Source organism: Falco biarmicus, chromosome W (genome assembly GCF_023638135.1).
Source record: "Falco biarmicus isolate bFalBia1 chromosome W, bFalBia1.pri, whole genome shotgun sequence".
Lineage (NCBI taxonomy): Eukaryota > Metazoa > Chordata > Aves > Falconiformes > Falconidae > Falco > Falco biarmicus.
Window position 1 is genome coordinate 18,597,222 of NC_079310.1, and position 144,179 is coordinate 18,741,400.

At 40.1% G+C, this 144,179-nt stretch overlaps 4 protein-coding genes and 1 long non-coding RNA gene across 8 annotated transcripts; 2 read left to right on the forward strand and 3 right to left on the reverse strand.

Moving 5' to 3' along the window:
- Positions 1-4,363: 4,363 nt before the first annotated feature.
- Positions 4,364-33,869, reverse strand: LOC130141915 (uncharacterized). The gene is made up of 9 exons (XM_056323213.1): positions 33,731-33,869; positions 30,753-32,492; positions 29,164-29,255; positions 15,583-15,631; positions 11,177-11,424; positions 10,216-10,387; positions 8,910-9,101; positions 7,904-8,179; positions 4,364-6,258 (listed from the first exon to the last, which is right to left on the reverse strand). Exons 2-9 carry the CDS (start codon positions 31,927-31,929, stop codon positions 6,098-6,100), a joined length of 2,367 nt encoding a protein of 788 aa, XP_056179188.1. The 5' UTR covers positions 31,930-32,492; positions 33,731-33,869; the 3' UTR covers positions 4,364-6,097.
- A 313-nt stretch (positions 33,870-34,182) lies between these two features.
- On the reverse strand, positions 34,183-39,790 carry LOC130141917 (uncharacterized). Its single transcript, XM_056323214.1, has 5 exons — positions 39,394-39,790; positions 38,223-38,338; positions 37,961-38,123; positions 36,678-36,847; positions 34,183-34,911 (listed from the first exon to the last, which is right to left on the reverse strand). The coding sequence occupies exons 1-5, from the start codon at positions 39,788-39,790 to the stop codon at positions 34,183-34,185; spliced, it is 1,575 nt and encodes a 524-aa protein (XP_056179189.1).
- Positions 39,791-48,917: 9,127 nt separating this feature from the next.
- On the reverse strand, positions 48,918-75,521 carry LOC130141977 (uncharacterized). Its single transcript, XM_056323346.1, has 3 exons — positions 74,294-75,521; positions 58,407-58,553; positions 48,918-54,974 (listed from the first exon to the last, which is right to left on the reverse strand). Exon 3 carries the CDS (start codon positions 51,421-51,423, stop codon positions 50,416-50,418), a length of 1,008 nt encoding a protein of 335 aa, XP_056179321.1. The 5' UTR covers positions 51,424-54,974; positions 58,407-58,553; positions 74,294-75,521; the 3' UTR covers positions 48,918-50,415.
- Positions 73,674-91,995, forward strand: LOC130141992 (activated RNA polymerase II transcriptional coactivator p15). 4 transcript variants are annotated; one of them, XR_008819237.1, is made up of 6 exons: positions 73,780-74,103; positions 75,528-75,600; positions 77,391-77,510; positions 86,013-86,121; positions 87,719-87,822; positions 88,552-91,995. XR_008819237.1 is itself a non-coding variant. In XM_056323395.1 (5 exons), the coding sequence occupies exons 2-5, from the start codon at positions 75,529-75,531 to the stop codon at positions 88,629-88,631; spliced, it is 381 nt and encodes a 126-aa protein (XP_056179370.1). In that variant the 5' UTR covers positions 73,674-73,757; position 75,528; the 3' UTR covers positions 88,632-91,995. The 4 variants fall into 4 exon arrangements, 3 of the variants coding, with proteins under 3 accessions (XP_056179370.1, XP_056179369.1, XP_056179368.1); XM_056323395.1 differs by lacking the exons at positions 73,780-74,103; positions 87,719-87,822 and adding an exon at positions 73,674-73,757; XM_056323394.1 differs by lacking the exon at positions 87,719-87,822 and having other exon boundaries at positions 73,786-74,097.
- Positions 91,996-119,065: 27,070 nt separating this feature from the next.
- On the forward strand, positions 119,066-141,121 carry LOC130142005 (uncharacterized). The gene is made up of 2 exons (XR_008819254.1): positions 119,066-119,314; positions 140,878-141,121. It is a non-coding gene; the product is annotated as an uncharacterized LOC130142005 (long non-coding RNA).
- The last annotated feature ends 3,058 nt before the right edge of the window (positions 141,122-144,179 follow it).

Genomic DNA, 144,179 nt, shown 5'->3' on the forward strand with positions numbered 1-144,179 from the left:
GGACCTGGATCAAAAAGGGTTCTCAGTGTCAATAGAATCGTTGTCCAAGTTGTCCTGTTTCCGCACTTGGTCCTGTGCTGTGAGGGTCACTGCAACCGGCAACGGGAGCTTTGGGGGCAGAGGAGGTGTGGATGGAGTTGCCATCATTGACGGTGTGTTGAAAAGAGTCGTGCTGTCAGTGGAATTTACAGCTTCCCCTGGTTTAGCACTGTTAGTAGAATTAGTCCACGCTTGGCGAACAGTAGTCAGGATCTGCCACCAAGTTGATAAATGTTTTCCCACAGCAGAGTCCCCCTCCACAGCAGCATCATGAAATCATCTGCTGACCGCTTGACAGGCAGGAATTTGCAAAGTGCCGTCAGGCGGAAAGTCCGGCACCTTGTCACGGATCCATTCTAACAGAGTCACTAGCTGCGGACCTGTCACAGCTCATTGCTGAGCTGCAAGCAGCCATCGCAATACATCCAGGCTGTGCTGCTGATCTTGGGATAACTTCCCTTCCATGGTTCCCAACTGCTCACCTTCTTTGTAGGTGATGGGTGCACAAATTTAAAGTTTCCGTGGATCCTGGCTCAGTTGGGCTATGCCACTGGTTCGGGCTCCATGAGCCTCCTACTCAAGCCCCTGTTCGGGTGCCATTTATGGCATATGAAGGCATGGGCTCAGGTTGTGGCACAACCAGAGATGCTTTATTGTGCAGAGAAGTTCATATTTATATCTCTGAGCCCGGATACAAATTCCAGCTGTATGTTCCACCAGGCTCAGGGCAGAAGCCGTTCATGCAATTACATAGCTATATATGGTTATAAACATGCAAACACCTTTTGGCCAGATAAACATGTTTTTCTTTCTTACTTTCCTTCATAAGACCCATCTGTTTTCTTACTTCCCATTAGTAATGATCAGTTTCCATCCTCTCCCACACATGAGCTTGTATTTTTCGTAATTCCCATTCAAATCTGCATAATAAAGTATTTCTTTGAAGAAAAAGGTAATACTTTAATATTCTTCTCAACCAGAGACATGTGCAATATGAAAGGAGGCAATTGGGTTCTAACTAGGAACATTTAAGTCCTTTTAAGACAGCTACATGACATCATATGATTAAGGGAATGATTGATAAAATCAAATTTACTGTTAGAAATTTGAATTTAGGACAATTGAAACAAATTAGTTGTTAATAGTTAATTCAATATATAAGTATAGCCTGCTAAGTGTTTCATTAAGTGCAGATAAATCCTTTGTTCAAAAGAACAACTTCAAAAGGAAGCACCCCCACAAGGTAGAGAAGCTGACTGGAAGTCCACCATGAGGAATGAGCTCAGCTAAAACTGGGGGAAAGGTAATTCTGGCAGGGGGAGATCATGACCACCGACTCAGGAAACCCCCCAGACCCAAAAAGTAGTTGAGACTGAGCATGCGAACTAATTAACATGATAAGTAAGAGAATTACTTGACAAATAGGAAACTGAGTATTAAGTAGTGAAGGAGTTAGGTAACTTGTAACCAATGAAGGCTGATGTCTTTGTATGCTAAACTGCATAAACAGTGTAAATTTTTGACAATTGGCGAGCTAGGCATTTGTGGGTTACCACCTAGTTCCCTACTTTGCACAAACTAGAATAAAAGAATATAAATACCTCGACTTGGTGTGTGAATTGGCACTGTACGCTGGGTAATGAGCCCACCTATGGGATAACGTACAGAAGGAAAGAGTCTGATAATGGAACAAACCCATTATGAAAAAATCTATTTTAATAGCTGAAAAAGTGAACTATAACCCTTGGGTGAATAGATGATTCACTCAGAAGGTAGCAGAAGAAATTTACCTTGGAAAATCAAGGCTCCTTCCCCACTTTTCTAAAGCCAGTATCTTTTCTTAGTATCTTCTTCTTTTTAAACAGAAGAAAATATAGTAAGGGCAATTTACCAAAAAGCTCAAACAGCCACTAAACTCAAGTAGCAGAATAATTCTTAAAAGAAACCCATAATTACAGAAAAACATAAATGAAATCCCCAGTCCTAGCAAACACTCCCCTCACTGACCTTTTATTTGGGAATTCAGATGTAAAAATAACCTTGATGCTTGGTTTGGAGGAAACACTGCAGGTGGGAGAAGGTAACTCATTAAGATCCAACAGAAATATCTCTTTCTTTTAGTCATTTTGATTTATTTCACAGCTAAAGGACTTGATTAAAAATGCATAAAGAATTGTTGAATTGAATGTGATGCTCCTAAAACCTTGGCATTCTTTGTGTACCAGGTGTTGACCTATAAGAAAGCAAACCAGATAGCGATTACAAAGACCTGAACTTCCATTACTATTCTAATATGAAAAGGTAGTAAAAGCCTTGAAAAGAATAGTCATGTTTTTTTCAAATTAATATTCCATATGTGGAGACTATCGTGTATAGAATAGGTTGGTTTGTTTTGGGGGTTTTTTTTGGAGTTAAGCATTAAGTATGAAAAGATCATCTGTTCATCTTCCACAATTATGTGGCTTGACAAGCTTGATATTTGCACAGTGGTGATAATTACTATATTTACACACATATGATTTACTGTGCTTTGATTCTGTGTAAACAACCATAGTTTTATTTTCCAAAGGCTAGGTATGTAGTAAGAACTATATATTTTTATATTTTTATTTTTGTTTTGCAAGTTAATAACTTTATGATACAGCCAATTTCCAATAACTAGTTAAAAGAGTGCACTTTTAATTTCTGGTATTCCTGTTTTCCTGCTACTAAAGTGAAAAAGGGTCATACTGAGAACCAGTTTTCCTCAGCTCATAGTGAGATCTGTACAGACCTCACGGATCCCTTCTAAAAACCTCTTCTCCCACCTCCCATAAGTACTTTTTCAGAAACTGCTTAGGACTTGGAACCGCTCATGCTGACTTTTGCAGATTATCCCCATTTCAAACATGATGTTTATCTTCCTGGCCCATGTTAATGAACAGGGATCTTTGGAATTTAGAAAGCCCAAGACTTGATTTCAAACACTTTATTGAGGTGTTTGGTTTTGGAACTACAAAAGCTGATCACCCACCACCCCACTACCATCTGTACCAATAATAGCTTCATGTGGAAGCTAGGATGGGGACTAGAATCTGCTTCATATTTCTGAGTAGTTTTTTTACACTTTTTACAAAAAGCTTGTATTGTCATATTGTTGTCTAAACTCCTGAATTCTTGAACTCTGATTTAGTGCTAAACTCTGATATAGTATTTAACTATATGTGCACAGAGTTTAGGTCAAGGTGACCCTCTAGAGTTTTCAAGAATGACAAATGAAGGGACTTCTAATCAAAGGAGTCAGCTTTGGGAGAGACAAAACAAAGAACATCCTGTCTTTGTGCTGTAAGCCATGTGTATTTAGACTATCTTGGTCCTGTTAAACTCTGATTAGTCAGCTCTTATGGTCTTTAGCCTTGCCCTAGAAGTGAACTATCCTCATTATAATACTAAAAGTCACACCCCCTAAGGGAAAGACCCAGGCCCACTAGAAGACCCTTCCTCAGAGAGCATGCATAGTAGTAACATAAGTTAGGTAATGGATATGCAAATATATAGCCAATCATCTATGTGGACCTGCCCTCTGGGTAAGGAAAGTGCGATAAGATTTTGTATATAACGTTTGTAACTTTGTACTGTGATATGCTAATTTTGTTTGCTAGCATACAGACTTGCGCAACTCTGTAATAAAACAACATCTTGTCTCAGCGTGAAAGACTGGCTTATTGCACACCAGGAACGGACTTGCATTTTAAAGGCAACAATGGTAGCAAAAGCATGAATCTAGAAGTAATAACAATGAGAAAAGGACTAAACTAAAATTGGTATGTGAAGCACTTGCATCCTGCCACGCTTACAGCACAACTACATGACCTATTGGCACATTGATAAGCAAACAATGACAGGCTACATTAGTTTTGTGTGAAGTTGTATTGACTACGATAATATTTTAGTGTTAATAAATCTCATCATAAACCAAAAGAAAGAGTCACCGAAATTCGGGAATAAAACTCCTTAACACCAATGTAGTATTAAGAATCAGGCATTCTTTATGGCGGCACCGGATGCACGGGGGATCATGACATGCAGAAAACAGACTTCACAATGGTTAGATTGTAAAGTAGGTATATTTATTCAGCGCTGGGCGGCACGGGGGGTAGTCCCACCAAAATCATGCACGCCTTTTTAACATTTTCAGACCTATTTATACATGTTACATTTCTTTATCTAAAAACACACGTAATTTTGGATACATTGATTATATTCAATCTCCAGGCCACACCTCCACTGCAAAGCATTGATTAGAAGTAATCAGCAAACATGCTAAAACAGTAAACATATCTAAGTAACACCAAGCGACTTTTATGCGGACTCATCATGACATATAACTCTTAGCAACTTAGAAGCATTATATGTGCAGTTTTGATTAAGTATGTGCTTGTTTATCAGGCTAGGGTGCCTTGGCTCAACTCCCCCCTTTTCTTTTTCTTGTGCCCTTTTCTAAGGGCTTTTCTTCACTTTAAGCATAGTTGAGAACATTTCATACTTATACAAAAAATTAAACAGATTATTACAAAAATGATTATACCTCTTAGGAGATACTTGATCCACTTTACCCATCCCAATGGAAATAACGACTCCATCCATGATGTTGCCTTACTCCATAGCTCAGAAAAACCCCATGAAGTATCATCTGTCGTGACCTTGTGGAGTATTTCAAGTTGAATCTTCATTATTCTCAAATCTCTTTCTATTTTCCCATCTTCATTTATGTAAGTACAGCAACTAGAATTAATTATTGTGCAGACTCCTCCATGCGATGCTAATATCATACTACTTTAGAAAGTTGACGCATTTCTCCTTGTAGGGTTTGAATAGCGTCACTAGTAGCATTTCCAAATTCTTCCATAGCTCCTGAAATATTTATTATTGCCTTCCCTAATTCGCTTACTCCTAAAACCGGAATAAATCATCTAACAAAAGAATGAAATGTAGAAGGTCATGTAATTAAGGGGTTACTTGTTTGCTTTTGTCTCTTTATTATTTAATTATATTTTTCCATAATCTTTATCATATAAATCTTTGGTTATCCATACATCTGGCATTACTGACCCAAGAGTACAAGCTCCCTTCCAAAAAGGAGGCAACTCCTTTCTAGCAACAGTGTCATTACAGAGCCAATAGAGTCCCTTCTGGGGAGCATGCCAATAAAAGGTAGAGTATTGTCTCCTTAAATAAGATCCTGCTAAGGTGACATTTTTATTACGTTGAGGATATTCTCCAACCAAGTAATTTCCGACTTGACTTTTTAAACATCTGACCGACTCCGTTATGATTATTTGTCCTTTAACTGGCCATTCTTGGTCCCCTGAACTGTAATTGAACAAAAACCTTTTGGGTTTTGTCCAGAGCACCTGCCATGTAGAATCATTATTTAACAAGGGAATGGGAATCCCTATAAGGGTAATATTGCGCTCATCGCTAAGTTTTGGAAATTTGTGACATATCCAACAATCACTTAAATTTATAGCCACTGCTATCTTTGCCATTAGGTTGACATGGATATTTCAATTCCACTGATCAGGCCAGTTTCCCTGAGCCTCCCTTCTTATCCTCCTTGTTTTTCGGACAACAAGATGGACAATTCTATAATCCATTCCGCTTCCTCTGACTTGTATCAAACACCTATAAATTCCTGAATCCTGAATTATAACCTTCTTTATAACTATATGAGATAGTCCCCCTAGCAAAGAATTTTTTTCTCCTGTTACCCTGTCTTTATATTGTTGGTCCTGTTGGCTCCAATTTTCTTTACCATCTATCATTAAGTAAACATTCTGGTCCCTTTCCCAATAATCTTTTCCTTCTCATCTAATTACTTTTTTATCCCAGCTTACAAATATAGCATTATAATCTGAGGTCTGTGGTTTTGTAAATGCACATTGTAGTGCAACTGCTTGCCCTTCCTCAACCTTGTATTGTTTATGAGGGGTCCAGACCTCAAGCCATGCATCCACCAATACCAAGCACATACTTACTACAATTATTCTGATATTTTTCATAATTGTTGTCTTCTTATTCATATCTTCAATTTTCCATCTGATTCACTTGTCCATTTACTTGGTGCTTTCTTCACCCGAGTGTGGTGGATCCAAGGGTTTTGTTCCTTGATCTGGATGGCAGTAAAGGAGGTCAGAAGTACTTGAAACAGTCCTTCCCACTGTGGTTCCAAAGTCTTTTCTGTAAGAGACTTTATATATACATAGTCTTCTGGCTTAATATTATGCACTGGTTCATCAAGGCCCCTTCCCCAGGCCCCAATCACATGTTTTCGGATTTTATTTAATTGTTTCCCTAGTGCGGTCATATAAGAGGTTATAACCTCGTCTCCTGATTGGATAGATATTCCTCTCTGTATCGCATATGGTTGTCCATATAAAACTTCAAATGGACTCACTCCTGTCGCGACGGAGGGAAGACACAGTCACTCAATATGAGTGATCAGCAGACTTCCATTTATTCTGTCTTACAGTCATCTTTTATGCCTTGTTATAATTAGCTCATACATATTACAAAAGTTAAGCTCATTATTGGTTAGTTGCCTAAATACCAAGCCCGCCCCTAGTTTCTCTTCTGTAGTTATCTGTTCCCTCCTGCAACATTCTTTACCGACCACAATCTTCCTGTTATTGTGTAACAAAACCAGCCAAGGACAGTGTATCCTTGCTTTTTGCTTTACTTCAGATAAGCTGAGTGCGATGTGCATTTCTGTTGAGCCAGCTGGACTATGTCTATGTGACCTTTTTCAGCTAGCCAGTTATCCACACACTCCCTCCTTAGTTCTAGGTTTTGTCCGTATTCGTAAAAGTGCTAAAGGTAGAGACTGGGGCCAGGCTAAGTTTGCCTCTTGCCCTAACTTCACAATTTGTTGTTTAATCAAATAATTCATCTTTTCCACTTGTCCACTTGACTGTGGGTGATATGGAGTGTGCAGTTGCCAGTCTATACCCAAATAACAGCTAACTTGTTGTACTATTTTGGAAATAAAATGTGGTCCCCTATCTGATGAAATAACTGCTGGGACCCCAAATCATGGTATAATTTCCTGTACAATTATTTTAGTTACTTCCCTTGCCTTTGCTGTTCTGGTTGGAAATGCTTCTGGCCAACCTGAAAAGGTGTCTGTTAACACCAATAAGTAATGATACCCCCCTTTTCTTGGGAGTTCAGTAAAGTCAATTTGCCATTGTTGTCCAGGTCCATTACTTTTCCCAATTTGCCCCATCTCTAATTTGGGAGTATTTTTAGGATTTGTCTGGAGGCATATTTCACATTGTTGAGTTACCTGTCTTATTGTAGTATATACATTTCTGGCCACAATTTCCCTGATTAGGTGTTTATATAAAGCCTCAGCTCCCCCAATGTCTTTTCCTATGCTCTTCCCATATTAAAGGCCACAGTAAGTAAGAGGGAATAATTAATTTTCCCTGTGGGGTATAGGCCCACCCTTCTTTGTTATATGAGCCTTCTAAATCCGTAATAAGTTTTCAATCTTCCTTAGTATATTCTGGTTCGCTTTTTAGGGAAATTTGTCTGTCAGGGATTAAAGCTCCTTTTATTTTTGCTTTATTTTGGCAACTTGTTTTGCCTCTCTGTCTGCCAACTCATTCCCTTTTTCTAAATCCGAGCTCACTTTCTGGTGTGCCTTTATATGCATGATTGCTGCTTTCTTAGGGAGTTGGACAGATTCTAATAACTTCAGGATCTCTTCTGCATGTTTAATGTTTTTCCCTTGAGAATTTAACAGTCTTCTTCCAAATTGCTCCATGTGCATGTACTACTCCAAAAGCATATTTTGAGTCAGTATAAATGTTCACAACTTTACCTTGGCCCAATTCCAGGGCACGAGTTAGGGCAATTAACTTTTGTGCAGAAGTGTTCATAGGCAAAGCTCCGGATTCTATTATCTCTTCGCTGGTAGTGATGGTGTATCCCGCATGTCGGTTACTGTTTAGCACATAGCTGCTTCTGTCTGTGAACCAGTTTTCCTCCTTTTCAATAGGGCTGTCCTTCAGATCTGGACGGCTTGCATATGTTGCTTCGATGGTTTCTAGGCAGTTGTGGTGTACTGGTTCTCCTGTATTTCCGCTGAGAAAAGAGGCTGGGTTGACAATATTAGTGACTACAATTTCCACATCATCCTGTTCTACTATCATAGCTTGATATCTCAAGAAACTTTGTGGAGAGAGCCAATGTCCACCTTTTGCCTCCAATACTGCCGATACTGTATGTGAAACCATAACAGTCATCTTTTGGCCTAGAGTAAACTTTCGGGCTTCCTGGATGTTTAATATCACTGCTGCAACCGCCCGCAGGCATCCAGGCCAACCTTTGGCAGTTGTATCTAACTGTTTAGAAAGATAAGCAACTGCCCATCGATATGGGCCTAGATTTTGTGCTAATATTCCTAGGGCAATACCCTGCTTCTCATAAGAGAAAAGAAGAAACGGCTTACATCTGGGAGCCCCAAAGCCGGAGCTGACATCAATGCCTTTTTCAGTGATTCAAAGGCTTGTTCAGTTTCCTTGTTCCATTCAAGATGTTTCTGCTCAGTGGCAGTTAGGGCATACAGTGGTTTAACGAGTAATCCATAGTTATAGATCCACAACCGGCACCACCCCGTCATTCCCAGAAAGGTTGTCAAATCTTTTACTGTCTGTGGTCTCTGAATCTGGCAAATTGCTTCTTTACAGGCTTGTCCCAAAGTTTGTTGTGTTCGCTGTCCCACACTAATTTCGTATCCCAAATAATTTACTTTGTGCTGTATTATCTGTGCTTTCTTCTTAGATACCTGATACCCCTTGGAGTCCCAAGAAATTTAGTAAACTCACCGTCCACATCATCCAACCTTCTTCTGTCTTGGTAGTGATTAGGATATCGTCCACATACTGCAACAATTTTCCCTCTTCGGACGGGGTTTCCCAGGATTCTAAGTCCTTTGCAAGTTGGTTGCCGAAAATAGTATGACTGTTCTTGAATCCTTGCGGCAACACTGTCCAAGTGAGCTGGGTCTTTCGACCACTCTTAAGATTTTCCCATTCAAACGCAAATAATATTTGGCTGGTCTCGTGGAGAGGGAGGCAAAAGAAAGTGTCTTTCAAGTCTAAGACAGTAAACCAAATCAATTCAGGTGTTAGTGTGGTTAGCAATGTATATGGGTTTGCCACTACTGGGTAAAGGTCTTCAGTTATTTTGTTTACTGCCCGTAAGTCTTGGACCACTTGATATGATCTGTCGGGCTTCTGGACAGGTAATATAGGGGTATTAAATTCAGACTCACACTCTTTTAATAATCCTAACTGCAAAAATGTCTCCTATTACTGGCCGGATTCCTTCTCTATCTTCTTTCTTTAGGGGATACTATTTAATTCTTACTGGTTTTCGGCCTTCTTTAATTTTTACTTCAATAGGTAAAGCATTTTTTGCTCTTCCAGGTGTATCAGTAGCCCATACCCCTGGGTACATTTGGTTTACAACTTCATCATTCATTTTTATTTCTAAGGAAGGACTGGTTAATGTTAGGCTTAATATTTGAATATATTGTTGATCTTTTACTTCTAAAGTAATTTTTCCCTTTTCAAATACAATTTTTGCTCCCAATTGTTCCAACAAATCTCTCCCCAAAAGCGCCTTCAGAGAGATAGGCATATATAAAAAATTATGGATGCCCCATTGCTTGCCCATTTTATGTTTTATTGGCTTACAAAAGTATGCCTTTTCACTTTGGCCAGTTGCCCCTTTTACCATAACATAATCATTTCCCAGAGGCATTAGAGCTTGATTCAGAACTGAGTATGTTGCCCCTGTGTCTACTAAAAATTCTACCTCTTGTTGTGTTTTCCCTAGCTTAAGTGGGATCCGCTAGGGTAGATTCCCCAGGTTTCCATCAGTCTTCTTTTATATGAGCTATTATTTTCTGCGACTGTCGGTTCCTGTCCCTCGGGTATTCTTTTTTCCAATGTCCAAACTTTTTACACAATGCACGTAGATTTTTTCCTAATCGAGCTGATTGTTGCAGTCACTTTTTCTCCTCTCCTTGTACCACCGCTATTATTCTCCTCTGTCCCTGCCTGTTATTATCTTCCCGACTGCTGAAAACTCGCCAGGCCTCATCCAATAATATCTCCAAGTCCCTACTTTCTGTGGTTCGTAACTTCTGAAGTTTTCTTCTAATATCAGCTGTAGACTGATCCAAGAATAGTGAGACGAACTGTTGTATCCTCACCTCTGACCCTGGATCTAGTGGTGTGCTGTGACGCATTGTATCTCTCAGTCGATCTAAAAATTTGGATGGGGACTCAGTGGGACCCTGTTTAATAGCATACAACGCTGACTAGTTTATAGTTTTAGGGATAGCCCTTTCCATTCCTTTCAAAATCCATTCCTGATATTCTTGTAACATTGTAGGACAAGGCCTCAAGGACAAGAGTCCAAGTACTGATAGCCTGATGAATAGAGACTTGTTAGAACTCGTAGGGCACAAGCCCTGGGAGCAAAGGAACAAGCTAACTGCAGGCCCCTGAGCCGGCACAGTTGAGGAGGCAACCAGACGGACAGAGAAACAAGTAGCCAGATAAGGGAACGGATGGCGCCAATATGTAATCAAGAAAGCCGCGTAGAAAGAAACTCCCTAACCTTGGAATAGAAATTATTGCTAGGTCAAGATAAACTAGTAAGCTCCTATTGTTCTAATGGTGTGCCTTAAATATCAACCAATCAGTGTTTTTTACGCTTAAGATTTAACCAATCAGTGTGTAATATGTAGAAGGTAGAAACGTATATATTTGTAAGAAAATCACTAATAAATGGACAACTTGCTTGCATCAAGCGGCGTCCCGTCTCTTCATTCGCCGCATAACATCTCCATATGGACTGATTTTGGATCTTGGAGGGGAAAATATTCCTTAACATCTCCCCCCGTAATTTTATCATGGTCTTCAGCTAAGTTCCCTGGCGTTTTTAAAATCAGATGATTTTCGGTCTCTGTCATATATTCTAATAACAATTGTATGTCCTTCCAGTCAGGATTACGCTGTTTTATAATAAACTTGAAATGTTTAGTTACACTTATCAGGTCATTTCTATAATCTTTTGCTACCTTTTTCCACTCCCCCAGGTCTTTAGTGGAGAAAGGTACTTTGAGTATCACTGCCCCACTATCAGGCCCCACCGCCTCTCGGAGTGGCGCTTGGACCACAGCCAAGGTCGTCTTTTTCCCAGTGCGGGAAGATATGGGGCTGTCAGGGGGAGTGAGCGTTCCATCCGAGTCCACATCCTGCCCCTGTAGTCGAGGGGGAGGCTTAAATAGGTCAGTCAAATCTTGTTCTGATGCCTGGTGAATTTTACCTGTTTTAGTACACATTTGACCAATGCTGCAAGCTGAACAACACCGTTCAATTTGCCTTTAAACTCTTTGTTATTCTCTCACTTGAGTGCGAGTACCATGGGATCTTGTGGGGGTACCATTCCACAGTCCCTTTGCCACTCCGGATGGTTCTGGAGGGTGAAAAACATATCTGCATATGAGACCTCATCCCATTTTCCTTCTCTCCTTAGAAATAACATTAGTTGTAACAGAGTATTATAATCTATGGTCCCATTGAATGGCCACTTAGCATCACCTTCTAGTTTATATAGCAGCCACCATTGATTGCAATATTTGATAAGAACCTTTTTACTTTCTGTTCCTCCAGACCCAATGATATCTTTCCAATGAGGGGCTCTTTTTTAATATTCCTCCCCCTTGGTTATTTCCCATCTCTTATTAGTTTAGATCTTGGTTATTCCTTTTTGCAAATTGCTTTTTACACTTTTTTATAGTTCTTTCCCAGTTTTCTTCCCACACGTCCCAAATTTCTGGAACTAAATTTTTCTTTCCACACACTAGTTTCACTATTTATGTTTCTTGGTGATATCTCTCCTGATCATAAAAGTGTGATATTTGGGGAAAACACTTTGGACAATCAGGCTTTCGTCTACTAGATGTACAATACCATCGCTTTCCACAAGATCTACGCCTTAGTAGGACCCAAGCAGGGTGCCAGTTTTCATATAATCTAATTACAAATCCACATATAAAGCAGGGGATTATCCCTATCTGTCCATTAATTCTTGAATTCTGAGGTGTTTCCCCAAGAGGCTGTTCCTAGCCCAAAGCCACTTGCTACCCTTCGGGTGTTATATATGCTCCTCTTAAATAAAACCGTTGTTTGTTTTCCCTTCTTATCCAATGTCCACTGTCATTCAAATATTCCCAAGACTCAAGCCCAAACCACTGAAGGAGTGACTCTCTATCCTCCTCCACTTTGGTATATTTCACCCCTCAGATATCACAATTATATCAATCCAATTACGAGTTCAATTCCTTCCAAATTGGACAACACTTAGGGTCCGATTCCTTAATCATCCAAAAAGTTACTACTAACACACATAAGCCAATAATTGTTATTAACAAATATAACTTGGTTTCCATGCATGCAATTGTATATTTTAGATTTCTTACCACCTTTCCTTATGTTTTTTTATGCCAATTTCCGCTTCGATCTAGTCGTTCTACTTGGCAGCTGCAAACAGAAATTATCCAAGCGCAATTGCAAGTAGGTCCCGCCTACCCTTCACCTGTCACTTATATACCAATCATTGACAGGTCCATCCTGGCTCTTAATAATAAGATGTGGTGGCAACCCTGGATTTGCTCGATCTACCCTCAAGATCGCTAGAGGCCACTCTACTGGTCAGCAAATCCTTTACCTAATTCTCAGAATACTTCTTTTGCACTTGTTTTGCGCTGCACGCCAGACATCTCTGTGCGATTTACCAGCCACCCCCACTAGCCACGCGTACAGCTTATAGGCTTCTATTTTAAAAACATACCATTTCATTCCGCGGCTTCAGGAGGTCTTTGTCTGCTCCCACAGTAATCGGCCAGCAGCAGAGGCTCCACCGAGGAAGTTACTCGGGGTGTGCCCAAGAGCGTCTGTTCCACAGCAAGTTCTGCGGTCGAGCAGAGAGTCCTCCTGGCTGGCTCGCCAAAACTGACATGCAGAAAACAGACTTCACAATGGTTAGATTGTAAAGTAGGTATATTTATTCAGCGCTGGGCGGCACGGGGGGTAGTCCCACCAAAATCATGCACGCCTTTTTAACATTTTCAGACCTATTTATACATGTTACATTTCTTTATCTAAAAACACACGTAATTTTGGATACATTGATTATATTCAATCTCCAGGCCACACCTCCACTGCAAAGCATTGATTAGAAGTAATCAGCAAACATGCTAAAACAGTAAACATATCTAAGTAACACCAAGCGACTTTTATGCGGACTCATCATGACATATAACTCTTAGCAACTTAGAAGCATTATATGTGCAGTTTTGATTAAGTATGTGCTTGTTTATCAGGCTAGGATGCCTTGGCTCAACTGTTCCACCTAATGTGCATGCCAAACTATTTTGTGGGTCCCATTTTATGTTACACAGCTATACATATTCATTACATTTCTTGGAATTATTTGCCTATGTAGGAGTCTTCCCTGGAGGGACCTTCATTAATATTATAATGTCCTTTTAAACCTGGGCAGTTAGGCCTCCAGGTGGTCATCCAGATGGTTTGACGGTCCTTGTCTCCTCTTCACTCCTTTTCATCCCATTGTTTGCTCCATGACTCTTCCACAAGTATTTGCACATATCCTCTAATTAGCACTCCTTCACAAACCACAGAACCATCTCGGCCTGCTTTTTCTGCTGCAGACCCTCTCTTATCACTTAACACATTCCTTGACAAAGATAAACAATTGTACATACAACAACTACAAAGCCTAAACAATAGCTGGCCACAAGTGTCACCGAAATCGGGAATCAAACCTCTTAACACCAATGGAGTATTAAGCAGGCACTCCTTTATTGCAGCGCTGGGTGCTCAGTGGCATCTCCACAAATCAAGCACACCTGTGTAGATTTTACTGTTACATTTATACACAAAATGAAAAGGTCGTACACTCCCAGTTACAATGATTGGTTAGTAATTTGCATATAATTGTAATAGTTGCTGTGTCATCCTTTTCTGTTACTATGATTGTGCAGAGGAAGGGTCTTCACCTGGGCAAGGGTCTTCTTGACCTGTGGGTGTGATTTTTAGTATTATAATGAAGGTAGTGATGTGCGGAATCAGACTCCACAATCTTAATTAGATTTTAAAGTGGGTATGTTTATTCAGCGCTGGGCAGCACGGGGGTGTGGGTGGGGGTGGGGGTGTGTGGGGGGTGGAGGGTAGTCCCACCAAAGCCGTGCACGCCTGGGGCAACAACTTGCCTCAATTTATACAATCAAAATTGCATATACATAAGATTTCCAAATACGCCTATACATATTCATAACCTAGCCCGCTTCATATTAAAATTAGTTCCAAGAAGTCATTTCCATAAGTCCCTCCCAACTGTGCTTGCATAGTGCCTCTTGGTGGTGGTCATGGGGATGAAGGCTTGGTAGTCTCCCTCGCTCTGAACTTTTTACCTTCTCTCTTTGTGCAGACTCAGTTGTTCCTTGGTCTTTTTCCAAACTATAGAGTTGGTTTTAGCTAGTTCTCATCACTCCTTCAGGAGGAACTGTAAATTCCTTGATTCAGTTAATTTACACAATAGTTAGTAAAACAAAGCATTATTTATCAACAACAATCTAGGTAATCGTTAAGCAATTAGATCTACTAAAATTTCTTTAACCTCTTCCCTCAGTAGTTCACTTCAGGACACCTTAAAATTAAGTTTTGTTGCCAAGTTGGATGGCTGAATATCGGCCTTGCCAAGTTGTCCAATAACTCATCCTATACACCATAGAACCTAGGTGCTCTGGTTATGGACTTGATATAGTGAAAAACCTAGAACTCTGCTGCAGACAGAAGCTACATAGATAACAGAAACATTAACACCCGAGAAAGAGTGAAGGGCGGGAACTTAGCACTTTGAGAAGGGACAATTAGTACCGATGTAAATGAGCTCAACAAGAATGTAAATAAGGAGCCTTCTGATGAGGACGTGCTAACTGCTCAAAGAAAATAAGCCAAGGTAAAATAATTGTGGTAGTAATAGATCAGCGACCTCCTACTCAAATGGCCCCCACCCCAAAGAAGGTGGATCCCCCCCTCTCCCCCCCCCCCGGAGATCATGCTGATATAGATTAAAAGCAGCCCAGTGGGCATGTATTAGCTGTATTGTTTAGAGTGGACAATAAGGAAGGACTAATTGTTAACTAGCAGATGTTTTAAGATTACAGAAACTAATTAACAAAGACTGCTAATGTGTGCAAAGATAAACAAGAACTTCAGGTAACTGCCCAAGAAGATGTAAAGTACATCTTGAAGAGGTGCCAGAGGGAGAAGATTCTGGATGTTTGGAAACCTTATGTATATGCATGACTTTGTATAATAAATATCCATCGGCTTGTTGAAACGGTGTGCAAGTTAGGAGGAACGATCCCCCTTGCACCCAGTACCACAATAAACATACCTGCTTTATAACTCTCCTCGAGTTGTAAGGTTCGGTTCCGCACGTCACTCTAGAGAATAAGGACTAAGGTTATTATGGTCTATAGCATAGGGACTTCAAGTAACAGTCTCGGATAACAAGCAGCACAGCAATTGAAACGTCATTGGTTAATCAGTGCTAACATAATTCTAACATGGAGGTTAACTCCTGAAAATCAAGATGCTCCTATAGCTATCTATTTCACAAACACAAAATATAGAAGGATTCAGTAAAACTTTAAGATAATCTGCAACATAAGGACACAGTCGACCTGCAACTAAAATATTGTTTTTTTATACACTAGAACAAAGGTTCATGAAGCAACTACAGCATTGTATCATCTTTCCACCTTTTTTTCTTGAGACTTTGGGCCCTTCAAACCCAAAGCCTCAATATTTACCTCCAATATATTCTTCTGTCGTTAGAACATAATCAGATAAAACAATTACAACACTGAGATATAACACATGATATAGATTAAAATCAGCCCAGTGGGCATGTATTAGCTTGATGTGTTTAGAGTGGGAAATAAGGAAGGACTAATCGTTAGTTAGCAGATGTTTTACACTTGAACAAAAGGTTAGATAATGGATGACATGTAAAGAACTCTAGTAGATAACAGAAACTATACAACAATAGGCTGCTAATGTATGCAAAGATAAGCAGAAACTTTAGGTAACTGCCCAAGAAGGTGAAAAGTACATTTTAAAGAGGCACCAGAGGGAGGAGATTATGATAATGAATTTTTGGAAACCTTATGTATATGCATGACTTTGTATAATAAAATATCTGTCGGCTTGTTGAAAAGGTGTGCAAGTTAGGAGGAGAGATTCTCCTTGCACCCGGCGCCTGCTTTATAACTCTCCTCGAGTTGTAGAGTTTGATTCTGCATGTCACACAAGCAAGGATACATACAGCTACTATAGCTATTACAAGTGCAAGCAATTGTTTCAACCAGTTCAAATTTGGTAACCAGGAGGTCAATCTATCAAAGATTTCTTTGAACCCAAGGGAGGTGTTGTCTTCTGTCACCTGATGCATTAATTTAGTTTGGTTTTGAATTTTATTCAGGTCTGTCTGTATTCTTCCTAATTGGTCAATATACACGCAACAGCTGGTGTTTAGCACTGCACAGTTTCCCCCTTGTGATGCTAAAAACATATCCAGTACCATTCTATTTTGAAGGACTTCAAAATTCAGAAAGACCTGACACTTCTATTTGCAGAGCCTTTATAACATCCATAGTGTGACCTTCTATTTTTTCAATCACAGCTGAAATGTTAACTATTGTTTTCTCTAATTTTCTAACTCCTAACCCTGGGATGAACCATCTAATGAAGCTGTGAAATGAGGTTGGTCTCTTAGCGATAGTGAAATGGTTAAGGCTCGGAACCCAAGGAAGATGTTGTAAGTACCTTAGATATTTAGTTGAACAAAAGAGGCTCCAGATGGTTGTAAGATAAGGGTTGGGTGTAAAGTAAGGGGGCACCCAGATAATCTCATGGTAGACAACTCAATTTTGAGAACAGATACACAGGACAAGAGAATGGCAACAATAGCCTCAAAGGATATGATCTATTGATCCCATACTGAATTTGCCCAGAAGTAAAGGTTGATCAGTGGGTGAAGTGAAGAAGACTACAAGCCTTCATCTGAAGACCCCGGCGACCACCCAAAGACCACCAGAGAAGATGACTGCGCATGCGGACCAGACATTTGCATATGCTAATGAGTTCCAGGAAATCTCATGTAAATGTGAATGAGTTCTCAGAAATCTTATGAACATGTATAATTTCATGATATATAGTCTAAAAGTTTGCCAGATGGGGGGGGGGGGGGGGCACTTATGGTAGAGTTATCCCCAGTGCTACCCCAGCACTGCAATAAAGAATACCTTGCTTAATAACAGTCTGCTGTTATTGAGTTTAATTATATCGGACTCCTTACCCAGCTGCACCTAGCCTCCCACTTCGGCATGTTTAGAAAGCAAGGGGGTTTGGATGATGCCGATCTTTGTGTTTTGGCGACCCAGATGGGACCCTCTCTGCTTGGCTGCAGGACCCGGTGAGAACAGGACTCTCTCGGGTACCCCCAGAGATTTCTCCAGAGAGACTTCTTGCCTAAATCAGATCACTGCAGGAATAGAAAAGGACCATCTGATGAAGGTATTATTTTTCTTCTTTTTTTTTGTTTTTTTTTTTTGTTTTGGGGGACCGGTCATTTGGGAGCTATCTGTGATCCGCAAGACAAGATCTTCCATTGGATAGCATATACCGAGTTGCCAAATTGTTATAAACGATAACAATTAAAACAATTTTATTTTGGGTTCAATCAATTTACGTTGAGAAACAATAAGCAAAAACAGCACTGGGTGCGCGGAGAACTCAATTAGTTCCACCACACGCACACCTGAGTCCTAAAAGCAGCGTCTTTTATCCCCAGATCTTGACCAATCTCTTCTCGCCGGATGTTCGTCCTGCTCTTTCCCCATTGGGTCGTTAGGGTACACCTTCTCCTCCTATTGGTTCTCCTTTGGCGCGCTTTTTCAAATCTCAAGGTCTTTGTCTCCTTTGGCGGGCCTTCTCTGGCTGGTTCACTTTACTTATCTCCTTCGGTGGGCTTTTCCAGGCAGCGATTGCCTCAGGGGAAGGGGAAGCCATCACATTGTCTTAAAGGACAACCACACGTGCCCACTCACCACAACTGTGATACAGGTCCCAGATTTACACAGGGTACAACAATTACACTTATCACAGTACATTCTATTTTTGACCTGAATCATGACTGCGTTTATCACACTAGCACCTTACTGGTATACATTTGGGTATACTTCAGTATTTGTTTGGGTATACTTCGGTATGCAATTGGAATTTTAGTATTTTTGGCTTTGGACATGTCCTTGGTATTCGGTTGATCTGTGGAATTTTGTGATTTGAATATTGATGACTTTGGCAAGACATGGAACATTTGGATTTGAAACCATGCATTTGGTAACTTTGTAATCTGTGTACCTTTGTTCACCCCCCTGAGGTTTTGGTTGTATAGAGGTTTTTAAGGGGGCAAATGAATGTTTAAAGGAACATTTGGATTTGGAATTTGTTTATTGTAACTTGACTCGGTATCTAAATCTTTATGATTGTGTGATATATGATTGTGTGAGTGAGGCGTACAAATACGTACAAAGTGAGTGCGGAGTCCAGATCCACAGTTCTGTTATCCCGTGAGGGAAATGGCCAGAGAAGGATGAAGTGATTGATAAGCATGGGAACCTGAAAAGTATTCACTACATCCAGAAAATAATTGCAGACCTCTGTTCATTTTGGAATGCATGTGGTGTGATCAGAGGCTGTGGGTCAGGTTTTAGCTGTTGTGTTTATAATAATTGTCAGCTGTGTGTGTAAGTGTTTGAGTCTTAGTCCCTGTCCTTGTGTTGTATAAATTCCAGAATGGGAAACCAACAGAGTGAGGTTTTGAAAAAGAGTCCTTTGGGCTGTGTTCTGGCTCATTGGAAAGATATTGGGGGACCACCTGGAGGGAGTGTGAACCGTAAAACTCTGATAAAATATTGCAATTAGTGGTGGCCTTTATATAAGTTAGATGATGGAGAAAAATGGATTTTAAATGGAACTCTGAATTATAATATTCTGTTACAGCTTATGTTATTTCTGAGATAAGGTAAATGGGATGAAGTGGTTTATGCAGATATGTTCTTTACTCTGTAAAATCACCCAGAGTGGCAAAAGGAATGTGGAATTACTTTAGCACCCCAGGACCTCGTGGTCCTGGCGATAGAAAAAGAGAAAAATAAGAATGGGAAGTTAAAAAGATGTTGCTTGGCTTGTAGCATTGGGCAAAGATGTTTAAAGGTTGGTTTAGGCAATGTTGGATGTGGTGTTTAGTGAGTTAGAAAAGCAGATGGTTGTGAGAGCAGACAGAAATGATATCAGAAGAAAGTTACAGAAAGTGCAAGGAGTAGATGCAAAAGATTTAGAAAAATTGCTGGAGGTTGCGTGGCAAGTATCCCAAAACAGAGATAGTCAGAAAGAGAGCAATGGGCAAAATGATTGCTAATGCTACTGTGGCTGCTTTATGTACCATGGGAGGCCAGGTACTCTCTTGAAACCCATCAGAAAACAACACTAAATGGAGGGAGAGAGGCCGCGAGATGTGGTATAAATGCTCCACCTAAGAGAAATCAAACACACCTGATAGATCAGTGTGCTTATTGTAAGCAAATGGGGCACTGGAAAAAGGGTTGCCTGAGACTGGGCAAGTTGGTGATGGTTACTGATGTGGAAGCTGATTGATGGGAACCAGAGGGAATCTTCCCTAGCAGAGCCCTTGGTAAAAATTCAGCTAGGGAAGGAAGGGAAACCTGTAGAATTTCTAGTAGATACGGGTGCCACATTTTCAGTACTAAATCAGACCTTATTGCCCATTAGTGAACAAAATGTTAATATCACAGGAGCAACTGTACAAGTTGAGAAAGCTTTCTTTTGGAAATAATTAAAATTCAAAATTGGGAAGAGTATGGGGATTCATAAGTTTCTCTATCTGCCTGAGGCTCCAAGACCACTATTAAGAAGGGATTTATTAGAGCAATTGAATGATGAAATGCAGGAGCAAAATCACGGACTCAATGACATATCAATATGATCCTAGTTGAAGCCACTTTACTTAAGTTTCTGCAAACTTATATACAATTTTCATATTCATACAGACGTCACACCTTAATTCTATTGGTTACATACACTGTTCACACACTGCTATACAGATACTAATTGGTTAAAAGCATACAAGCGGTTAGTCCCATCATTAAAATTGTTGACATTCTTGCGGTCATCAGTTCCCAGCTCAGCTCCTGTTTTTCTGCCCGCTTAACTGCCAAAGATCCTGTTTTCTTTGTTCCAGGTGTCTTTCTCACACAACCTTGCGGCCTTGCTGAGCAGATAAAACTTTTAATCATATCAAGCTGCTAAAGCAAGAGTGACTTTTGGTAGGCCAGGTGTCCCTTTTCTTCCAAATACATTGCCACAATGAAATAAAGTTTAAAGATAGGGAAATTGAATTTAAAATACCAGAAAAGAACCACATTGAAAGTTTGACTCTTATTGAACCCCAAATTAGGGAAGAAGAATTTATATAAGATATAAAAGACCAAGTATACCCAGGAGTATGAGCCTCAGGAATACCTGAAAAAGCTAAAAATGCAGAATGGGTTGTTATTAAAATTAAAGGAGGGGCATGACCTGTTAGGGTAAAGCAATATCCCTTGAAATTGGAGGACAGGCAAAGAGTGAAAGGTATTACAGAAGAATTTATAAAATATGGACTATTGATGGAGTGCCCTTCAGAATATAACACTCCTATTCTGCCTATCAAAAAGCCTGATGGCAAAACGGCATATGGCATTAGTGTAGGATTTGTGGGTGTGGGAAAATCACCTTGGGGGGGGGATTAGAGAAAACTAGGACCTAATAGAAGTGTAGTAATCCAGAAGGCTTTTTAGGGTAAAATAAAGCTATCACCTTCAGGATGGTTGGCATGCATGGAATCTACCATGGCTCCCTAAGCAACACATCCTGCCAGCTCAGTACCTGCTGATAGGAGTAATGGAAGGTGAAGAGGAGTGGAGACACCGTGGCCAGGCTCTGTTGTACTCCCTGCAGGAAGAGGAACTTGATGGTACCACACAGCTGATAAACCGCATACCAGTTGTCTCATGAAGAATCCATGAGGTGTCTGTGGCTGAGCCAACCACTGTGGTGAAATTACTTCCCTCAGATGAAATAATCCCATTGTAATACTAACGTACACCTCCATCCCAAAGTTACCTGCCTCCAAGGTACTACTACACCTCACTGGGCACATGATACCAGTTAGTAACAACAATATGTATGAATAGAGTCACTCAAGCTCCACCTAAATGTGATGGAAATGGACTAGTCCTGGACTGAAATAAATCCAGAGGGGGGGAATTGTTGTCTAAACTCCCAGATTAACCAATTTGGATTCAGTGTTCACAAAGTTAGGTCAAGATGACCCACTCTCTAAAGTTGTTATGAATGAAGGGACTTCTAATCAAGGTAGTCAGCCTTGGGAAGGATGAGAAACAAAGAACAGATAGTGAAAAGAACACCATTATCTAAGTTATGCAGAAAGAAGCCTTCAAGTGAGGGAAGTTCTGACTATGAGAGGAAACAGGCTGATAAGGTGTTGCAACCCCCATACATCAACAGAAAATTGGCTGAAAATAGGACAATGTTAATTGTGGTAGTGGGCAATCACGACCTTCAACTCAAATAGTCCCCCCAAAAGAGGGCAAAACCCTGCTTGAGGAGCATGCATAGTTAGTAGAGAACTTCAGTAGTGCTATCTGAGGATGTATACTAATTTGTATTAGAAGCAAGAAACTTGTATCCTGTGTATGATGACTGAATATGCAATGTACTATAAAGTATAAAAAGTGGATAGATGAGGGGAGAAGATAAGGAAGGCTTCATCATAACTTCTGGGATCAGTCGATGGGCTGAACCTGTCTTCTTTTCTAACCACATTCAAAAGGAAAGGAAGAAAGGAACACGTGGTGCACAATGCAACTGCTCACCACCTGCTCACCGATGCCCAGACAGTCCCCCAGAAATGATCTGCCTGCCCCAGCCAACCCCCCAGGTTTATATATCAAGCATGACGCCTCATGGCATACCATGAGGTATTCCATAGAATACCTCTTTGGCTAGTTCGGGTCCACTGACCTGACTGTCCCCCCTCCCAATTCCTTGTGCCCCTCCAGCCTTTTTCACTAACAAGGCCTGAGGAACTGAAAAGTCTCACATCAAAGCCAAAACACAGCACCATACTAGCTCCTAAGGAGATAATGAACTCCATCCCAGCTGAAACCAGGACAATGAAATAAGCAAAGGATGGCCAGGATGTATTTGGGCAGTGGTTGCTGTTTTTCTGATCATTCAGGAAGCTCGAAAATTTATTCTGGGTCAGAAGATGATTGTACACACTTCCACACTGTAACCTTAGTTTTGGAGCAGAAAGGGGGATACTGGCTCTTGCCATCAAGATTCTTGAAATACCAAGCAGTGTTAATGGAACAGGATGATATAGAAATTGTCACATCTACCCTTCTAAACCCTGCTTCCTTTTTGAGTGATAAACAGGAATTGGAGACATGGAGACAGGAATAGAGTACATGATTGCATAGAAACTATTGAGACTGTGTGTGCAAGCAGACCAGACTTGAAGGAGGAGCTGTTGGAGGAAGCTGACCACACATGGTATACTGATGGGAATAGTTTTGTAAAGAATGGAGTTCCAATGGAAGGATATGCTGTGACAACCACAGACCAGCGGGTGGAAGCAAAGTCTCTTCCTAAGGGCACACCTGCAAAACGAGCTGAAATAATTGCCCTGGTAAGAGCTTTGGAGCTTGCCAAAGGACTGCGAGTGAATATTTGGACAGATTCAAAGTATGCCTTTGGTATAGTCCATGCCCATGGAGCAATTTGAAAAAAATGAGGACTCTTAACTACTCAAGGGAAAGGTATGAAACATGCTGATATAATTTTGTGACTTTTAGATGCTGTACAACTTCCATCAGCAGTGGCGATTATGCACTGCAAAGGACAACAGAAAGGTAACACTGTCAGGGAAGCAGGAAATAAATTGGCTGATCATGAGGCAAGACAAGCTGTGGAACAAGGTGAGGTATTAAGTTTAATTGCAAACTTGTTGGACTGCCTAGTCAAATTGAAGATGACACTGCTCACTATTGGTGGGATTACTTCTCAGGATACTCGCCCTCTGAACAGAAAATTTTAGATATTTTAGTTTTGATTATTTATTTTGTTTTATTGGTGCGACAGGGAAAAGCTTTGGGCTGTCCCAAAAGAGTATCAACTAATACCAGAAGGTACCCTTGCTGTCGAGGTAATTCTGAAAAATCAATTTGCCAATAATCTCTTGGGGAATTTCCTGTTTCAATTATACCTGAGGGCAGGTGCCTTATATTCAGGGGATTATTTTTCAAACACATTGGACATTTTTCAGTAATTGACTTTACTATTTTAGTCATTCTTGCACTAATTACTTGAGGTCTTAGACTAGCTAGCATTGATTCTATTCCCCAATGAGTTTGCTGATGTTTTTCTTTTACTATTTGTATCATTAAATGCAGCAGAATTATTACTTGATGTTGTGCAGTTACAAGCCAACCATAATAATTTTCTTTTGCCTTTAAATAAGAAGCCAATTTAAGATCAGCCTGGCTATAACTTGGCCTAGTATTTGGGATTAAACCAGTTTCTCTGGAATCAATGCTAAGATACTTTGTTGTGCAACCTCTTTTGCTGTTTTATCTGCCAATTTGTTTCCTTGATGAATCAAGAAACCCCCCTTCTGGTGCACCTGGCAATGTAAGATGGCAACTTCTTCAGGCTTCATAACAGCTTCTAGCAATTTCAGTATCTCTTCTTTGTGTTTTATTGTGGAGCCTTGCGCAGACAGCAGGCCCCTCTCCTTCCAGATGGCTCCATGAGCATGCACTACGCTAAAGGCATACTTAGAGTCAGTCCATATATTTACTCTTTTTTCCTTCCACTAAGTCCAGTGCTCGTTGTAGAGCTATAAATTCTGCCTCCTGCGCTGAAGTATTTACTGGCAGGGCTTTGGCTTCTATCACAGTCATCATTGTCACCACTGTGTATCCAGCTTGATGTTTTCTATCCTGGGCAAAACTACTTCCATCAGTAAAAAAATCATAGTCAGGATTCTCCAGGGGCTCAACCCGCAAATACGGACGACTGGCATATACTTGTTCTATGGTTTCCAGACAGTCATGAATCAAAGGTTCATCTGATGTAGATGTCAGAAATAGGGCTGAGTTGGTGGAGCTAGTTGTCTTTAATTTGACGTCATCTTGTTCCACTAAGATGGTCTTGCACTAGTCTATACTTATTTGTCCCAGGCTACCTTCCGTTTCCTGAGTACATGAAGTTGTGGTAAAAAAAAAATTCCTAGGAAATAATACAGGTTCTGATTCCTCCATCGAGATACCCCTTTGCACTCCTTTAGGATGCATCCTGAAAAATTGGAACTATTTTGGTGGGGATCTCTTAACTAAGAGAAAATTACACAGATACTGTAATCAATTGTGGCTAAAGTATAAGCTGGACAACAGCGAGAAATGGCCAGAAAATGGGACTTTGAAATATAATACTATTGTTACTGAAAGATCAGTCGAAGGAACTTTCTAAGACTTGTTTTGAAGTTTAGAAAGCAGGCATTCTTTATTACAGTGCTGGGAGCACAGGGGATATCTCCTCCTAATGTGCTCACCTTGTCCTCAAATACATGTCCCTTATATTCTGTATAATCATACATAGGCATTAAATTCCCCCAAATGCCGTACATATTCGATTGTCTTCCCAGGATTCGTTTACATTAGTCCCTCCTTCTTTTGCACATACGTAGTCTCTTCTGAATTGAGTTGAAAGGCTGCTTTTGTGACCACCGACCCAAATCCATTTCTAGATACTTCATGACCTGATCATCTTAGTCCTCTTATGATGTTTTCTTGGCAAAACCTGCTAGGTTTCCATGAGATTCAATTAGTTGTTCTCTTTCATCCCAGGTGTTCCTTTCAAATTGGATCATACATCTCATCCACATTGATGTGAGAAAATATAGTGAAAAAACTAAAACTGCTGCAGACAGGAGCTGTATAGAAAACAGAAACATCAACATGTGAGAAAGAGCCTCGCTGTCTTCTCGGGAGCTCAGCCCACTCAGCACTTCAAGAAGGGACAGTTAGTACAGATGTAGATGAGCTCAACAAGAATGTAAATAAGGAGCCTTCTGACAAGGACATGCTAACTGCTAAAAGAAAACAAACTGCTGAAGAGATAAGACTCAAGGATAGGAGGGTAAAATAACTGTGGTAGTGGGAGATTGGGACCTCCTACTCAAATGGTCCCCCTGAAGAGGGTGGATCCCCCGCTCAGGGAGCATGCGTAGTGAATTTAAAATAAACTGTACCTTTAAATTGAGGCGAGAAAGCAACTAACCAATAATTAGTTAGTAGGTATAGACTTTGGGAGGAACTAACCAACTTCTCTGTATAAATATGTATAAATACATAAGTGTGCAAGTTAGGAGGCGCGATCCCCCTTGCACCCGGCACCACAATAAATATACCTGCTTTATAACTCTCCTTGAGTTGGAGAGTACGATTCCGCATGTCAATACAACACCTGGTCGCTTTGATCACTATCTTAACAATTACACTATTATAAGGACTTCTCGATTACAATCTGATAATTTTAATAATGTTGTACATATACTAAAATTATACATTAAACCTAAGGTTATACATTAAACCTCTGGCATCACTGGTATCACTATATTGCAGTTAATGCTTTTCTGTAGAAGAGCAGGTAAATGGGATGAAGTACCATATGCTGATTTGTTCTTTGCCTTGCATGATAATCATGAAATGAGGAAGAAATGTGCATTGTTAGACAGTGATCTGAATGGTATCTATGGATTGGTTGAAAGTGGATTAAAGAAGACTCAGAGGTGCTGTTTGGCTTGTGATATTGGGAAGGGGTGTATATTAAGGGAAATGAGGAGCTGGAGGATGTGCAATTGTTGGTAACACCGATCAGAGGAGAAGAGGCTGGTAGCAATTCTGATGAATAATCTCCTCAAATGGAAGAGAAATTTCTCTCCCATTTCAGGAGGAACTCAGGCTCAGCACCCAGTTATACGGGTACCACTCTGGCAGGCAGTGGGAGTTGAAGGTTTGTCAGTGTTTACGCATGTCCCGTTTAGCAGCTCAGACTTATTAAATTGGAAACAGTCAGTGGGATCATATAGAGATAATCCAGATAAAATATGTCAGTTAGGTTTTCTGGCAGGACTCGTGACCCCATGGGGGACCCACGCTGAAGCAGTTAATGAAGAACTGGAGCCCATGGGAAGGACCCACACTGGAGAAGTTCATGAAGGACTGTCTTCTGTGGGTGGAACCACACGCTGGAGCAGGGGAAGAGTGTGAGGAGTCCTCCCCCTGAAGAGAAAGAAGCAGCAGAGACATGTGATGAACTGAGTGCAACCCCCATTCCCCTGCATTGCTCAGGGGGAGGAAGTAGAGAATTTAGGAGTGAAGTTGAACCCAGGAAGAAGGAAGGGGTGGGGGGGAAGGTGTTTTTAAGTTTTGGGTTTATTTCCTATTATTCTACTGTGATTTCAATGGTAATAAGTTAAACTAATGTCCCCAAGTTGAGTCTTTTTTGCCTATGACAGTAATTAGCAAGTGATTTGCCTGTCCTTATACTGACCCATGAGCTTTTCACTATATTTTTTTTTCCCCCCCTGTCAAGTTGAGGAGAGTGATAGAGCAGCTTTGGTAGACACTTGGCATCCAGCCAAGGTCAATCCACCACAACATGTAAACAGATAAGCATAAACCTAGCATTACTTCACCATCTCCCAGAGTTAATCCACAAGCTTTTCCACTTGGACATAATATTTGCTTCTAATGGACCCTTAACAGTTTTTTGAGTTGAATCCTGTCACAGCACAAACAAACTAGTAGGCTGTAATAAGGCTTTTACCACTGGTCAGATTTTACTGTCTGTGCTGTTTCACCTTCCTCCAGAGACAAGACCACACCACTCAGCCACCACTTCCTATCCTTAGGGCTATTTAACTACTTAGCAGGAACAAACTACAGCTGCACATTGTCCATGTCAATCAACCCACTGCCTTGGAGGCAAGGCCACAGCTGCATTTTATCAATGCTGATCAACCCACTGCCTTCATTCCTCTACAGTATCCTTCACTATCCATTTCTAATTTTCTTGTATGCATTATTGCAATCATAGTATGCAAGTTACTGGTATTACTAAGACTATAAGGAAAGGGATTTCAGAACCCCAGAGCTAAGAGGCAAAACAAATCACAGGATATCCTTTAGTTTGGACCCAAATTGCACAAAACAAGCCTATTAAATTCTCAGTATCAGTTATCCTAGCCGTGAGGCACTGATAGTTGGGCTAAAACCTCCAGCTGACAGACTACTAAACTAGAGGACATGCTACACCATTCCTGCTCAGTCAATTCAGAACTTCCTCCCTTAAGTCAGAATTACTTCACGTGCACTGGAATCTTTCTGGAAAGCTATTAGTTAACTGGACTGACACACACCCCCCATCCCACCCCGGGGACACAGCAGTAAGCAAACTAATTTTACTTTAGGACCAGGAACCAAAGTCAGATATTGCAAATCAAGGCAAGCAATCAAAAGGAGACATAAGAAATAGCAGTTTTTCTGGATTAAATATGAAGAAACAAAAGCCCCTGAGAGCATAAAAATAATCCCCCTTTGCCATTCATATAAACGCTTGCTCTCAACACTCAGAAGACCCAAAACAAAGCTTGAAGGCTGCATAGTAAAACTAAAACCACCAGGAATCCATGTAATGAGAAGAGCAGAGACTCGAGACAGGTTGAAAAGAGGCAAAGGTTATAAAATGAGTGGCGGTGTTGTGAAGAAATTTGTAACTACAGTTGGCAGCCAATGCGGCGAATGAAGAGACGGGACGCTGTTTGATGCAAACAAATGTCGATTTATTGTACAGAAGCACGAGTTTATATATACTTTCAGAAGCTGCGCGTTTTAAACAGATTGGTTCTTTAAGCTAAGCATTGCATACTAGGCAATCCCCGATTGGTGGTTAACTACCAGCAATTAACAGCAAGGTGTTACCTCTCCTTGGCGCCATAGGTCCCCCACTCCCCTATGCTCTCTCAGCATGACTCATCATGTTAATTGTTGTGTCTATTCACACTCCTTGTCCTCCCAGGTTTCGTGACCTACAAGCTCAAGCACATTCCCCTCAGCTAACTGATTGCCACGCATGGTCCTAATTTCCAGCCCGCTCCTGCATCTCCCCCTTCCTGTTGCACAAAAAGAACCTTTGAAACCGAACGAGTCATTAGTTTTCGTAAGCATTGTAAAAAACAAGGTATAAGTAATAGAACAAATTAAAAAAGCTACTAAGACATATATAATTGTCTTTACTAAACTTCTTAACCATCCCAAAATGCCCCAGCCACTAAACAGTTTATCTAACCAATTCCAAGAATCACTCTGGGATGGGAAACTTCATCCTTCAATTGTTGGATGCTAGCATGAATCGACTCTGAATGATCTGAAATGCTCATGCAACACATCCCTTCAAACTCCTCACAGCCGTGACCTTGTGCCAAAAGTAAAAAATCTATGTCCATGATCGACAGATTGGTCCATGTTCATAACAATATAACTGTAGAAATTGAGACGTTGTCCAATCTGGTCCACAGCAGCGGTGCTGAAGGGCAGATTCTTATTTCATTCTGTAGGGTTGGTGTCGGTGTCATCTGTCTGTGGTAAAGGTTCACGGAAAGGTCGTACATTCTTCGCTGGGATCCACCTGGGTCCCTTTTCTGTGGAGACACAAGCATAGCCTTTTCCCCATGTAACAAGAGGATACGGTCCCATAATTTTACCTGTTTCTGGATCTCAAACCAATACTGGGCTTTAACCTGTGCCTCGAAGGAGCCATTTGCAGCAAAATGTCGAACTATCAGTGGGTTGTTATCTATTAAAGAACAATTTAAAAAATTAAAAACATACAATGCTTTCTGTAAGCGTTCTTCAGGAATAGCCATTCCCATTCCCCCTTTTTGTTGTTGTAATAAACATTTTAGAGATTGATGAGACCGTTCAATGAGAGATTGACCGGTGGGGGAATGAGGAATGCCAGTAACATGAGTTATTCCCCATAGGGCAAAAAAGGTTTTTATAGTTGTTGAAATATAAGCTGGGCCATTATCTGTCTTTATTTTAGAGGGGATACCCAAAGTGGCAAAAGCACGCATTAAATATCTACGAACATCTCGTGCCTTTTCTCCTGTATGACAAGAGGCGAACAAGGCACCTGAGAACGTATCAATGGAGGAGTGGATATATTTAAGGTTACCAAATTCTGAATAACGTGTAACTTCTGTTTGCCATAGCTGCAAGCTTTGTAATCCTCTAGGATTAACTCCTGCAGCAATTGCTGGGAAAGAATGTTTTTGACAATCAGGACAGACAGCAATAATACTTGAAGCTTGTTGAGAAGTAAGGTCAAATTGTTGTTTAAGAGCTCCAGCATTTTGATGGAAAAAAGAGTGGCTTAGTTTAGCTTGTGCAATGCAGTCTGGCAATACTTGAACTGATAAAGTCAACAGATCAGCTCGCTGATTACCTTCTGTAAGAAAACCAGGTAGTGAGGTGGGAGACCTAATATGCATAACAAAATAAGGCGCAGATTGAGAGTCCAAAAGGAAAATAAGTTCCTGTAACAGGGTAAAAAGTTGTGAATGTGAAACATTCCGCAGCACAGAAGCTTCAGCTCGTGTAACAATACCTGCAACATAAGTGGAATCAGTAACAAGATTAAGCGGTACATTCCATTTTCGGAAAACGCGAACAACTGCATTCAGTTCTACTATTTGAGGTGAACCGGAGACTGTCTCTATGTCCGAGTCCCATCGTCTCCGTTGATCGTCCCACCATAGAAGAACAGATTTATGTGATTTGCCTGATCCATCTGTAAACACAGTAAGTGCCTGTAAGGGTTGTTCGCTTCTTTTGGGTTTTAACATCAGACGAAAGTCAATGTTAAACAGTTTGTGTGAAGGTGGATGGGAAGTTATTTGACCTGTATAGTCGACAAGTGCCCTAACAAAGGTGTCTGATTGCTGATAAAGCCATTGTAAGTATACTGTTGTTATTGGTAGACAAATACAGACAAAATCCTTCCCTGATAAGGTTAACAGGCGTGATCTAGCTTTAACAATCAGAGAGGCAAACATTTCATGTTGTGTCAAAATAGTTTTTGTAGACTGGTTAGGTAAAAAGATCCATTCAATAATTAACAAGGGGTCTGAGTTCTGAAGGTCCCATTGAAATATCAGGGCATGAGGCTGTCGAGCAGGGTTTAAAATAATCAAGTAAAAAGGTAGTTCAGGAGCCCATGGATGGGCTTGTCAAGAAGCGATAGCTGAGGCAACCTTTTGTAAAGATGTGTCTGCCTCAGGGTTAAGGTTACGTGGAGAACAAAGATTAGTGTCTCCTTTTAGTAGTTCAAACAGAGGATTCAGGTCCGTATTAGAAATTCCCAATAGTGGTCGAACCCAATTTATTGTTCCCAGTAATTTTTGTGCATCATGCAGGTTTCTTACATTGGTATTGATCTGCAAGGGTTGAGGAACAATAGTTTGTGCCCTTATTCGCCAGCCCAGATATTTCCAAGGGGGAAACTTTTGGATCTTTTCTGGTGCTATACAGAGACCTGCCGAATTCACAGCATCTGTGACAAGGGCTACAGCTTTCTCCATGACTTCGTGATGTTGTGCTGCCACCAAAAGATCATCCATATAATGATACAATAACACAGTAGGCATAGCATTTCGGACAGGACTAAGTATTTTCGCAACATACCATTGACACATTGTAGGACTATTTTTCACACCTTGTGGCAGTACAACCCGCTGGTATCTCTGCAACGGGGCTTGCATGTTGACGTTTGGAATTGAGAAAGCAAATTTTGGGGCATCATCTGGATGCAATGGGATACTGAAAAAACAATCTTTAAGATCTATGACAGTCAGATGCCAATGTCGAGGGATCATAGTGTTACCGAAATCTCGGAATGAAGAACTTATCGACACCAATGTGATGTAGATAAGCAGACACTTCTTTATTGACGGCCGGGTGCTGCAATCATACACTTTTTCACATTTCCACCATGGTACTATTTTATTTTCCTTTTCTCTCAATGAAGTTGCTTTATCATTGACTGAGGGTAATACTGCAAAAACTTTTCCATCCCAGGTGAAATACCAAGAAGTTCTGGCCATGTACCGGAATTGGGAAAATATGGACATAGACCATATAGAGCCCCATTGTTCTACTAATTGTGTACCTTGGCCAGTTTTGTTACACTTCCATTCCATGATACTTCTGCTCACATTGGTTTTAAGTTGTTCATCATAAGAACACCATCCTAACCGGGGATTTGGAACCCCAGGAAAAAGAACTCGAGCTATGGCACTAGGTCGGGATCCTGTTACAAAATCATAATTCAGTAGTTTTTTACAATCTGTTTCTTTACCTGGTGACTTCCACTGTTTTCTAATAACCTTTACTTGTTCATACCATTGAGTTACTGGCCTTTGTTCACAATAGGTGGTCTCATTTTTATATTCCAGATTGGTCAGATTCATGGTTAAAATTCCCCATGGAATAGATTCACCTACTGCCCTCGGTATTGGTAAGCAAGCAGTAAACTAGGTAACATTTTGCAAATTGGCAAACCTTTTAATCAATCCCAACATCAGATTTTCCTCAACCATTTGTTTGGGAATGTCAATTACTTGTTCTGTTTCTAGTTGTCTTTTGTTCCTATCCACCAAGTCAGCCCATGATCCTACCAACACTACCGACCAAAATAAAATACAAAAAAAACCCCAATCAAAACCTGATATAAAAAAATTAGACATGTTTCAGTGTCAGTTTTAAAGTCTCTGGGTCACGATTGACAATCTTCCATGGAGTAGGTGCTTTCTTCACTCGAGTATAATGTATCCAAGCATCTGATTCTGCTATCTTGATAGCTGTAAAAGTGGTTAACAGTACTTAAAAAGGTCCTTTCCAATGTTCCTGTAAAGGTTCGGAGGTCCAGGTTTTCACATAGACATAGTCTCCCGGTTGGAAATCATGCACTGAATTTTCCAGGGATAAAGGTCTATTCCAAATTACTGCACTCCGAATTGCAGCCAAAGTTTTCCTTAGAGAAAGCAAATAGTTATACACATCTTGTTTTCCTTTTACATGTATGTTTAGATTTGGTTCTAGAGACTCATATGGTTTTCCATATAATAATTCATAAGGACTGACTGAGGTTCCACTCTTTGGCTGTACCCTGATTCATAATAATGCCAATGAAAGTGCCTGAGGCCACTTTAGACTGGTTTCTTGACAAATTTTACTTATTTGTCGTTTCAAAGTTTGATTCATCCTTTCCACTTTCCCACCAGATTGTGGTCTCCAAGACGCATGTAAATCCCAATTAATACCCAATACTTTGCTAACACTTTGGGCTACTTCAGCAACAAAGTGTGGACCTCTGTCAGAAGAAATTCCAATAGGTACTCCAAATCTTGGAATTATTTCTTGTAATAACCACTTCACTAATTCTTTTGCTTGTGTGGTATGACAGGGAAGGTCTTCTGGCCATCCTGTAAAAGTATCAACCCCTACCAGGATGTACCGATACCCATTTTGTCTAGGTAACTCTAAAATATCTACTTGCCAATAATCTCCAGGTTCTGTACCAGATTTCAGTCTACCCATTTGAACCTTTTTCTTAATCACTGGATTGTTTTTCAAACATACTTCACATTTTGCAGTTACCATTTTAGCTATTCCCAACATTTTAACTGATACTACTTGTTTTCGTAAAGAAGTTACTAAGGCTTCTGCCCCCCAGTGACATTCCTGATGTCTTGTTTGAATTATCTCTCTCATCAGAAGAGGTGGAATTACTACTTGTCCATTAGGAGTTATCCACCACCCAGCTAGGTTTTTCTTAGCATTTAATAACTGACCCAATTTGTCATCTTCTTCTAAATATTTTGGTTTTTCCCTGGGAAGGGTTACTGTTTTAGAAGGAAGTATTTCCATCTGTAATGCTTGTTTCTTTGCTACCTTTCTTGCCATTTTATCAGCCAAATTATTTCCAGCTATTATTTTTGTATTCCCAATTTGATGTGCCTTACAGTGCATGATTGCTACTTGATCTGGCTTTTGAACTGCTTGCAATAATTGTATAATTTCCTTTTGATGTTTAATGTTAGATCCTTGAGAGGACAATAGCCCCCTTTCTTTCCACAAGGCCCCATGGACATGCACTACCCCAAAGGCATATTTTGAATCTGTCCAGATATTTACTTTCTTGTCTTTACTTAATTCCAGGGCTTGAATCAAGGCAATAAGTTCCGCTTTCTGGGCTGATGTGGTACTCACCAATGCTCCTGCTTCTATAACTGTAGTATCTGTTGTTACCACATATCCAGCGTATCGGACTCCTTGTTCCATAAATCTGCTTCCATCAGTAATACAATTCCCAGTCTGATCGCTCCAATGGTACATCCTTCAAGTCTTCACAACTGGAGTAAACATACTCGATGGTAGCCAAGCAGTCATGTTCCAGTTGTCCTTCTTCCTGTATGGAACTTAAAAACACTGCAGGGTTTACCAGGTTAGTTGTCTTTAGAATCACATCATCCTGTTCAGTCAATACCACCTGGTACTTCATCATTCGGCTTGGAGACAGCCAGTGTCCCCCCTTTTGTTCTAAAACAGTTATCACCATGTGTGGAACATAGACTGTTGTTGTTCTTCCCAAAGTCAATTTCCAAGCCTCTTGTATGAGCATCACTGTTGCTGCCACTGCTCGAAGGCAGTTTGGCCACCCTTTACTCACTGTGTCCAGTTGTTTGGAGAAGTATCCGACTGGTCCTTTCCAGCTTCCTATCTTCTGAGTTAACACTCCCAGTGCAAGGTGTTGCCTTACATGAACAAACAACTGAAAATCTTTGGTTAAATCCAGAAGTCCCAAAGCAGGTGCGGACATTAAGGCACGTTTTAACTCTACAAAAAGCCTTTTGCTGTTGTGGGCCCCATGCCAAGGGAGAATTCTTTTGGGCCTCATATAGCGGTTTAGCTATTAGTCCATAGTTCATAATCCAAAGGCGACACCACCCAGTCATTCCCAGAAATGCTCTGAGTTCATGAATATTTCTCGGCTCAGGTATACCACAAATAGCTTCTTTGCGATCTTTTCCCAACTGCCGTTGTCCTTTTGAAATCTCAAAGCCCAGATATATCACAGTCTGGCAGGCTATCTGGGCTTTCTTCCTGGACACTTTGTACCCATTTAGTCCCAGGAAATTCAAGAGGTCAATAGTCACCTGTATACAAGTAAATCTTTCTTCTGTAGCAATCAGTATGTCATCCACATATTGTAAAAGTAAATGTCCAGGTCTTGATTTATCCTGTTTCCAGATTTCAAGTTCCTTTGCTAACTGATTTCCAAAAATAGTTGGACTGTTTTTAAATCCTTGGGGTAATCTAGTCCATGTCAGTTGCATCCTTCGCCCGGTTTGAGGATTTTCCCATTCAAAAGCAAACAGTTTTCTACTTTCCTTTTCCAAAGGTATACAAAAGAAAGCATCTTTTAAATCAAGCACTGTAAACCACTGATAAGTCTCCCTTAACGCTGTTAACAGTGTATAAGGGTTTGCTACTACAGGATAAATATCCTTAACTATTTAATTTACTGTTCTCAAGTCTTGCACCAGCCTATATTCACCCGAGGGTTTTCTGACTGGTAAAACAGGAGTATTATAGTCAGATTCACATTCTTCCAAAATTTTGTACTCCAAAAATTTATCAATCAATTTCTTCAATTCCTGTCTCAATTCTGGTTTGATTGGATATTGTTTAATTTTCACTGTCCCTGCACCTTCTTTCAAATCTATTTTAATAGGCTCTGCTAGTTTCGATTTACCAGGAATATCTGTTTCCCATACAGTAGGGATCACTGCCAAATCCACCTCTGATGGAATTTCTTGTTCCTTTACTCTTTCTTGTATCATCAAGATTTCTCCCGGTTTTGACTCAGGTATTTTCAAGAAAAGTTCTCCTTCATCAAAAACAATTTGTGCATTTAATTTGGATAACAAATCTCTTCCTAAGAAGGGTATCGGACATTCTGGTACATACAAAAATTCATGTGTAATTATCTTATTTTCAAATTTCAAATCTAGGGGTTGCAGGAATGGCCTGTTTTTGTTCCAGTTTTTCCTTTACAGGTATTTAATACCAAAAATGTCGCTCCTGTATCCACTCCCAATCTCACAGGTTGAGCAACATTTTTTTTTCCTTTCCTATTATCAGAAATTATAGCCATTGCCAAATTATCTCTAATAGTTAGCTTACATTCATCCTGCCAATCCTTTCTTTGTCTTAAGTAAAAAGAACAAATCCACATCTGGCATTTCACTCCATTTCCCTTCTCTTTTACAGTACAGCATTAACTGCAGAATAGTGTTATAATTCAGCGTCCCATTCATGGGCCACTTTTCCTGATCATCCAATATATACAAAGGCCACCAATTATTACAATACTCAAATTATTACAATACTCAATCATCTGGCTCTTTTGCAGATCATCCTGTAAATTTCCCCAATGTGCCAATAAACATCCCAACAAAGAATTTTTCGGGATTTTGTCATTTACAGCAAGATTACCCATGCTTTTACTTTTAAACAACAGAGTTAACTTAGATGCCATGGTATAATCACTCACAGTACAATACACAATTATCCAACTCTGTCACTCCGATCTGCGGATCCACACTCCACACTCGCTTTTGTGCTCAATTGCACGTCTCACCCTTGCAGCCACACTCACACTTTTCCACAATTATTACTTTAAACAAAGATATGAAACACAATATTATACACTTCTAATTTTCTTCTCAATACACAAACACAATAAACAATTCCATATCAAAGAAAACCTTCTAACTTCTTGTTAGAGGCACTACCTTAGAGAACACTATAGCATATAGGCTTTCTTGTTTCCACTTTTGTCCAACCCTGCAATAGCTTTTGCTTATGTCTTACGGGCAGACTCTTAGTCCTACCCTGCGCAGCTTTCACCGCGTCTGACAGGCAGACTTACTCAGTGGGACTCGAACCCACTGGTGGGACTCTAACCCACTCCTTAACTTACTCAGTGGGACTCGAACCCACTGGTGGGACTCTAACCCACTTCTTACAATACACTCCTTATAGTGGGACTCTAACCCACTTGCTTTAGTGGGACTCCAACCCACTTCCTCCGGTGCACTTACTTTAGTGGACTCTAACCCACTTACTACAATTACAAAAAGAAGTGTCTTACCAAAATCCAGGGAACGTCGCGAAGAGCCTTATGGATCGGGGATCGATGGGTATCCCCGAGAAATCCTCGGTGCCGGCTGGAACCGATCAGGTCCCCGACTCCTCCGGTCTCCTTCAGCGAGGTCCCATCTGGGTCGCCAAAAACTGTTATCGAAATCTCGGAATGAAAAACTTATCGACACCAATGTGATGTAGATAAGCAGACACTTCTTTATTGACGGCCGGGTGCGTGAGTGAGTCCTCTCACGATCAACGCACACCAAGTCTCAAAATCAGACACCATATATAGAACTTATTCATACATATTCATTAAATATTCATGCATAATCATAATATTTCCCAAAAATCATTAACATATTCTCCTCCCATATCCGATTCTGAGCAGTGGAGCTTAGAAAAGTCCAGAAATGGGTCTGGGGTACGATTTGGGTAGGTGGTATATGAGTCGGTGGTCGCGATCTCCCCCTGCCGGAATTACCTTTTACTAAAGTTCACGGTTTCTTGGCAGGTAACTACAAGCTGTTCCAGTCGACTCTCCCCAGTTCCCATTAATCCTATATTCTGACATTTCAATACACTTTCTACATACAGAAGACTAGTTAACTACAAAGAAACCTTTCAAACCCTAAATTTTTTACCTAAGTTTTAACAATGATTCTAGCCCATTCATCTGGCCTCGGTACGAGACTATACAGAGGATCTCATAGCAGCTTTTACTATATAAGTTTCATTAAAATATATTTCTTATCCTTCTATATTTCTATTTTATAAAATGATTTTATAAAATCAAATAATCAATCAAATAAAGTCAATCAATCTTAACTTATTAGCAAATCTGTAACAATAGTGGGGGACGGGAGCCCGGGTTGGAGGGCTCCCATATCTTCCATAGCGTCATTAATTTTTCTGAGATCATGGAGCAAGCGCCACTTGCCAGTTTGTTTTTTAATAACAAAAACAGGTGAATTCCAGGGGCTAGTAGAGGGTACAATATGTCCTTTGGACAGTTGCTCTGAGACTAAATTTTGGAGTGCGCAAAGTTTCTCCAGAGGGAGGGGCCATTGATCCACCCAAATGGGAGCATCAGTTTTCCAGGTTATTTTTAGGGTGTCGTGCACTTCATTTGCCCCATCTAAAAATGGGTTCGGATAGACATTCCCCATTGTGCCAATACATCACGTCCCCACAAAACCATAGGGAGTGGTAACACAAAAGGTTTAACAGAAGCCACATGTCCCTCTGGTCCCCGAATTCGAATTAGTCCCAAACTTTGACGGCTGTTACCGGTCCCCCCAATCCCAGCCAGCATCTGAGAGACATCAGTCAGTGGCCATTGTGGAGGCCATTTAGCTTGAGAAATTACTGTGACGTCAGCTCCAGTGTCAATGATTCCATTTAGTGCTATTTGTTGGTCATGATAAATAAGGGTACACTGATACATAGGTCGCTGTAGAGAAATGGATTGTACCCACAAAATGTGGGGCAACCTTGTGGACCCAAAACCTCCTTTCCTCTGTGGAGGATGGTCAGCAATAAGGGAGCTTACCCTTGCTGGGATCAGAATCAGTTGTGCTATTTGACTACCCTGAGGTGTCGTACAAGGCGGAAATGGAGTCCATGCCATAATTTTGGTTTTGTCAACACTGTCAGAGTCAACAACACCTGGCAAAACAAAGAGACCGGACAGTGTTGTGGAGGACCTGCCAATTAATAAAGCTTGTGTATCGGGGGGTAAGTGTCCTTTGACATCTGTTGGTAATAAATGAACCGAGGAATCGAGCAACGTTACTGTGTGAGAGGTTGCCAGGTCCAATCCGGCACTGCCTGAGGTTGCTGGACAGAGACTTGAGGCATCGGTACGTCTCTCCGAGGTTGTTGAAATGTCAGCTGTGGCACTTGTGTCTGCGCGCGTTGCTGCCCTGCGCTCCGCGGTCGGTTTCCCTGTATCAGTTGTCCCTGAAAGTCATACTTAGATTGACATTGATTAGCAAAGTGATGCCCTTTCTGACATTTCAGACAAACTACAGGGCCAGGGGATTGTTGTTTATTCCCTGCAACCCAATCAAGACAATTTCTCTTCAGATGACCAGGTTTACCACAACCATAGCAATTCCCCACACCACGCATCGCTGCGAAAGCAGCAGCCATAGCCTCAAACTTGTGGTCAACCGTACCGATTCAGTTACATGCTTCCACCATTTCCACCAGTGTGGGGTTTTGGTTAGGAAGAGACTTCAGTAGCCTTTTACAGTCAGTATTAGCATTTTCAACAGCTAGTTTTGACAACTATATTTCCTGAGCTACCGCATTATCTACTTGATGTTCCAGAGCCTGTTTTAGCCTGTCAATAAATTGCATATAAGTTTCCCGAGGCTCTTGAGTGATCGTAGTAAAAGCTTTTTGTGGCCTTTGTGAGTCAGGGACCTGGAAAAAAGCCTTTTTTGCCTCTTCCCTAGTTGCTTCGAGAGCCTCACGGGGGCAGTTTCGAGCTTGTGCTACCGGATCAGTATGTGCACCGGTGCCCATAAGATGTTCTATTGTTAATGCAGCTAATGCAGCATTATTATGATTAACATACGTGAGTAGGAGTGTTTGAAGTCCTCCTCTCCAATGTGACTCCCATAACGAGTACTGAGTCGGGGTTAGCAATAATCGTGCTAAAGATTTCAAATCATGAGGGGTCATGACATAAGTATCAAACACAGAAGATAACAAACTTGTAAAATAGGGAGAGGAAAGACCATGCTCCGTAACCGTGCGGCGCAGTTCCTTAACAACCGAAAAAGAAAGAGCCTCCCATTGTGCTCTCCCCGCCCGGCCCTGAGTGTACAAGACCGGAGCAACTATAGTTTTAGTCACTTCTAATTCCCCCTCCCTTAAGGCCTGTTTCTTTATATTTGCCCATACATCGTGTGGATCAGGAGGATACAAATCAGGTCCTTTTTCAGGGTCTATCGGTCCTGGGTCAAAGGGATCTTCTTCTGGCGGATACCCAGCTGCATTCACACCCAGGAATCTAGGGCACTGTGACTTAGAGGTCGGTAAAGAAGGAGCTATAGGACCTCGCGATTCCTCCTCCTCTCCTTCCTCTGTCTTTCCTTCCTGTGCCTTCATAGTTTCGAAAATGACTCCACGAAGAGAGCAGGCAGTGGGACTCAGTATTCCCTTTTGTCACGTTATCCCACAGTTTCACCCCTGTGTCGTCCCAAAGTTCCCACGTAAAAATTGTAGATGCAGTCACGGCAGGCATATTTACTTGCACCCACTTGAGCATTGTTTTAAGGTCATGCCCAGAAATATTTTTCTTATGTTTGTTAAGGAGACCTTTCATAAGCTCATAAACATCTCTTTCTGGGGACGAAGCCTGATTCCCCATTACGGATTTCCCACAGCTCACCTCTCAACTCCGGAGGGATTTCAGGCTGGCCGGCTCCCGTTTCCTTTCAGCGGTTCATTCAAAGTTCTGTGGGATTCGCTGCAAGTCACTCAGTTAGGCTATTTGAGAGCCCTTCACGTCGGATCCTTAACCGGATCACGTCGGGGTCACCAATTTGCGGCGAATGAAGAGACAGGACGCTGTTTGATGCAAACAAATGTTGATTTATTGTACAGAAGCACGAGTTTATATATACTTTCAGAAGCTGTGTGTTTTAAACAGATTGGTTCTTTAAGCTAAGCATTGCATCCTAGGCAATCCCCGATTGGTGGTTAACTACCATCAATTAACAGCAAGGTGTTACCTCTCCTTGGCCCATAGGTCCCCCACTCCCCTATGCTCTCTCAGCATGACTCATCATGTTAATTGTTGTGTCTATTCACACTCCTTGTCCTCCCAGGGTTCATGACCTACAAGCTCAGCACATTCCCCTCAGCTAACCGATTGCCACGCATGGTCCTAATTTCCAGTCCGCTCCTGCAAGCCAACACAGAAAACAAAACACAATATGCTGCCTTTAACTTCTAAGTCTGCATCTTATACAAGTAATTTTAATCAAAGGTCATGCTTGTCAGCTAAGTAAGTTCCTATGCAAACATGGCTCAAGTTGAACACTGCTGCCTTCAGAGAAGAAATACGTAAAAGTTTTCCCAACATTGTCTCTTCACCACTGGTAGCTCTAAGCTAAACTTTGAGTTTACTAGAGCTTTTATAGCCATGCCTTCTACTATCACCATTTGTGTGCAATTAAATGATCGCTCACAAACTATATGCCAACAATCACTGCTACAGAACAGTGTAGTAGTATACTAACTAGGTGTTTTCCCAGTTACTTTTACTTTAGGAGATATCATAAGGCATGTAATAACTACTGTGTATATATATACACACAGAGCTTAAATTTTTTTTCGGGAAGAACTTGAGTTCAGCACCCAGTGATACAGGTACCACTCCGGCAGGCAGTGGGAGTTGAAGGTTTGCCGGTGTTTGCACATGTCCCATTTAGCAGCTCAGACTTATTAGATTGTAAACAGTCATTGGGATCATATAGAGATAATCCAGATAAAATATGTCAGTTAAGGGAATCAGTTGTGTTGAATCATAATCCTATCTGGAGTGACATGCAAACACTGCTAAACACTCATTTTACTCCAGAAGAAAAGCAATTGATTTTGGAAAAAGCCAAACAAGAGAAACAGAGCCGAAATGCTAATGATGATCCTGCCAGATTTATGCCTAAAACTGATCCAGAATGGGACCCAAATTCTGGTGCTGGGAGGGGAATGATTAAACAGTATCAGCAACTGATTTTATATGGTATACAACTTGGGGTCCCAAAATCAAAGAATGTGTCAAAGTCATATGAAGTTAGATAAGGAAATGATGAGAATCCCTCAGCATTTTACGAGAGATTGTGTGAGGCAGTTAGAAAGTGGACTGATTTAGATCCTGAAGATGAAACTAATAGGAGAATGCTTAATATGTTGTTTATTGGACAATCGGCTTCAGATATAAGAAAAAAGTTACAGAAAATAGAAGGGGTAGGAGGAATGACTCTCTCTCAATCGATAGAAATAGCCTATAAAGTATATAATAATCAAGATGAAGTAGAGAAAAAAAGACAGACAAAAAGAAAGATTAAAAGTTCACAAAATGCAGGATAATTTTGTTAGCTGCCGTGATTGCTGAGAATTCACTGAGAGGCAATGGAAGAGGTTGAAGATGTTATCAAGAAAATATCCAGGGTAGAGGTAGAGGCCGGGGCTGGAATTCTGGATTGGTTTTAGAAAGTTCTATAGGGCCAAATCAATGTGCCTATTGTAAAGGAGAGGGACATTGGAAAAACAAACACCCCAAAAGATCAACCATTCCCCAAGGGGGAAAGACCCCTGAAGCTGATCTGATTATGCTGAGAGCTTCAGATTCAGACTGAAGGGGACGGGGGCACAATTCTCCCCATTCCTAGCATTGTCAACATCTGCAACATCCTGGGATAGTCTATACCTAGAAGCAAGAATTCCTGATAATTCTCTGATAAACAATCAGAGAAACACTATAAAAATGGATTGTAATGAGGCCTCCTATCCTCTTCTCTATACCAGAGATTACTGAACTGTGGAAACATCAATTAGGGCTAAAGTAAAGAGGCATGAAAATGGATAGATTTTAATCATGTTGGCTGTTGGCTGAAGCACATTTTAAACATGTAAAGTATTCCATTTCCTCTTTTTCGGTAAATATAAGATGTGCATAGCCCATAATTACATAGACAAGTTTTGATGACTGCTTTGTCTTTTACATAAAGGTTTTTCTCAGTTTTGTTCTTAAACAGTGTCACGGTTTAACCCTGGCCAGCAACCAAGTACCACGCAGCCGCTTGCTCACTCCCCCTCACCCAGAGGGATGGGGAGAAGAATTGGAAAGGAATATAAAGCTCAGGGGTTGAGATAAGAACAATTTCAAAGGTAAAGCAAAAGCTGTGCATGCAAGCAAAGCAAAGGAAAGAATTCATTCACCACTTCCCATGGGCAGGCAGGTGTTCAGCCATCCCCAGGAAAGCAGGGCTCCATCATGTGTAACGGTTACTCGGGAAGACAAACGCCATAATGCCGGATGTCCTCCCCTTCTTTCTTCTTCTCCCTGTTTATATACTGAGCATAACGTCATATGGTATGGAATACCTCTTTGGCTAGTTTGGGTCACCTGTCCTGGCTGTGTCCCCTCCCAATTTCCTGTGCCCCTCCAGCCCTCTTGCTGGCAGGGCCCAAGGAACTGAAAAGTCCTTGATTTAGTATAAACATTACCCAGAAACAACGAAAACCACCAGTGCGTTACCAACATTGTTCTCACATCATAGCCAAAACACAGCACTGTACTAGCTACTAAGAAGAAAGTCAGCTCAATCCCAGCTGAAACCAGGACAAACGGACTCTCCCATCAGCTGATTTTCTATGTGTATAGGCATAAATTAAAGAGATTAATCAGACATCCTTAGAAACACAAGAGATTTGACCTAGGCTTATTTCTGTGAATGTGTCTCATCATTCCTGTATTTCTGAATTTTACTGCAGTTATCCAGCTCTCGTTGTCACCGAAATCGTGAATAAAACCTCTTAGCACCAATGGAGTATTAAGAAGCAGGCACTCCTTTATTGCAGCGCTGGGTGCTCAGTGGCATCTCCACAAATCAAGCACACCTGTGGTAGATTTTACCATTACATTTATACACAAAATGAAAAGGTCGTACACTCCCAGTTACAATGATTGGTTATACATTTGCATATAATTATAATATCTGCTGTGTCACCTTCTTCTGTTACTATAATTGTGCAGGGGAAGGGTCTTCACCTGGGCAAGGGTCTTCTTGACCTGTGGGCGTGGTTTTTAGTATTATAATGAAGGTAGTTCACTTCAGGACACCTTAAAGGTAAGTTTTGTTGCCAAGTTGGACGGCTGGATATTGGCCTTACCAAGCTGTCCAATAACTCATCCTATACACAATAGAACCTAGGTGCCTGGTTATGGTCTAGAGAATAAGGACTAAGGTTATTATGGTCTATAGAATAGGGACTTCAAGTAACAGTCTCAGATAACAAGCAGCACAGCAATTCATATGTCATTGGCTGATAAGTGCTAACATAATTCTATCATGGAGATTAACTCCTTAAAATCAAAATGCTCTTATAACTAACTGTTACATAAACACAAAATATAGAAAGATTCAGTAAAATCTTAAGATAATCTGCAACATTTCCCCCCTTTGAAAGTTTTGAAAATCATTTCAAGACTTTCATCCCTATTTCTGAAATTTATCTATCAATATATTTTCACTTATCATGTGCTAGTGGGAGCCTTAGAATCACTTATTTTTCATCTTGTTGTCTGGTCACTGCATGGATTAGCATCCGATTAAAGGCAGTCTTGCTGTTTATTTGCTTCTTTAGACAATAATAAATCAGAAAAATTGTCAGAAAGATTATTAACAAAACTAATGCAGTGCTTATCAATGATTTAACCCATGAACTCAAATTCCATCCCAGTCCGCTGAAAATTTTATCTATCCATCTTTCTTGTATATCTTGTTGGAGTTTTTGGGTATCAGTTTTTATTTTCTTCAATAAATCTAAATCATATTCCACATCCTGTGTCACATTTGGGATATGTATACAGCAATGGTCCACTCTATCTTTTAGATATCTCCATGTTCTTTAACTAAGAGCATATATAATGCCATTTATTTTGTAAAGTCATCCTAAATGTTGCCTGTAACTGTATATTTAAATTTTTAAATCCTTTCCTAGTTGCTTTTGCCAATCTCTACCTGTCCTGTTAATTGATATATCCATTCTGTATTCCTGTATGTTGACAAAGGAGTTAGTAGTGATTCCAAAAAACAGCCTATCTTTATCCCAGTTGAAGGTTCTTTCTATTTATCTTCCTCTTCTGACCTTTTCACACGTTCTAATTTTAAATTTTCAAGTGTTCCTTGAAAGGGAGATTTTTCCAAATTGGACATAATGTTGGCATGCCTAATGTTATTTGGTTTACTTTTCTATCTAAAGGTAAGTGTGACGTACGGAATTAAACTCTATAACTCGAAAGTTATAAAGTAGGTATGTTTATTGCATATGCACGGGGGATCGCTCCACCACAGGCGTGCATGCCCAAAGTGACGAACTATCTCATATTTATACAATAAAACAATGAATCTTCAATTAACACCTATACATATTCATCACCTAAACCCGCCTACTCTAGCTTCGTATGTTAATTAGCTTATCAGTCCTTTGCACTTGCGCAAATTCTTCCAAGATTTGTGGGCAGGGGTCTTCGGGACGCGGGCGGTGGTCTTTGGGAGGAAGGCCGTATGTCTTCCTCATGGTGTACTTCTCACCCTTTGTCTGGAATGTGATGGTCTTGCAAGTTTGCAGTGTTCTTATCAGTCTGAGCTAACTTATATATCCTTGTCGACCATCTGTTTCTCATTCTTGTTCCTTATAGTCGCTCCCTCTGGATAACATTGGAATGTTTCTTATCCTTTATAAATAGGCCCCTTGTTAGAGAAAGAAAGACAGACTTCTTCTTCCATTAGTTATTTTCTTCAAACTATATGGTTATGTGATCTAATTACTATACCTACATTCTTTGGGTAAATATATAATTACACTTGATGTATTGTCCCTATTCCGTACAATTTCTTCATATCAAGTGGGTTCTCCAAGTCCCACCACTCATTGCCCAAACCAAGTGTCCTGGGCTTTGAATTGTAGCCATTCTACAACTAAATCTTTTTCCCTTGCAATAGTATATGCATCAGTTAATAGGAGGTCATTCTTAAGGCCTCTACATAGACATCCATATTTTAGGGTGGCTGCTAAAGGGGGAATCTCCTGGATCACCCAGTCTACCGTGTTACAGTTGCAGACCCTTTTACAATTACACCAGGGTACACAACTTTCCTTTTCTTGTAATGAACTTCCTTTATCATCCACTGACGGTCATATTGTAAAAGTCTACCCTTCCCAAGCAAAGCACCAAGAAGCATTTGCCATATATTGAAATTGGGATAGTATGGTCATAGACCAAACTGATTCCCAAATTATTTCTTTTCCTGGTAGAGTTTGATTATTCTTTTCACATTTTGTCTCTGATATCCATACACTGGTGTTTGTTGTAACCATCTTAGGGTAATAACACCATCCCTTATTATTTCCTAAACCTTCATATAAACCAGATTTTGCTGCAAATCGTCCTTTACATTCCCAAATGGTTGAATATACTGGTAATTCTTGCCCAACTTTAACCTTTTGTAATTCCCAAGTATCCCGAGGTTCCTGTTTACAAGTCGTTGTCCCATTCTTATATTCTAATTTAGTCAGATTCATAGTTAAAATTTCCCCATGGCATTTGCTCACCCACTGCCCTTGGTATCGGTAAACAAGCTGTAATTTGTGACACATTTTGTAAATTGGCAAACTCTTTGATTAACCCTAACAGTAAGTTTTCTTCCTGAGTTTTCCTTGGGAGATATATCAATTGTTCTGTTTCTGTTTGTCTTTTACTTCTAATTTTTCTCTCCCTAAGATCAGCATCTCCATATCCTTTTGACACTTCATGTTGTCCAATTTTTGTTTCAAACCAGGCTCCCACTAACAATAATTCCCAAATCAGTATTAATTCCACAAGCAGTACAAACTGATATCCAAAATAAGACGTATTTCAGGGTAAATTTTGAAGTTTCAGCATCCCTTTTAACAATCCTCCATGCTGGTGGAGCTTTCTTCACTCTAGTATAATGTACCCACGCATCCGGTTCAGCAATTTTGATGGTGGTGAATGTAGTTAGCAACACCTGAAAAGGTCCTTTCCAACGTTCCTGGAGAGGTTCAGAAGTCCAGGTCTTTATATAAACGTAATCTCCCGGTTGAAAATAGTGTACTAGGTTTTCTAAAGACAGTGGTCTGTTCCACACAATCACACTCTGAAGCGCAGTTAAAGTTTTTCCTAGAGAAAGCAGATAGTTATATACATATTGATTCCCTTTTAAATGCATGTTTACATTTGGCTCAGGAGATTCAAAAGGTTTTCCATATAATATCTCATAATGACTAACTAATGTCTCCCCTTTTGGTTGAACCCAAATCTGCAAAAGGGCCAATGGAAGAGCCTGCGGCCACTTTAAATTGGTTTCTTGAACAGATTGAGACACGGACTCCTGAACTTGACCAGAAGACACTTTATTAGTCCAAAACCCATGCTTATATATCCTTGTTTGCTGTTCACGCGCAACGTACTAAAATATCATTGGTTAATCAATACTGTTCACACACTTCTTGGCTACATGTAATTGGTTAATTACTAAGTTACAAACACACTGAACTTGTTGCATTTTTTTTTCTCTCTTCTTTCTTATCTCTGTGAGTCTCATGTTCTCAACCAGCTGCGGACATGGCATCGTGCATCCGCTCCAGCCTCGCTTCATATCCCATTTGTCTTCCAGGTGTTCAGCCAACCTTATCTTACTTTCTTTCTTCTTTAGCCTTCAAAGTCCTTCACAGGCATCGTGGCCTCCAGCACCTGCCATAAAGCTCTCTACAATTTCCCCTTCTTTATTTTTAACAGAAACAACATACAGGTTAAACTGCTTTTGAATCACAGATCTTATACAATTCAACATACAGCCCACTGTCTCCATTCCGTACAATTCTACAATTCCCCCTCTTTGGTTTTGTTTTGGTTTTTTTTTTTCCAAAAGGTTGCTTTAACATGTTATGGACTGTTCATTCTTTTTTTTTTTTTCTTTTTTTTTTTCTCATCACTTAATTACCAATTTTAGCCTTATTTTATGTGTACATTTGTACATTTCAATCAGTTTCACAAAATGTAAAACTTTTGTTATCACCGCATTTCATACGGAGCTCAACGTATAGGTTTATGATTATTTATAAGAACATGCAATAAACTATGGAATTTTTATGAAAATATTCCATCAGAAACTTCTAATCAAATAAATGAGCATGAGAAATTGTGTTTAACTTGTAAATTCTATATATAAGGTGTTAAGAAACATTTTCTATCCTAAAAAAAAGATAAAACCTACTTAAAAGCTCTTGAAATCTTGCACTTGGGCGAGTGTTCCACTGTGCCTCCATTCTAAAGCATGGAAGTGGAAATTGTGTAGATCAAAGTTTTACTTGAAATAATTGTTCAACTGTTACTGCTGTTTTTCAAAGAACCTGAAAGCATACAATGAAAACTTATAACAAAACAAACAGCTGAATGGACACCTTTAGGTTGTTGCTAGAATTAAATGTAGAAGTTAACTATAAAACTTTCTCAAAATGTTCTGGTTGCTTTGTGTTGTTTGTTGGTTGTTTCGGTTGGTTTTTTTATAGATATACATATATATTTATAACTATACACAAACAGGGAAATAAAAAAGTTGCTAAAAAAACTCCCCAAAAGGTAATAGTATACAGTATTTACAGCGTAGTCACCCTTTTTTTTTGGTTTTTTTCTTGTGCAACCAGAGACACTTTACTGTAACAGAGAAGCCCATATTTACATCTCTGAGCCCAGACACAAACCACAGCTGCATGCACAGCTTATCAACATGTTCACGTGTTGATTTATGTGGGTGTCATGGTCCCATCATAGCCTCCTACTACATTAGCATCTACCTAAAAACAACTATCGACATTCAAAGTGAAACAGTATCAACTTCTTTTGGATTAACATTATACAGAGGTAATCAATTATCCCAAATATCAAAACTTTCAGTAAGATTCTTCATTCCCCACATACATTCACTTTTTTGCAACAATGTCTGCAAGTCAGGAAGGGCACACCAAACAAGAACTGGTTCAGTAAGGAGGCCACACATTAGTTGTTGGTTTGACTGGCAGCAGCAGCGCTCCCACGGTCTGGCACGGTAAGCTCAGGCTGCACACAGTGAGCAGGTATCCATTGCAGACCTTCATCTGTAGAAACACAAGCATAACCTCTCCCCCAAGTTAACAATTCATGTGGTCCTGACCAATGCCTGGTAGGAGGGTCTTTCATGCGTACTAAGACACCTTCGTGCTTTTGCTGCTTGTCACCAATTGACACAAAGTGCCGCACAATGGGAGGCACCGCATGGTCGACAGAGATTTTCAAAAAGTTCAAAACATAGCATGCTTTCTCTAATCGTGCCTCTGGGGTCATTCCCTTCATTCCTTTTTTTTTTTTTTTTTTTTTTTTTTTTTTTTTTTTTAATACATATATATATATATATCTGCGACCAGAGACACTTTACCATAACAAAGAAGCCCATATTTACATCTCTGAGCCCGGACACAAACCGCAGCTGCATGCACCACCAGGCTCAGGGCAGAAACCATTCATGCAGTTACATAGCTATATATCACTACAAGCATGCAGAGACCTATTTATCAATAGATAACCATGTTAATCTTTCCTACTCTCCTTCACAATACCTAGCTGTTCTCTCATCTCTTGTTAGGTCAAATATTCTCCATTTTCTTCTCCTATATCTCTCTTCAGACATTCTCTATCCTCCTCTTTTTTGCTTGTTAATTGCGACAAGGCAAAGGTTATGTGTAGCTGGGTGACCATGACCTGATTTATGTTATGATCAACTAAACGCTGAATACAGGAAAAAAGGCATGGGAGATATAAGGCAAGAAACAATAAGGTGGTTAAAGTAATTATAATAAATCCTGTAATACTTTTTATCCATAGCCCAAAGTTTCCCAGCCGTGAGAAGAGACCAAAGGCATCCCGCCTTTGGCTCTGCTGCAGATCTTTGTTTAAGGCTTTTAAGTTTTGTATGCTTTTGTGAAGTAATTCAGAGTGGTCACTCAGATTCATGTAACGCATCCTATCAAAGTCTTCACAGTCGTGTCCCTGTGCTAATAATAAAAATCAATAGCAACTAGTTCTGTAGCAAGATATGACGGACAGAATCAACATCTGTTAATAAGCCAGGAAAGAAAAAAAAAGAATAGTATTTGTAGTATAACTTTCTTTAGCAAATTAGCAGCCTAATTTACTAAGCAAGTTAAGAGCGTGTACTATTCTACTGAAGAGATTAGAGAAGGAAAAAAAAAAATAATATGTGTTATGCTGCATTCCAGAACTCAGCCTGAGAGTTACAGTCTGCTGTGAGTTACAGTCTGCGTTATAATCATTTGACACATGTTGGGGTTGCGATTGTGAAAGTTGTCCGTTTACAATTTTCATTGGCATTATCACAGCTAGTTGTTTTAAAAGCAACCCTCGAGCTTCCTCATGCTCGACTTGTTGTTGCAAAATATTCTGAAGCCGATCAATAAAGTTAGTATATGACTCTTTAGGACCCTGCAAGACTGTAGCAAGACTCCCGCATCCTGACTGCCTTAATAGCCATCTCCTTTGCAAAAAGTTGTCCCTGGGATACCTTGCCCGAGTCACAGAATCGGCACAATTATTTTTTCCAGCCAACTGCTCATTGTTAACGGCAATTCCCCGATTAAGGTTTTCGATCAAGGCCACTACACATAGCTCACAAAAATCAAATAACCACATCATATACTGCATCAGAGTTAGTACCATACAAAGCAATAACTTCCAATCATGAAGTGTGAGTGTATAAGGCTCTGCCATCACTTCAAGGGACATAGCAAATGTACTATGAATCCTCCCTTCCCGCACTGCTTTGCTTAACTCTTTAACAGCCTCGTATTGTACAGGCTGCCACTCTGGAGGTTGATTTGTCTAACAAAATACTGAACATGCCATAGCAACTCCCAAATCCCCTCTCTTAAGCGTTTCCCACTTGCATTCCTGCCACCGATCCCTCAGACCCCCTTTCACCCTCCCCGAAAATACAAAATGCATTGGGGAGGGGAGGAAAAAGCTCTAGCTCTTTTTCCAGATCTATAGGACCTGGATCAAAAGGTTTATCAGTGTCAAAGGAATCATTGTCCGAGTTGTCCTGTTCCTGCGCTTGGTTCTGTTTTGTGAGGGTTGCTGCAATCAGTGACAGGAGCTTTGGGGGCAGAGGAGGTGTGGATGGAGTCGCCATCGTTGACGGTGTGTTGAGAAGAATTGCACTGTTGGTGGAATTTACAGCTTCCCCTGGTTTAGCACTCGCACTGTTGGTGGAATTGACAGCCTCCCCTGGTTTAGCACTATTAGTAGGATTAGTCCTCACTTGGCAGAAAGTAGTCAGAATTTGCCACCAAGGTCCTAAATGCATTCCCGACGCGGAGTTCCCCTCCGCAGCAGCATCATACAATCGTCTGCTGACCACTTGCCAGGCAGGAATTTGCAAAGTGCCATCAGGCGGAAAGTCCGGCACATTGTCACGGATCCATTCTAACAGAGTCACTAGCTGCGGACCCATCATCACATTCTCTAATAAAGTTTGTGATAAAGGAGCATATAGTCCATTTGGCATTACAGTTTTCCGTAGTTCCTTAATCATTTCCCAGTGAAATGACTGATATTGACCTGGGTGTCTATCTTGTAATATCACGGGAAACGTGTGCGCTCCCTCTTTCATACTTTCCAAGTGCACTCTCCTCCACTCTTCTTTAATTCGTCTCCTGATATAATTTTCATCATCGCTACTGCTTTCTTTGTTAGCACTCTGCCACACCACTCGCTTCTTCCTTACTTTTGACTGTTCCTTTTTTAACTGCAAATCCTCCAATCTTAAATTTAACAGATTTTCATCTTGTCCATCCTCATCTGAGTCCTCCGACTCTGCTTCTTCTAGTTCATCAGAAATATGCTCAGTTTCAGCCTCGCTCTCATTCGGCTCCATCTGCTGAGCAACATCTTGTTTTGTTGTTACACTGGCTTCCTGCCCTTTCTCAGTCTCCAAGCTGTTTTTCTGCACGCATCTCTTTCAAAGTCTCGAGCACTAATCTCCAAGTAGTCATAACTTGGGTAGCAGTTAAATCTCCTTGAGATGCCTTTTCCCAAATTTGCTCTCCTGCTGACTCCCACATTTTAACATCAAATATTTGCGTCGAGGTAGCTGGGGTGCCTTGGCTCTTTAACCAGGCTAGCAACAGTCTCAAATTACTTTTTTCAAATACAACTTCTCTTTTGTGCAAAATATGCTGAAACATCCTTAATATACTTTTTTCCTCTGCAGACATATGGGATCCCATTTTCTAAAGTTTCTAAAGTTTCTTAAAATTTCTAAAAATTATCAAAGTCTCTAAAGCTTCTTGGCTGCTCACCTGTCTCAATGCATACAGGTTTCTAAAGCTTCTTGGCTGCTCACCTGTCTCAATGCATACAGGTTTCTAAAGCTTCTTGGCTGCTTACCTGTCTCAATGAGCACAGGTTTCTAAAGCGCCTTGACTGCTCGCCTGCCTCAATGAGCACAGGTTTCTAAAGCGCCTTGACTGCTCGCCTGCCTCAATCAGCACAGGTTTCTAAAGCTTCTTGGCTGCTCGCCTGTCTCACTGAGTACAGGTTTCTAAAGCGTTTTAAAATTTCTTCAAATATTTTAAATCTCTAAAGTTTCTTGGCTGCTCACCTGTCTCGATGCGTACAGGTGTTATCCCTGGGGTTTAGGTTGCCCACCTGGTCCAGCCGGCAAGACGATTGTTCAGCCAAGACATTTCCTCCAGAACACAGCCCTCTTCCACAAGCTGCTGTTTTTATCAACTGGTTCTGTCCTTATTCTTCCAAGGCTTCAGAACTCCTCTGTAGGGGTCACCATTTGAGGAGATTGAGGCACGGACTCCTGAATTTGACCAGAAGACCCTTTATTAGTCCAAAACCCACGCTTATATATCCTCGTGTTTGGATCATGTGCAACATACAAAAATATCATTGGTTAATCAATACTGTTCATGCGCTTCTTAGCTACATGTAATTGGTTAATTACTAAGTTACAAACACACTGAACTTGTTGCATTTTTTTTCTCTCTTCTTTCTTATCTCTGTGAGTTTCATGTTCTCAGCCAGCTGCCGACGTGACATTGCACATCCGCTCCAGCCTTGCTTCATATCCCATTTGTCTTCTGGGCGTTCAGCCAACCTTATCTTACTTTCTTTCTTCTTTTAGCCTTCAAAGTCCTTCACAGGCATCGTGGCCTCCAGCACCTGCTATAAAGCTCTCTACAGTTTCTTGACATATTTTACTAATTTGCCTCTTCAATGTTTGATTCATTCTTTCTACTTTCCCACTAGATTGCAGCCTCCAAGGTGTATGTAAATCCCAAGTAATTCCCAACACCTTACTAATATTCTGTACTACTGCAATAAAATGTGGACCTCTGTCTGAGGAAATCCCAATAGGTACTCCGAATCTTGGAATGATTTCTTGTAACAACCATTTAATAACTTCTTTTGCTTGATTGGTCCAACAGGGAAAGGGTTCTGGCCCTCCTGAAAAAGTATCAACCCCTACCAGAATGTATCGATACCCATTTTGCCTGGGTAATTCTTAAAAATCTATTTGCCAATAATCCCCTGGTTCTATTCCTGATCTCATTGTTCCCATCTGTGCTTTTTTCTTCTATAATGGATTATTTTTTAAACAGATTTCACATCTTGCAATTGTTTTCTTTGCCATTTCTAGCATCTTTACTGATACAATTTGCCTTTTCAGGAAGGTGATTAATGTTTCCGCTCCCCAATGACATTCCCTATGTTTTGTCTGTATAATTTCTCTCATTAAAAGTAGTGGGATCACTATTTGCCCTGTTGTCACCAGCCATCCTGTTAAATTCTTTTTTGCATTTAGTAATTTTCCTAATTTTTCATCTTCCTCTGAATACTTAGTTTTTTCTCTGGGTAGAGTAATAGTTTTAGTAGGAATTAATGCCATTTGAAAGGCACCTTTCTTTGCTACCCTTTTAGCTACTCTATCTGCTAGTTTGTTTCCCAATATTTCTTTTGTATTTCCTGTCTGATGTGCTTTACAGTGCATGAGCACCACATTAGTTGGCTTCTGAACTGCTTGTATTAATTTCAGAATTTCTTCTTTATATTTAATACTTGTTCCCTGGGAAGATAGTAATCCTCTTTCTTTCCACAGAATTCCATGGACATGTACTACAGCGAAGGCATATATTGAATCAGTCCAAATATTTACTTTCTTTTCTTTGCTCAGTTCTAGTGCCCTTCTTAAGGCCATCAATTCTGCCTTTTGAGCTGAAGTTGTGCAAGGTAAAGAATTTGCTTATATGACAGAGTTTTCTGTTGTCACCGCATATCCTGTGTATCGAATTCCATTCTCCACAAAGCTGCTGCCATCTGTGTACAGCTCCCAGTCAGGAGCCTCCAATGGTGTATCCTTTAGGTCCTCTTGACTGGAGTACACATGTTCAATGGTCGCTAGACAGTCGTGTTCTAGTTGTTCTTCTTCCTGTACAAAACTCAAAAAGACTGCAGGATTGGTCAGGTTAGTTGTTTTCAGAATCACATCATCCTGTTCTGTCAGGACTACTTGATATTTCATCATTCTGCTAGGGGACAGCCAGTGACCCACCTTTTGTTCTAAAACGGTGATTACCATATGTGGTACATATACTGTTATCATCCTTCCCAGGGTTAATTTTCGAGCTTCTTGTATCAACATTACTGTAGCAGCAACCGCTCGAAGGCAAGTAGACCACCCTTTACTTACAACGTCCAGCTGTTTGGAAAAATACCCAACTGGTCTTTTCCAACTTCCCATCTTCTGGGTTAGCACCCCAAGTGCAAGATGTTGTCTTTCATGAACAAACAACTGAAAGTCTTTGGTTAGGTCCAGCAGTCCTAATGCTGGTGCTGTCATCAAAGCCTGTTTAAATTCCCAAAAGGCCCTTTGTTGTTCTGGGCCCCACATAAACGGTACAATCTTTTGGGCTTCATATAATGGCTTTGCTAACAAACCAGAATTCATTATCCAAAGTTGACACCACCCCGCCATTCCTAGAAAAGCTCTCAATTCATGTACATTTTTAGGTTCAGGGATACCATATATTGCCTCCTTTCAGTCTTTTCCCAATCGTCGTTGTCCCTTTAGAAATCTCAAAGCCCAAGTATATTACAGTTTGGCTCGCTATCTGAGCCTTATCTCTAGATACTTTATATCCACTTAGTCCGAGAAAATTTAAAAGGTCTATTGTTACCTTCACACAAGTGGATCTTGTTTTTTAGCAATCAGGATGTCATCCACATATTGTAGAAGTAAATGTCCAGGCTTCAGTTCTGAATCATTTTGTTTTCACTGTTCAAGTTCCTTTGCTAACTACCAAAGATTGTCGGACTGTTTTTGAATCCTTGGGGTAACCTTGTCCATGTCAGTTGCATCTTCCATCCTGTCTGTGGATTCTCCCATTCGAAAGCAAACAGTTTTCGACTTTCCTTCTCCAAGGGTATGCAAAAGAAAGCATCTTTAAATCAAGCACTGTAAACCACCGATAATTTTCTCTTAATGCAGTTAAGAGTGCATATGGGTTTGCAACAACAGGATGTATATCTTTAACCAATTGGTTTATAGCTCTTAAATCCTGAACTAGTCTGTATTCACCTGAAGGTTTCTTTACTGGCAAGATTGGAGTATTATATTCTGATTCACATTCCTCAAGAATCCTATATTTTAGAAACTTATCAATTAACTTCTTAATTCCTTGCCTCACTTCTAGCTTAATTGGGTATTGTTTAATTCTTATCGGGTTTGCCTGTTCCTTTAATTCTATTGTTACAGGCTGTGCTGCCTTAGACTTACCAGGTATGTCTGTGTTCCAGACTATTGGTATGACAGCCTCATCTACTTCTTGCGGTATCTGCGTTTCCTTCATCTTCTCTTCTATCATCAGTATTTCTCCTGTTTTTGATTCTGGGATTTTTAAGAAAACTTCTCCTTCCTCAAAAACTATCAGTGCGTTTAACTTAGATAGTAAATCCTGCCCTAACAAAGGTGTTGGAGGAAAATGCCAGATCAGTGCTACTGTAGGCTGTACACCTCAGCTTTGTCCCCTGTATAGCCCAAACCAGGACTGCAAGCGCAGTCAGCTGATAGATGCTAGACAATAAAAGTTTAATATTAATAAGATTATGCCTGACAGTTCAAAGGAGCTTTTTAGAACAGGAGACCCTGACCTTTAGAAGGCTGAAACGATGGAGATTGTCTATTGTGATTACTCAGAACTGGGACGTATGGAATCTGAAGCAATCATCCTTGAAAGAAGCAGCAAAACAGCAAAGTGATCAAGATACAGAACAACTTGTGAAGCCGACTGTCAGGATAGGAACTGATAGAAGATTTATTGTGGAATCAAGAGATTATGTAATGTTTAGGTAGATACTATAAATACGTGACTGAAAATCTTGTAAGCTTGTCACTCTGCGGAGGTGACCCAACGCTGCTGGACCGATTAAAACATGCAAACCTAGAGTAACCCATAAGAGTTCGAGTCTCTTCTTTTACAAAAGGTATCGGTCAATCTGGTATGCATAAAAATTAATGTGTAATTATTTTATTTCCAAATTTTAAATCCAAGGGCTGTAGGAATGGCCTGTTTTCCTCTTTCCCTGTTGCTCCAATTATTTTTGCAGTTTTATTTCCCAGTTTCCCTTTAAAAACTTTTAAGACAGAATACGTTGCTCCAGTATCAACCAGAAATTTAACTCCTTCATCTCCCAGCTTAATTGTAACCAGAAGTTCAGCTGGGCTGCCCTCCGGTCCTCTTCATTCATCTAAAGTCATCATTCTTACTGCTTCTTCTTAGTGTATCTTCAGTTGTAATTTTGGGCAGTTCTTTTTCCAATGTCCCTCCTCCTTACAATATGCACACTGATTAATTCCAAAGGTATTAAATTCTCTGTTTTCAAAATTCCTGAAATCCCCTCGTCCTCTAGCTCTTCCTCTTCCTCTCGTTACATTCCCCAGTAAGGCAGCTATCAGTTGGCTTTCTTTAATCTTTTCTTTCTTTTCCCTTCTCTGGTCTTCCTCCTTTTCCCGGTTATTGTAAACCTTCCATGCTGTTTCAAGCACCTTATTTAAATTCCTTGAATCCTCTCCCTCTAGTTTTTTTAAGTTTTCTCTTTATATCTGGTGCTGATTGCCCCATAAATATTAAAGCCAATTGTTGTTCTGCTTCTGACTCTAATTTCAAATCAGTAAACTTTCTGGCTGATTCTTTCAGTTTCTCTAAAAACACTGAGGGTGATTCATTTTTGTCTTGTTTTACCACATATAATTTAGACCAATTTAAAGCTCTTGGTATTGCATGCTTCACCCCATACAGCACCCACTTTTGGTACTGACTTAACCTCCTATGGCTCTCTGGCATATTCCGATCCCATTGAGGGTCTCCTGTGGGAAAATTCTGTTCCAGTGTTCCAGTAAGTAAATCGTTGGTATGTGCAGATTCTGTCTGTGCCCTTTCAGTTTTTAGCACCATCTGTTTTTCTGTACTGTCTAATAAATTATCTAATATAACTTGTATGTCATTCCAATCAGGATCCTATGTCTTAATAATTGTTTCTACAACCCTTCCTACCCTTTCTGGGTCCTCCCTATACGTTCATGCAGCTTGTTTCCATGCCATCAAATCCGTAACAGAAAATGGCATTTTCACATGCACTGGCCCCTGCTGCCTTATTCCCTGTCTTAAAGGAGCTATTAATTTGGATTATTGTCTAGTTCTTCAAGATCCTTGTGAATAAATTCCCGAAGGTCCTGACTTTGATGAATCTTCTGCCTCTCTTTCCCTTCAACCACTACTATCTGGTTCAGCTATCTTTAATTCTGGTTCTTCCCGATTTCTCCCTGGGAGGGCTACTTCAAGTTCCAATTCCATTTCATCCTCCCTCGGTACTGTACATCTAATACATCTCTTGCCAATGTCACAAGCAGAACAACAACTTTTACTTTTACTGCTCTCTGAGGTTAATGTCATTATTAGATCATCCCAACTGATCAATATACATTCCTTTTGCCAATCCGTTTGTTGCCTCAGATAAAAGAACAAATCCACATATGGTACCTCATTCCATTTCCCCTCTCTCCTGCAAAACAGCATCAATTGCAATATAGTATTATAACTTAGTGTTCCATTCGTTGGCCACTTTTCCTGATCTTCTAAAACATACTATGGCCACCAATTATTACAATATTCTATCATTTGACGTTTTCGTAAATCTTCATGTAATTTACCTCAATGTGTTAACAAACATCCTAACGGTGAGGTTTGTGGTATCTTTTCATCCAATGTTAAATTCCCTACACATTTACTCTTAAATAATTTCATAAGTCTTGTTGCCATGTTACCAATTTTTTTTCTTATTTTTTTTCTTTTAGTTATTACTTTATATAACGACCAAATCAAACACTTCGTCCTTCTCCAATCAAGCCCCTCGTGGGATGTTGGGACAGTGGATTGGGACTCCACACTCACTTCGTGCACATCTTAATCACCCACTCACACACTCAACAGAACAGATAACATTCAAATTTTCCAAGTTTCAGCAGTTACCCACTTATAACTTAGATGTAAACTTTAAAATCAATATATGCGCATATTACAACCAAAAAAATGTCTAACCTAACAATAAGGCAGACAAAAATATCAATATATATTCATATATATTGTACAACCAAATGTGCACACAACCAAACAAAATGTCCAACCCAGCAATAGCTTTCGCTTATGACTTACGAGCAGACAAAACAAATGTCTGATCCGACAACAGCTTTTGCTTATGCTAAGCAGACCAACCAAATTGGGTACCTTTGAGCCCCAACCCTGCATGGCTATACAACTAAACAATATTTTTTTTAAGGAAGTGCCTTACCTTGTTCCAGGGAACGTTGCGAGGAGCTTTATGGGTTGAGGGCAATGGTTCTCCCCGAGAAATCCTCGGTGCCGGCTGGAGCTCAATCAGCACTTGATCCCCTCCAGTCTCACACGCAAGGTCCCATCTGGGTCGCCAAAACTGTCACTGAAAATCGGGAATCAAACCTCTTAACACCAATGGAGCATTAAGAAGCAGGCACTCCTTTATTGCAACGCTGAGTGCTCGGTGGCATCTCCACAAATCAAGCACACCTGTGTAGTATTTACCGTTAAATTTATACACAAAATTACAAGGTCGTACACTCCCAGTTACAATGATTGGTTATAAATTTGCATATTATTGTAATAGTTGCTGTGTCATCCTTCTCTGTTACTAGGCTTGCGCAGGGGAAGGGTCTTCACCTGGGCAAGGGTCTTCTTGACCTGTGGGTGTGATTTTTAGTATTATAATGAAGGTAGTTCACTTCAGGACACCTTAAAGGTAAGTTTTGTTGCCAAGTTGGAAGGCTGGATATTGGCCTTACCAAGCTGTCCAATAACTCATCCTATACACAATAGAACCTAGGTGCTCTGGTTATGGTCTAGAGAATAAGGACTGAGGTTATTATGGTCTATAGCATAGGGACTTCAAGTAACAGTCTCGGATAACAAGCAGCACAACAATTCATATGTCATTGGTTGATAAGTGCTAACATAATTCTATCATGGAGATTAACTCCTTTGTGGATAACTGGCTAGCTGAAAAAGGTCTCATAGACATAGTCCAGCTGGCTGGACAAAAATGCACATCGCTCTCAGCTTATCTGAAGTAAAGCAAAATACACTGTCTTTGGCTGTCCTTGTTACACAATAACAGGAAGATTTCGGTGGGAAAAGAATGTTGCAGGTGGGAACAGATAACTACAGAAGAGAAACAAGGGGCGGGCTTGGTATTTAGGCAACTAACCAATAATGAGCTTAACTTTTGTAATATGTATGAGCTATTTATAAGAAGGCATAAAAGGTGACTGTAAGAGACAATAAACGAAGTCTGCTGATCACTCATATTGAGTGACTGTGTCTTCCCTCCGTCGCGACAAATGGCGCCCGAACAGGGACCCTAGAGAGGGCTGAACATTCGAGCCACGGTTCGACGGAGATTCGGGTACCGGTGCTGAAAGCAGCGCAGGAGGCGGAAGGGCACAGTCCCCGCGCCCGGGAGCACCTACAGAGGGTCCCGCCGGCCACGCGTCGCCGAAGTCTCGCAAAGGCTGCAACAGCGCTGACGACGGTATGGAGAGACAAGCGACGTACGATTCGCTCATATGCTTTTTAGAAAAGCTGAGCGTTCAGGACATAGATTGTAAAAAGGAATTCCTCGGGTTATTAGCGTATGGGATAGCGTCCGTGACCCCCGCGGCAAAGGCGAGCGGCGGCGCGCAGCCCGGCAGGCCCCTTCCTGGCCGCGGTTTCTCTCCAAGGCGGCACCATCCCCCCCCCTCCGATCGGCGCCATGGCGATGCAAGCGGCCAAGCGAGCTGACATCCGGCTGCCCCCAGAGGTCAGTCGGACCCTTTATATTCGGAACCTGCCGTATAAAATCACAGCGGAGGAAATGTATGATATGTTTGGGAAATACGGACCTAGTCGACAAATCAGAGTTGGAAACACTCCTGAAACAAGAGGAACAGCTTAAGCTTCTCAAGGAAAAATACGGAATTGATTACAAACCCACCAAAAAAAGTGCTTCAGATGTCCCCTACAAGAAATGGGTTTCTGCCTTGAACTAGCAAACATCTCTGTGTTTAACGAGAAGCCTTTTTGCCTTGATGGAGATAATTTATGCTGTATTCTGTATTTATGCTGTATTCTGAATGTGGAAATTGGTTGGGACTAGGAGGCTGGCTTAAAGGCATTTTGCAAACGGGATTATTATTTTTGATCATTATTGTAATAATAGTTTTTTGATCAAAACCAGCCAAAATTATTTGTAAGCATTAGGCATATCTGAAGAGAATGCCTTTATTTGAATCAGCAGTTAAGGTGTAGTTTAGTCTGATGCTGTGGTTTTATCTGCTTCTGGTGAATTTTTGAAGTGATGAAATCAGAGATACAAGGTATACTAAGAGTTATGAGGTAATAAGGTAATAATCTAAGTAAGGGTGCTGTCTTCTATATCTACAAGTGCAATATGCTTTTACGTAGCAGAGAGAAACTTTAACAATAATGTTGCTTGAGCGAGATGTGCATGTGACAACTTGGGAAAAGGGATATCACAACTGGAGTGCAACAGTGTTTCTACGTCTGGCAGAGTGAAATCTTTCAAGACCTGAGTTTAGACAGTCTAAAATAAATTGTTAGTATTCAGAAAACCCATCTTAGGCCTCTTTTGCTTACATAGTGTTATGAAAGTCAACTGCTATTGTAGAGAATTAATGATTTTTTAATACATATTAACAAATACTACTATTTTAACTTGAGGCAGTTGAGTGAGAAATACTCACGTGTAGCATTTGAGGGAATGTCAGCATAAATCGCACTTACAGTAAGACTGCATTTTTAATTACTGTACTCGTTAAGATTCGATGATGCCATAAGGCTAAGGCCTTTTATCACAGATTGGTTCTGAACTAAAAGGTGTGTGCACATGTAGATATGCACATTTGTGTTATTTTCCTTAATTGGCTACAAAATAATATAATTAGGTTGGGGACTAGATCTTGGGAATTTGTCTATTATACTTCTGTTTGTTAAGGAACGTGCATAACACACAGCACCCATGTAGGCTTGGCTTGTGGCACAGTTGTCAAATTTAGCATAGACATTCAGACAGATAAGCAACGTACTCTTCTTGTGTGTATCACCTACAAGCCATTATGGCTTAGTGTGTAAATCTGTATGTAACTATTGAAAAATCCCCTTATGAATGTATATAGCTTAGAACTAATTTTTCCCCTTTGTTAATTCTTTGATATCAATGAGGTATTCTTCAAAAATGTATGGACTGGTTGGTTGCATAAAGGCAGTTGTTATTTGGACAGAAAATTGTTAATGGTCAGGGATTTTCCACTAAAATATTTGCAAATATTCCTAGTCAAACATCAGTTTGGTTTCTTTTTGGGTTTTGAGCTTGCATTAGTCCAGGTTCAGAACTTTAAAATTACCTTTGAATTTTTTAAACTTTGTTTATCACTGGAACAGAAAGAGCATCTATATTAAAGCTTCAAGCTAACTTTATTTTTCAAGTATTTCAGGAATTATACTTCTGAACTGAGATTTTATAAGTTGGCTGTGTATTTTCCTGTGTTAAAACGCTGTTATTGAAAATGGTCAACCAGGCCTATGTCGCCCAAAATAAAAACGGGGGAATTGTGGATAACTGGCTAGCTGAAAAAGGTCTCATAGACATAGTCCAGCTGGCTGGACAAAAATGCACATCGCTCTCAGCTTATCTGAAGTAAAGCAAAAGTTACAAAATAACAGGAAGACTGCGGTGGGAAAAGAATGTTGCAGGTGGGAACAGATAACTACAGAAGAGAAACTAGGGGCGGGCTTGGTATTTAGGCAACTAACCAATAATGAGCTTAACTTTTGTAATATGTATGAGCTATTTATAAGAAGGCATAAAAGGTGACTGTAAGAGACAATAAACGAAGTCTGCTGATCACTCATATTGAGTGACTGTGTCTTCCCACCGTCGCAACACTCCTTAAAATCAAAATGCTCTTATAACTGACTGTTACATAAACACAACATATAGAAAGATTCAGTAAAATCTTAAAATAATCTGCAACAATGTGTCTTGCAAATCATCCAAATAAAGAATGAGTTAGATTGGCAGAGCTAGCAGAAAAATGATAAGATAATGATTTAGAGCTATGATAACCAACCTGTAGGTCGGTAACTCCCGTGCAGAATTTAGCCACACTGCCAAAGAATAGTGTCCAAGTCAAACCTGTAAATGGCTTCAGAAGAAAACTTATTCTTGTAGGATTAAATATAATTAATTGTATTTAATATGCAGCCCTCAAATGTATCTTCTGAATCAGGGAGTCTTTATTCTTCTAGATTGCCAGAAATTGTTGGAATAAAAGAAAGGAAAGCTTACTTCATTGCCTATACTGTTTTCAATAGTCCGAGCATTCTCTTTCTAAGGTGTTCCATAGCCACCATTACAGGCAAGTGCCTGAGCTAACTCTGCCTGGCAATGCTTAATGTGCTATGCTGATTCTCCTTCATGCTCAGAGCATGGGATTAAATACTTTATAACCACAGGAAAACGTACTGATCCCACTATCCCAGAGAACACAATGACTTTGATCCTCCACTCCAATAACTTTCTTGCCAAATAATCCTAGACTCACACTGAGAATTTCCCTCCATTGCATTTGCCACTGGGTGTAGCCATATACTGATTATTGGAGGGGATGGAAGAGCAACCATATGCATCCAGATGGAATGACCTTAGATATTAAGAGAACAAGCAAGAGAAAATCTCTCTATTCATGGTAGAGCACACAGCTCTGCTTCAGCAGCAGGCTGCCTTGAATGCTTCCTCCAAAAAGCTCTATTCTGCATCAGACTTCAGCAGCAAACTCCTGTTTGTGTATAGAGAAATAAATAGCAATCTTTCTCTAGTCCTGGCCAATGAATCCCCCAAATATACTAATGAAAGAGAACTAATACTGTTGCTTCAGTGTTAGAAGGGAGTTTGTGACCAGGGTCTTCAGCTTACAGGTCACTTTGCCTATATATGTGTGAAAGAATGTGATCTTCCTTTAACTTCTCATAAGTATCAAGTTTATTTTGGTGATTGCCCCAATTACATGTATACCTCACATTTCCAATCATTCTATTATAATTTATCTATGTAAATTAATAGTGTAATTTGACCACACATTAATAAAGTTAATAATAATGTCAATTCAGTATCATGAACCAATAACCCTCATCTCAAATATTTTACAACCTAGGATAAATAGACTATTTAAAAAAAAATAAAATTTTAAGGAAAAATAGTATGGTTACTTTTCACCAAGTCTGCTTAAAATCTAGGTTTTCTATTTAATTTAAGGATGTGGCTGGTTCGCAGGACATCATTCAGAAGGAAGAGAGAGACAAACAGTTCTTCCAAATCCAGAAGCTTCACAATAAAAAAGAAAGTTAAAGAAGGGAAAGCTGGGGACAGGGAAACAAATACAAGCAAAAATTACCATGGATAGATAGAATGATTATCAGAGTTGCCAATACTAGATTCAATGCATTGCTTATTGCGCATGCTTTTGTCTTTTGGGAGATAAATTAATAAACAGGGATACTGGAGAGTCTCTTCCATACCTTTGAGGTTTCCCAGTACTGCAGGTCCAATGGGTCATTGACTGACTGTCCTCATGACTCTGTTTTCCCACGTATGGTGCCAAGAAATTTTTGACTAAGGTTTTAAAAGCTTAACGAGGTATTTTACTTGGTTTTGCAGGTGCCATAATTTTCTGCTTTTTGGCAATTGCTGAGATAACACAAAAAGATAGTTTTCATTGAGATTCAGTCCTGAGCCAAACCTGAAATTCACATTATTTTATGCATCCAAAGTTCTGTGGGCTTCCCTGATCTGAGCCTTCTGGGTTTTTAGACTTGACACCATCACTGCCAGATTTATGGCACAAACACTGAAATTTGTGAGTCTTTGAACTCCTGGTCTGGAGACCCAGAGGCCACCACTGCTAAATATGTGGTGACTTCTGCTTGATGTGGCCTCTCCTGGGCGTAGTCAACTGGCTCGTACATACATGATTAATAGTAGGCCCGTCTGTTATTTCACTTGAAATTTAGAAAAAAGATGTGAATATCTATAGTGAGCAACAGGAGAGAGTTTGAGAAACAGGATGTTACAGACAGTTGGTGGAACATGGCCTTGGGAGAAGGGATAGATGCCATAAATATGTCAAGCTGGGACATAACAAGATAAACCCAAGGAGAAACAAATGGTTAATGAGAACTATGTGTGAACTATCTGAATTAGCATACTAAAAGATCCACCCTCGAGCAAAGAGAGCCCCCTACTAACAAAGCCCCCTCCCCACAGAACATGCCCTGTGAAATAAAAAGAATGCTGTACCTTTAAATGGAGAAAAGACTTGTAAGAACCAATGATAAAGTAAGTGTAACTTAACGCAATTGTAAACAATTGTTCAAAGTGTATAAATGTAAGGGACTAAAATAAGTTGACCTTGTAGAGAAACAAGGCTGAATTGGCAGAGCTGTTAGTGTACAGATAAGCGGCCAAATTTGGCAGTGAAACCGCAAGCATGTGAACAGCTCGCAATGAACAACTGCTTTGCTACACGTAGACAAATTCCCAGGTGCTCTGCCGCACGTAGGCACATTCCAGGGCAGAACTTGGGTAGATAAGCGATTGTATATAACCAGCACTTATGTATGCAATAAACAATCTCACTTCTTCACTGACTTGGGGTCCGTGCCTTCATACGCCACATATAAAGCGTTTTACTGTGTTAAGAGGGGTGCTAGCTTTGTGGATTTACCACCTAGCACCCACCTCTGAGCAGACCTACAATAAACAAATACCTGGACTCGGTATGTGAATTGGCAGTGCGCACTGGGTAACAAACTCCATTTGTGAGACAACAGTTTCTGGTGACTCTGGTGGGACAGCCGTAGTGCCTTGCCCGGATTGACTGACCACTCCAGGCAAAGGGGCTCGGCCGGACAATTTCCAGTGCGCACGGACCTTTTGATCGGGGCCTCGTACTTCGTACAACCAGCCCCAGAGCCAGGACGACCAGCGACTTAATGGTGCAACACTTTTTAAAGGTATTTCTTGGGTGAAAGCGGGGTGATTGAGAACTGAAAAAGAAGCAGCAGGATTTTGGGTTTGGGCCCTGCATAAGAAACATCAAGACGATATGCAGCAGGAGCTGTTTCTACGCTTTAGTGACACGTGTCTTGGGTTTTGGTATTGCGTACACATTTTCACACTTGCTTTTTTTGGATATGTGTGTGAAAACTTGGGTTTGAGGTGTATGCATTTGTAATTATAGTGTATGAAACATTGGGTAAATTCTTTTGGATACCAAAATGGGTTCCTCTGCTTCTGTAGAAATTACCCTTTGCTCTCCCCTCAGATGCATCCTAAAGAATTGGAATAAGTTTGGAGAGGACCCTATGACAAAGGATAAACTGAAGCGATACTATAATAAATGGTGGCCACAATATGATTTAGATGATGGGGAAAATGGCCTGAAAATGGATCTTTGAAATATAATACTATACTACACTTGATGTTATTTTGTAGAAGACAGGAGAAGTAGGATGAAATTCCTTATGTTGATTTGTTCTTTGCTTTAAGAGATGATTGGGTTTGTAGGAGAAAATGCAACTTAATAGATTCAAAACATCAGAATGGAATATTTTCATTGTCTAAAGAAACCGAGAAAAAGAATGGAAAGTCTAAGTCTTGTGGTGCTAAATGTGACGGTGAGTGGGACAGAGAAGCTGAAGAAGACGTCCATATGTTGGTACCCTCCCCCGACTAGGAAAACAAAGAAGGTTAGAAAGTTAATTTAATGAAAAAGTTGTTTCCGATACTAGTCCAATTTCAAGTAGAACTAGAGGAAACACCCCCCACCCCCCCCCCCACCCCCGATATTACAGGCCCCTTTGAGAGAATCAGTGGGGCCTGAAGGGGAGGTAGTGTATGTACACGTTCCATTCACTACCTCAGACTTATTAAATTGGAAGCGAGAGATTGGATCATACCGTAGCAACCCTGATAGAATGTATAGCATGGTTAAAACAGTGATATTAAGACACAATCCTAATTGGGGAAACATTCAAGCTTTGTTGGAATATTTTTTTACATATGAGGAAAGGAAGGCAGTGTTGGAAAAGGCCCAAGAAGGAGTAATTAGAAAAATTGAGGGTTTGGACTTAAAAGTCACGGGAACTCCAAATCCTGATTAATTTCTCCCCAAGGAGGATCCGAAGTGGGACCCAAATAGAATCAGAGGATTAGATCAGTTGAAAATGTATCAAAGGTTGATTTTATATGGGATTCAGAATGGAGTAGAGAAACCTAAGAATCTTGCCAAATTGTATGAGGTGAAACAAGGAGAAAAGGAATCTCCCTCAGCCTTTTGTGAGAGACTGTGTGAAACGGTTCATAAGTGGACAGATTTGGACCCTGAAAGTGAGGGAAATGTAATGCTATTTAATATGCTCTTCGTTGGACAGTCTGCACCAGATATAAGAAAGAAACTTCAAAAAGTAGAAGGGGCAGACGGGATGGTGATTTCACAACTGATGTCTATTGCCTATAAGGTGTATAATAACGGACAAAATAGAAGGGATAAAAAGAATCAAGCTAAATTAACAGCTGCTCTAGCTAATGCTAATGGCCAAGGATGGGGAGAAGGAGTAAGTGCCCGAAGATGAGGAGGATTGAGAGGACAAAGTCGGGGACGAGGACGTGAATTGCCCCTCTAAAACGACCAATGTGCTTATTGCAGAAAAGAAGGACATTGGAAGAGAGAATGCCCACTGCTTATGAGTGGACAGAACAGGGGATCAGAAGGAGCTGTAGGACTTATGGCAGAAATAGGTTTAGATTGAAGGGGACCAGGGGACAATATTAAAATTTCCCCAGAGGATCCCCTGGTTCCAGTTCAGCTGGGGAACGAAACTATTGATTTCCTGGAGGATACAGGAAAGACATATTCCGTTATAACTAGTTGTAAAGGTCTTTTAAGTAATAGCTATATGCCGATTGTGGGGTCACGGGAAAGCAAGCTTTGAAACCATTTTTAAAAGCGATGGAATGCAAAATTGGAAGTAAAACTGTAGCTCATTAATTCCTCTATATGCCAGTATGTCCCTTACCCCTCTTAGGGCGAGATCTGTTGTGTAAATTAAGAGCACAGATAGCTTTCTCTGATAAGACAATACAGCTACACCTGCCAAAGGAAACAGCTTGGAAGGCTCAAATCTGTTTATTGACGGAGAAACAACGGAGAGATGCAAATACCCCGGAGGAAATCTTGGATGCTGTAATACCCACCGTATGGGCAACCAACAGACCTGGAAGAGCAAAGAATGCAGTACCAGTAAAGGCTGAATTAAAAGCCAGAGCCCAACCAGGAAGAAAAAAGCAATATCCTATTAAGTTAGAAGCTCATTTGGGTTTAGAACCACTAATAAATGGTTTTATTCAATATGGACTATTGAAGGAGTGACAATCTGAATATAATACCCTGATCTTGCCAGTTAAGAAACCCTGGACTCAAGAATACCAATTGGTGAAAGATTTGATGGAAAATAATCGAATCACAGTCAACGTACAGCCTGTGGTTCCAAACCCTTTATGCCTTGTTATCATCTTTACCTAATAACAATGTTGATTTTACAGTATTGGATTTGAAAGATGCCTTCTTTTGCGTACCCCTGGAGGAGGAGAGTCAAAAGCTTTTTGCATTTGAATGGGAAAACCCAACGACAGGACAAAAAGTTCAACTCTGCTGAACTGTGTTACCCTGGGGATTCAAGAATAGCCCTACTCTGTTTGGTAATGTATTGGCCAAAGAATCGGAAGATTGGCAAGGTAAGATTCTTTGATTACCTTGCTTCAATATGTAGACGATATTCTACTGGGAGCCATGACGCAACAGGAATGTCAGGCAGCCACCATTAGCTTACTGAATTTCTTGGGACTTGCTGGGTACCAAGTATCACAGAAAAAAACACACAAATTGCTCAGCTTCCCATAGAATATCTGGGTTTTGAGATTTTGCAGGGCGGGAGAAGATTGGGAGCAATATAAAAAGAGGCGATATGCCGCATAGCCCCTCCAAAATCAAAGAAAGAATTAAGAGGATTTTTAGGAATGGCCGGGTTGTGTCGCCTGTGGATACCAAATTTCAGTCTAATTGCTAAACCGTTATATGCTGCTATCAAAGGGCCTGAAGAAATTCTTGAATGTTGTAAAAGCTTTGACACTATAAAATTGGAACTTATGAGGGCCCTGGGATTGCCAGACTTGAGTAAGCCATTCACTTTATACGTATATGAAAAACAACATGTGGCCTTCAGAGTTCTAACTCAAACCCTTGGAGACTGGAAAAGGCTGGTGGCATACTTCGCTAAGCAATTAGATGAAGTGAGCAAGGGATGGCCAGCATGCCTCAGAGCAGTGGCAGCAACGGTCTTCTTAATTACAGAAGCTCAAAAACTGACTTTGGGACAGTTGATGGTTTTGTGCCTCATGCTGTTTTGGCAGTATTGGAGCAGAAGGGCCATCACTGGTTGTCCCCAAACAGATTGATTCAATATCAGGCATCCTTGATCGAACAAGATGATATCACTTTGAAGGTGGGAACCTGAAGCTCAAGGGTGCAATGACTGCACTGACAGCCCTGAAGCCAACATCTGCCTCTCTGCACATGCAGGAAGATAGACTGGTCACACAGTTTGTGCCCATGAATGACTCCCCAGCCTGAGTGATGGGAAGTGGGACCTTCATCACCAGTGATGAGGAGGAGGTGGTGGTGGCAACACCAAGTCTCCAGAGAAACTGAGTAACTCCAGAAGAGGCTGGCAAAGAAAGGCCTGGGGCTGCTTCCCTTGCAGCCCCATGCTGCTTGCCCCTTCCCAGGCCAGCGATGTCCCAGCACTCATAGCCACCAGGGACAACCCAGGGGGGTCACTTCCCATAGGATCACCAAGGTCACCCTGGTGGGTCATATTCCATGGGGTCACCATGGTCACCTGAGAGACTCACATGCCATGGAAGTCACCATGGTCACACCCTAAATGGGTCACATCCCACACGGTCACCAGGGACACCCCAGCAACCACAGGGTCATTGGGGATGCCTGGGGCAGGGGAAACAGAAAGACAGACACCCTCCTACTAGCAGGAAGTGAACCTCACCAGTAGGGTGCAGACCAGCAGCCCCCAAGGAGTCCTTGCAGGGGTGGATAGGGCCTCATGGGGCAGCCTGCTTCAGGTGCCCCACAAAGGGGACTGATAGCTTCCTTCCCTGCCATGCTAAGTAGAACCCTACAGCCATCCTGGCGTGGAACATCCCATCAGTGCTAAGGGCACCCTGCTGGCTCCTCTAAGCACTCAGATGGCATCTTCAGAGCATCTCCCTCAGACACCTCTGCTAGTAGTACCAAGGTCCAGACAGGGAAAGCACTCATAACGCCTTAACAGCAACCCTGGTTCTTAACTAATTCATCAGGGTCCTGTTGATCTCAGGTTGCAAAACAGTGAGTGCAGCCATCCCCAGTCTCCCCCAGGACTGCAGGACAGTAGGAAGAGACTGGTGCCTGTCTGGGGAGGTGTAGAAGAATGAAGGCGGTGGGTTGATTAGCACTGATAATATGCAGCTGTGGCCTTGCCTCAAAGGCATAGGTTGATTGACCTGGATGATGTGCAGCTGTAGCTCATTCCTGCTAAGTAGTTAAATAGCACTGAGGATGGTGGGAGAGGGGGTTAGATAGAGGAAGGAGGAATAGCCTGGATAGTAGAATGAGACTGATGGGAAAAAGCCTTGTTGCAACCTATTAGTTTGTGCTACAACAGGGAGGGTTCTCTGCCACTTGACCTTTCCCTAGCCCTTTTGGAAGTCTGAAAACTGGCTGGGACAATTGATGGGTTTGTGCCTTATGCTGTATTACTGCTTAGGCAGTATTGGAGTAGGAGGGCCATCACTGGTTGTTCTCAAACAGATTGATTCAACATCAAGCATCTTTGATTGAACAAGATGATGTCTCTTTTAAGGTGACTTCCGTCCTGAAACCTGCAACCCTACTCCATGTTAATGAAAATCATGTATTGCAACATGATTGTCTATATGTCATAGAACAGGTGTACTCCAGCCAATCAGATCTGAAATATATACTCTTATGGTAGGGGTTCTCAAACTACGGCCCATGGGCTGGATATGGCCCCCCAGGATTTTCAATCTGTCCCCTGGTATTTACAGAACCTCCCTGTGTGCTGCCCCCCCCATGCTGGGTGTTGGTGGGGGGAAACCAAGCAGCTGCAGATGACCTCCTGCCACTTCATCTGTGCTCCATCCCCCTGTTTAAAAAGTTTGAGGACCCCTGTCTTAGAGAATCTGAACTAGGAGTAATTCACTCATGGAAGCAGCTTTATGGACAATGCACAGCAAAAAGCAGGATATGCTTTGGTACCTGAATGAAAGAGCAGCTGTACCTCTGGACACCCCAGTACATATCTTCCAACCACAGATCTAGTTTATATCAGAACTTGGAAATAGGAGCCCCTGAAAGAATGCTGGAAAGTACCATATTTGATATGATTAATCACACCCACAGTGATCAAGGTAAAGTGAATGGACTTTTGGATTCACTATACTCGAGTGAAGAGTGGCCCTCTGGAAGAGTAGAAGTCAAGAGAGACTGGACCTTTGAAATGGAAATTAACACGGAGTTAATGAACTTGACCTGGATGAATTGGGGATCAGTAGTTTATTTAGATTGTATACAGGGAGGCATTTTATTATATTTTGTATTATTAGGAATAATAACATTGTTATATCTTTAGAAGTATACAGACTTCTCATAAATAGAAATGAATAAACTAAAAGGGTGACAGTCCTCTTTTACTTGATGTTGCCAACACTTAAAGGGAACCAGGACAGTCTTTTAAGTCCATGGGACCATAATGTCCATTTCAAACTAATTGGGGAGGGAGTTTTTCAAAAGTCCTGACCTATTCCAGAAGGAAAAGACTGGTATTGGCTTTGTGGGGAAAAGGTTAGAAAAAATTTACCAAAGACAGGAATACGTACATTAGGAGCGCTATTTCTGAGCATTACAGTAATGGAAAAATGAGATTCTAAAGCCTGGTTGAGAACCTATTTAGAGAGACATAAAAGAGGCTGGTATCCACTAATTGAGAGACCTACAGCTTTTGCTCTGTGGTTCCTTCTGTGGCTAGGAGTAAGTGAATTAGGAAAAGCTATTGTAAATATCTCTGCAAGTGTCACTGAAGCCAGGAATTATGAAACTCCTTAAAACCAATATAGCATCCTTTATTGCAGCACTGGATGTATGGGGGATCGCTCCACCTAACGTGCATAGCTTCCTTCTCTTAGGTAGCTCTTTTTATGCAGTACATGTATAAATATTTAATAAATTTCCCGGGAAAAAAACATACATATTCATGAGATTACCCAAAACTAATTATAATATTCTTCCTCCCCCTCGTGCATGCCCAATCATCCAGAGCCTCAGCCAATAACCAAGCACCACGCAGCCACTTGCTTGCTCCCCCCCCGCCCAGAGGGCTGGGGATGAGAATCACAAAGGAATGTAAAACTCAAGGGTTGAGATAAGAACAATTTAATAAATTAAACAGAATAAAAAGGTAAGAATAATAATAACAACAGTTATAATGGAAAGGTGGAGGAAAGGATAAAATCCAAAGGAAAAGGGACAAAAGAAAACAAGTGATGCACAGTACAACTGCTCACCACCTGCTGACCGATGCCCAGCCAGTTTCCAAGCAACGATCCCCAGGCTGCAGTTAACCCTTCAAGTTTATATACCAAGCATGACATCCCATGGTATGGAATACCTCTTTGGCTGGTTCAGGTCAGCTGACATGTCTGTGTCCCTTCCCAGTCTCTTATGTCCCTCCAGCCCTCTGGCTGGCAAGGCCCAAGAAACTGAAAAGTCCTTGACTTCATATAAACATTACCCAGCAACAACTAAAAACACCAGTGCATTATCAAGGTTGTTCTCACATCATAGCCAAAACATAGCACTGCACCAGCTACTAAGAAGAAAGTTAGCTCCATGCCAGCCAAAACCAGGACAGGGGGTCTACAGTGGTCTCAACGGCCTGAAAATTTGCCCACTCCTCTATTCAGTTGGCTAGAGTTCTCCTTTGTAGTCCCCATATACGGTCTTAAATCAGGTCATCTCAGTCTCTTACTCTTTCTTGGCCTGGAATCACTGGCCTTGGGCCAGTTTTCCTTCATCTTCCAGGGCTACCTTTTTGTTAGAGCCTAAATTTATTGCTTATAAGCATACAAAGATTAGTTTCAAACGATCAAGGTATACTAACTGTTTGAACCTAGAATGCATGACTACTTCTTAAGATTAAATCTTAACCTTTCCGTAACACATGTATAGAAAAAATCAGGAATGAAACTGCTGATGCCACTGGGGCTTTACAACAGGAAGTTAGACAATTAGCTGACATTGCAATTTAAGATAGAATGGCTTTAGATATGCTTTTGGCTTCACAAGGGGGAGTGTGTACTGCACTAATACCGGTTGTTGTGTATATGTGGATCAAAGTGGACGCATTTCTACCGATTTGAATGAAATATGGAAACAAACTAAAATTTTACATGAAATTCAAAAGGATAATACCTCTTTAGGATGTGAAGAAACATCGAAATGGTTAACATCTTGGTTCCCTGATTTAACCACATAAATTAAAAACGCTGTTAAACACATGAATAATTGGACTGTTAGTGTCCGTATGCATTTATGTATTGATCCAATGTATCTGTAGATGTTCTTCAAAGTTGATAATGCAATCAGGAGATAAGGTGAGACTTATCTAAAGAAAAGCATTCTTAGGTAGTCTCAGAAGGGGGAATTGTAGTTGACTGGCTCACAGATATGTGGTTAATAGAAGGCCAGTTTATTTAACTTGAAATTTAGACAAAATATGTAAATACCTATAATGAAAAACAAGAAAGAATTTGAAAAACCTAGGATGTTAGAAATAGTTAATAAAACATGGTCTTATGAAGAAGGAATAAAACCCATAAATATGTCAAGCTGGGGCATAACAAGATAAACTCAAGGAGAAACCAAAGGGTTAATGAGACAAAAAAATTACTTAAACTATGTATGAACTATCCTAATTAGCATACTAAAAGATTCACCCTCGAGCACTGGGAGCCCCCTACTAACAAAGCCCCCTCCCCACATAACACTCCGTGGAGCTGCAGCCCCAGCAGCGTCTGGCCTCTGGTTGGGCTGCGGGCAGGGCCCTGCTGTCAGCCTCACAGGCCTCCCTCGATTGGTGCGAAGCGATGGATACGGTGACTAACCCCATGAAAGACATATTTTGGGTTGGTGGGGTTTTTGTGGTGTTGTTTTTGTTGTTGGTTGTTTTTGGTGTGGGTTTTTTTTTTTGCTACTGCCCCAGTCTAAGCGTGGGAAGTAGGAACGAGTAACAAAGGGACGAGTCTCCTTTAAACACTTCCCCCGCCTCGTTCCACGTGGTACAGGTCAAGGGCGGGGATTGTGTGATGCATCACTTCTGTTTGTCTCGTGGTATAGAGAAGCTGTGTGCGGAGTAGGATGTGAGTATTGGTATCTCTCCTCGTGTTTGGTGGGGGTTACTGCTGTTTTCTCCATCTCTCACCTCTGACTGTCGGGGGTTCGGTACCTTCCGGCCTGACACAGAAGTGCGCTGCGTAACTGTGTGGCGAGTCTTCACCTTTTCTTTGAGCATCTGTAGTCCCCTGCGGGAGGAACGCCCCGTTGTGGAGCGGGCCTGGGGCGGGAAGAGGAGCTGCTGCCATGTTGGGGGAGCAAAGAGGATTTCAATGAGGGAGAAAATGGCGGTGGGGAACCGCCCGGGTCGGCTCCATTCCCCCCCGGGATCTGACCCTGCCCGCTGATGACCCCCGATCCTTTTGTGTGTGTGTGTGGCTTTTTTTCCTCTCCTTCGCTGCCGGTAAACTGCTCCCCTCTTGCTGTCGCCCTGCCCTGAGAGGACCTGGGCGTCCTTGGCTCCCCCCTCCCCCATCGGGCCCTTGCTCCTTTTCACTAGGGGGTAACACAAACCGTAGAAAAGAGGAAGAGGGGAGGAAAAGGGCGGCTGGGATTCGCCTACCTGGTGTTTTTAGCTTGTATTCGCTTGTATTTCTCATCTTCTTTTCCATCGTCTTAGCTTGGCCCGTCTCGTTTCACCTTCGATTTCCCCAGTACTGCGGTGTCTCCTCAGGCTCTGCCTGCCAGCCTCTCCCAAGGGGCATGCACCACTTCCTACTTCTTTTTCCTCCAGTTTCCGCCCCCACCCTCCTCTATATTGTTACTCCCTAATATTGGTGTAGAGTGGCTTATGTGTGTTTTCCATACCCTGTTTCATTTTCAGCGCTACAGCTTCTATCGTTGTGCTCCGAACTATTACTACAGAGTTGGCCCTGCTTTGGAACCACATTGATCCATTAGCATTTTTCAGACTCCATTCTTTCTTTTGCACGTGGTTTCATTGCCAGTTTAAAAAACAATTATTCCTTTTCCTTTCCTGAGATGTACTGCTTTAATCTTTTATAAGCCTTTCCTAGATGTAGGGTTTTTAAATATAGTTTATTCCGATGATGCTTATTTTTATTCTGAAAGAACAAATGAGCTATTTGTTACAAAGAGATTCTAGTAGCAGGCAAGATGTTCAACTGCTATATTTAACCACGTGTTTGCATACTAGTGAGATGTAGAAGCACACCTGGCAGCATGCATTCAAGGAAAGTTGAATGTCTGCTTGCCAGGCAAATTAAGAGACTCTAGTAGCTGATGTAGTAAAGCTGCAGTGGAAATATTAATTGCAGTACTGTAGTTCACTGCAACTAAGATGTTTTTAAAGACTTTTCTATTATTGATGGCAACTTTAGCTTCGTGTATGACGATTATGCAGCTGTTGCTTGCAAATTCAACTAGGTGAAATACCCATGTGAGAATATAGGTAATGCTGGGGCCTTAATTGTTTATATTTATGGATGTAATATTGAGAATTCAACTGGAGGACAGTATTATATTTTTTACATTATAGTTTCTATTATACTTGGGGGTATATGAAACTGGTGAAAATTTGTCCCTTTGTAGTAAACAGTTCAGAATCTAAACAACTATATTTAAAGCAGTTGCAACAAAAAGGGGAAGGGACATGAGGGAAGAGTGTTTGAGATCGCATCTGCAATGTGTATTAAAGCTTATATGAAAAGGCAGGAAAGTTCTTCAGGAGCATCTTGAATAAGATGAGCCTCTACAAACAGGTTTGGAGATGGCTTTCTAGCCGTAACGGGACATATTCATTGTATAGTGTTCTCATGTTATTTTTCTCTTCCTAGAATGCCTAAGTCAAAGGAACTTGTGTCTTCAAGCTCATCTGCTAGTGACTCAGATAGTGAAGTTGACAAAAAGGTGAACATTATATGCAGTTTATAACTACTGTATTAACTCTTATATTTCAGGCTGGTGCTAGAGGAATTAGATGAGCATTATGTCACAAAATCCATGTCATTCTGTATGATTTATTAGACACTTAAATCCCCAAACTGCCCTTCTAATCCCAAAACAACAACAAAATTCAACAAAACCCCCCCCCCCCCCCCCCCCCAAGATTAGGGTTTGGGGTGGATGCTTTTTGCTTTGCAGTAAACTTTTTCTTTATTTGTATTATGCTTGCTTCAGGATTTTTTTGTATGTAGCCACAAGCTTCCTGGAATTCTTTGCTGCTTTGTGGCAAGTGATACAAGGCTTCTGTATAAGCTGCCTCTGGTGGCAAGAATTTGGATTAATTTTGAGGACACTCCCCTGCTCCCCTTCATTTTGGTATCTGGATTACTTGCAAGTACAAAACAAAAACCTCTGCTTGCCCTGTCATCCACGTGCCACTTGCTTATCTTGTTCACATGTCTTGTTCTGTTTCAGATTCTTACGTTTACTGTAATATTATCTGATAGTTTCTCACTTAAAAGCTGAGCCAACTGGAATGTCTTAGAGTTGATAATTTTAACGTTGACTGTTTAAAATGCGTAAATTTAGTGTTACATATTTTTAATAGCTATTTAATTTATAAGTTTGTATAGATGTACCAGTAGTTACAAACAAAAATTGAATACATCAGTGAACTTACTTTTTCAGAAATGCTAGGGGGTAATGCAGACAATCAGGTCTTCTAGTGCAGGATGCAAAGAAACTTGGTCTGCTTCACTGAATTGGTTCAAATGTGATGTGGTTGCACTTAAATTATGTGTTTTGTCAAATCTTAATACAAGAGAAAATGGCCAGGTGGTTATTTTTTTTTTGTTGTTGTTGTTAGGGAAACATATTCCTAAAAAGACATAGTCTTAACAGTCTGCTTCAGTGGGCAGTAAGGTTGTTTGTTTGGTTTTGGGTTTTTTGGGTTTTTTTCTTTTTCTATGACAACCTCCTATATTTGTTGGAACTGTTTGTCTTTAAAAGAGGTTATCTACAATATGATTCTAGCAGGTGAAACTAATTTTTAGTATCTTTGTATTACTCCTTCCTTAGGGTGGGCATGATTACTATATAATCATTAGTAGAAATGTAACTTTGTAGCATCTGCTAGCAAAGTAATTGATTTACAGGTGATATTATCTGAATGCTTTAAAAACGCATTTAATTTATCATGCTATCGACAGAGATTGGACTCCAATTTAAAAAAAAACCCAAAACAACAAACAAACACAAAAAGCCAAGCTCCTGTTGGATTTTATTTCCATATCCTTTCTTCATTATGACTCTCTCACCTATTTTTTTTTCTTTTTTTAGAAGTGTTGTTGGCTGTCCTGCATTTTTCATTGCACTCAGTGGAAAGGAAGGTGAAACTTCCATCCGACTTTAAAGTTTTAATTAAAACTACTGAGCCACATTGATAATATTACTGCGTAAAAAGAATAGGCTTTTTGAAGTGTATTTTGATATATAATTCTTTTTAAAGCCAAAATGTTATGGCAAACCTCACTGGGAACAGAAATAGGCTCATTTGAAGATATTTTTTTTTAAAAAAAATTTAGTCTAAATATACAGTATTGGATTCCTGCCTTCACAGAAGGAAGGTGATAATGTGTATTGTGTAGTAGTAGTTTGTGACCTCTAACATAAACTTTTTTGGAATTTATAAAATGATTTGTGGTTCATGTATTTCTCTCTTTTTTTTTTTTTTTTTTTTTAATTCTTGTTCCAAGGCAAAGCGGAAAAAGCAAGCAGCTCCAGAAAAGCCTGTAAAGAAACAAAAGACTGGTGAAAGTTCAAAAGGTGCAGCTTCTTCTAAGCAAAGCAATAACAGAGATGAGAATATGTTTCAGGTAAAATTGATGACTCTTAGAGCCTAGTTAAGGTAACAATTTACATCATATTCAGTATAAATTTTATGTGGCTATCTGAATATCTTGATAGCATAGTGCTTGGTTTCCTGAAGCCTTGGCCAAAGGGGATTATGATGCTAGCATGCAGATGAGATGCTCAGAAAAAGTGTTGTCAGGTTTCAGTAGAATAAAAGAATCTGAGTTGTGACAGTTTATCCTAACCCTCATGTCTTTGCCCATGGTAACTCTCTGGTTAGTCATTTTGTTTGTAAATACAGCACTTGCCATGAATATACTGTAAATATTACATCAGGATGGTCTCTACATGGAAATGTTTTTTTAATCAGGCCCCTTGAAAGAAAGGATCTTGGAAACCAAAGCATGGAATCTTCATTCCTGTTTAACTAGGTCAAGGGCAACTTGGCTTCTGTCTTACAAGATGTTCTCTTGGAATAAATTTTGCTTGTTCTTTTATGATGCAAATTTTTCTCGCTGAACATCCAAAAAAGATTGTTATTTTTTATGTTGTCCTTATTTTTAAGATGGGATGAATGTACATTTTTCAGTAGCAAGAAGCATTTATGAATTCAGGATATTGGAATTCCTGGGGTTAGCTGAGGCAGTAACAATGTCTGCTGAAAGCTGCGCAAGAATATGCGTAGCTCAGCATTACCTGTTTTAGGGGTGTGGATCATGACTTACTAAATATCTGTGACTAGCTGGCTTGAAAGGGGCAGGAGATAGGAAAGGAATTTAAATTCTTAGAGACTTGGATTCTTAAGTTTGAGAAGAGGGTATGGGAGAGATGCCTAATAAGATGGTCCCAACACAGAGTAAAGCATAAGAAATGTTTTTGGGTTGTAGCTGTGCAAAAAAATGAAGACCTGCTTAACTGATACATTAAAAATAACTGTCCTGTATTACAGTATCAATTTCTTCTTTCCCGTTCATGTATAGTTGGAGAGACAGCTTCAGTTTAAGACACTAGGTATCAATGCCTGGATTTCCCATTGAAGGAATAATATAATATTTTTAGTTCTGTTGGGGCATGCTTTGATTCATGCAGGGAAAATGAGATAGTATCTTCTACATCTAATGAGGTGAACTGCAGTTAGAACTCAAAAAAACCAACATACAGGCTTTATGCTATGTTTGTAATAGGTTCAGAAATTCCAGCCTTAGGGAAAATGGTTAAAACTTTTAATGTTCTTCCAATGAAAGAAAGCAAGCTAAAAACCAACCACCCTCTCAAATAAAAGCAAAAGTATTTGTGTGCTCTGTTTTCTTTCAACCTTTTTGACTGAAGATAATAAAAAGTTACTAAAAACAGACAGCGGAGGGCTCATTAGTCTGATAAGAGCAGGATTCTTCCAGTGTTGAGTATAATACAGAAAAATGTTTCAATATCACCTTGACCTAAACAATCAGTGTTCCTTAGTTTCTGCCTGCCTTTTAGTTACTCAACAATAAGTCTTTTAGATTGCTCGTTGTGTTATGTGAAGCATTGTGGGTTTTTTTTATGGTACATCAGCTTATGTGCGTTAACTAAAATGCAACTGTTTCAGTGTAGAAATAGCACTGTAGGTCTGAGGATACTTCCTCTCTTCCCACCCCACCCCCCCCAGGAGCATGCTAGAAGATCTAGTTGCATAATTTTTTGGGTATGGTTTTGTTTGATCTAGGACTATTGGTAATACTAGAAACTTTCCTTTCTGCTTCCCCATGGTAGTAAAATGATCTTTGTGCAAGTGACTTTGCAGTACAACCTTAAAGTGGCTTCAGTTGATGGAAATCAGGCTGTAAAGCATTCATAGTATAGTCAGAAGTTTTGTAGCATCCATGCTGTATGTGGAAGTAGCAGCAAATGATGTGAAACTTAGTGGTTTTCTGTTAATACACCTTTGGGCTGTGTACTTAAAATATACAACTTCCCTTAGTATTGAGCTCATTGTGACTACTGCGTTCAGAAGATTTAGCACTTCCATAAAGATCTATGTGTTGCGACGGAGGGAAGACACAGTCACTCAATATGAGTGATCAGCAGACTTCGTTTATTGTCTCTTACAGTCACCTTTTATGCCTTCTTATAAATAGCTCATAAATATTACAAAAGTTAAGCTCATTATTGGTTAGTTGCCTAAATACCAAGCCCGCCCCTTATTTCTCTTCTGTAGTTATCTGTTCCCACCTGCAACATTCTTTTCCCACCGAAATCTTCCTGTTATTGTGTAACAAGGACAGCCAAAGACAGTGTATTTTGCTTTACTTCAGATAAGCTGAGAGCGATGTGCATTTTTGTCCAGCCAGCTGGACTATGTCTATGAGACCTTTTTCAGCTAGCCAGTTATCCACAATTCCCCCGTTTTTATTTTGGGCGACATAGGCCTGGTTGACCATTTTCAATAACAGCGTTTTAACACAGGAAAATACACAGCCAACTTATAAAATCTCAGTTCAGAAGTATAATTCCAGAAATACCTGAAAAATAAAGTTAGCTTGAAGCTTTAATATAGATGCTCTTTCTGTTCCAGTGATATACAAAGTTTAAAAACTTCAAAGGTAATTTTAAAGTTCTGAACATGGAATAATGCAAGCTCAAAACCCCAAAAGAAACCAAACTGATGTTTGACTAGGAATATTTGCAAATATTTTAGTGGAAAATCCCTGACCATTAACAATTTTCTGTCCAAATAACAACTGCCCTTATGCAACCAACCAGTCCATACATTTTCTGAAGAATACCTCATTGATATCAAAGAATTAACAAAGGGGAAAAATTAGTTCTAAGCTATATACATTCATAAGGGGATTTTTCAATAGTTACATACAGATTTACACACTAAGCCATAATGGCTTGTAGGTGATACACACAAGAAGAGTACGTTGCTTATCTGTCTGAATGTCTATGCTAAATTTGACAACTGTGCCACAAGCCAAGCCTACATGGGTGCTGTATGTTATGCACGTTCCTTAACAAACAGAAGTATAATAGACAAATTCCCAAGATCTAGTCCCCAACCTAATTATATTATTTTGTAGCCAATTAAGGAAAATAACACAAATGTGCATATCTACATGTGCACACACCTTTTAGTTCAGAACCAATCTGTGATAAAAGGCCTTAGCCTTATGGCATCATCGAATCTTAACGAGTACAGTAATTAAAAATGCAGTCTTACTGTAAGTGCGATTTATGCTGACATTCCCTCAAATGCTACACGTGAGTATTTCTCACTCAACTGCCTCAAGTTAAAATAGTAGTATTTGTTAATATGTATTAAAAAATCATTAATTCTCTACAATAGCAGTTGACTTCCATAACACTATGTAAGCAAAAGAGGCCTAAGATGGGTTTTCTGAATACTAACAATTTATTTTAGACTGTCTAAACTCAGGTCTTGAAAGATTTCACTCTGCCAGACGTAGAAACACTGTTGCACTCCAGTTGTGATATCCCTTTTCCCAAGTTGTCACATGCACATCTCGCTCAAGCAACATTATTGTTAAAGTTTCTCTCTGCTACATAAAAGCATGTTGCACTTGTAGATATAAAAGACAGCACCCTTACTTAGATTATTACCTTATTACCTCATAACTCTTAGTATACCTTGTATCTCTGATTTCATCACTTCAAAAATTCACCAGAAGCAGATAAAACCACAGCATCAGACTAAACTACACCTTAACTGCTGATTCAAATAAAGGCATTCTCTTCAGATATGCCTAATGCTTACAAATAATTTTGGCTGGTTTTGATCAAAAAACTATTATTACAATAATGATCAAAAATAATAATCCCGTTTGCAAAATGCCTTTAAGCCAGCCTCCTAGTCCCAACCAATTTCCACATTCAGAATACAGCATAAATACAGAATACAGCATAAATTATCTCCATCAAGGCAAAAAGGCTTCTCGTTAAACACAGAGATGTTTGCTAGTTCAAGGCAGAAACCCATTTCTTGTAGGGGACATCTGAAGCACTTTTTTTGGTGGGTTTGTAATCAATTCCGTATTTTTCCTTGAGAAGCTTAAGCTGTTCCTCTTGTTTCAGGAGTGTTTCCAACTCTGATTTGTCGACTAGGTCCGTATTTCCCAAACATATCATACATTTCCTCCGCTGTGATTTTATACGGCAGGTTCCGAATATAAAGGGTCCGACTGACCTCTGGGGGCAGCCGGATGTCAGCTCGCTTGGCCGCTTGCATCGCCATGGCGCCGATCGGAGGGGGGGGGATGGTGCCGCCTTGGAGAGAAACCGCGGCCGGGAAGGGGCCTGCCGGGCCGCGCGCCGCGCGTCGCCGTTGCCGCGGGGGTCACGGACGCTATCCCATACGCTAATAACCCGAGGAATTCCTTTTTACAATCTATGTCCTGAACGCTCAGCTTTTCTAAAAAGCATATGAGCGAATCGTACGTCGCTTGTCTCTCCATACCGTCGTCAGCGCTGTTGCAGCCTTTGCGAGACTTCGGCGACGCGTGGCCGGCGGGACCCTCTGTAGGTGCTCCCGGGCGCGGGGACTGTGCCCTTCCGCCTCCTGCGCTGCTTTCAGCACCGGTACCCCGAATCTCCGTCGAATCTCCGTCGAATCTCCGTCGAATCTCCGTCGAATCTCCGTCGAATCTCCGTCGAATCTCCGTCGAATCTCCGTCGAATCTCCGTCGAATCTCCGTCGAATCTCCGTCGAATCTCCGTCGAACCGTGGCTCGCAGGTTCAGCCCTCTCTAGGGTCCCTGTTCGGGCGCCATTTGTCGCGACGGAGGGAAGACACAGTCACTCAATATGAGTGATCAGCAGACTTCGTTTATTGTCTCTTACAGTCACCTTTTATGCCTTGTTATAATTAGCTCATACATATTACAAAAGTTAAGCTCATTATTGGTTAGTTGCCTAAATACCAAGCCCGCCCCTAGTTTCTCTTCTATAGTTATCTGTTCCCACCTGCAACATTCTTTTCCCACCGAAATCTTCCTGTTACTGTGTAACAAGGACAGCCAAAGACAGTGTATTTTGCTTTACTTCAGATAAGCTGAGAGCGATGTGCATTTTTGTCCAGCCAGCTGGACTATGTCTATGTGACCCTTTTCAGCTAGCCAGTTATCCACATCTATGTTTTATTATTTTTGTTTGAAAATAATGCTGGTGTTCAAGGTATTCTTGAAACTAACTATGAAGAATAGAATAATTCTAAGTAGGAGGGAATTCAGTATAAGAGACAGTGTATTTTATTTATTTACGTGTCTTGGCTCTTTTAGGTTTTATAGGTAGCCTTGTATTCTTTATAATTTATTAAAGGATTTGGACACAGTTGGGGTGCAGGAATTTCTTACTCCCGTTTGTGATGTATTACTAGAGGCCCTAAGGACAAGCATTATTCATGTTAATGTGGAAGGGTTTAGTGTTGATACATTAGATTGCCGTCTGGCTTTCAGCCAATGTGAGTTCTGTATCATTTGATTTGGTTAGTTTGACAAATCTTGTCATCTACCTATGCCTGATTTGGCTAAGGTTTGTTTATGCTGTCAGAGTATGGTATTAATGACTATTCAGAGTGGAACCACATGATGTGATCAGGCATTTCAGAGAAACTATACTTGAAAAATAGTTTGCCGGTTGCTGTGTGTGTCCTGTGTCCCCTGTTGTGTTGTCATCCACCTTTTTTTTTTTTTTGTTTGGGTCGAATTTGCTTTTTTGACTTGTGAGAAAGAAGTTCTTCAGTTTCCCATTGTAATGTCTTTACTGATTATAGGCTCCTGAAAGCAGATAAATGTTTGTGATGCTCTGGAAGGTGATTGACTGTGAAATGCATCGCTGATCATCTAAGTTTCAGAATTAATTTGCTGTGTTGCAGATCTCAGCTGTCAACAGGACTCTATTCTAGGAGTTTGTATTAGCTTATTGTGCTTCTTCTAATGATATACATATAGTTATCAGCTAAGAAGGATGCTTTTTTTGCTGTTTCTACTTCCACATCGCGTATACAGTTTAATCAAGGCAAAATGGAAATCGGAGGAAAATTGGTGAGGATGATGGTTGCTGAAACTCATACAGGAAGTCAGTTGCATAGCTGTGAAAGAAACCTAGGTTCAGTTCAGTGCATCTTATTCTAAGAAATGGAAACCTAGAAATAATGTTTTTAATGTATTCTGATTTAATTCAATAGAATAGTATATTTAAGGAGCTGTGATATTTAATAAAAAGCATATGAACTTGTCTGTGAAGGTTGAACTGCAGTAACTAACCTGCTTTAAATTAATACAGCCCTTGGAACACTAATGTGGTTATGGAGATACAAAGGTGTCTTAGATCAGTGAAATTATTCTAGGACTATCAGCTGCTGCATGAACAAAAATTGTTTAGAAACAACTCGATGCCAGAATTGCAGATAACTGAACTTCAAGAAACGTAGATTTACTTAAGTAAATTGATGTTTTGGTTGAGGCTTTTAAACTGTACTTTAGAAGCCTATTTAAAGCTTTTAACAGTGGCCACTGTTCTGCATAGAGTTCAACTAAACATTCAAAATAAAATGTGAGCATTCAGCTGAAATTTAGACAGTGGTGTAAAACCTACCTTAATTTCAGCATTTTCATGTGGAACTGTTTACCTTTAAGGTAAACTTACTGACTAAATGATGTGTACTTTGTATTATTGCCCCTTGCCTTACCGTAATTGAATTAAGATGTGTAGTCTTTTATCTTTAATATTCAAATTGTGAACTCTTTTACTGTATTCACAGCAATAATCTGCTATGTTGTATCAGATTTTATTTCTTAGAGCAAATCTGGAATTACTTGTCAATGCACTAATATTCTTTGATAGACCTGAGGGAAAAAAAAAAGATGTTATGGAGTACTACTACTTGAAGCTGGTTTATAGGTGACCTTAAAAGTTACTGAAGCATTACAGGGTGAAACCAATAATTGTTTGTGTAGGCTATTTAGGATATCCTTTGCCAGCAGTGCTGATGGTACCATGCCTAAAGTCCAAATTTAGTCTGAAACAACTCAGCTACTGTGACATCATACCTTATTTTTGAATGTTAAATTTGTAGTACTGTAAAAGTATTTAATAAATCAGTCTGAAAATACTGTCTTATAAACTTGTTCATTTATAAAGAATGCTTTGAAGTAGGAAAACAACAGCTTCAGACTTATAGTATCTAAAGATGTCTCAATTGTTTTAAAAAAATTAGAGTTAATTTAGCATGATCTGCATAAGAAGAAAAATTACCTTAAGCAAACAGCATACTTGTTTATATATATTTTGTGAAATAATAGCTTTTATGACTTAACTCTGTAGAATATTTTAGTTGATTGGAGAGTAGTTCATGCTTTCTGGTCAGACTTAATGCTAGTAAGATGTTTGGCCCCCTGTTAAATTATGTAAAAGTGCAAGATGCATAAATTAAGGAAATTGAAAACTAAAACTAATGTTTTATCAGGAAGGAATATTCTATTTTAAAAATTGTTTACTTTATAATGTGTTCGTTCTTTATAAAGTGTATCCGGAAGGTTCATAGAGAATACTAAGAATTTCTTACATGAATTGTGTTTTTATTATTTAATTTCTGATTCTTAAATTCACATTATACTTTGAATTTATGTGAATTAATAGGGTTTTTTAACAAATTTGGAAAAACAGGGTAAAGCCTAAATATATAGTGTAATGTGTAGTTGTCAATGTGCCTGTTGTTTCTCCTCCCCTCCCCTTTGTTTTCCCTCCTTGTCTTAAGAAAAAAGAAGCCCTCATAATTCACTTAAGCCACTGTGGTGTGAAACTACAAAATTCCAAAGTAATTTCATACTGTGCTATATGCTGGTAAACTTAAAGGATTTGGATGTCTGCCACCGCCGCGCCCCCCCCCCCCCATCTGATACAGTACAATAGTCTTAACCATGCTTGCAGTAAAGTGCCATGAGGACTTGGGAGCAGGCTTGAGACAGTTGGTGGTTTACTTTTGTTTCCACCTGTATTTACTGTGTTAAAAAAAAAAGGGGGGGGGGGAAGGGGGAAGGAGAAGGAGGAAGGGAAAAATCCCAAACAACCCCCTCTAGAAATTGTACTTATCTTATGTGAATATCTAATTTGATTTCTGTACATATGGAATGGACTAATTTGGATTTGAGGACAGTTCCCTCTTCCCTGTTTACTAACTGTTACTAACAAAGATGGTTATAGTAGAGGCAAAATTTTATTTCAAAACCCAGTAAATTAGTGGGTTTTGTAAGAGGTAAACTTGTTAAGAATATAGGTGTGTTTATTCTAGGAGAGCCACTTTTGCATTGAATGCTCAGCTGGTTTTAAGTTGTTCATCCATTTATATTGTCATTACTTATTTATCTACTGATTACTCTGGATTAAGCTCTTGATCTAGTTGTTTCTCTGGTGTCTAAAATAAGCTGTGGTGTGCAATGTCACATGTCCAAGTCTGATACTGCTGAGAAAAGTGAATACTGTAATATGTAAAATATCTAAAAAAATTTTTATATGTGTTTTAACAGATTGGCAAAATGAGGTATGTCAGTGTTCGTGACTTTAAAGGGAAAGTCTTAATTGATATTAGAGAATATTGGATGGATCAAGAAGGTGAAATGAAACCTGGCAGAAAAGGTATTGTTCTGCTTCATGTTCTTTTGTATTAAAACATCATCTGCAGTTTCCTGGAGAACTTTATGTATCAGATTTTTATACTTTGTTGCTACATGGTCTTTTTATAATAATAATTTTCCTTTTTCATAATTGATATTTTGACAAATGATTAGTTTTATCTGTAGATTATGAACAAAAGGCAAAGTAGTTTTGTTGGTCTGAGTCTGTTTTCCTAAATGGATCCCCCATGATTTATGGAAAACAAAGTATGAAATACAAGCAAATTTGGTATGGGACTTATATACATGCTGTACATTTTCCCATTAACTTAACTCTATTTCTTGCTTTTATTATAGTTTGAATTCTTATTTCAAGTCAATGAAAATATTTAAGTAATTAATTTGTAGTAAGATGTTAATTTCTTTAAAACAATGATGATCTTCAATTTCTATCAAATTTTAGATTAAAATAATTAAAATGTTTAATGTGAATAATTTTGTAAAAAATATTTCAAGATTCTTAGTTCAGGTGAAAATGCCTCAAGTGGTCAAGTTCTGGTATTGTGCAACACAGCATAAGCCATTGTACCTTTTAATTGCTGCTCCCATACCTATTTTTTTAAGGCATGCCTTCACTAAACCATTTTCAGAACTTTGCCACCCGCAAGATAGGGATGTGAGAATAGTTGCAGTAGTAGTGCTTTCCTTAATGTCATGTTGCTTATGTTGGTAAAACTTACTTGTAATCAGTTTTCCTATTGCACCAAGGAAAGAGGTAAGTGTTAAACTTCCTGTCATGGAGACTGAAGACATTTAATGTAGAACCACCATGAGGTTTGTTACATTCTCCTAGTGTGTCCAGGAGCAAATAAATGTTTGGAAAGCTTTGAGAAACACTTTCAACAGCTCTTAAATAACCACTGAGAATGGGTTTGTATGAACAGGTACACTGGTGCTGTACAGAAAAATGTATTGGTTTGAAGTCATTAAAAGTTGAAGCAATCTTTTTTTAAGTAGCAGCAACACATCCAAACTGCTGTGTTTTGAGGTGGATATCAAAAGTATATGCAGTTTGAATGGTAAACTACAATGAAACCTGATGGGTATGCCAAGTGACAAAGATTACATGATGCTGATAGAAATGCTTATCAATGTGGCAAAAGGATCTGAATTTTATTAGGATAAAATGAATAATAATCTGATACAGTATGTGAATCTTATGTTCCATTGATGCACTTATAAGCCCCTTATCTAGCTATCCTAAAATAATTATGAACAGTTGAAATTGTGTCATAAAACATAGGAAAAAAAATGTCCAACAGTTTAGAATTGTTGTGTTGGATTGTTTCTGACAGCAGGTCTAAACTGCATGCAGTTTATCTGAGATGTTGTTCAGAGGCATCTTGATGTCATTTGGTCCCCTAATAATGGTTAGCACACCTGACTGACCTGTTTTCAAAAGAAACCTGCCCTCTAAAGAATAGTGGAAGACTGCTTAGAATAGCTCTATGCAGACTGTTCACTGCTCTGATAAGTGGTGCTCTGATAAGGCAGTGATGATAGAAGAAAAAAAGGTCATGAGCCCCAAAAATGGAATTCAAAATTTCACCTGTTTTCAGGTCCTGCTCCACCTACAGGGCGAAAGCAATGAAGGAAGCCTGATCACTGAGGGGGGAGAGTGGGGGTAAATAGTAGAAGAGCCTTGCTGAAGAGAGTATGAGAGGTAGGCCTGTGAGTCTGTACTTGCATAGAGTTGGTATAGAGATTTTAGGGGAAGAATGATAAGACTAAAGCATGAAGGAAGCATACCTGGGCTTGAACTTGAGGAAGTACAAATTTAGAACTGAGGAGATGGGTTGTGGGGCACTGAATAATTATTGATTTGAATGTCACTAGAGGCTATAGTGAACTTGAAGTGAAAAAATAACTTCCATGTTGGTTTGAGTGCTAGGGAGTGAAATAGTCTCTCCAAAATGTTACTTTATACTATATGTTATTCAAAGTGCTTTAAGAAACAGGAGAGGGGAAAAAAAAACCCAGAATTATGGTACTTTAAAAGTGCATTGAAGTTCAGTCTGCAGAGGTATGGCTTTTAGGAGCCAACAGGAATAAGATTGATTTCCTACATTTGTTTTGTGCTGCCTTCTATCAAGGCCAGAGCTGTATTTCACTTCCTGTGTTTAGCCTAACGCTTGTGAATAAATTTGTTATACTGCACTTACTGAGAAAATAAGTTTAACTTGTCCAGAGATAAGCTAAGGTCTAAAGTTAAACTGAAGTGTTCCAAATGAGTAGTTTTAACTTTGTAATTGAGATGGTTGTTACACTTGAGATAGCTTAAATATTAATAGTTGTGACATAGACTTTGTGTATGAAACCAGCCTTGACAGTAATTATACAAGGTCCTGCGCTACAATTCTCTTCCTAAGTATTTCTTTTTAATGCATTTCAGGTATTTCTTTAAATCCAGAACAGTGGAACCAGCTGAAGGAACAGATTTCTGATATTGATGATGCAGTAAGAAAACTGTAAATACAGAGCCATACAGAAACCTTTATCATTTTAGTTCTTTTAAGTGGTCTTTTTACATTGGCTTTTGTTTTCTAAAATATTGTTTTCCAAGCTATTGTATATTTGGATTGCAAAACTATTTCTAAGATGAATACTTTTTTTAATGTGCATTAAAAGTGTATTCTAAGTGAGGCTATTTGTGTATACTTTACTAAAAAGAAAGGTGTTGCTTTCACCTCATGGTATTAAATAAATACCTATGCTTTACTTATTATTTAGGGCCTTTTGAAGGTTTTTGCCAGTAACGCCATCAATAGCTTTAGTCTTTTTTTAGTTTCAGTTTAGTAACTGTAAATATGAATTTGTTTTCTGAGGCAATTTATTAAAATGTCTCCACTTAATTTTTTTTCTTTTATTTCATACTGTATTACCCTGGCAGATTTCTGCTTTAAGACTTGATACAAACAGTGAATACCTGGTCAAACACATTTTTGTAGGTAATCTTAAACACTATTTGCTAATTTACCATATTTATTCATATGTAAACAGTCCTGAGTATATAGACTTTTTGCATTACTTGCATGAAGTGTTATGCTAAACAGTAACACTTGAACACAAGCCACGTGCTATTTCTTCCCATTTTTCTATAATCTGCTTGACTTAGAAAATACAATTAGCCTTCATTCTTGGACCCTAGATTTTAGAATGTGATGCAAAAACTTTTATAGTAATAGACATATACTTCAGAGTAGAGTAATATTTAAAAGCTCCAAATGTGGTTATTAGGTACCTTTTTCAAGTTTTGCATTAAATTAATTTTTGAACACATACTGACTAGTTAGCTTATAGAAAAGAACAGTTAACCTGTCTTTGTAGGGCTTTTGTTCGTTAGAGAGTATTGTGTAAACAACAGTGCTTAAACTAGGCTGTAACACCTGTTAAACAGCCAAACAGGGTTAAAATTGCTTCAGCCAAAATATCTGTCTACCATGCTTCTGCACCGCCTACCCAAACCATTTAAGTTTGCTTGTCTTGTGTGGCTTACATGTCCACAACTCTTTTTATCTACAGAAAATACTTTGTGCTTACAATGGAGTGCTGGTACATAGTGGATCATGACTCTAGAGACCTTTGCTTCTTACCAGTGTACTACTCTGGTAAGACAAGCTTCTGTCCAGTGGAAGATCTATTAGACTAGATGCTGCCCTGGTTGAAGGGCTGTTTGGTAGGTGTCACAAACTATGGAATGAAGAAGGGAGAATATGATGATTGAATAGAACTTTGGAGAGATAAAGGGTTCACCAGTACAGAAGTTAACAATGAAAGATCGAAGTTAGCTGATACATAATAACTACAGTGAAGAAATGTATGTTAGCAGAATTGGAGAAGTTTATTTTCTGACTTAATATAGTTAATTGAAAAAAGATGAAACAACTTCATGAAAACTGACATTTCAAGACACTAGTGAATGTACAGCTTAATGGCTTGGCTGTAACTTTCCCATTTGATGTTAAATTTAATGTATTTTTTAAATTTTAAATAAAGGATTTACTATTTGTTTAATTTTGGAATATATTAATGTGATTGTTGCAGACATGCATGGAAGTCCTGTTCTGCTAAGTGCCATACAGATTGTTCCTGTGCTGCAGAGTTTATAATTAAATACAAATGGATATTGAAGGGTGACTTCATCAAATTAACTATATATTAATTTAAATGTTATGTCAGAATGCCTCCACCTGCTCTTTGACTTATCTATTGTTGGCATATTTCAAATAAAATTAAGATGTTTTTGTATAGCTCAGGAAATATGAGGTTTTAAGAACTCTGCTTGAAGGTGAATAAAAGGGTGAAGAGATCTTTTGTGGTAGGAGCTGCATTTTTGGGCACAACATTCTTTTTTGAGTGACTCTTAATAGCATGTAGAGATATTTGGACCAAATAGAATAAACATATCTGCTAAAATTTTCAGATGAGTGAATGAAATAAATTGCTTCAGATCACTATCAACAAATTCTAGGTGTTGATTTCAATTTGCAGTATGTATGTGGGGTTTTTTTTTTCCTTCTCCTTTAAATCTGAAAATTTGCAACCAGATTTCACCCATTTTACCTCAGCTTTCAAAGAGCTACTTTTAAAGTGCATGGTTATCACAATAAAGGGAACATTGTCCTCACTTAGATTACTGTGGTAGTAGGTCATTGGATGGCAGTTATGTATCAGAGTACAATATATTGTATTCAGGAAGGTGGAGAATTAAATTCATTCATTTTGGGGGAGTAAGGGGAAAAAAGTTTTAATGTAGTGATTAGTTATCTTGTGGAAACTGATGGTAGAGATGGTTAACATATCTTTGAACAAGAACTATTAGTTCCTCTTATAGATAACAGCCTTGCTGAATTTGTGATAATTACTTGAGAAAACTTAGCAGTTTCATTTTACTTAGCTTGTGTTTTTAAAAATATTTTCCGTCTGCCAGTTATTTCTGCCTGTAATAATGATAAAATATATATTTTACCTGAATCAGTCTTAATGTCTGCATGAATGTCCTACAAAAAAGGTAACTAATAAACTAGTCAGTTTCACAGATGAACTCAAAATGGGACATGTTTAATTTCGAGATAATTCATTGCACCTTGGGTGACTGATGTGCTGGTTACGTGATAAAAATGTGGCACATTAATGTTATTTTGAAATAAATAGTTGGTAGTGATTTGTCATGTAGTTGTCTATGGCTGTAGTCTTTCTAATTTGAAAAGAAAATTAACATTTTTTTTTTATAAAAAAAAATTTCTTGCGGACAAAATGGTAGTTAAGGTACATGTAGAAGCGTCCATGGAAGAAAACTGCATGTATGAAAAGACTGTGTAATGTGAGATAAACACTGCTCCCTTTCCCATTGAAGTGGCAAACGAAAGATGAATTTGATTGTTGATATTTATGCTTGACATATTAGCAATATGTTTTATAAAATAAACCTATTCTAGAGCTTAGGAGGAAAAATACATCAGTTAGAGCTGCCAAAGCACCATATGTGTGCTGAATCACTGTCATGTACAATGTTGCTCTTATGTAGAGATGTTCATATTGAAGTTAAGCATACAGTACTAAGTTTGATATTTCTGTTAAAGGAAATGCCCCAGTTATGTACTAATGTGATTTGTTAGCAAAAAAAATTATTATTGTAATTCTGGTAACTCAAATGTCATATTGTTAACCATGTGGAATGTTTCATGTTTTGTTCTGGTGGTATTTACTGCAGAGGCGCCACTGGAAATATGTGCCCTCCAACTGTAATTACCTTAATGTTCAAATAAAAAGTAGTTAAATGGCATATGTGTAATAACAGTTTGAGCACTTGGAAATAAATCAAGACTTCTGTTGACATAGTGTTGTTTTTAATAGAAATTTAGCTGCACTAAAACTTATTTTTTCTTAAATAGCCATTTTCATAATTTGTTTCTTGCAAGTGTTGTAATCTGTAAATTTGAAAATCATCTCTTATGGACTTATGGCCCATGTTTGTGGGTGGGTGGCTGCTTATGTTAGCCCAGAGGGATAGAAGTTTTTCATTATGATAGAAGAACAAGTGTCATGTGAATATGGAAGCAGCAGATACAAACACACTTTCAAACACCAAAGAGAAGTGCCTGATAAGTTGCTACTAAGAAAATGGCTGATTATCTTTTGAGTGGAGTTTCTTTTTGATCTGACAATAAATGTAACCATACATTCAATGTGTGAAAGCTTTTTTTTTTTTTTTTTATTTCTATCATTGGTCATAGTGTAGGCTTCTTTAGGAAGGATATTTGGATTTTGTATGCTTGCTGTGACTGATCTGTAGGGAGTGGATTAACTGATTGTAGCCTTGAACCAAACAGGTTTTTCTTCAAGTAATTTTGATTAGTTTAGCAGTTTATAGCCACAGGATCAGAAATGACCTTGGCTCAAAGGGAAGATACACAGTTTGGATACAGGGTCAGTGTCCTACCTATTTTCCATTTGCTGCCATCCATTCTATTGGTAGGATTCACCTTTAACTGTAGCTCTGGTGACTACATATGGAAGAGCAATCTGACAGGCAATGTTTTTCCTGTTGTGAATCAAGCTTGTTATACTCAATATTGTTATGTAAAAATGTGAGGACACCTGCTGAAGAACTGAAATAAATGTTACTTGGTTCAGTGATGGTTTATCAAGGAAGCTTAAATTGTGCTGTCTTGTGAGCAGAGGTACGTGCCATTAGTCATGAGGATAACTTAAAGGCTGAGAACTTGGTGACACAGCTGTTGCCTTGGTATGGTGCTTCATTGAACAAAAATGTTTGTAACATCTGCTTAATTTGGCTTTCAATGTACTTTTTGCTTTGAATGAATCCATATGTTCATTATTGACAGGGTGGCAAATGAGGTAGGAACCGAGGTTGGGTTGAAGAGGCAAGTTTTTAAAAACATTATTGTCCTTTGGAAGGAGGTGGGCTCTATAATCCTAAAGGTGAATAGAGTTTGCTGTAAAACTGCAAAAGTTGGTGCAATGCAGACATGTTCTTGGAAATCTCCAGGTTTATTTCATAAGGCTAAATAAGAAGCACAATGTATGCCTCCTTGGCCAGCATGTCTAGAAGAGTACCATTAGATATTAGTTCACTCGGGCAGAAGTTAATAAGGTAAAAACTGCTGAAGTAAAGAAATTGTAAGATTTTCACATAACCCTGTTACTAGTGTTGTATAGAGAGTAGCTATCTAAAGAACTGTTTCACAACTTAAGAATTTCAGTGTTTTCTGCTTTCAGTAATAGGCTAATGTTTCAGAATAACTTTCAGGCTGTTGAAAATAAAGTCCATTTCATCTTAAGGATGAAAAGACCTAAGTTCCGTTCACTAAAATATCACACAATATATCGGAGGGAGAGACGAATATATTACATATATTAATATAAGCTTGAGATTGAGGCAACCATAACAATTAACTACTTGAAATTGAAACTTAAGTTGCATATCGCAATAAAATTTTGATGTCTGCTTGTGTTGATTTTATGTAATCTTAGAAGCTTTTTGCTAGCTATTTCAATGTGAAATGGCCTCATGGAGCTCTGCTGTTTCCTCTGCTTTCCATTTGTCATTCCTTACCTGAGACCTACAGCCCCCTTTGCATTTCCTCTATTATTTGTATTCTAAAGCATCTTTCCATCTTTTGGAACACATCTACCTCTTTTCCCCATTTCTGCAATAAAATTGTTCATGCATTGGTATTTTAATTTTGTGTTTTGCGGAAAACAAATTATTTTTTTTTTCTGTGGTCACTAAGGAATTTTGCAACTCATTTTTTTTAACATGCTCCACTTGCAGCTTTTGAAAATGCACTTGTGAAGTTCATGCTTGGATGCATTTCTTACTAGACTTTGTTAGATTCCTAGATTATCAAGCTGAGACTGCTCTGTAGTCTGAGCACCTGTTGAAAAGAGATAAAGTCTCTGTCAGGACTATAAAATTGCAAGCTTGTGATACACCTTGTGAAAAGATGAGGAGAGGGAAATGTGCAGCTAAAGAAATGAGTTATTTTCTGAACTTTTTCAGAACACGTTTTTTTCTGAAACTGAAGGCAAAAACTAAACCCAAAACTGTTAAAAAATGGTAAGTTTAAATTTGGAGCTGCTTCTATTCAAACATGAGTTCATCAAATGTGTGCTTTTTTTAATGCAATATTTTTGAAAAAGTTATAGCAATGAATTTTTTAAAAAAGCACTGCCTAGATAACACTGTTTAGCATCACAACATTTTTAAAACTAATTGAGTCTATAACAATAGTTTTTAAGTGTTTTTATTTGTGCTTTTGGTATTCTGAAGCATTCATCTTGACTGAGTAGGTATGCTGGTTTTGGCTGGGGTAGAGTTAATTTTCTTCACAGTAGCAAGCATGGGGCTCTGGTTTGGATTTGTGCTAAAACAGTGTTAACACAGGGATGTTTTTGTTCTTGCTGAGCAGTGCTTACACAGTCAAGGCCGCCTCTGCTTCTCGCCCCATCCCACCAGCAAGTAGGCTGGGGATGCGCAAGAAGTTGGGAAGGGGACACAGATGGGACAGCTGACCCCAACTGACCAAAGGGATATTCAATATCATATGATGTCATGCTTGGCCTATAAAGCTGGAGGAAGGAGGGGATGTTCAGATTTATGGCATTTGTCTTCCCAAATAAGTTACGCATGATGGAGCCCTGCTTTCCTGGAGATGGTTGAACAACTACCTGCCGATGGGAAGTAGTGAATGAATTCTTTGGTTTGCTTTGGTTGTGTGACTTCTGATTTGCCTGTTAAACTGTCTATCTCAACCCATGAGTTCTCACATTTACTCTTCCCATTCTCTCCCGCATCCAATTGAGGGGAGTGAGTGGCTGCATGGTGCTTAGTTGCCAGCTAGGGTTAAACCATGAGAGTAGGTAAATTTCCATGAAGCTTTGTGAGGTCTTTGGAGCCTTCCACAGATGGAGGTCACATCCTTGCCTGAAGAAAGAGACATGTTAACTTCTTGTATGGAAGTTCTTGGACCAAGAGGCTGTTGTGTGCTTTGGACAATGAATCATAGAATATGGGTTTGAGTTGAAAGGGACCTTAAAGATCATCTAGTTCCAGCCCCCCTTCCATGGGCAGGGGCACCTTCCACTAGCCCAGGTTGCTCAAAGCCCCATCCAACCTGGCCTTGAACACTTTCAGGGAGGGGGCATCCACAGCTTCTCTGGGCAACCTGTTCCAGTGTCTCACCACCCTCACAGTAACGAATTTCTTCCTTATATCTAATCTAAATCTACCCTCTTTTAGCTTAAAGCCATTCCCTCTTGTCCTGTCGCTACAGGCCCTACTAAAAAGTCTGTCCCCATCTTTCTTGTAGGCTCCCTTTAGGTACTGGAAGGCTCCTATAAGGTCTCCCCAGAGCCTTCTCTTCTCCAGGCTGAAGAACCCCAACTCTCTCAGCCTTTCCTCACAGGAGAGGTACTCCAGCCCTCTGATCATCTTTGTGGCTCTCCTCTGGACTTGCTCCACCAGGTCCATGTCTTCCTTATGTTGGGAGCTCCAGAGCTGAACGCAGTACTCCAGGCGAGGTCTCATGAGAATAGAATAGAAGGGGAGAATCGCCTCCCTTGACCTGCTGGTCATGTTTCTTTTGATGCAGCCCAGGATTCAGTTGGCTTTCTGGGCTGCAAGCACACATTGTTGGGCCATGCTGAGCTTCTTGTCCACCAGCACCCCCAAGTCGTCCTCCTCAGGGCTGCTCTCAATCCATTCTCCACCCAGCTGTTATTGATACTGGGGTTGCCCTGACCCAGGTACAAGACCTTGCACTTGGCCTTGTTGAACTTCACTAGGTTTGCATGGGCCCACCTCTCAAGCTTGTCAAGGTCCCTCTGCATGGTATCCCTTCCATCCACTTGTCACCAATCTCCACTTGGCTATTGAGCCGTTGACGGCAATTCTTTGAGTGTGACTATCCAGCCAATTCCTTACCCACAGAGTGGTCCACCCATGTCTTTCCGGTTTAGAGACAAGGATGTTGTGCAGGACCATGTCGAAAGCTTTGCACAAGTCCCAGGTAGATGAGGTCAGTTGCTCTTCCCTCATCCATCAGCACTGTAACCCCGTTGTAGAAGGCCACCAAATTTGTCAGGCATGACTTGCTCTTGGTGAAGCCACGTTGGCTGTCACCAGTCACCTCCTTGTTTTCCATGTGCCTTTGCATAGTTTCCAGGAGGATCTGCTCCATGGTCTTGCTGGGTACTGAGGTGAGACTGACTGTCCTGTAGGTTCCCGGGTCTTCCTTTTTTCCCTTTTTAAAAATGGGGGTTATGTTTACCCTTTTCCAATCCATGGGAACTTCACCGGACTGCCATGACTTCTCAAACATGATGGATAGAAGCTTAGCTTAGTTCCCTTGGCACCTGTGGATGCATCTCATCAGGTGCCCTGGACTTGTGCGCCTTCAGGTTCCTTAGATGGTCTCAAACCTGATCTTTTCCAACAGCGGGCAGTTCTTCATTCTCCCAGTCCCTGCCTTTGCCTTCTGTGACTTGGGCAGTGTGGCTGGAGTACTTCCTGGTGAAGACCGAGGCAAAGAAGTCATTGAGTACCTCAGCTTTCTCCATGTCCTGGGTAATCAGGTCTCCTGTTTCCTTCTGGAGAGGGACCACATTTTTCCTGGTCATCTTTTTATCACTGTCCTGGTTTCAGCTGGGATAGAGTTAATTTTCTTCTTAGTAGCTGGTGCAGTGCTGTGTTTGGGATTTGGTGTGAAAATAATGTTGATAACCTAATGATGTTTTTAGTTGTTGCTAGGTAATGTTTATGCTAAGTTAAAGACTTGGTAGTTTCTCAGGTCTTGCCAGCAAGAAGGCTGGAGAGGGGCTCAAGAACTGGCGGGGGACGCAGCCAGGGCAGTTGACCTGAACTGGCCAAAGGGATATTCCATAACATGGATTGTCATGCTCAGTATATAAACTGGGGGGAGTTGTCTAGGGCCTGCCAGTTGCTGCTCAGGGCCTGACTGGGCATTGGTCAGTGGGTGGTGAGCAACTGTATTGTGCATCACTTAAGGTTGTGGTTTTTTTCTTCCCCTTCCCTTTGGATTTTATTTCTCTCCCCTTCTTCCTCCTTTTCATTATAATTGTTATTATTGGGTTTATTTGAATTATTAATTTGTTCTTATCTCAACCCTCAGGTTTTACATTCCATTCCGATTCTGGTCCCTGGGGGGGGTGGGTGGGTGTGGGGAGTGTGTGTGTGTGTCTGTGTGTCTGTGTGTGTGTGTCTGTGTGTGTGTGTGTGTCTGTGTCTGTGTCTGTGTGTGTGTGTGTCTGTGTGTCTGTGTGTGTGTCTGTGTGTGTCTGTGTGTGTGTGTGTGTGAGAGTAAGTGTGTGTGTGTGTGTGAGTGTGAGTGTGTGTGAGTGAGTGAGTGAGTAGCTGCGTGGTACTTAGTTATCTGATGGGGTTAAACCACAACAGTCCTTTTTGTCAACCAAGGTGTGGCACGAAGAGTTGAGATAACAACAGTTCTGACTAGAGTGTGTTATAACAATTTTGGTTTAAGCATTCATTGTATTGGTTTAACAATCACTGGCCAAAGTGCTTTGCTCTCAAACTTGCTGCTCATGATCTCAGGGTTGTGTTATGTACTTTACTTGTAGTATGTGTTCCCTGTTGTTTTGTTTATTGTCCTTTGGGCCTGGACTGAAGTTATCATTGTGTTGTACTCTATGGTGCTGGTTTATGATATGATAGCGTCGCTGGTCGTGAAACTAACCTGGTGTCTGTACTCAGCATTGCCATCACCTGTGTTCCGGGTGGGGATTATTAATTATTGCATCCTTGGATTTTCCTTTTCAGAGAACCAACGTATGGCTGGGGCCTACACCTTCCCCTTCTCCTCAGGGCTAATTACTGAGGCATTTAAAACTTTTGGAAATTCTGAATATATTTTGGATGTTGGAAATAGCATAGTGCAGGTTCTGATCCTATTGCTAGGAATACTGAATGGGATTTTGAGTTTTAGGATCTGGTTGAGAAATTAGGAACTAACTGTGGCTACTCCAGCCCCTGTGGTTGGTGATGCAGAAGACCAACCTGTGTTGGTATCAGTTGCCCCTATAAAGAAGAAATGGACATGAAAACCAGCCCACTTAGTAAAGGAGGATGAGGCAGGGCCATCACAGGAACAGGAGGAAGAGGCAGAACAAGAGGTAACCACTCAATCCCTATCCCTGAATGAGCTGTGGGATATGCAGAAAGATTTTGCCCACCATCCAGGTAAGGACATTGTCACCTGGTTGCTTCAATGTTGAGACAATGTGGCTAATAGTTGGAAATTAAAGGTCAGGGAAGCCAAGCAGCTGGGATCACTTTCTAAAGAAGGGGGTACTGACAAGGCAATTGGAGAAGGGACGCAAGTCCTCAGCCTCTGGAGGCGACTCCCATCAAGTGTGAAGGAAATATTCAAGGAGGATATTACGTGTCGCCCTGGCAAACAGATTGCAATAGAGAGAAATATCCAGTATCTGAGGTAATTAGCCATGAAAGAGATGATTTATTATGACCAGAACAACACACAGTTACCCACGGATCTCAAAGTCCTATGCACACAACCCATGTGGGGGAAATTTGTACAGAGCATACCATCGTCATATGCCAACTCATTGGCAATAATGACCTAGAAAGACAATGTACTACCAACGGTGGATGAAGTGATTCACCATCTCCAGGACTATGAAGATAACATCTCTTCCTCCCTCATCTCAGCTGTGGAGAGGCTTGTCCAGTAACTTGATAAAGATATATCCTACTTCCTACCTGTACAGACCCACACCTCAGCTATTAACAGCAAGTGCCCTTCTGCTTGGGAGGGAGAATACAGGAGATACACACCACAGGGTACCCTGTGGTTTTACCTTTGGGACCATGGAGAGGACACGAGGAGGTAGAATGGAAAACCTACCTATCATGGTTTAACCCTAGCTGGTAATTAAGTACCATGCAGCCACTCGCTCACACCCCTGTCACCCAGAGGGATGGGGAGGAGAGTTGGAAAGGAATGTAAAACACGAGGGTTCAGATAAGAATAATTTAATAATTGAAATAGAATGAAAATGAAAGAACAATAATAACAATGATGACAATAACAGTTATAATGAAAAGGGCGAGGTAAAGAATAACATCCAGAGGGAAAGGAAGAAAGAAACACATGGTGCACAATGCAACTGCTCACCACCTGCCCACCAATGCCCAGCCAGTCCCTGAGCGATGATCTGCCTGTCCTGGCCAACCCTCCAGGTTTATATACCAAGCATGATGCCCCATGGTATGGAATACCTCTTTGGCTAGTTTGGGTCAACTGTCCTAGCTGTGTCCTCTCCCAATTCCTTGTGCCCCTCCAGCCTTCTAGCTGGCAAGGCCTGAGAAACTGAAAAGTCCATGACTTAGTATAAACATTACCCAGCAGCAACAAAAAACATCAGTGTGTTTTCTGCCTTGCAGAAATGATTATCTAGTGTGCATGACTGAACCTACAACCAAAATGCTTAGGTCCTTTTATAATGTATTAGGGGAAATCTAATGGGTTGAAAACCTCCAGCTACTGGGTTAATTAGGGTGAGCTCTTTCACTTCTATGAAACATAAGTCTTGTCATGGCTCCATGCAAAATGAAGTACAGAATTTGTTGGTGTGTAGGTGCAATGATGTAGCAGTCTGCTGTGCCCTTATCCTGTGAGATAATGTCAAAGGACATTGGTTCTTCCTGCATTATAAATACTCAACCAAAGTACTGAGAAAAAGGAAAAAGAAGCTGTGAGGTCTTTTATACTTCTTTAGGGTGTTGCAGTCATGGATGCTTTTCATCTTAAAATTATCAGCAATATTAAATCTCATCTCTCCTGTTTTCTCTAAAAGCCTCTTTGGAGGTCCCATATGTATTATGAGCTTTCTTGGTCCTCCACTGAAATGTAAAATGGATTAGATATTTCTTCCAGGTGTGTCTCAAGTAGGTGTTAACAAAAATAACTCAAAGCATTTAACAGTCCAAATAATAAACCACTTCCCTTCTCTATTAATTAGGTTTTATTTATATTCTACAGTGGTCATAATCCCACCCGTTCTCCAGCCATCCATAGTCTTCCAGGAAAAAATCAGTAGATTTCCTCATGTGAATAACAGGAAGAACTCCCTCTTTCTTTTTTTTTTTTTTTTTTTTTTTTAAATAAGGTTTATTTTTATAAAGTTTCTGCTTTGTAATTCATCTTTATAACTGACCTTGAGTGGCGATTCCAGATGTAACTATACTAACTGTAATTTTTTCTTCTAACAGGGCCAATTTAACCTTCCATTTCTTTGCCATTAGTGAAGTGCCAGTAGATGGCTTTTCACATAGCCATGTGCCCAATAATAGCTAGTACCACTTTATTGTTATGGAGAGTCTTCAAGCCTTCCTTGATGTATTTTGCAAGGTCTGCTTCACTCCCTATAAGACCAGAAGGTATTTTGTGCTAAGTTTCCAAGAAACTAGAAGCAGGGAGCTTTTCATAGAAAATGCTTTTCTCTGCAATTTGCTTCACCTAGAATTACATCAGTCAAGATGTTCCTTATTTGGAACATATCGCAGAATATCTTTGTGCCGTCATTAATTGTGGATTCATCATCATAGGAATTGAATCCACTAGCTATCACTATAACCCATCATTGTCCTTTGAAGCCACTGTTGCCAGCAACACAGAATATTCATTCATACAGTGTTAAGATTTCCCAAGTGAAGCCCTTTAGTGCTCCCAGATATTGCAGTTTGTAGAGCTCATTGTAAAATAATAATATGGACACCAAGGTAAAGCATAACATACACTTACTATTGAAAAGTATCCATTTAATGCAGAAATAATAAAATTAACTTATGTAATCTTGCCATTATTTAAAATGAAATAAATCCTCCACTTTTTTCCTCCCTCTTGTGATTACAAAATTACCCCAAAAGTCAGTTTGCATCATATGACTGTGCTGAAAAGGACTGTTTTATTTGGTATGTGAATATATTCTTCTGAAGAGTATGTTAAATTGGCTTGCATGTACATATTTCACCACAACACTTTAACTACTCAATCTTGTTGAGAGTCTATACTTGCAAATTTTTCCCAATTATTAGACTCTCTATCTTTGTTAAGCATTGACTGTGTTAGCCATTCTCCCTCACTCTTCAGAATGAATAATTTTTTGTTAAATGTTTTTGCTGAGTTTGATTTTCATGGCAACCAAAGGACTGAATACACTGCCCACAGCCTTGCTGGTGTGAGTAGCATTTCCTTCACTTGGTTAAACCAGCCCAGTTTAGTCACAGACAAAAGCAGTGCTAGGCATCTTCATTTGTGCAGTTTGAGGAAAGATATGGAAAAGATTTGTCTTTCTGGCCGTGTCAGTGCACATTTTGCATCTTACACTCCTTGTACATGTCATACCAGGCTGTTTTGACTTTGTCAGCTGGGGATGTGAATGTGACCTGTGTGATCAACAGCAAAGTGCCAATCCACCTTAAGTTCCCTTGTACAGCCTAGCATAACAAAAGAAAGACCTACTAGTTTCTACTCTGGGGTTAGGTAAGTTCATAAAATAGTGGCTACTGGTGTCCTTAGGTGATTTCTCTGGGTCCAGCTGTCCATTGTTTTAACAGCCCTGGCTGGAGCAGCAGCAAATAAAGCATCAGGTAATTTGTGGCACCTTTTTCAGTTGCCTGTCTTGTACATAATCCCCATGTCAGTAATCTGTGCTTTGAAATCATTCACATTAGCTTGAGATCTGAGATCTGAGGGAATGGTGTTGATGAGGCATGTTGGTGTTTCTGTGCATTTCCCACATGGTTTTCTTGGACCTCTAGGGGAAGTGTCTGAAGAGGAAGATGTTTTTTTCTCCTCAAAGCTGAGAACTGGTAGCTGAGTTAATTTTTCTTATGTGCAAAAGCATCAGGTTACGAATGTTCCCATTGGGAACTCTTCCTTCTTTCGGACTAATGCCCACTTTTGAATCCTGCTTCTGCAAATGAATTCCACTTGGCTTGTCACCTCTGACAGAAGTGCCCTCAGTTTGGTAAAATAAAACCTACATTTTGTGCTGCAGAGAACTAAGATTCCACAAGGGTCAGAGCTTTTCCTTTTTAACCATTACAAAAATTATCCAATCATCTAAATAACCTAGGGGAGGCTTTCAGGGAAAGGGGGTAAGATCTCTTTTTCTTGATGTATCAGGTATTTTCACCACTAAAGACTAGATACTGCAGTCCATGGATCTGGCAGATTCAAGATTGCTATTATAGAGGTTCCTAAGAAGGGTGTTTTTATGTAACTTCGCAGCTTGTCCTGTGAACATTTTTTCACATGCTTAGCTGGCCCTGCCACTATTTTTGTTCTTTGAGGTTAGGTTTCTAGGTATTAAACAATTTTTTTTCTCACAATTGCACATGTGCATTTTCCTCACAATGGCTCTGTGATGCTGTGAGAAAAATCATATCAGACAGGACTATATTTTGAGATACTGGTGTGCAAAAGTGTTTGAGTGTCCTTTCCAGTTAGCTTGCCAGCAGTTGTGAATCTCTGCTTCTTCGTTGCTCCACTGGACTGGTCATCCACATCGTGTCGTGCAGAAGCCATGCTAATTTACCCTATTTCATCTCCTTTAACCTCTAGATTTTCTGGGAAATGACCAAATACTCTGAGATATTATAATATATCCAGTAACTCAGCAAAGCTGTGTGAGCGAGGGAAAGTTCCATCTAGTTTTAGACCTAAATACAAGGAGGTAATAAAATCCATGCAGGTAAAAAACCAAAATAAACTAATTTTGTCCATCTCTTCCCAAATGAAGTGTACTCTCTAAATTAATTTATTCTAATTAACTTTTTTTACAGTCCTTATTAGTGACATAGAAAAATACAAGTGGTGCTATGTGAAAGAAATGAAGTTACTGCTGTACAGCTCTTTGCAGACAACACAATTGACAAAGGAATTTCAGAAGCAAAGCAAATCTTCACAAAGAAAATTCTAAAATTAGCATGGTGAGATGCAGTGGTTGGGTCTTATTTTCACTGTGAGCTCAACTGTGTTATTCTGAATTCCTGACTCTTGAAACTGACATCACAGTTCTCCCTAGAACAATTGCTCTGGCTCCATCACAAATTAAGGTATTAGGGCAGGAATTAGTAAGTGAAAACACAAATGTCAGAGTAAACGTTCATAATAGTTTCTTCTATAGTTTAAAATCTGCAACTAGAAGACTATTCTAAGCAATCAAGGGACATACTTTTGCAAACTGTATCTACTGAAGAAAAGCACTAAAGCTAAACTAATTTTCAGGGTCTCATTTTTACCTTGATTCTACTGTCACAATTCAGATCATGATGGGACACAAACTCTCAGTTATGCAACAACAGCACTAGGTGATTTGTCTAATATTTGTGTCTGTTGGTCATAGGTGAACTAGTCATTGTCAAAATATGCTCTCTGGAGAAAATTTTGTTATGTAAGCTTTGTACTACTGGGAACTGGCAACACAGTGTTTGTGAGAATAAAAACAGAGAGGTAGGTACAAGATTCTGCTAGGATCTGTGATTTCACTGGTAGCTGGATGTGAAGCATCTGTTTTAAAAACTAAGATGTAGGATTTTAATTGATCGTTTGACTTGGAATCTCAATGGAGAGACTAGTGTGGGCTCCAGATCCAATTTAGGTTGAAGTGTTTTGCATGAGTTTATGGTGTTGATGCAGAAGGCTCGGACACAACTTATACGACCAATGTGATCAAGTTAGTGCCACTTTATTAGGGGATACACAGCAATTTATACAGTAGCACAAAGCACACACATTGCTTCTAGATTGCTAATAGGCTAAAGCTGCTTGTCTATTCACTCTCCTGCACTCTATGATTGGTCACGGCGTGGTATCCATGCTCCTCGCCTACACTCTGTTTCAACATTCTATTTTCTTATTTTTCAGTCCAACTCCTTTATCTCTTTCCCACGTACAGTTCCTTAATAGTCCAACTTTCTTATCTCTCTGCCAGTACACAGTTTCTTTGTCTCCCTTGGCCTTGCATATGTCCTTCACAACAGCTGCAGCTTGTTACACCTTTGGCCTGCTCGGTCTTCTATTACAACAAAGTTACTTGGTCTGGATTGCTCATATGTCTGTTGTCTTCCAGCCATTCCACAAATCCCCCTTTTTGTTTTTGAGTGATCCAGACCCCTTTTATTATTCTGTTCATAATTCTCATAAAGCAATTCCACACACAGTCCAATATCATTAAAAAGATTACAATGGCAATTAATACCATTATCCCGTGCAGAAACGAATCTTTAAACCATCCAGTAATTCCTAAACTCTATAGCCAGTCCGTTAACCCGTTCTCAATCTTTATAGCCTGTACATTTTTTCTCAACTCTGCAAGCTGCTTATGAATAGAGTTTGAGTGATCAGTCAAATTCATACAACACTTTCCTTAGCGCTATTCACTATAGGCTACTCTCTACTGTTCATGCTGTTTCCTTATCTTCTAGAGGTGAGATCACATTCCTCCTTTGTTTCTGTTTCATCCTAGTTTCTACTCATACTCCCTTAAAGTTATTTAACTCTTTGCTGCAGTATCTCAGCTGCACATCATCAAAGCAAGGCCAAAACTGCACATTATCAATGTCAAAACAACCAGCTGTCTATGTTCCGTACAATTCTACAATTCCCCCCTTTTTGTTTTTGAAGAGTTAGTACCAGGTTTGTCATGTTCTGCAGGGCCCTTGCAAACATGATGGCAACCAAGGCAATAGCAAACAAACAATACTGCCAATGGAGTGAACGGATGCCCAAAAGGCTGACATTTTCTCAGATTTTAGTAACATGTTGCTGCAATGGGGCGCCTAAAATCCATGCAGCACATAACATCAAAATCCTCACAGCCATGTCCTTGAGCCAACAACAAAAAGCCAATAGTTGCTCTGTTTTGTATGTAATGGTGGCAAATTTGACTCACATTCATAACTGCCTAACAAACAAGGTGATTTAACTTTTTAATGCTTTTCCTGCTGTTACTTCGGATAAGAGAAGAACCACTGCAATACATTCCCATTAGTTCCATAAATCAGCTACATCATTACATGCTTCATCCAAAGTTATATTGCGTTTAAGCGCATTATGCTTATCAACATGTTCACGTGTTGATTTATGTGGGTGTCATGGTCCCATCATAGCCTCCTACTACATTAGCATCTACCTAAAAACAACTATCGACATTCAAAGTGAAACAGTATCAACTTCTTTTGGATTAACATTATACAGAGGTAATCAATTATCCCAAATATCAAAACTTTCAGTAAGATTCTTCATTCCCCACATACATTCACTTTTTTGCAACAATGTCTGCAAGTCAGGAAGGGCACACCAAACAAGAACTGGTTCAGTAAGGAGGCCACACATTAGTTGTTGGTTTGACTGGCAGCAGCAGCGCTCCCACGGTCTGGCACGGTAAGCTCAGGCTGCACACAGTGAGCAGGTATCCATTGCAGACCTTCATCTGTAGAAACACAAGCATAACCTCTCCCCCAAGTTAACAATTCATGTGGTCCTGACCAATGCCTGGTAGGAGGGTCTTTCATGCGTACTAAGACACCTTCGTGCTTTTGCTGCTTGTCACCAATTGACACAAAGTGCCGCACAATGGGAGGCACCGCATGGTCGACAGAGATTTTCAAAAAGTTCAAAACATAGCATGCTTTCTCTAATCGTGCCTCTGGGGTCATTCCCTTCATTCCTTTTTTTTTTTTTTTTTTTTTTTTTAATATATATATATATATATATATATATATATCTGCGACCAGAGACACTTTACCATAACAAAGAAGCCCATATTTACATCTCTGAGCCCGGACACAAACCGCAGCTGCATGCACCACCAGGCTCAGGGCAGAAACCATTCATGCAGTTACATAGCTATGTATCACTACAAGCATGCAGAGACCTATTTATCAATAGATAACCATGTTAATCTTTCCTACTCTCCTTCACAATACCTAGCTGTTCTCTCATCTCTTGTTAGGTCAAATATTCTCCATTTTCTTCTATATCTCTCTTCAGACATTCTCTATCCTCTGTGGTGACACAAGTCGAGGCGGACTGAAAAGAAACACTATGTCTGCGTGGCTGGGTTCGGACAAAATGGCCTTTATTGTTTATACAAACTATTTATATATCTTAGATTGGTTTTTGTATCCTTCTTCTTGCTTGCTATTTTCTGTTGCTGTGGGTGCCCGTATGCTGCAGTTCTAAGTTCCGATTCTTCACATCCTGTTTACATACCTGACAATTTGTGGCTGTCTTAAAGGTACACGACTAAGTCTTTGAAGTCAACTAACTTGTCTGCAGACCCGCTGCAGACCCCAACAACTCCCCCTTTTTGTTTTTTGAACAGCTAGTACCAGGTTTGTCATGTTCTGCAGGGCCCTTGCAAACATGACGGCAACCAAGGCAATAGCAAACAAACAATACTGCCAATGGAGTGAATTGATGCCCAAAAGGCTGACATTTTCTCAGATTTTGGTAACATGTTGCTGCAATGGGGCGCCTAAAATCCATGCAGCACATAACACCAAAATCCTCACAGCCATGTTCTTGAGCCAACAACAAAAAGCCAATAGTTGCTCTGTTGTGTATGTAATGGTGGCAAATTTGACTCACATTCTTAACTGCCTAACAAACAAGGTATTGACATTCAAAGTGCAAACAATATTGACTTCTTTTGGGTTAACATTATAGAGAGGTAATCAATTATCCCAAATATCAAAACTTTCAGTAAGATTCTTCATTCCCCACATACATTCACTTTTTTGCAACAATGTCTGCAAGTCAGGAAGGGCACACCAAACAAGAACTGGTTCAGTAAGGAGGCCACACATTAGTTGTTGGTTTGACTGGCAGCAGCAGCGCTCCCACGGTCTGGCACGGTAAGCTCAGGCTGCACACAGTGAGCAGGTATCCATTGCAGACCTTCATCTGTAGAAACACAAGCATAACCTCTCCCCCAAGTTAACAATTCATGTGGTCCTGACCAATGCCTGGTAGGAGGGTCTTTCATGCGTACTAAGACACCTTCGTGCTTTTGCTGCTTGTCACCAATTGACACAAAGTGCCGCACAATGGGAGGCACCGCATGGTCGACAGAGATTTTCAAAAAGTTCAAAACATAGCATGCTTTCTCTAATCGTGCCTCTGGGGTCATTCCCTTCATTCCTTTTTTTTTTTTTTTTTTTTTTTTTTAATATATATATATATATATATATATCTGCGACCAGAGACACTTTACCATAACAAAGAAGCCCATATTTACATCTCTGAGCCCGGACACAAACCGCAGCTGCATGCACCACCAGGCTCAGGGCAGAAACCATTCATGCAGTTACATAGCTATGTATCACTACAAGCATGCAGAGACCTATTTATCAATAGATAACCATGTTAATCTTTCCTACTCTCCTTCACAATACCTAGCTGTTCTCTCATCTCTTGTTAGGTCAAATATTCTCCATTTTCTTCTATATCTCTCTTCAGACATTCTCTATCCTCTGTGGTGACACAAGTCGAGGCGGACTGAAAAGAAACACTATGTCTGCGTGGCTGGGTTCGGACAAAATGGCCTTTATTGTTTATACAAACTATTTATATATCTTAGATTGGTTTTTGTATCCTTCTTCTTGCTTGCTATTTTCTGTTGCTGTGGGTGCCCGTATGCTGCAGTTCTAAGTTCCGATTCTTCACATCCTGTTTACATACCTGACAATTTGTGGCTGTCTTAAAGGTACACGACTAAGTCTTTGAAGTCAACTAACTTGTCTGCAGACCCGCTGCAGACCCCAACAACTCCCCCTTTTTGTTTTTTGAACAGCTAGTACCAGGTTTGTCATGTTCTGCAGGGCCCTTGCAAACATGACGGCAACCAAGGCAATAGCAAACAAACAATACTGCCAATGGAGTGAATTGATGCCCAAAAGGCTGACATTTTCTCAGATTTTGGTAACATGTTGCTGCAATGGGGCGCCTAAAATCCATGCAGCACATAACACCAAAATCCTCACAGCCATGTTCTTGAGCCAACAACAAAAAGCCAATAGTTGCTCTGTTGTGTATGTAATGGTGGCAAATTTGACTCACATTCTTAACTGCCTAACAAACAAGGTATTGACATTCAAAGTGCAAACAATATTGACTTCTTTTGGGTTAACATTATAGAGAGGTAATCAATTATCCCAAATATCAAAACTTTCAGTAAGATTCTTCATTCCCCACATACATTCACTTTTTTGCAACAATGTCTGCAAGTCAGTTTCAAGGAAGGGCACACCAAACAAGGACTGGTTCAGTAAGGAGGCCACACATTAGTTGTTGGGTTGACTGGCGGCAGCAGTGCTCCCACGATCCGGCACACTAAGCTCAGGCTGCACACAGCGAGCAGGTATTCATTGCAGACCTTCATCTGTAGAAACACAAGCATAACCTCTCCCCCAAGTTAACAATTCATGCGGTCCTGACCAATGCCTGGTATGAGGGTCTTTCATGCGTACTAAGACACCTTCATGCTTTTGCTGCTTGTCACCAATTGACATAAAATGTTGCACAATGGGAGGCACTGCATGGTTGGCAGAGATTTTCAGAAAGTTCAAAACATAACATGCTTTCTCCAATCGTGCCTCTGAAGTCATTCCCTTCATTCCCCGCCCCCCCCCCCTTTTTTTTTAAGTTAGTGCCACTTTATTAATAGACTCACACCAATTTATATCCCCAGCTAAAAATACACACGCTACGCAGACTTTGTTACTTAAAAGGTGATAGGTTAAAACTACTCGTTCACATGCTTCCATCTCATCCTAGTTTCTACTCATGCTCCCTTAAAGCTATTTAACTCTTTGCTGCAGGATCTCAGCTGCACATCACTCAAAGCAAGGCCCAAACTGCACATTATCAATGCCAAAACAACCAGCTGTCTCTGTTCCGTACAATTCTACAATTCCATTTTTTTTTTTAACAGCAAAATACATTTCAACCGCTGTAATACAGTAGATTATAGACAGTTTTTCCGCGTGACAGAACACAGTCACCCTTTACTGCGAAACAGTTTTTTGCAAGTCCTGTACTACTTTCCAAGCAAATGGTGTGTGAACGTGAGGATTACCAGCAGCCGCATCTCCCAATACAATAGGATATGCATGCAGTGCATCGGTGGAAGGAGTAGGAAGATCAAGGAGTGGTCCGCCTATCAGTTCTACTAAATCCCAGTTTCCATCTCTTAATGCTCCATCTCTTGCAGCCTGCCAAAATCGCTGAGGGTCGCTCGTCATTACTGTACCACTGGAAACTGGATTTTTACCACCTCCAACTTCTTCATTGCCTGTGACTGATAACGTTGTCGTAGCTGGACCCGAATCCGGGTTTTCGGCATTTCCATCCCGCGCAGGCAGGGCCGGAGCCGAGGGGGCAGGCGGGACGGGCAGTGCCGAAGGGGGAAGGTGTGTGGGGTGGCACAAATGTGGGGGGGAGTCAGGGGGGCTGGGATCGGTCCACCGAGGTTTCTGCTTGTCGTCTTCAGAAACGGAATCGGTATCGAGTATAAGTCGATGCAGTTGGAGAGATTTAGGGGATTCGGGGCATTGGGGAGTGGTGTCTGGTAAGGGGCACAGACTCTCCCCCTCCCCCACCCCCTCATCCTCTTGTCTGTATTCTGGAGGGGGATACAGGGGAGGTTTGAACGATGTACCCTCATTTGCATTTTGCTGACTTTTTAAGCTCCCACTCGTGTCTTGCAGACTCTGCAAGTCTCCACTCACATTTTGCTGATTTAGCAAGCCCCCATTCGCATTTTGCTGATTTTTCAAGCCCCTATTCGCATTTTGCTGATTTTGCAAGCCCCCATTTGCGTCTTGCGGAGTCTTGAAGCCCCCTACAACATGTCTAAGCAGTCCCCAGGTAAGCAAAAACCGTGATGCCTCTTTGTCCCCTTTTTCCAGAGCTTCTGACAGTGTTAATCCTAAATTGTCCCAGATCAACATACTAAGAGCAGTTGCGGGGGACACTTCCACTGCATGTGTTTTGGCCCACAATAACATATTTTTTAACCGAAGCCCATCTAAAATAATTCCACGCTTCTCTAATACTAATTTCCACATTGATAGCACCATGGTATGTTCTTTAGAAAATTTACTCCCCATGTTGTCCCTGGTGGCTCACCTTACCAGTGTCACGTTCTCCTGGGATCTTGCAGCCGCTGCGCTACTCCGCTTCACCAGGCTCCGCCTCCCCAGCAATCCGCTGATCAGTCTCAGGATCACTCCTGACACCCCTTACCGGGGTCACATCGGCACAGTCTCAGGATCTCTTTTTGATACCCTTTCCTGGGATCATATAGGCACGTCGGGGTCACCAAATGTGGGATGCAAGTCGAGGCGGATTGAAAAGAAACACTATGTCTGCGTGGCTGGGTTCAGACAAAATGGCCTTTATTGTTTATACAAACTATTTATATATCTTAGACAGCACAGGTGTTAGACCCTAATAGGTTTTTGTGTCCTTCTTCTTGCTTGCTATTTGCTGTTGCTGTAGGTGCCCGTATGCTGCGGTTCTAAGTTCCGATTCTTCACATCCTGTTTACATACCTGACAATTTGTGGCTGTCTTAAAGGTACACGGCTAAGTCTTTGAAGTCAACTAACTTGTCTGCAGACCCACTGCAGACCCCAACACTCCTCTTTTTTTTTGTTACTTGCAACGAGGCAAAGGTTGTGTGTAGTTGGGTGACCATGATCTGATTTATGTTACAATCAACTAAACGCTGAATACAGGAAAAAAGGCATGGGAGATATAAGGCAAGAAACAATAAGGTGGTTAAAGTAATTATAACAAATCCTGTAATACTTTTTATCCACGGCTCAAAGTTTCCCAGCCGTGAGAAGAGACCAAAGGCATCCCGCCTTTGGCTCTGCTGCAGATCTTTGTTTAAGGCTTTTAAGTTTTGTATGCTTTTGTGAATTGATTCAGAGTGGTCACTCAGAATCACGTAACACATCCTATCAAAGTCTTCACAGTCGTGTCCCTGTGCTAATAATAAAAATCAATAGCAACTAGGTTCTGTAGCAAGATATGACAGACAGAATCAACATCTGTTAATAAGCCAGGAAAGAAAAAAAAAGAATAGTATTTGTAGTATTACTTTCTTTAGCAAACTAGCAGCCTAATTTACTAAGCAAGTTAAGAGCGTGTACTATTCTACTGAAGAGATTAGAGAAGGAAAAAAAAAAATAATATGTGTTATGCTGCATTCCAGAACTCAGCCTGAGAGTTACAGTCTGCTGTGAGTTCTGCGTTATAATCATTTGACACATGTTGGGGTTGCGATTGTGAAAGTTGCCTGCTGCGGGCATTTCGGGCGAGCGGGAGTCAGATTCAAATACTCACAGAGTTCAAGATCTGATCCGTTTATTGTACAAACCAGGTAGACTTTTATAAGGCATTCTATAAGCGTGCAATAATGTGGTTGGCTATTTTACAAGCGTATAATAATATGATTGGTTAACAATTGTTTACTGGGAAGATTTCTGTTTCTGCTTTCTCTGGCACGTAGGCTCCTTTCTGCGGTTTCCCAGCTCCTCTTATCACGTCCCGTTGGCCTTGCTTTTGAGCAAACATCTGCAATTTGCTCCTTTTTCTTCATCCCACTGTTCTGGCCGTAACCTCGTCTTATTTCTTCAGTATTTTTCCACTTGCTTCAGAGTTCAGTATAATCATTCAATACAGCAAGAGCCCCAACACCTCCCCCTTTCTTTTTAAATACAGCATTAATACTGCGTTCCACACAGCTCTGAAAACATTGTAAAAGGCAAGGCACTAAAAGTAACAAAAGAATAACAAACAACAATATAGACAGACCTTGTTTCAATAAATCCCTCAACCACCCTCAATTCTTGTTGAGGTAAATAAATTGATACATTTAAACGGTAAATCAACTGTACATATTTTTAACAAGTGTAGTATTCCACCAGGTACAGTTATCTCCAAGGCCATGATTCATGTCATTATACTGCCGATCTAACCAACCCCAATATGATTGATTTATAGCCGTATAGTTTACTCCCAAAGGCTCAAAAGCTAGTTCAAAGCAGAAACGCATTTCTTGTAGGTGACATCTGAAGCACTTTTTTTCCTTTTTTTTTTTCTTTTTTTTTTTCTTTTTTTTTCTTTTTTTTTCTTTTTTTTCTTTTTTTTTTCTTTTTTCTTTCTTTTTTTTTCTTTTTTCTTTCTTTTTTTTCTCTTTTTTTTCCTTTCTTTTTTCTTTTTTCTTTTTTTTTTCTTTTTTTTTTCCTTTCTTTTTTTTTTTCTTTTTTTTCCCTTTTTTTTTCTTTCTTTTTTTTTCTTTCTTTTTTTTTTTCTTTTTTCTTTTTTTTTTCTTTTTTTTTTCTTTTTTTTTTTTTTTTTTTTTTTTCTTTCTTTTTTTTTTTTTCTTTTCTTTTTTTTTTTGGGGGGGGGGGAAGGGGTTTGTAATCAAGTCCGTATTTTTCCTTGAGAAGCTTAAGCTGTTCCTCTTGTTTCAGGAGAGTTTCCAACTCTGATTTGTCGAATAGGTCCGTATTTCCCAAAAATATCATACGTTTCCTCCGCTGTGATTTTATACGGCAGGTTCCGAATATAAAGGATCCGACTGACCTCTGGGGGCAGCCAGATGTTAGCTCGCTTGGCCGCTTGCACTGCCATGGCGCCGATCGGAGCGGGGGGGGGGGGTGGAGGGGGGGTGCCGCCTTGGAGAGAAACCGCGGCCGGGACGGGGCCTGCCGGGCCGCACGCCGCCGCTCGCCGCTTGTTCCTTTTCAGGACACCAGGGTGGTAATTGCGCGACCATACCCCGTACAGCTCGATACGTGCGAGCCAAAGTCTTTACCCCCTTAGTCCCAACTTGCACAGATTCCCATAAGTCCTCTCCTACTTTCTTCCATGTTTCATTATTATATACATCTTGCGTAGAAGCAAGGTAACCACGGCGGCGACTCCAACATAGCAGATCAACTACTGCCTGCCGTGAGACTGGCGTTTCAGTTTTTTCTGCCAGTTTCATCAAACTGTCTACGATTGCTTTTTCCACCACTGATGCAGTGATTCCCATCCTGCTTAAATTTCCTGACTCACCGGTCAGCCGTGCACGTTCCGCCTTTCTTCGGGCGCCCAGCTCTCTCTCCGCTGGCAGCAGGATCCTCGCCGGCTCCGCAGCTTGTAACACGATCCTTAATGAATCTTCCTGACTTTTAACCGATCCTGTCGACCCTCATCGGATCACGTCGGGGGTCACCAGATGCTGCGGGCATTTCGGGCGAGCGGGAGTCAGATTCAAATACTCACAGAGTTCAAGATCTGATCCGTTTATTGTACAAACCAGGTAGACTTTTATAAGGCATTCTATAAGCGTGCAATAATGTGGTTGGCTATTTTACAAGCGTATAATAATATGATTGGTTAACAATTGTTTACTGGGAAGATTTCTGTTTCTGCTTTCTCTGGCACGTAGGCTCCTTTCTGCGGTTTCCCAGCTCCTCTTATCACGTCCCGTTGGCCTTGCTTTTGAGCAAACATCTGCAATTTGCTCCTTTTTCTTCATCCCACTGTTCTGGCCGTAACCTCGTCTTATTTCTTCAGTATTTTTCCACTTGCTTCAGAGTTCAGTATAATCATTCAATACAGCAAGAGCCCCAACAGTTGCCCGTTTTCAATTTTCATTGGCATTATCATAGCTAGTGTTTTTAAAAGCAACCCTCAAGCTTCCTCATGCTCGACTTGTTGTTGCAAAATATTCTGAAGCCGATCAATAAAGTTAGTATATGACTCTCTAGGACCCTGCAAGACTGTAGCAAGACTCCCGCATCCTGACTGCCTTAATAGCCATCTCCTTTGCAAAAAGTTGTCCCTGGGATACCTTGCCTGAGTCACAGAATCGGCACAATTATTTTCTCCAGCCAACTGCTCATAGTTAACGGCAATTCCCCAATTAAGGTTTTCGATCAAGGCCACTACACATAGCTCACAAAAATCAGATAACCACATCATATACTGCGTCAGAGTTAGTACCATACAAAGCAATGACTTCCAATCTCTCAGTGTGAGTGTAAAGGCTCTGCCATCACTTCAAGAAGGGACATAGCAAATGTACTATGAATCCTCCCTTCCCGCACTGCTTTGCTTAACTCTTTAACAGCCTCATATTGTACAGGCTGCCACTCTGGAGGTTGATTTGTCTGACAAAATAGTGAACATGCCATAGCGACTGCCAAATCCCCTCTCTTAAGCGCTTCCCACTTGCATTCCTGCCCACCGATCCCTCAGACCTCCTTTCACCCTCCCTGAAAATACAGTCAATGCATCAGGGGAGGCAGGGGGAACAACGTTTAGCTCCTTTTCCAGATCTATAGGACCTGGATTAAAAGGTTTCTCAGTCTCAATGGAATCATTGTCCAAGTTGTCCTGTTCCTGCGCTTGGTCCTGTGTTGTGAGGGTTGCTGCAATCAGAGACAGGAGCTTTGGGGACAGAGGAGGTGTGGATGTGTGGTGACGCAAGTTGAGGGAGACTGAAAAGAAACACTATGTCTGCGTGGCTGGGTTCGGACAAAATGGCCCCTTTATTGTTTATACAAACTATTTATGTATCTTAGACAGCGCAGGTGTCAGACCCTGATAGGTTTTTGTGTCCTTCTTCTTGTTTGCTATTTGCTGTTGCTGTAGGTGCCGTATGCTGCGGTTCTAAGTTCCGATTCTTCACATCCTGTTTACATACCTGACAATTTGTGGCTGTCTTAAAGGTACACGACTAAGTCTTTGAAGTCAACTAACTTGTCTGCAGACCCGCTGCAGACCCCAACATGGATGGAATCGCCATCGTTGACGGTGTGTTGAAAAGAGTCGCGCTGTCGGTGGAATTTACAGCCTCCTCTGATTTAGCACTGTTAGTAGAATTATTCCACACTTGACGAGGAGTAGTTAGAATTTGCCACCAAAAGTGCTAAATGCATTCCTGACACAGAGTCCCATTCCACGGCAGCATCATACAATTTTCTGCTGACCACTTTCATTTCTTTCAGTCTCTAAAATCAACTTCCACATTGTGGAGAATTTTACATTCTCTTTGGAGCCTGAACTAATGTCCTCCAACAGTGCCACGCCGATCTTATCCCAAGTCATTAACTCAAAAGCCGCGCTCACTGAGGTGATCAGTCCTCGCTGCCAAGCCCATGACAGCAACTTCTTCAGGCTTCCCTCATCATAAGATAACCCTCTCTTAGAGAGGATATGTTGGAGGAGCTTAACCACTGCCGCTTCTTCTTTGCTTGGCGTGGACCCCATCTCCTCCCCGACCGCTCACCTGATCAGGACGTGATTCTGACAGTTGTGCTCGAGCGTCTTCCAGGCACCGGGGCAGTGCCTGCTACAGCCAGCTTCTTCCACCCCCTCTGAGCCACCTCTTTGCTCCTGGAAGCATGGACAAGAGGGTCCCTGTTCGGGCGCCACTTGTTGACGCAGAAGGCTCGGACACAACTTATACGACCAATGTGATCAAGTTAGTGCCACTTTATTAGGGGATACACAGCAATTTATACAGTAGCACAAAGCACACACATTGCTTCTAGATTGCTAATAGGCTAAAGCTGCTTGTCTATTCACTCTCCTGCACTCTATGATTGGTCACGGCGTGGTATCCATGCTCCTCGCCTACACTCTGTTTCAACATTCTATTTTCTTATTTTTCAGTCCAACTCCTTTATCTCTTTCCCACGTACAGTTCCTTAATAGTCCAACTTTCTTATCTCTCTGCCAGTACACAGTTTCTTTGTCTCCCTTGGCCTTGCATATGTCCTTCACAACAGCTGCAGCTTGTTACACCTTTGGCCTGCTCGGTCTTCTATTACAACAAAGTTACTTGGTCTGGATTGCTCATAATATGTCTGTTGTCTTCCAGCCATTCCACATTATGGGATTGAGGTTTCCACCTTGGCAGATGGAAATGGTCTTTGGAGAAGACTTGTCACATTGCTGGACTTGTCTCAATAGTCTCCTGATCTCTTCCTGTACTTTTTATTTTACTTTATATGAAGACAGAGAATCCTATAATTTCATTAACATCCTATCTTATATCATGATACATATATGGAAAGGTGAGAATGGTCATGGTGGATCCAGAAAAAAGATTATCTTCTGATACTTAAAATAACAGAGAGATACTATGAATATGGAAAGAAAATTTTCCCAAGTTCCAACTTGTAACATCAAATCAATATTTGAACCCATCTGTAAATGTTAAATCTACTGCATGGTTTTAAATGGGGGAATCATGACTATGTTGTGTAGGAAGACACTGCAGGAAAGGACCATGAAGTCCAATTCCCTAGCTATGATAAAGACAGAAAACAGCATGTAATCAAACCCTATATGGAAGCTAATTAAGCTTTTTGCCTGATTCTTTCTTCTGAAAAGCTCTTTTAAAGAGGAACGTTTAGATTTAGTCATTCACTACTGGTTCTTACCAGCTGGTTCTTTTGGTATGTCACGGTATAAATACTGCAAAAATTGTCTTTCAGTTTAAATACCTTTTCTCTACCACTGATGTCTATCCATCTGTGTGTTTGTAAAGAGCAATACTATCTCCTTGCAGACTTAGCAAAAAAACCTCTTTCAGTTTCCCATGTTTCCTTTTGGATCCTATTGTTAGCTCTTCACTGAAGCTCTTCTGGCTCTGTTCATCTGTATCAGACATGAGGGATAAGAAGGGCACACAGATGTTTTCTGCTGTGTCTTGGCATTAAACATGCCTGGTTCTTTCTTCAAAGGCTCTCATGTGAAATAGCCTGGGATACCCTCTTGTATCAATAAAACGTGTTTCTTTTTCTCCAGTTATTGTTATCCTCTGCATGATAATAAAATAGTCCCTGACAATGTGTAAGGTGGTATAAAGGCTAGATTTGTACTGCAAGATATTTAAAATGTAGTGTGACAGCAAAAGTCAAGATGAATGTTAAACTCAGCTTGCAGCTCACTTTAATAAATAGATTTAGAAGCTGACTTTGTTAGGATCACAGCAATTTCCTCTTTATCACATTCAGACCAATTTAAATTAATTTAGCTGAATAGGCACACAGAACATAGTTACCATTAGCAAAGAAGAAGTAAAAGAGAGAAAGGCTAACCAGTAGTCAGCTATCAGTAAAACTGGATGCATGAATTACTTAAAACTGTCTCCTTCTACTCTTCCCTGTAGTCATACATATAAATAAGCACATACCATGCAGCTGTGCTTTTTTCAGTCCTCAGAGCAGAGGTAAATTTTGCAGAGGAAAGTGTTTCTGCATTCCAGGCAGCATGGAAGAAAGGACAGAGAGGTCAGTGGGTAAATTGCTGCAAAAGTAGAAAGTGGCACTTATGCAAGCTTATTATGAAAAAAACAACCACAAACCAAAACCGCACTGGGATTCCTGCAGTACTTTTTTAAACTTCAGAATTTCAAACATTTTATGCACCTTTAAGTAAAATATGATCCAGTGATAAAGTACAATAGTGAATTGCTGTGTTTTTCAGCCTGCTTTCAATGTTTTCTTTACCTTTGCACATAAATGGCTACTGAGAGTTAGAACTACACATTACTACCCACCTTCTAGGTTGGTATTGATTAAAAACTTAAGAAAGGGATCTTTGCCAAATCATTTCCTTTACTGGCTCATCCCCAGTGAGGTGTCTGCAAAACATTCCAATTACATTTTAGACACAGAGTCCATGTTCTGATATGGATGTGACAATCTATGGTTCATAATGATGGCATGAATGCATATTACTGGATGAAAGGAACATTTTTTGTGGACACTCAGAATGCCACTGAATATCAGAAATCTAGTCTGTCCTCTGAATAAAGTTCAATGTCTTTGCATATTTCAAGCTCCAGTGAAAAAAATGGATACTTTGTCTCAGTTTTCTGGCTTACTCCTGAAATACTAGTGAACTTGGTTCTGAATCCCACCATCCCACTGATAGCAAAAATCTCAGTAAATTCAGTAAGAAATTGGACTTTATACATTTTGTCTCCATTATGCTGAAATGTTTTAAGTATTGCCTACTCTCATGATTGGAACATTGACTTGATATTTCACTTATTTCTATAGCCAGATGTAAAAGAAAATGGACACCACAATTAATTCAGAGGTTTATCAGTCATTCAGAAGAGTTATTTATTTTTGTCATTTTGTGCACCACATGTATCAGCTTCCCTAGTAGTAAAGCAGGTTGGGGATGAAACTGGTTCTAAAGCAGGAGTCCTCAAACTTTTTAAACAGGGGGCTGGCGCGCGGATTAAGTGGCAGGAAGTCATCTGCAGCTGCTTGGTTTCCCCCCCCAACCCCCGGCGGGGTGTGTGTGGGTGTGTGTGTGTCTGTAAATACCAGGGGGCCGGATTGAGGACCCTGGGGGGCCGTATCCAGCCCGCGGGCCGTAGTTTGAGGACCCCTGTTCTAAAGCAAGCAGCCTCCCATTTCTCTTCTCTGTGATGGACATGAACCTGGAAGGCCACCACATGAGAATGAGGGTCCTAGATGCCAACCACAAGGTCCAGAGGTGAGGTCCAAGATCCATTTCCATCTCCTTCCACCTTTGTTTGGTTGCCAAAATCAGTACATGAGGTAAACAAGCCTTTTAGTCTAGCCACATTCCTAACTGCCAGTTCTGCCACAACTCAAGAGCTGCTATAAATCAAGAACCTCTGCCCCTGTACCAGAATGAGTGTATGTTGGATGCTGTGAGAGACCATATCTCAAACTGACTGTCTCAAAGCTTGTTAGCTGAGCTCCTGCAAGACTTAACTCCAGTTGTGAACAGATAAGGAGCCAACAGCTTCCTGATATCAGTTTTTGGCCAGGGTCAAGGAAAGGCCACACTGCTGTGAGGACTATGCCTAGACATGGACTCCTACTGACACAGTAATCACATGTGCCCCATGGAGGAATGCGGTACGTGCCATTATCTGGGAAATGACTCCCCTGAACACCCTATAAAAGACTGTGCCACCAAACAATAAGTGGCAATCCAGAGACCCCCACCACTGACGTGAATGGAGACTACGGACCAACGGGACACTGCTGGATCCATGGTGGTGAGTATCTCTTGCAACTCTATCCCAACTGCTTGCTAGATTTCCTTCTTTCCTATCTTTCCCTCTCTTTCCTATCGCTATTTTCTCACCACAACATGTGAATGTTTTGTTTATATAAGCACACAATAAACTTCCTTAATTAGCAGCATTTGACCTTGTTTGTGTCTTAATCTCACTCTGGGTATAACAACAAATCTTCCCAGCTTGAGTCTTCCAGGACCGGAACAGATGCAAATCATTGTGAGGATATGGCTATTTATCACTGTTCCACAGATGGTATTTTCAGTTTGGGCTGAGCTCTATCAATCCCAGCAATGCTAGTTTTTGAACATTATGCAAAAACTTCCATGTAGAAACAAGGTATAATTTCCTTGTAGCTGTAGGTATCAATTTAAAACCTTGAAGACTTCATTGACCTTCTGCTGCATGTGAGTCTCTACTGAAAAAGGGATGACTTACTAGGTGGAGTTGGCAGTCAGGTATTTTCTGTACTATTTACTAGCTATTTGAAGACTGTACTTTTGGCTAACTCCTGTGAAAACTTCTACCTGCACATGTCTGTTGGATGAGTGACCATAAGGGATCTTCTGGAATTGTGACTTTGTAAGTGCTTTTTTTGAGTTTTCTATGATGTGAGCTCTGAGGAGCTCTGATGATTTTGAGAGGTCCCTTCCGATCTCAACAACTCTGTGAAATACTTTTTGTAAGTTGCAGCTACAACCAGAGCAGTCAGTCATTGCCCTCTGTCTTCTCAGTTTCTACAGCTCTCCTGGACAGCCTTATCAGTTAACTGATGTCAGGTTCTTTCCATCTGGGAAAAACAGGCTACCTAGAGCTTTGATTAAAGGAGTCATTGGATACAGTATCTGTAGAGAAGAGTTTCAGGAACTAGGTCTGCCCAATTTCTAGTCTCAGAACTGATGGAAAAAATCATGACATGGATAAAGAAGAGCATGGGCACTCCCTGTAAAAGCTAAATTCATAAAGAAGTCTTCCCTTGAAAGCATTCCCATTTGTGCAGTCATCGGGCAGTTCTTTAAGGCAGTTGGATGGCAGTTGTACTTTATTTTGTTTTTCTCCCCAGTTAAAAAAAAATAATCATTTGATGTTACATGTGCTCCTAGGGTCTCCCTCTCCAGGGTCATGGTAGTAATAATACTGGCTTTAGGAAAGGAGGAAATTTATTTTCCTCTTCCTGGCTGATTTTTTTTATTATTATCAGGGTTATGTACAGAAAGAAGTCTGTGGAGAAGGCATGGGGAGATGATGCCTTCAGTGATTTGGATTTGGGATAAACAAACACAGACACATGGTGACAGGCATATCAATCTGAGAACAGGTTCTGTCAGCTGTAAAGACTGATTTCAGAGGATTATTAGCTGAAAATTGAAACTGTGCAGTAGGAAACTAATGGCATCACAGTAAATCTTTGGTTTCCTTGGGGGACCTTTTGAGAGTTCTGGTCTCATATCCATCCATGTTCAAGTGACCAGTTCAGTGAACAGGTTCTTGCAAAGTCTGATGATATTGTTTCTACTTGGCTTTCCATCCTTGCTGTTTCTCCCACAATGACATAGAAATATTGAGTATTGGCAGGGATAGCTTTTATACCTGACTAATTCACAACTGGAATTTTATATTTTACTGCTCAAAGGGGAGTGCAAACTTTTAGCAAACTCAACTGGGGAATTTGCTTTGCAGTGAACCATCTCCTACCCTGAACTGCAATGAAAATACCACTTTGGCTGATAGAGAAGAAACTCATTTGCAGTTTTGTTCCTTCCTGTGTGTTTTATTTTGCAATGTAGATGTAATCCAGCCCCTAGTTAAATACACATGCAAACGTACAATTATTTGGGGTATGAAAAAACTTTTGTTAAACAAAACAAAGTGCTTCTTGGTTCATTTAAAAATAATCATGGTGCTTGATTTACATATGCTTTGGAACATCCTCAGAATATCTGTTCCAAATCTAGGATTCCAGCTACTGCATCTGAGACAGTCAGGTTAAAAACTGTAATACCAGAAGTATAAATTCTAAAGCTTTTCAAATTCCTGGGATTCCAAAAACTTGCATACTTTTATAACTTAGCTTTTGCATGGTCAGGCCCTGAATGCCTTCCTTGCCCACTGACTTGAAAGAGATGAATGCCCTTACTATATTAGCAGAACAGAGAGCTGAAGGAATTCAGAGCAACCCTGGAGAACCATTACAAATTAAGTCATTAATTTGCTTCACCTCTGGAGATTAAAATAATTTTTTTCAGTTAGAGTCCTTCCTACTACAGCTACCATTTCAAAACTACACTATTACAAGGCATGGCCACCTCTTTGTTCTATTGTTTTGAAGTCAGTGTAGAAAAGGGGTATGCACTTACTAGCTTTCTAAAACAGGTATTTGAGTGCAAAGCCATGATACAAGTTACCCTTGACCTGGCTGTAGATTGAAACAGGATGATTAAAGAGTTGATTGTGCCCTATAAAGCCCCATGACCACTGTATTCCCCAGTGTCCATTCAGGTTTGCCAACTTTCAAGGTGCCCAATGCTAATGTGGCTAGAAAAGGAAGGTTGAAGGATGTGTGAAGTTTCAGGATCTCAGCGGAATATCAAAACTGTCAGTTTTGTTGCATTTTTAAATTCTTCCTTTGAGTTAAAGTTTAAACATGCTGCATATACTATTTTTTTTATACACCATGTATTAATGCTATATATATAATGAATGAATTGGAAAGCTGATGAAATGTGTCAAGGAGAACTGAAGCCTCTGAAGTACTGGCACATTACTGACACTGGCAAATACTGTTACTGGCAAATAAAGTAGTTTCACTGGAAATATACCTTTCACATACACCTTCCACACTTTTGTCTGACCTTTTCTATATGACCCTGCCTATATGACTTTTTCTAATTATATTTGTTCGTGCTATCCTGTAATTGTTACTATCACCTTTGTGTAGATCATTTCCTGTAGGGGTTTGTAAAGCTGCTCCCAGTCCAAATCTAAACACCCCAAAACTGATAGAGTAGAAGTATTCATAGAACAAATGAACTGTTTGCTCTCTCAGACGAACAGTGGCTTCTCTTGTTTTTACATGGTACTTGACAGCATTGTGACAATTCTTGAAAAATCATTATCTTAATGATTAATCAGGCTAACATGGAAAAAACTCAACTCACTATTATATCTTTAACAGTTCAAGGGAAGCGATCTTCCCTGTTACTGTTGGAAGAAAATGAAAATAACTAGTTAAAGGTTAATGAGATAAATAACTTGCTTTTGATCAGTCCTTTCTTACACAGTATCATGAAATAGCAGAACTTCTTGCTTAACTCAGTAAGATTTAGCATATTTGTTTAAAAAAATTCAAATGGAGCTGATTTTAAGGCAACTTAAACTGATATGTATTAGGAAAAGTGCCAGAACTGAGAGCTAAATTGAATAAAACCTGATGGGAATCAGAAAATTATCTAAAATCTTAGTATTTCGAAAGGAAGCAGAAAGATAGTCCTAAAAATTGAAGTTTGTCAATAATGCCCCAGCCTTTGCCACTGAATCTTCATCCTTCATCTTTTAGGCCTTGTCAGTTCTTCGTTTCTCAGCTAATACTGCTGAAAACCAGTTACTGTCAGTCCTGAAGATGGCTGGATTACATTTTTAAAACATCTCAAAAGGTCTTTCTTTTTATTAACTCAAAAGACATGTATATGAATGGTTTTGTATATGAATTCAATATTTTGTATGAAAATGTAGGCGCTCTCTCTATTTTAACCACAATATAAATCAGCACAGAAAACAATGTAGGTTTTGGCATCTGTATCATGTTAGTTTTGAATGATGAATACATACCAAGTTTAGGAATTACAAAAGCTGCTTGTGTGGTATGTTACAGTTTTTCCAGTGTATCTACAAGTACTTGAGCTGTCCATGTCCTAAATTCTCTGTTATGCTCCTTGGCATAGCCCATTGGGATTTCCCACTAAGCACAAGGAATCTTCCCTTGAGATTCATCTGCCCAGGAGTGTACCACAAAATGATAAAAATGGACAGCTATAGGGAACAATGAGACATCATCTTATCCAGAACTGTTCTGAAACAGAATCAGATATCCTTGCATGTACTTGACAGATATATTTTTCTGAACTGTTCTCCAAGTTATCCAAGAGATACCACAGAATACTGAAGTAGCCTATTCCAGTTTTTCAACACCTTTTGATTAGAATATTTTCCTTAATATCCAACCAAAAAGTTTTCTGTACTTACAGTAAGATTTCTTCTTGATCTTTCTTCTGTTTGCATGAGAAACAGTTTTTCATTATTATATTTACAGTCTTTTATATATCAGAGGGCTACAATCATGCCTTTCTTGGTCTTCTTTCTTCTAAAGAAAACAAAATCCTCAACTTCCTTTGTAACTTTTTTTTTTTTAACACTCTATACTATTCTGGATTCTCCCAGGTAATCTACATCTTTTCAAAAAAGTATTTTTTAAAACTGGATGCAGAATACAATCACAGGCCTCTCAGTCCCGTTAAAGAAGGTAGATCAGCCATCATTCAGCTGTGTTGCTTTGGATGTACTGCTTTCTGTATTTAGTTTAGTTTATCTTATGTTCCCTTAGATGTGTTTCTCCCTATCCTTGGTTCAGACCTATTTTAGTTTAATACTGAGTACAACTGTAAAATGCTGTCTAGTTTTACTGATTAGTTAAATATAAGAGCTTCTCTTGTGTAGAAATACTTCTTAAAGATCAAATTAATCACACTACTGATGTAGTCTAGCTAGATAATTTCTAATAAAGGTAGGATATGATATATAAAAGCAAGTGAAAACGTTCTCCATTCATTTTGTAACACTTCTCACATAGGTTCTCCCATTTACTTGAGCGTGGGTTTTTTTCTTTGGATCAAATTCAGGTATCTTTGGAAGGCTGACATGACATTTTTAACAGTCATTACACGTGTTAAAAAGGGTTCATAGCTGATAAGAAACTGAGAAATTTGTTAAGGATTTTTGGCACAATCCTATTAGAGCACACACAAAAAAAATCACTTAATCCAGTATCTTACCTCCAGCACTATCCATGTGCAAAATCTTGAGAAGAATCTACAAGAAAACCATGATATAAAGAATTATGGTACAATACGCCCAAAGGGAAATTGCTTATTCATTGAAGAATGAGATCCCAAATTTTGGGTGGTCTATAACAGACCCCCACGAGGGTATCTGCTTTGTTTGCTCTCACTCTGATTCTTACCGATAAACACTCAATCCTATTGTCACCATGTCGTGGTTTAACCCTGGCTGGTAATTAAGTACCACGCAGCTGCTCACTCAGAGGGATGGGGAGGAGAGTTGGAAAGGAATGTAAAACTCGAGGGTTGAGATAAGAACAATTTAATAATTGAAATAGAATGAAAATGAAAGAACAATAATAACAACAATTACAATAACAATTATAATGAAAAGGGGGAGGTAAAGAATAACATCCAGAGGGAAAGGAAGAAAGAAACACATGGTGCACAATGCAACTGCTCACCACCTGCTCACCGATGCTCAGACAATCCCCCAGAAATGATCTGCCTGCCCCAGCCAACCCCCCAGGTTTATATACCAAGCATGATGCTCCATGGTATGGAATACCTCTTTGGCTAGTTTGAGTCAACTGATCTGGCTGTGTCCCCTCCCAATTCCTTGTGCCCCTCCAGCCTTTTTCACTAACACGACCCAAGGAACTGAAAAGTCTCACATCAAAGCCAAAACACAGCACCATACTAGCTCCTAAGGAGATAATGAACTCCATCCCAGCTGAAACCAGGACATACCATCATTCAGCTCTAGGCAGTCAAAACACTCCCTGACATACAGAGCTACCCTGCAGCGAATGAAGAGACGGGACGCAGCTTGATGCAAGCAAGTTGTCCATTTATTAGTGATTTTCTTACAATTATATACGTTTCTATCTTCTACATATTACACACTGATTGGTTAAATCTTAAGCATAAAAAACACTGATTGGTTGACATTTAAGGCACACCGTTAAAACAATAGAAACTGATTAATTTACCTTGTCATAGCAACAATTTCTATTCTAAGATTAGGGGGGTTCTTCCTACGTGACTTTCTTAATTAATAAAATTCCTTATCGGCACTATCCATTCCCTTATCTGGCTACTTGTTCCTCTTTATCCATCTGGTTGCCATCTCAACTGCAACGGCTCAAGAGTCTGCAGTTAGCTTGCTCCTTTGTTCCCAGGCCTTGTGCCCTACAAGTTCTAACATGTCTCTATTCATCAGGCTAACAGTACTTGGACTCTTGTCCTTGAGGCCTTGTCCTGCACTACCCCACTGCCTCTCCTTCCTTGCCTATCCCTTCTGAAGAGTTTATAGCCATCCATTGCAGCACTCCATTCATGCGAGCTATCCCACCATGTTTCCGTGATGGTGACTATGTCATAGTCTTCCTGCTGCACAATGGCTTCCAGCTCCTCCTGCTTGTTGCCCATGCTTCAGGCATTGGCATACACTTCAGCTGTGCTATTGATCTCACCTCCAACACTACCATGCCTCCCCCGGGCTCATCTCTAGTGAGCCTGGTTTTATTCCCTCCCCCCTTTATTAGTTTAATAAACTAAACTAATTTCCACAAGTCAAGTCTGTTTTGCCCATGATGGCAATTGCTGAGTGATCTCCCTGCCCTTATCTCAACCCATGACTTTTTTGCTATATTTTCTCTCCCCTGTTCAGTTGACCAGGGGTAGTGATAGAGCAGCTTGGTGGGCACCTGATTTCTAGCTAGGGTCAAACCACCACAATTTATTGAAGTGTAGCTTTTGCATTTTTCAGTGTTCCTTCAGGTAGGGACATTTAAACTGAAAGTTCACATCAACAGGATGCTCAAAATTTGTACACACCTATTTATCAACAAAATCTGTATATGTAAGTCATGTTTCCTCGTGCCAGTATGCACATATTGAAACTTAGATCTGTCCAAGGTACATATTTAAATTTGACTTCCCCTTATAAGCCATATTACTTGTACTTACAAATGTTTACACAAAAGCTGTAAAAGTAAATTTGAAGTGGATTACATCCACTTATAGCCTCAGAAGAAAATTTTTCCCTAATGTATGCCTGATTCATGTAACAGGTTTCAATAATTCTTCCTGTTTGGCTTAGGAAGATAAAGCATGAGTTAATGGGTGGAACATAAAAAGTAAATCATAGATCTTCCATTCTGCTCCTTATTGTCTCACAAAATTTCTTTGTTGATCTGAGGCAAATAATTTCAAAAGGTGTTATACTCTTAAAATTGAACTTTATAAATAAAGCTTTTACAATTCAATTTTCATAAAAAGGGGTCAAGTCTGAGAAATGTTAGGGAACATTTGTCAGTGTAGTTTTCACTTAACTATATTGCTCCTAACAAACCACCTCATGAACTCTGTCCTGACAGCTTTGTCTTAGTTCCCCACTCGTTCTCTCCCCACATATTCCCACAACTCTAGCTTAATATTTCAACTGATTTTATGTTAAAATTTGAAATTTTCCTTTTCTTAGGCTGTGGCCTTTTTGCACTAACCACTAGCTGTTCAATGTTCTGCAGATCTAATCTGCAGCTCTTGGTGCCATTGAACAGGAGTATGTAGTGACCAAGCAGCTCTCTAAACAGAATGTTCATTAGCTGATAACAAGCAAAGATCTATTTCCCCTAGAATCTTTCCAGCCCTTACAGGGGAATGAGGCATGCCTAGTTTATTCATACATTTCCAGCAGCCTTCCCTATTTAAGGTAATGCTCATCTTGCATTTAAGCTTGGTTTTGAGCCCCTGGCTTTTGTCCTAGTGACTGAACTTACCCCTCCCAGCTGTGACTATAGTTCAGCATAGGTCTCAGCTGAGATGTGGTAACTGACAGTACCTAGAGTTTAACCAAACAGTTCTGCTTTCCTTCCCCACCATGCCCTCTCCACTCCTAGGAGGAAGCCTCTGGTATCTGATGAATGATAGGAATAGCTAACAGATACATGTGCTCAGGTGCAGCTCCTTATCTGCCTTTTGGTTTGCACAGAAGAGTTTTGTAGGGCAGCCAGATCCATCCCTGATCATTTGGCCTCCCACATCTCTTGTATTTCGGTTGGGGAGGAAGGCAGTCTGTAGCATACATTTAAGTGCTTACCAGTTTGAATTAAGGCATATTTTGACTCAACCCCAGTCTTTCACCTTGGCTTAACAGATGGAAAATAAACTTTTCACCCTTCATTCTTCCTCTACATGAATTTTCAAATCCTTTCACTTTTCAGGAGTCCTTTAATCTGGATTTGCAGGTATTGACTTTTCTTAACTGAAAGTGGGGGACGTGGAGACAAAATCATAAAAACTTAGTAGTTTTAGTATTATTAAACTCTTAATTATTAGCTGATATCTGACTATCAGGAGCCTTTCTTCTCCTTGTCTGCATTAGCCCCAGACAGCTGAGTAACTGACACATTCCTCAATGTTAGGAAAGTACGGCAACTTGATATTCATCATAGCCTCAGATTTCTGTTTATCATTACTCTACACTAGACCCTTAACAAATAAAAAGGAAAACAACCTGTGTTTACAGAGGCGATATGGTCTCCATTTTTGAAAGAGGTTAGATTTCCCACTTAGATGCTTAAACAAACAGGTTGCTCAATGTGATGAGCAGCCACGGAAAAAATACTCATAGATGTTATAGCATAAGCCTAAAACAATTAGATATTGAACACAAAGTTCTTTGGAAGATGAAGCCCTAAAATCCCAGTTTAACTCTATTTAAAGGATTAGCTCCATTCAGCATGTCTGAAACCCTATGCATACTACATAGAAAACTTAACTGAGGTACAGGTAAAAGCTATGAACTCCTGAAACTATTAATATAGTTGTTTATGTCCTGCTGTGGGCAGAGTGGCTGAACCATCACTTAGGTTTCACAAGCCAACTGATAACACAACCTTCCCATGCCAGTTATGAGGCTGAAGGTATGTCAGTGTAGAATCACTGAGGTTACTTCTCCCCTTTGTTATTCCCCTTTTTGACCCTCCTAAATTCAAAATTGGTTTAGAGCTAACAGGACTTACAATTGTGTAAACAAAGGACATTATATTAGCTTGCATAGCAGGTATGCTTGTTTATTCTGTCCAAGGAAGAGCTAGTAATAGCATTTTTATGACATCAGAGGTGAAGGAAGCCATTCCAACTAATTATTGTTTATAATGAAGTATAGGCAACTGATCTGTGTAATTGTTCTAAGAAGTCACAGTTTGCACAGTATGTTTAAACAACGTATGACTATTAAGGGCAACTTTGAGGATGGATTTTTAATTTATCAGTGTGAGTACTTTCCAGAGTTTATCAGAAGCAAGGCCCACAACAGTGAGGATACAGAAAATTTTCAGGCTTGTATGTACTTAGAGTCCAGCTGAGTTTGTAGGAGCAATGACGAACCCAGTCTAATGCCCAGTAATTTATGAACTGCATAAGAAAGAGTTAATGGCAGGCATTGCCGATTAAGATATCAGATTTCCACTCATATATACCTGTTTTCTAAAACTTTGTGCAAGAGACATTAGAACCTAAATAATATTTCTGATATGTTCTTTTGATTTTGTTCTACTTTATTCTCACGTGAGTATTTGCAATTTCTAATCAGTGATTTGATGAAACTATAATACATTGTAAGTATACAAACACTGAAAGCATAACTCTATGGCTAAAGGGGGAGTTAAATGTGGGGATTAAATGAAATAACAATGTTTCATGTGAAGAATGCTAAATGTCTGTCCAAAATCCACCATTTTTGTAAGTGAAGATTAAATTTTACAGGAATTCGGGAGCAGATTAAAATTAATTTAACCAGCCTTCTAAGAAACTGTATTTCTAAATTTCATTTTGTTTACTTAAATATTTTTACTAAGCCTTCATACTTTACATTAAACCTTACTGAGAACTTTAGCAGAAACTGGGCTATAAAGAAGGCAAATTAATAACAGCTCATTCCATTAAAATCGCAACTGTTTTCACCACATGTATTTGGTCAAACAATCACTGCATTTTTTCTCTAGCTTGCCTTCTGTTTATATATATGAATTGTTGAATTTTACATGTGTGCTGGGTAGTTAGTAGATAAGTCAATTCATGTTTAACTGGTAGTTGTGTTCATCATGTTACTAAACACAAGACTGCAACTTTATATAGGCTGGGGAAACATCAGGGCTATGGTGTGGAAAGGATGTCTGTTAGCTCTCTACTGCCTTGCATGCCATCTGTTTTGCAGACACAGTGCTACACTACTGTAATGCTGCTTTGCTATCCAATAATTAAAAACTAGATGTGCCTTTCACCTTCTGTACCCTATAAACTTCTCCTGCCTCCCTGCCCCATTACCCCGAGTCTAAGCCCAAACTACCTCCAGGTGATCCATTTTCTCCTCAGTGACTGCAGATCAGGAGCTGAACTCAACTCTCCTTAAGGCCTCCAGCCTTTCAACAATGCCCTTTGCTGGGAACACTACTACCATTTGCAGCTTCCTCTATATCCATTCAGCTCCTACAGCATGGGAAAGGTAAACAGTGAGGCCATGGTCATTTTATCATGCCAGCAAGCCACTGCCCTGGTCAACTGCTGACTATACTAGGGCTGTCCCTGGCCCAATTTAAATCCTTGCAAACCATCCTCGAAAATCAAGAGCTTTTCATCAATGAGAGGATTTTCCATGAGAAATTGACAATAAAAAGTAACCAACTGTATTTGCTAAAAAGGCGCCAACTCACTGAACTCGGTCCTTTTGCTTTAATGCTCATGTGAATTTGAGTCAGATCATGACAATCTGACTATCCTGTGTTATCCAGGATGTCAGGGTTGAGGCCTTTCTGGCTTTAATATCTATGAATCTACAATTCAACTCAACGTTTGTTATAATTAAATATCACACGTGTGGATTTGGCTTAATCTCAGGGAACATTTCTAGATAATATAGAAGTTTGATGTGTATGTGAGCTTCATCCCATATATATGAAACTGCAGATCAGCCGAGGTCATAGACACAATGCAGAGACTAGCAAACACTTCAGTCTGTCCTGCCTTATACTCTGCATGAGTCCTGGATTCTCCTGCTGCATATCCCAAAGGTGAACTCAACATGATCACTTCTAAGCAAATTTCATGCTGCAGATTTCCACTCATGTCAACCACCTACATGTCTTATTTCAAAATACTTGTGTGAAATTATCTGTTTTGTATAGATGCAAACTGAAACTGAAAGAAATGTTCATATGAAAATTTGTACCAAAATACCAAGATTTACTTAATCTAAAGCAGAGCATGATCCTATTCTCAAAAGTCAGCATATTGACCTTGACATTCAGATCATATATGAGAGTGGATGTCACCCTGTGCATAGAAATGTTTTCCTCATTGCTAATGATGGACAACGTATGCTTTTTCACTTCCTTTTCTGCCACACATCTAGACACATACATTTGTCAGCCTGAGAAGTTGTGTTTTAATCAAAGGATAAGTGGGGTTTTTTTGGGTATTGTCACACTTTCATTGTGTGGTAAATGTCCATGACAGGGGTTGTTGCCTTTTTATTGCAAGACAAATCAGCGATGTAGAATCTGTGTATGTGTTGGTGTAACTCATTTTATCTCTGTAAGTGTTCTTGCCCTTGAACACAATGCCATGCACATATTAACCTAAACATGACTGAACAGCTTTTAGAAAAAAATTTTACTTTTACAAAATGGACCTCATTTGGATATAGTAAATTAAAGACTACATGCATTTGCTGCTTGTCACATCTCCTCCCAGAAAATTTACATCAAACATCAACAACATAACATTTTTCCAAAGTATATTTGTATATTTAAAAATAGAGAAACAGAATCTTAACATGATTAACTAAACCTTACCTCCTACTCTAACTGTATCAAGGTAGGTGTAGAACTACTCTATTTTTCATAGGAGTGTCTGAGGTATAAAAAGGCTAAGAAATATTTCTTCTTTCCACGCTAATGAGGAACCTGTATCTCTTCTGTGCACTCGAGTGAAATCAAACAGAAATGCTGGCCTAGCCAACTAGAAAAATCAATTATTTACAGTGCTATATGCAAATATCTAGAATTGAATTTTTCATACCTGATTAGTGAGCTTAATTGCATTCATTTTTGAAAGCCTATGAACCTGAGCCCCAGTTTATATGGTATTTATACATAGAAATTAGATAAATAGCTTCATACTTAATGCCAAGAAAAATTTTTGTATGGCTCATGGATCTTTTACAGTAGGAACTTTATTTAAGTATCTGTGAGCATGCCTGCATCAGACTATTTGTTCACATTTACTGTTTCTGCACTACTTGATGTATTTTTCTTTGTGAATTTACATGCCAGTTGATGTGACTTTTCCTGTCTGCATTCAAAAAGGTTCCAGTTTGTGTTTTTCTGACTAATGTTTGCATATATGTATCTGCAATTCACAGCAGTCCTCCAGTGCTTTACCATTCTCTACTAACTTCCTGCTTATTTAACGATGTGCATCCCAATGATTCTTCTACTTTTCCATGCCTGGGGTGCTGTTTCAGCATCCAGGATTGTGGAGGACAAAGCTCACCGGTCTAGTTAGCAAAGCCCTTGATACTGACAGAGCTCCTCCTTGAAACCCAGGATTTCTTGTTGACACAAGAAGATGTTGAGTACATCTATGTAGAAATCTGTGGAGGACAAATGAATCTTGAGCCTCTGAACAACCAAAGGGATGTTCTGTTTCAGTGCAGAAGATATACAGTATGGCAGAACTGTACAGCAACAAACCACATAAGGAGGCATTTCTTGTCCAGTAAAATTTTGGAGGAGTTCACCTGTTACCGAAATCTCAGAATGAAGAACTTATTGACACCAATGTGATGCAGATAAGCAGACACTTCTTTATTGACGGCCGGGTGCATGAGCGAGTCCTCTCACGATCAACGCACACCACGTCTCAAAATTAGACACCATATATAGAACTTATTCATACATATTCATTAAGTATTCATGCATAACCATGATATTTCCCGAAAGTCATTAACACATTCTCCTCCTATATCAGATTCTGCGCAGTAGAGCTTAGAAAGGTCTAGAAATGGGTCTGGGGTACAATTTGGGTAGGTGGTATACGAGTCGGTGGTCGTGATCTCCCCCTGCCGGAATTACCTTTTACTAAAGTTCATGGTTTCTTGGCAGGTAACCACAAGCTGTTCCAGTCGACTCTCCCCAGTTTCCATTCATCTCATATTCTGACATTTCAATACACCTTCTATATACAGAAGACTGGTCAAATACAAAGAAACCTTTCAAACCCTAAAGTTATTACTTAAGTTTTAACAATGGTTCTAGCCCATTCTTCTAGCCGTGATACGGGATATACAGAGGATCTCATAGCAGCTTTTACTGTGCAACTATAAGTTTCATTAAAATATATTTCTTATCCTTCTATATTTCTATTCTATAAAATAATTTTATAAAATCAAATAATCAATCAAATAAAGTCAATCTTAACTTATTAGCAAATCCATAACACACCTGGTTCAGTATTGTTGTATATCTCTCCAATCTGCATTATCTTGTGAACAATCTCTTCTAATAATGTTAAACACAAAAATGTAACATCCAACATTGTAAGGGCTGCCTGCAGACATGCAGGTGCAATTACTGACCTGCTCCTATCCAATCCACTCTCCCCTTTCCTCAAACTCAAAGCCTGTGGCTACTTCATTGTTTGACTTCTAACCATGTCCCACTGCACAGTGTAAAGCCAGATGCTGGTGTCCACTAGTCCAGACTATGACTTCACACAACCAGTATCAGTATGTGTTACAGCACTCTCAAAACTAGCTGGCTGGCTACATTAAGGTCTTTTACCATCTCATACCAACATACCCTTCATGCCAGTCCCTCTGCTGCCTTCTTCTAGGCTCTCCTCATCCAGGGCTAGCTAGCAGGCTGACTCTCTCTCTCTTCATTGACTGCCCAACCTCTTCACAGAACCAGCCACAGCTGCACCTTATCTACATCAGCCAACCCACTGCCCCTGAAGCCAGTCCACAGCTGTATATTATCAATATTAATTAACCCAGCTTCATTCCTCTACAATTCCCCCCCCTTTTTTTTTTCTTTTTAATATTTCATACCTTATGTTTTTAACAATCATCACAACCTTTTTACAAATAAACTTTTCAAACAGTCTGGAAAACTTGACCCTGAACTCTTTTTTTCTTCTTAACATTTCATGCCTTATGTATTTAATAATCATCACAACTTTTTCACAAATAAAGTTTTCATACAGTCCAGACAATTTGTCCCTGAACTCATACACATATCCCTTCTTCCATTTTATCTTGGGCTTTTCAGCTTCTGGGAGCTGATCGCCTTTCTTCTCATCTGCTTTCTTAACATCTAAGATTTTGTTTTCTTCAGAGTGGGGTTCTGATGAACTTATAGTACCTCGTCCTTTCACCTCTTGGGACACACTGGACAGTAACCTGAATGAGCTTTCAACAGCAGCAGATCTAGAATACAGCACTAGTACATTACTCCGTCTTCCAACAAGCTTCTCAACATCCTTGTGGTTGTTCATTTCTTCTTTGACTGGAGACACCTTCAAGGAGCACATAAACACCGGCAAGAATACCACCAGGCTGAGCAGCAGCAGCAGCAACGGCGGAAGCCACTTGCAGCACTGCGCTGCTCCCGTGCCTTCCCCCAGCACAGCCATCACCGCTGTCTAGCCGGACCCGCTCTGGACCTGCCACCGCTGCCGGCTGCTGCCACATCTGGCCATGTACTCTGCCGCTATCGCCCGTTACCCTCAGTCTCTTAACTCCACGGCAGTCAGGCTTTTTTCTCTTTAATCCCAATGGCTCACCTTTACTGGTGTCTGATCCAGATCCCCAGGCTCTTCCCACCTATCTCAATGTGATCTGGATCACAGGCCATCCCCTCCTGTCTCTGCTTCGTTGGGCGCCGCTGTCACTGCTCAAAACTTCAAACATCCCCTGGCACAGCCATCACCGCTGTTGCCGCTCATTACACCCAGTCTCATAATCTGAAGGACCTCACAGGGGGCACCAATTGTCACAGCACTCTCAAAACTAGTCGGCTGCATCAAGGTCTTTTACCATCTCATACCAGTGCAATGATCCAGTCATGTATGTGAGTCATTGAGAATACTGCCTGCTCAGAGGTGAAATTTTCTATGCAGCACCTTCCTCTCTATCCCCAGCACCTTTCAGGGCAGACAGAGCTGCTGGTGATGGAACATGACCTTCTGCTTGAAAGTGAGGTTTTGAGCACACTGCTGAACTCATTGAGAGAGACTGGTAGAAAGCTAGACCCTCCCCAGATTTTTTATCTTTTTCAGTGGTTATAAAGATTACATGTTAGGTGATGGTAAGTGGATTTTGTTTGTTTGATAAGAATGTTTTTTTAACAACTGATTTGATTTTTGTAAGACAAAGTACCCCAGGCTGAGAGCACAATGAATGGCTCATAAAAGCATTTGCTTTCATGCACATCAGCAAAATACAGTGTATACAGTGGTCTCTCCTATCAAAGCAATATATTTAAGATACACCATTCTGTGAAAAGTAATTCTCTTTTCCATTAAGCATAATTCCCATGCTTAAAAGATTTGATGAAAAAAGTCTATTTTCACATTCCATGTAGGAACACAAATCCTCTCTGAATTTGTTGACCTTGCCAGTTGTCATCTGGGGAGGAACACCTCTTGTTCTTTGCCTCCATGAGAAAAACTTTCCTTTGTTCTCATAAAGTAGAATTCACTAAAACTAGAGTGAGCGAGCGAGCAAGCATGCACAAGGGAGGTAATGCTCAAAGTCATCCACTTAAGCACTCTCCTGTTCAGTCCCTTAAATGCACACTCTACTGTCAACATGTAGCTTCTCAGGATAAACTAATACACCTTACTGTGCAGGACTCTTGCTTAAAGGCTTTCAGGGGCAAGGGGAACAGCAGGTATGCTTTTTTTCCCCCAAACAATAGCAATGATCTAAACACTGTGAGCATCCCCCGTGGTTTTTGGATCAATGTCCTAGATTTTTCTACACATACGTGAGTTTGTGACTGGTGTTGGAGAAGCTGCCATGCTAAGCAACCAGGCCATCAAAAAAAGAGAGAGAAACATCTCTTTAACCACATTTCTTTAGAACATTTCATCCTGGTGCAGCAGGCAAAGTGTGGGTGCATGGGTGCCATTAATACATTAGTATCACATGGGAACAAACAGGTAAAGCCACCAAGAATCTCCTATGCCTTCTATGTTTTATGATCCATGCTGCTGCACTGCTGCTATAGCCATAAGACTGGCATGGCAGAGATCCTAAGAACGGAGATCTTCATAGTACTTATATTTTTGTAGTCTTCGCTAAGCATGATAGATCTGCAGCACAGTGCTTTCCCAGCATGTCCTGCCTTTTCCCTGTGCTCAGAAAAATAAATTATTTCAGAAATAGGTCATTCCTGTTTAGGATTCTTGTCTTCTTCCTGGTGCCATCACCTCATTTGAGCTGCTAAATGACCCATCAAAATGGTGTGTGCTTTCTATAGCTAGATCCATTCAGTGTGATCTCAGTCTTTTTTGTACTAGAGACTCCTAGAGGCATGAGACAGAAGAGTTGCCTTCATTCTAGCTGACAGCAACTTGAAAATGCTTTGGTACGCCAAAAAGAGATGAACCAGTGGAAATGTGTAGTTTGACCACAAGTCTTGCAATTCTGGCTGATTCCAGCTGGCTCTGCTATGTAATCACAGCACACCACAAGAGAGGATCCAGAACACAGACAGCTAGCTCACCATCTGGAAGCACCACCATAGGATTCCTGCTCAGAATGCTGTGCTTACTTTGAAATAGACCCCTGCTGTCTCTATACCATTGTTGTAGAAATTAAGTATGAAACAGCTGGCCATGTGGACACAGTTATTGCAGAATATAATTTCTGCAGTAGGATAGGAAAAAAGGTCACTGAAAATGTCCATGTGAAATGAGTTCTCCATATGCACATGACTTTGTCAGCTTGTAACATCTGTTTTGGAGGTGGAGCTCAATTGCTTTCATTGTGGTCTCTTGCCTCACTAGTAAATGTCAGCAGCAATGTCAAGAAAAAATCATGCACTGGTTACAGGGATAATAATGGAAGATAATGATAATATGTTAAACTTTTTAATGAGTGTGCATTCAAATGTCATTACAGAGAACTGTTGCTCAGGACAAACTAGTTCTTCATGTCTGAGCTCCCCAAGACATGTTTAAGAAATTAAAGTTAGCCAGCTTGTCAAGATAAAGTGAGTTATAAAATAAAACATTTTTTCCATTGGACATTTTCAAGTAGTTTAGAGAAGAGCTTGTTTCAACTCTGTGCTCTAAAGGAAAAGTCAAAGTACAGTAGGAAGGAGAAAATGCTGAACTCCTTAGAAGAGTGACTTAACCCCAAAGAATGCCTAAGTATGAGGAAACTGAAGCAGGCAAATATATACAGATGGCTTATTGTTTGTCTGGATCTGAATAACACTTATGCTAACCGAAGTAAAGCTTAATAGATTTGGATCTTTTTCAAGGCCTGTGTCTGTCTGCTTCCACCATCATGCGTCCCTGAAGCCATGAACTATAAGTCAGACTGCCCATGAAAGGAAACTGTGAAGGGTTATGCCAAGACCCTTGAGAGTCTGTGGCTGCTATACTAATCACAGTGTCTAAACTCAAGGACCACAGGTTTTCAGTTATCAGAAACGGGTGATTAGGCACCAAAATCAGAGAAAGGAACAGAATGATCATTTTACTGTTCTCAGCGATCTCAGATTTGCATTACCTGAGATAGAGAGCTTCTGGTTGCACAATAAGGTAATAGCTTTCAATCAGTACTCAGTAAATCTCTGCCTGAAGAGAAGGAGCTGGATCTAGAGTTGATTTAGATCAGTACTCCTACAAACAGACAGGCTTGCCTAATTGCTATAGAATGCATTTCAAATACTCATTAATGAACACAGCAGATTTAAGAAACAGCTATACATTGAAGTTTGTGCACCATAAGTGGTGCCTGGATGATTTGCATGTACTCCCATTAGATATAAAAGTAACTATTTCTCCAGCCTGTTTTTTAGTCCAGTTTCTTAACCATCTATAATGTCTTTCTGACAGTTCATCTGACACTCCACTAATAGCTTTTGAATGTGTTGGTTGATTTCAAGCACATTTCATAAAGGGGTTCCTCTTCATTTCCTGAAAATCAATTGATTAGTGCCACCACCACCAAGAGAAAGGTTGCAGGGCAATACCTGTTTGGATTAGAACACATTACAGCAGGCATGAATTTCTGCATAAGCAGGCATTAGAGAAGGTGGGAAAGAGAGGAAGTACTGGGGAAAATGAATGAGATGCTTTAAGGTAAATATGAGAGCAGTGATTTTGTGAAAGGGTCAGAGAGTCAGGGTTATTAAAAGGGTAGCATAGCGTACTGCATAATGTAACTGGCATTCATTAGTTCTGCTCATGAAACAATTCTTAAAAGCTGAAAGCAACATAGACATGTTTAGATTAACTTCTATATTTTCTGCTGATTGTAAATGTTCTATGTTGCACTTTATACAAAGCAAGCCTCCTGGACAACTTAAGCTTTTTCAATTAGAGCAATATACCATCTCTCTCTATTAGAACTGTGGGAATATGTCCAGCAGACAGGAAATAATATTGATGCTAACAAAAATAACAGCTGTAAATTTGATCTAAGTTTGATCGTTATCTCAAAGTCTTCAAGCACCATGTTGGGTGCCAAAAAGGACTGTTATGGTTTAACCCCAGCTGGCAACTAAGCACCACACAGCTGCTTGCTCAATCACCTCACAGTGGGCTGGGGGAGAGAATCGGAAGAATAAAAGTGAGAAAACTCATGGGTTGAGATAAAGACAGTTTAATAGATAAAGTAAAAGCCACGTGTACAAGCAAAGCTAAATAAGGAATTCATTCACTACTTCCCCTCAGCAAGTAGGTGTTCAACCATCTCCAGGAAAGCAGGGCTCCATCATGCATAACGGTTACTTTGGAAGACAAACACCATCGCTCTGAATATCCCCTCCTTCTTTCTTCTTCCCCCAGCTTTATATGCTGAGCATGACGTCATATGGTATGGAATATCCCTTTGGTCAGTTGGGCTCAGCTGTCCCAGCTGTGTCCCCTCCCAGCTTCCTGTGCACTCCCAGCCTATTCACTGGTGGGGTGGAGTGAGAAGCAGAAAAGGCCTTGACTCTCTGTAAGCACTGCTCAGCAATAACTAAAACATCCCTGTGTTATCAACACAGGTTTCAGCACAAATCCAAACCAGAGCCCCATGCTTACTACTATGAAGAAAATTAACTCTACCCCAGCCAAAACCAGCACAAATGGTTAGCGCTTCAGCTTGATTAAGGGTAGCACAGTCAGCATCAACTTTCTGTTTCATAGTCTGCTGTCCTGACTATCATTCTCCTTCTACTCATGTGGAAGTGAGAAGTATTTTAAAATTGTAAAATTATGTGAGAAACAAACACCTCCAAAATTCCTCCTGGAATGGCTAGACAGATTTCTTATGACACAAGGTGCTGGCAAAATCAAGATACGTTGCTTCATGTCCACATACTCTTGTGAAAGCTCTAAATCTGGCTTAAAAACAAGTATTTTTTATCTGAGAAAAGCATCCTTTATCAGTCAGGCTTTGCATCTTTCTTTGTATTCTGCTCTGGCTCTCTTAATGAAATTGCAGGAGGGGTTCTCACCATACTGAGTAGGAGGAGAAGGAAACTGCAGGAGATTTTGCAGGTCATAGAGATATTCCAGCAATGCATATCAAGTCAGCAGTAGTCCTACAGTATTCCAATCACCAAATACAACTCTTTGGAGATGTGCTGAGTCACAAACGAGTTGGAGCAGTAGGAAGCTGACAGTGATCTGCCCTGGGACAGAGTTACAGTTGTGGTCATTGCCAGGCTCATACTATAGCTGTTAACAGTGTTGAAGTATCTCTCTCAGGAGAGTTCTAAAAGGTATATATAACCTGCAATTTTTATTTTGTTGTTCTTTGTGTTAGGTGTACTATGTACCATGCAACCTTCACCTAGACCCATTGTGTTTTAGCATAGGAAAAAAGTTCAGAGAGACAATTTTTTAATTGTGTCATGTCACGGCCCACTTTCAAAACTTGACTATGTAATAGGCTCTAATTTGCCTTTCAAAAGTACCCAAGGCACAGGAATATCTGACAGAAATATTCTGGAAATCCATTATAGAAAATGCTATTTTTTCACAGACACAATTCCATTAATTCAAATAAGAATCCAACATTAATATAGGCATTATGGTTTGTTTTTATACATGAACCCTTTACTTCAGGACACAAAATAATCACAAATACAGATTGGGAAAAAATTCTCCTCTGGAAAGGCTTTAGCTGATGAGATTTTCCTCATCTTTCTTTAAACTATCTGATCACTGCAGAACACAGGGTAAATGCTATGAATTAAAAAGATCCCTCAAAAAATCTGATCTCTTTTTCATTATTATTATTCCTCTGAGTAATGCATATATTTCTCACCAGAGATGATAAAAATAATCATGTCCCTCATCAGGAAGTCAGCCTCCATGGTTTCCTTTCCCAGCTATAGCTATAGAATTTCTTTGATATTAAACCAACATCCACATCCAGGCTTAAAAATGAAACCTTGTTTCAAGTCAATTGAGTGACCTTATTGACTTCATAGTAATTATTCTTACTGCCTTATACAAGGGAAGAAGTGAAACCTCAGACAAATTAACCTTCCTTAGTTTTGTCTTTGATGCTGAATGCCAGTGGTCAGACAGTTTGGCTGGCATGTTTTCCTCAGTTTTAAAAATGCAAAATATCACCTTCTTTAGAAGTCCCCCTCCTCATCTGAAGATTTCCTCAAACTGTTGCAGATTATCTTAAGGTTTACTGAATCTTTCTATATTTTGTGTTTGTGAAACAGCTATAGGAGCATCTTGATTTTAAGGAGTTAACCTCCATGTTAGAATTATGTTAGCACTTATTAACCAATGACATATGAGTTGCTGTGCTGCTTGTTATCCGAGACTGTGTTACTTGAAGTCCCTATTCTGTAGACCAGAGGTCCTCAAACTACAGCCCGTGGGCCAGATACAGCCCCCCAGGGTCCTCAATCCGGCCCCCGGTATTTACAGACACACACACCCCCCCGCCGGGGTTTGGGGGGGGGAAACCAAGCAGCTGCAGATAACTTCCTGCCACTTCATCCACGCGCCAGCCCCCTGTTTAAAAAGTTTGAGGACCCCTGCTATAGACCATAATAACCTTACTCTCTAGACCATAACCAGAGTACCTAGGTTCTATTGTGTATAGGATGAGTTATTGGACAGCTTGGCAAGGCTGATATCCAGCCTTCCAACTTGGCAACAAAACTTACTTTTAAGGTGTCCTGAAGTGAACTACCTTCATTATAATACTAAAAACCACGCCCACAGGTCAAGAAGACCCTTGCCCAGGTGAAGACCCTTCCCCTGTACAAACGTAGTAACAGAAGAGGATGACACAGCAGATATTATAATTATATGCAAATTTCTAACCAATCATTGTAACTGGGAGTGTATGACCTTGTAATTTTTGTGTATAAATGTAATGGTGAAATTTACACAGGTGTGCTTGATCTGTGGAGATGACACCAAGCACCCAGTGCTGCAATAAAGGAGTGCCTGCTTCTTAATACTACATTGGTGTTAAGAGGTTTGATTCCCGATTTTGGTGACAAAACTAGCTGGTAGAGTGAATTTTCAATGTTTTAAATCACTGTTACTGCAAAAGTGAGAAAGAAAAGCAGGTATTTGAAAATGCCTTTTAAACAATGTTATAATGGATCTGTTCTCATAAGTGAATGAATTAGGATATAGAACTGGTCTGAAAAATTCCTTATGGGTTTATAAGTTGCAGCAAGTCTCTAGGGAGTTTGATTCTGAGCTATAAACCTGCTAAAGTACACAGACCTATGCAATGTAGACAATGTTTGGGAGCTGATAACTTTCCACAACAAAGACACCTCTGATACTGAAAACTAGACCTCTCTTTTTCTGTTTCCTGTGTTAAATCACACTTAGCGTAGGCTTAAATGTAAGGTAATAATGATAATGTTAGGAAGAAGGAAAATTCCAGGTAGTAGTAGAAAAACAAAAATAAGTGTAGTAGTTCTCAATTTAACAAACTTAAGATGGCTTCTTCATTGTTTCCTTTGATTTGCAAACTCCTGTATAAAATATTTAATGTTCATTAGTGTTTTGCAAAAATATTTATCCTTCCCTTTCCTTGTCCTTTTCCTGTTTATTTCAATGCCAAATGAAAAATGATGACTCCAACTTACACTACCATTCAAAATTGTTATTGTGGAATGGGCCTAGGACAGCACACTTGATCATCCACTCGGTGCATGGATTTATATTGGCTAGCTTCAGGCCAACAGAAATGATAAATGTTGAACCCAGCTTTGATTCCTTCCATCAGTATAGACCTTCAGCTGTTCCCCTCTCCTGCTCCCTCTCATACCCTCCCCATATTTAGTGATCCATATGCATGAAATCTCTGAACCCCAAATATCTTTCAGACCCCTCCACCCCTCTGTCAAATGTAGTTGAAATTAGCCAGCTGATTCAAAACTTGCCACTAATGGACAAACTATTGGAGTGCATAAGTCCATTCCTTTAGTAAACCAGGCAAGCACAGGGGAAGGCATTATGGGACCCTTAATTACAGAAACCCTTCCTTCAAGTTTTACCTTGCTACAAAACTCTTGGTTTAAAAATTGAGTGTTTTTCAGTAAAAAATGGTGAAGGTAATTTTACTTAATACATTTCCCTTGCCTTTAAGTAATTTCTTTGTTGCATGCTTGAAAACAGCTATTCAAAAGAAAAAGGGCTATTTTCCTTGCAGAAAATACTGTTTTTTCGAAGAGGGTCCCCCGTGGAGAGTCGGCCAAGTCATGACAATCACACCAATATGGCTACATGCCATGCTCCCTTTATTAAACAAACAGGTCATATTTATAACTTAAACCGACCGCTCACCCGACTTTACACACAGGTGATTAGATAAAAGTCTCTGGTCACGTGGGCGTCCGTGTCACTGATTGGTGAGCATGCTGCAGGTGTCTTATCAGAGTGTGCCGATGAGAGTGTGTTGATTTCGCGGTTCCCAGGACTTGCTCTGCACCTGGCTTCTTGTTTGTGCATAGCTTGTTTTCCTTCTCCCACTGCTTGTTCCCAGGACAATTTAAAGTTGCTCTGCAGCTTCAACTAACAGGCCTGGGTTGCCCAACCCAGACAATGGTAACATATGTCCTTGGTCCTTTAAAAATCCCTCTACATTTTTTTAAAAAGACTGACAGAAAAGAATTTTTTTAGTTCAAGATGTAACAGTCATTCAAAGGTTTTGAAGTAAAGAGTATATGAGCAGGGCTCAACAGTCTTTGCTCTTTCACAGTGCTGATAAACATTTTTAAACCAACCTCACATATAAAGCAAATCAAGCAAGAATGGCAACAAATAGAAAATATATCAGGAAGTTTCATAACTTGGAATTAGCATTGAAAAGTCTTTTACTCTTGAATGTATTTTGCTTTGATAGTATTACATAAAATGTTTGTGAGAAATCTTGCACGTGTGTCTTAAGGGCTAAATTCAGTGGTAGGAGAGCGGAAATAATTTTACCAAATTTATACTGGCAGATCATGACTTGAACAATTTCTAAAGCTTGTCCTTCATTCTAGAAGCTGCTTTTTTCCTTTTCTGAATACTTCAAACCCTAAAGAGGGTTTTGAAAAGAGGGATAGTCAGAGAAGAGAAGAGAAAAAAGCCCTTGTTTCCATTAAAAACTGTTGCTTCTCAACTATTAATTTTCTCTCCAATGGAAGCATGTTTTTTATGGCATACAAAGCACTTATTCCTGACTCTCTGAAAATAGCACATAGATATACAACCCAGCTCTGTTTCCTCTATATAGTTAATGCATGCTTTTAGTATTTCCAACATAGATATGGCATGATCTAAAAGAAGACAATGTGTTTGTTGCACATGAGAATGCATTGATACAATTTGGCTAGTTTTATTAAGTTGAAGTTAATGCAGTATTTAGTTAGTATAACATTACCTCCTTGATTTTTAAACTGTAACCACAATAGGGAGCAATTTGCTCCATCAGCAGAACAAGATGGATAGTTTGCAAAACTGCCCAGCTTCCTGCCTCCCACCTAGGATGCTAATCTTATTGGGAAATGTGAATTAATCCAGTTAGCCCTGCAACCACAAGAGAGCCTAAGCAACATGTGAAACACAGAGCACTGGAGCAGTGTAAATGTAATGTAAATATGTCAGCATTTAAACTTACCATGGCTGCAGACCTGAGAGGTGATGTTTTGATTGAAAACCCTGCTTCAGATTGCGTTTTGAATAGAGGTGTTAGTCAAGCAATGACTTCAAGTTTGTTACATTCACAGGGCTGGTGGGGCTTCTGGAATTCTGGGAGATACTTATGTCAATTCACAGCATGCAAAAAGAAATGGATTAGGCTCATTCTTGACTTCCTAATGAAAGGAACATATGTGTTTCTATACTAATATTAAATTTGGTTAAAAGTTATTTCTTTGGTTTGTTGGGTTCCCCCCCCCCCAGTATTTCAAGCTTTCCTATACAGTTTTCTTGCTGTTTTCAGTGTTTTCCCCATATGTGCATTTGTAAAACTACTAGTGAGAAGAAACTGGCTACCAAAAAAAAAAGGACACAAT

What these genes read in the sequence shown, in the direction of transcription:
- LOC130141977 (XM_056323346.1), bottom strand. Translation starts at nt 51,423, where the DNA reads ATGGAGCCGAATGAGAGCGAGGCTGAAACTGAGCATATTTCTGATGAA.
- LOC130141917 (XM_056323214.1), bottom strand. Translation starts at nt 39,790, where the DNA reads ATGAAGGCACAGGAAGGAAAGACAGAGGAAGGAGAGGAGGAGGAATCG. An exon ending in TGATTCTGATCCCAGCAAGG is followed by an intron (nt 38,124 to 38,222) that starts GTAAGCTCCCTT and finishes ATTTCTCTACAG; the next exon opens with CGACCTATGTATCAGTGTAC. An exon ending in GGCTGGGATTGGGGGGACCG is followed by an intron (nt 36,848 to 37,960) that starts GTAACAGCCGTC and finishes GGTGTCGATAAG; the next exon opens with TTTTTCATTCCGAGATTTCG.
- LOC130141915 (XM_056323213.1), bottom strand. Translation starts at nt 31,929, where the DNA reads ATGAATCTGACCAATCTGGAATATAAAAATGAGACCACCTATTGTGAA. An exon ending in GGTTTGAGATCCAGAAACAG is followed by an intron (nt 15,632 to 29,163) that starts GTAAAATTATGG and finishes CTTATTCTCTAG; the next exon opens with AGTGACGTGCGGAACCGAAC. An exon ending in CGAGGAGAGTTATAAAGCAG is followed by an intron (nt 11,425 to 15,582) that starts GTATGTTTATTG and finishes GTACTAAAACAG; the next exon opens with GTAAAATTCACCAGGCATCA.
- LOC130141992 (XM_056323393.1), top strand. Translation starts at nt 74,078, where the DNA reads ATGACCCCCGATCCTTTTGTGTGTGT. An exon ending in ATAGTGAAGTTGACAAAAAG is followed by an intron (nt 75,601 to 77,390) that starts GTGAACATTATA and finishes TCTTGTTCCAAG; the next exon opens with GCAAAGCGGAAAAAGCAAGC. An exon ending in GAGATGAGAATATGTTTCAG is followed by an intron (nt 77,511 to 86,012) that starts GTAAAATTGATG and finishes GTGTTTTAACAG; the next exon opens with ATTGGCAAAATGAGGTATGT.